This window comes from Malus sylvestris, chromosome 1 (genome assembly GCF_916048215.2).
Source record: "Malus sylvestris chromosome 1, drMalSylv7.2, whole genome shotgun sequence".
NCBI classification, from domain to species: Eukaryota; Viridiplantae; Streptophyta; class Magnoliopsida; order Rosales; family Rosaceae; genus Malus; species Malus sylvestris.
This window is the reverse complement of record NC_062260.1, coordinates 16,388,428-16,528,866: the sequence shown is the minus strand read 5'-3', so window position 1 is coordinate 16,528,866 and position 140,439 is coordinate 16,388,428. Positions and strand designations below refer to the sequence as shown.

Sequence of the window (140,439 nt, the reverse complement as noted above, 5' to 3'; positions counted from 1 at the left end):
CAATGCAGGAACTTCGTGACGGCAGATAGCAACTAGCGTACTAGCAACTATTAAAATGTTGGGAGCAGTCTAGGCTGGCATTCAATATTAGAATGTAACCCCACGCCTTTTCATACGACCCATCCACTGAGGCTGATACCAGATCAAACCCCAGTTTTCAATTTCAATTTCGAAGAGGTTGCGAAAGTCACAGTGCAAAATCTTTAGCAAGGACTTGGGGCCCTCTTCGGATTTTTTTTCGCAGCGTTTTCTGCCGTCACAAAATTCGTGCTCAAACCTTTTACTATTTCACCATCATATCCATCTCAATTTTGACAATTTTGCATCTTTTCCGTGATTTTCTCGGCATCCAAACAGAAAGTTAAGGGGGTAAACTGAATACCTGTGTAATGTCGAAGAGCTTGAGAGGGAAACTGAATTTTTGCTTCTGAGAATCGTAGAGAGCCAATGGAAACTGGTAGAAGCCTTCTGACAGAGAGATATATACAGATAGTGTGTTGTGGGTGGGAGAAAACTGCAGAGGGCGGCGGAGGAGCAGAGCAAAGGGCGAAGAAGAAGTACGGAGAAGACAGCGACGAATCGAGCGAAGGCGGACTGAAATCCGAAAACTGCGAGCGGCAAGCGGTTTCTGAACTCTAGTTGGAGGAATTCGCGAATAAGAAAGGGTTTAGGGCGAAGGCCGCGACGGCGAGTGGCACTGTGGCAGGCTGCAGCAGTGAAGGCTGAAGAGAGAGAGAGAGAGAGAGTGGTTTGCACTCTGGAGTTCTGGATGCGAAGGAGGCGAGTGGATTGGAGTTCTGAAGGAACTCACAAATTAGGGAGGGTTACATTAGGGTTACCATACGACGTCGTACTCGAACATGCTGTATATTGCACAACGGTTGTTTTCAATAATTCGGTTTGGGCTTTTTTTTTTTTTTTTTTTTTTTTTTTTTTTGTTTTGTTTTTTTGGAGCATTGATTCGGTTCGGTTCAACATTTTTCTTTTGTTTTTTTCAATTTGGTTTTTTTGGTTTCGCTTTTTCATTTGGTTTTCGAACGTGACGTGCCCCGAATGCTTGCCCCTCATTGATTGCCCTCACCTTAGAGGTGAGCAAAGTTCCTCTAAGCTAGTAGCCAGAGAGAGAGAGGCAAGGCTGGCCATGAGACTTTGGGGGCCCTAGGTGAGTTTTCGAAGTGGGGCCGTAGAGTTTTCTGACTCTTGACCCTTTGTACATTGACATGTGTAAAAAAATTCACTAAACACATGAAAAATCTATTCCTACATCAAATATCATTAATAATTAATATATATATATATAAAATAAAGATATACAAACATTACTCAAATACTACCCGTCTCGCGTATTTAGATGCAAATGTACTTATTAAGTTTACATAATCTAATTTTTCAACCAATTCAAACCGAAAGAAAAGTCTGTCACATCCCAGCCTAGGCCCCCACCACATTCCAGACTCGACTCCGCTGTAGCACGATATTGTCCACTTTGAGCCTCGACCACGCCCTCAAGGTTTTGTTTCTGGGAACTCACACGAGAACTTCCCAGTGAGTCACCCATCATGAGATTGCTCTCGGGCGAACTCGCTTAACTTCAGAGTTCCGATAGAACCCGAAGCCATTGAGCTCCCAAAAAGCCTCGTGCTAGGTAGGGGTGGGTTCGGTTCAAATCGGTTCGGTTTTTTGCCAAAACTGAAACCGAACCGAAATTTCAGTTCGATTCGGTTCGGTTCAATTTTTTTTCGGTTCGGTTTCGATTTTTTTTCAAAAAATGAAAATTTTTGAAATCTAAATTTTAACATATCCAACACAATCATAACATAAATATTCCGACTAGACTTAAAGATAATGAAAATAAACATTTAAAGTTCAACTAGAATTATAACATAAAGGTTTTTTTAAATATTTTGGGTTTAAAGTTTAACTGTAAATAGATTTCTTTTTAGACGATGATGATGGAGTACGACCTTATTCATTCCTCTCTCTCTCTCAATCTCTCTCTCTCTCTCTCTCTCTCTCTCTCTCTCTCTCTCTCTCTCTCTCTCTCTCTCTCTCTCTCTCTCTCTCTCTATACATGTATTCTTCACTAGCAATAAGATAAACATTCTATAATATACTATTTATTTTGGTTATTGTCTAGGTAACAATTTTTGATATTTTCTTTATCTTTATGGTTCGATTTTTTTTATCCATATATGTGGTTACATAATATAATTTCTACATTTTGTGTTCAACTTCTACCACCAGCAAATTTTGAAGAGGTGTTCATCAATATTTTTTAATATATTGATATACTTTTCAAAATTGTTAGGCCAAGGAAGCTACTATACTTGGCCATAGGTGATAAAGTTTGAATTTTGTTTTTGATCTTGTAGTGTTTAATAAACTCATGAGACTTTTATACACTGTTTTCCCTAATCAACTACAGTGCAGTTGAGATATGTGTTCTTATATATGTGTTGCACTTAATGATATAAACTAGAAATATTGCATGTAATGGTATAAGTTCTAATTTTTGTTGTAGATGGAGAAGATGAGAAGACAATTTGAATTGGAAAGCAAACAAGTCCTACCAAAGCAGCAGTCCGAAGTATCATATTCTAGTATAATAAAATCAAATAATTAAATAAATCAAATAATTAAATAAATAAAATTAAAAAAATATTAATTTAATTATTTCGGTTCGGTTCGGTTCCTAGACCACCAAAACCGAACCGAACCAAAAGAGTTCGGTTCGGTTCGGTTTTTTGGTTCGGTTCGGTTTTTTCGGTTTTGGTTCGGTTCGGTTTTCGGTTTTTTTCGGTTTTTAGTTTTTTGAACCCACCCCTAGTGCTATAGGTAGAGATGAGAATATATATATAAGGCTTACATAATCCACTCCCCTAGACGATGTGAGATGTTACAAGTCCATACCCAATACGCCAAATTCCAATCATTTTTCTATTGTTACAATGTTACTTATTACATTCAATAAATGAATGAATGGTTGGATTACAGAGACAACATCTTACAACTAGGGAAAATACTAGAGTGAAGATGATAGTAATTTCCGTATACGCGCCTAGGCGGACAAGGTAGATTTGAATAATTTATTATATATTATATAAACTAATTAATTTGAACATTAAATAATGTCATTTTTCAAAAATGTGAGAGTTTTAGCCTTTTAGGTACATAATAAAGATATATGTGGTGTGATCTTAAAATAGGGTAATAAAACCCCATAAAAATAAACATAAATGTGATATTTAAGAGAGAAGCAAAAAAAAAAAAAAAAAGATGGTGGAGACTATTTAAAAGGGAGAAGACGTGCAACTATAAAAAAAAGATGGTAGGACCATCTTAAGCAAAATTGTGCAATTAAAATGATGTTGGGAATAAAGTTGTCTTCTTCCATGCGCGAGGCCAACCCTGCAACAAAAGATTTTCAGATTCCGGCGTTTACATATAAGCCCGCATAGCGCTCGCCCATCCCCGTCCAGACCTGCCTAGCTCCGCCTAAAAGTTGGGGGCCTTTCCGAAGTGGGGCACCTAGGCGGGCGCCTACTCCGACTACCCTCAAGGTCGGCTTTAGAGAGAGACAGAGATTTTCTGAAAAGTTTTGGGAGGAATATATTGTTATAGGTATATAGGGTGGCAGCGTTTTTGAAACATGTCATTTGGTCTATTATTTTACATAGGTCTGACCTTGAAGCCCAACCTAATAATGTGAAGAATAAGCCCATCAAGTCTTGTGAACCTTGGTTTTCAAAGGCATGTTACCAAATCTACTATATTTTCAAGGTTCCTAGAGATAGAAGAGTAACGACTGTTTCTGAAATTTATATACAATGATATATACCAACACTAAGGAGGTTAAGATAAATTGGTTACGAAATTTGATCTCTTACTTACAAGTGAAGATAAATATCAGTTGGGCTATCCAGTGGGCTTTACACTCACAAATCGAGCACTCGAGCCATTCATGCCCGCCTTAGCACCTTGATGAATTTGACGTCAGGCTAACGTCAACCTCGTCAAATACTTTTTCGACACTGGATTTCTCCCCCTCGTCGACCTTCCTTCCAACTAAAGACGACCTAAGCTTTGGAAACTCAGATACGACGTCGGATTCCTCCCCTCCGATGACCCATCAGACAAGTCACCATTCTTTCCAACTGAAGATGACGAGCTGTTGCAAGATTCCTCTCGTTGAAGACGACGATCTTGACCAAACCCTTTATTCTCCTACGAGTAATAAATGAGGATGCAAGGCATCCCGTGTATAAACTAGGTGATTAAATGTTCTATGGGATGAGAAATAGAGGTGAGGGAGAAAATGATGGGAGGAGAAGATGAGGAGATATAAATGGAGAGAGAGTGGGACACATGAGTTTTCTAGAGAGATGATCACTTTTAAGAAAATAAGATAGTTATAATAATAAAAAAGTATTTTTTATTAATTTTTTGTTAAAACAATTTTCAATACTAATTGCCCTGATGATTTATTTTTAGGGTTAGAGATGTCCTCAGGCGATTACTGTTCACTAAGGCAATAATTGCAAATTGCCCAAAAGCCCATGCAATTATCGTCCAAAGGGGTGGAGTTGCTCTTAGTGTGGGCCTTAAAATAATTTCATATTTTAGGCACATTGGGCTTGAACCCATTAAGTTGTGACTTAAGTTGTATGACAACTTCAATCTAAAAAAGGCCTAGTAGGCCCACTAATACTAAATGATCATATATGGGAAGGATTTTGTGGAAATTTCACACATGTGACTATAAAAGCAACTTTATCTCTCTATCTCTCATTAGGGTTTCTAATGAGCGAACGAACAAAGAGATAGACAATTGAGGTTGGTCGGCTAAAGGAGATTTTGGTGGTACTAAATCCTCTGCTAAATCCTCTATTAGATTTTCTCATCTTCATTCCATTATAAACGAGGAGTTTGCAAGTGAAGGCCTTTTCATCAAAGGTAACACTCTGATTATTGAATGAAAAATAGTCATCGAGGGTAATCTCTATCTCAATTCCTCTTAATCTAAAGTTGATTTTTTTTATATATGCACATCAATTTTTTTTTTTTTTTACAAACGATAGCGTTAGTCGGTGAAATTTAAATGTTTTGGGTGGGGAAAGGAGGAGGGGGGATCAGTGAGGGCACGAAGTCATACTAAGGTACATAGGCATTATTGCTTTCCAATACTATGTTAAAGCGTCATAGCATGTTGTTGTCTAAAATAAATCAAGACAAGATTTTTATACTTAATTTCCTTCACTTTGTAAGTGTTGGTGTGTCTTTTTGTTCGCATTAATTTTGTGTATTGGGCTCGTAAATTTGCTTCCTTTTGACTTGATATTTTGGTATTTTAGTTGTTTGTTGAACTATTTTCTTATAAACATTGTCTTTTAAGTGAAAAAAAAATACCATTGTATATGTTATTTTGTTTGATTTTGAAACGCATCATATGTGTATTAATGTTTTTATGTGCATTGCTTTTATTTGGCCTAGATTCATTTTTCTTTAATCTTTTGTATACCATTTTATGGAAAGTTTTTCCCATTGGATTTTATTCATTCAATATAACTTAGCTTGGAGAATTTAATTGGTATCACAACTTATCACATTTGTGATTTTGTTGTACATTATAAAATTTTAAATGCCAACTAGTATTATGGTCTAGTGGTATTATCCTTTACTTCTACATCAGTGGTATCAGGTTCGACTCACATAAAGGGCGATAACATATTATATTTGTATTGAGTTTGATACCTAGTCAGTGGCTGGCCCCTTTGGAGCTAGCCTAATCTCCTCCTCGTAGGGTATAATACCATTTATCCCATTAAAGTAGAATATCGTTGAGTAAAAGAAAAATAATAATAAACTTGGTGGGAAATGAAAAACTATCAAGACGAAGCCATGATTTGAAATTCGTCTACGCTAAACATACCAAACTTATAGTAAAAAAAATATTTGAAATCCATTGCCTAGTCGCCAAAACACCTAAGGAGGTGAATATGTGTGATTATATCTAGAAGCCGAAAGATCTAGCAACAACTAAGTGCCTCAGCAGGACCGTTTCTGAAATTTCGGAGGTCCGGTGCGAAATTCATAAAAAAGCCCCTTCTTAAGATATTTTCAAAAATGTAGGACAATGTATTGATGTTAGAAAACAATCGCTTAAATCAAAACAAACTTTAACACTCACTGATTGCAAGTTTACAAATGTTAGTATTTATTAGTAAAAAGATTTACAAACATAACCTTCACTAAATAATAAAAAACAGTTCAATCTTAACAACCAAACGTGAAAAATAAACTTTAAGACTCTTACTTTAAAGTTTCACTTGAATATAACACATTATTATATAATAAAATCAAAAAAATATTGTTTTTTAGGGTGTTATTATTGACACTCAAAATATCTCATTGTACTCCAAATTTTTTTATTTAGAAATGAAAAAAGTACACTTATAAAGAGTGCACAATGAGAATTTAAAGTGCTAACAAAAACAATTTTTTTAAACATAGAACATTATTACATAATATTAGATAACAAAAATTTTGAAGGCCCCATAAAATTTAGGGCCATGCGCGACTGCTCATTTCGCTCCCCCTCCCCCCTCCCTCAACACCCCATCTGTACCTCAGCATCATATGAAACCATGTTTCATTGTGGCATTTCATCAAACAATTGGTACGCACACAAGTGTGGTGACAAAACATGAATAAATGATTAAGTTTGTCAACCAATACGGACTAACAAAAGATGACACATGTGTATCATATGTGAATATCACATACACAATGAACAACCTAGGAATCCAAACGGATGCGTCAATGTATGACTCGGTGGTTTTAGCAACAACTATGTGTCAAGCAATGCAACATGTCAACAAAGATTCATAATAGTTTTAAGAAGTAATTCACGTGTCAACAAGTGAGAAACAACAAACAAGCGCAATGTTTGTGCTGTAATCATCTTGAACAAAGACTGACTTGAGTATCAGAGTGTTTTCTTGTAGATACCGCCTCCTCCCTCATAAGTGACAAGAGGAGACAATGTTTGGCTTCTCGATACTATTACAAGATTTACTTGTTTGAGGATTGAAGGACTCAAAATTTTCCACTCCACTCTACTTTGGCTCCAACAAAACTGTAGATAAAGTTATCATATGAGTGAGCTAGAACTTAATGCTTACCATATAGATGAACACAACAAAATAGAGATAAAGCAATCTCTTGGTGGCTGTTCTAAAGCTCCAGATTTTTTCAATGGCTTCCAAGCCATCAACTCTAAAAAATATCTAAAATATGTGTTTGTCGGTGTAGAGATCTTAGGAGGAAAGAGAATTATGTTAAGGGAGAGTGGGAGGTGAAACAAGTGGTAAATGGAGATGTTTTGAAGACCCAAGTCGTGATTCCAAGTGATGGAACACAAAAGGAACCAAAAGTGGGTGAAAAGTAAGTGAGAGAAATGATCAAAACAAGTGGCATAACAGAGGCGATCAGTGACACGCCCCGATCCTGATATTCGAAGGACAACGGGATGGCCACATGCTGGCTGACACCCGAGAGTGACGTAAGTCATTTTATGAATGCATATGCCGAGAACATGTCAAACATGCATATAAATTTCGCGCATAACTACACAATGTAATATTCAAATACAACCTTAACAAAATAATATAATAAGTTTAACTGCCAACAAAATAATAGTGATAATGCATGACATGTTCAAAGCATACTACTAATTCAGAATACAAGCAGAAGGTGTAATAGAAAGTACCATTACAAGAATGTCCAAGCGGAGAGAATGACACAAAGTGACTGATATGGGAATGCCTCGTGACTCGGATCGTATGCCTCATTCCTAGGTCCTGAGGGGGCGTAAAACAAAACATGAGTAGACCAAGTTGATATATATAAGTAATACTAAAACAATTATTCATCAACGTACTAACCCTCAAAGTTTATGAAAACTCAATAGTATAATATGTAATAGGTTTTTCGAAAATCCTAGCATGCCATAAAACTTCATAAAACATATATGATATATAGTGTGCTTAATAGTGGTATCAAAATCGCCCGAATGTCCTACATCACCTAACCGAAGCCATATATAAATATCTTTCGGCTGAAGCCATCTACCAATGCCCGGCCGAAGCCATATATAAGTATCTTACGACTGAAACTATCTACAAACACCCAGCCGAAGCCATATCTAAGTATCTTCCGCTTATAGGCACATAGTATGAGTAACCACTGAATAAGCACATAAAAATTATTGAACATAATCTTTCCAAAATATATCTCATCAGAGCTCAGTAGCTCAAACATCATATCATATATATCTCAGTAAACATAAATCCAGTAAAGCATGATATTTCATAAAGCGTAATTCCAATTTACTCATAAACGTTTCATAAAACGTAGCCATTAAATCATGCTTTCATGTATGCATTTCTAATAGTAAAATCATGCATTTTAGAAGGGGTCCACTCACATATATTCCGTCGTCGAAGATCCGTGCGAAATAGGGAGTACGGAAATGCCATTAACAAACGCACTTAAGCACTTTAAGGGACCAATTAATAAAACTCTACTGAAACGGTTGAATTTCAAAAAACGAACGTCATAAACAAATTCAGGACGTTAAAAAACCTAACAGGGAACCTCGGGTACCCCCACGCGTCGCCACGGGAAGGCCACGCACCGAGTTGGGTCTCTAGAAAAGTCACCAGCACCTCCGTGGACAGTGGCGGAACACAGTACTTCTGGTGGAGGCACGTGTGCTCCACGCGCCGGCCAAAACAAGCACCCAAGCGCATTCACTTGCAGGCCCACGTGTGCACCCACGTGCTGACTAGGATCTAGGATCCGACTAGGTTGGGTTGAATTTGAGTCGGGTTAGATCCGAGTTGGATCTGGGTTATGGGTTGGGCTTGGTTCTATGTTTGGTTTAGTGGGCCGAAGGCTTGGGTTAGGTTTGTTTCTGAGCTGGGTTTAGTGGATCACAAATATGGGTTTGGGTTGGACAGTTAGGCTGGGTAGCAACTTGGGTTTGGATTTGGGTTTAAGGTTATCGGGTCGGGTCGACCCAGTTTTAGGTTGTTGATCAGCCAGTTTATGAGCAAAATTTCAAATGCTCATAACTTCCACAATACTCAACCAAACGGAGTGATTCAAAAATGAAAATCATAGCTCTCAACGAGATGACGAGAATGGTACCTTGCACGAAACTCATAGTTCTCACCGTGGTTTGACCGGAAAACACCTCGAAAGTGGTGGTGTTCGCCGAAAAACTCGGAAAACCTATCTCTGAGATATTTTTGTGTTTAACAAGTGTGTACAACTTAAGACAAGCTTCGGTCTAACCTTAAAGCACACCCCAACATGTTTCTAGAAACTTACCCACTTCGAAAAAGTCACAAAAGTCGTCGGAGCTGGTCGTCGGAAGTGTGCACTATGACTGTCACGGTTGAGATTGGGGTTCAAGATCTATACCTTCATATGATGACTTTTGGGGTTGTTATTGTTATGTAAGTGAAGCTCAGAGGGGAGAGAGATAGTTTGTAGATGATAGAGAGCTCGGGAGAGCTTTAAGAGAGAAAGAGAGAAAGTGAGGGGGAAAGAGAAAGATAAGGAAAATCTAAAAAGGGAAATAGAAAGTGAGGGGTTTCCTCCGCTGCTCGTGAGGGTCCACCTGCTGCAGAGAAGCTTGTGATTGACTTGACTTCTTCCAAGGGGAAAAAAAGATGAGGCTGCTAGATTTGAGCATGTGACGCCTTTTATGCCGAAGATAGCTAGTACAATTGTTGATAGGATTGCTCAGCGTAGAGGTTTCGTTGTGCCCCCAGTGCCGAAGTCTATACCGAGACATCCTTTTGGAGCTAAGTTCGATTCGCCTTTGAAGATGCTTGCTACTATAAAGAGCTATAAGGTGGACTCTGTTGCTAAAGTGACGCCAAGGCCTACTTCTCTTGCTACTAGGACTGATTTGCTTGCTGAGAAAGATGAGACTGCTCGCATGGGTAGTTATGAGAAATCCACTAAGCCTGTTTCTAGAGAGTCTGCTGAGATCTGTGCGATTTTAAAGCCCGATCTGCTTGAAAACATGGACGTGTGTGCCAAACTTGTTGATGGCGTCATATAGGTTGTTTGCCCAAGTTCATTTGCAAAAGAACTGTTCTGCTTACCATAATGCAGAAAATGGTGATTTTGGCAGCTGAGTCTATGCTCATTGACCAAAATGATACCAAAGCTACCAAGGAGATGACAATGACTATGGCAACTGAGGCTTACTCTTATGCTAAGAAGATTAAGAGGTTGGAGTATAAGCTCGACTGCTTCTATCCGTCCGTCGTGCTGCTTACTCCAATATGAGGTGAATGATGCTTTTTGCAAGCTTAGCTGTGAATGAACACTTCGTCTAGAAGGTTACTCATGTCGATTATTGGAGTGTGGCCCTAACCTTGAGTGTATGCTCATCTTGGGGCCTAACCGAGAGTGCACGCTTCTCCGCGTGCTAAGACGAAAATATATGTTATCTTGGGGGCCCAATCGGGAGTGTACACTGCTTAAACGCTTGGTTCGTGACTGGTCGATAGACTGTTTTTTGGAACGCTGCTGGAGAGGTTTATCATCTGCTCTTGTCCTACTTCGAGACACCTCGTCTGGGGCATGCTGCATCTCGGTATGTTGCAAAAGCTGATTCAACAAGGTCGTCTGCTGCGTGAGGGCGCTTGTTAACTCTATAACTTGTCAAGACAAATGTTGTTCACCATTTAGGTTGGAAAAGCTTGGACGGTATACGTCTCCTTAAGTAGTGGAAGTGTAATGAACTCTAAGCATGAGATTTGAGTTGGGATATGTCAAACCTGTGGAGAAATTGGGTGAAAATACCTCTGGTTCAATTGTTGGTCTAGAAATATGAAGTTGGGATGGTTGAACCGGTATTATACCAGTTTGGGTAGCTAGGTGGGCCATAGAAGTGGGCTGGAAGACGGGTTGGACCGCGAGAGTAGATCAGGTCGAGGGAGCGAGTTGGGCTACCGTTGTGGGCTGGGCTGCTGGAACATGCGTGCGTTGGGCTTGCTCTTTCTTTGTCTAGGCTTAGGTCGGCTATTGTGCGGCTCATGCCTTGGCTTGGCGCTGCAAAATGGCATAGGCCTAGGCTTGGTGCTGCTCTGTGGCGTGGGCCTGAGCGTGCCAGGCTGCTGCTATTGACGTGTGGGCTTGGGTTGTTACGGTGTTAGCAAGCTGGGCTACCTCTAGGGCTCGCGCTTCTTAGGCTATGGCCTGATGGTCCCGCTGCTATAGAGCTGACCCACTCCCTACTGCCACAGGGTGCTCCGTGGTGGCAAAGTTGCTCATCTTGCCATCGCATTGAGCTTCGTGGATCGTCATGGTGGGGCTTCGTCTCGTCCTCCATCATTCGATCAAGATCTTTGAATGTAGGAAGTTCCGTTCGTAGTGGTTTCTGAATTTCTTGCCATTGTATTTTTCTCTTACCTTTATTTAAAGAATTAAAAAAATTTCTAGGAATAAGATAGTATGAAAAATTTACGAACAAACGATAAATGAGAAACTTTGAATGCGAGAGTTTTCTTTGAGCGTGATAATCAAACTCTCAATGAAAGCACGAATTTGTGGATGCAAATTTCCGCATCTTCTCCTTTGACGAAAATGCACTTGCAAAATAATAACACCTAAGATTAAGACAAAAGTTTCACGCGCCCACAAGGAATGAGGGGCTTTGGCCGAAGAATCTCCGATGCTAAAGTTGGAATTCTGAAAAGAATGTGTTTAGGAGTTTGTGCGTAGCAAATATCTTAGCTTTTTAGTGGGATAATATGGTTATTTATAGGGGAGTGGCGGACCCTATTTGGAGAATAGTGGCCAGCCATATGTGGTGAAATTGTGTGAGTAATTACAAGATATTATGTGAAATAATATTTTTGGCTCCACAACCTTCTAATCCTAAGAATAATAAACAAACAACTTAGGAGCTGGGAGGACAAAAATGTCCTTCAAGTGTTATAGGGGTGGCCTTGATGGTTGCTCGGCAAATGAGGCACCTTTGTCGAGTTCGCGTGTTAGGACATGCATGATCCAACTAACGAGCCATTTATCTTATCAAAGTTACTGAGCCGATGTGGCTTAGCAAAGCCCAAACCCCTCCTTAAACCTAACAAGGCATGATGGAAAAATTAGATCAACATGACCGGATAAGGACTGATCTTGCAAAAGATCAACAAGGGGATAATAATCCCTACAATCGTGGTCCATTTGCTAACAACAAAATTCAATGTGGTTAAGAGATCTATTTAAATGAGATTCTTAATTCAGGCTGTTTGTCACATCTCTTAAAATCAAACAGCTAATGTCTTAATGGGCGAAATGGCGATCTTGAATAAGTCAATCATTGGACATTACACATGATGTCTAACTTAAGCATAAAGAGTCAATTGTTCATATACCAAGAAACCGAAGCTTTTGTATTCGTTCAATTCACTAAAGTTTAACATAAGTATCAAAGAGACATTTGCTCACACCAAACCTGTATAACGAGAACTAACTTGTCCACCCCTTTCTTGGTTGCAAGATACTTGTTCCCAACAATCAATGCTCCAAATTTGGAGACCTCAAGTTTGCGAGCAAGTTAAATAGCTTTGCTACTCCGAGCGATCACACTATCATTGCTTCTAATTTAAATGAAAATCTCAAAACATACACCATCACAACAACAATTTTAATATAATCTCAGTCCATATCTTAACCTATGCTCTTCAAATCTCAATCTCAGACAAAAAGAGTAAAGAAAAGTAGAAACTGCCTAATAAACAAGAAAATGATGGAGTTGAAGGATGGAGAAGTTGAAAACGTCAAATGAGGTTGAGAAAGTGCTTTTAAGAGAATGGCAGGTGACTATATAATTCTTCACACACATGCACACTAAATAGTTTGGTTTCATATTAACCAAATTGCTGAGTGTCCGCTTCCTTACACTTGAGTTCGAGTCTCGTTACTCATAAATTAAAGTATTTTAAAATATTGTATTGTAAACAGAAAAAAATATAGGCCAAGCTAAATGAAACAAATTAACTACTTTTGAGCTCGGAGCGGCCCAAGAAATTGATTCAGTGGAAAGCGAGAAAATATATGAAATTTCCAATCCGAGTTCATTCGATCGCCTTATCTGGTACTTAGGCTACATGAAGGGAAAAATTAGTCTGCCAGCCACCTCTTGCGAAATTCCATTGCTACTTCCCCTAGTACATTTGGGTTCGCGCTTTCACGCGTCAAAAGTTTCCAACATCTCCCTCCATTCCCAATTTTGGAGCCAAATGGCCAAAACGACACGTCGCCCCATATCTAAATACTAATTAGAATTTTAATTCTAATTATCCTCTAAATAATAATAAATTATATAAGCAATTCGTCGTTGTGTGCGAAACTGAAAATTGTGGTTTAAGGCAAACGGAACCTCTGTGTGTATGTGTGACGAACACAGCTCGAAGTTTTCTCTCTGCTAATTTTCCGGGGAAGTTTTTGCTTGATTTTCCTGAGAAAATTGTTCTGATTCTGTCATTACGACTGCAAGGTCAAAATTCCGAGCTCTGTTCTGCATATTACTATATTGTTGTCTGTGTTTGGGCGAAGAGAAAGTTTCAAAATCGTTTCAAATTTCTTCCGATTCTGCTGTTTTTGCTTGAATTAGGGTTTTCTCTTCCGAATTGAGGGGTTTTCATCGATTCCAGAAGGAGTAAAGTGTTTCCGAGAACGGTCGCGGATTTTAAAGCCTTTTACAATTCGACTCATTGAGGTTTTTTGTTGAAGGTTTAAGATTGGGGGTTCAATGTGAAATTAGGGTTTGGTTTATTGAAATCGAAGGCTGAGCTCGTCGAATTGGATGATTAGAATATGATAATCAAACGTCCGGAGAAATTGGAAATGCCGAATCTGAAACGCTGCACGCTCGAAGATCCCGAACCTCAAACCTTTGAGTTTTCCGATAATTCGAAGAAGCAGAAAACAACTCGGTGCGATGGAGCGGGCAATGGCGAGGCGGAGGATTTCAGCAGCCGTTCGGGTTCTTCGCACAACGACGAGCCGTTTTGGCCCGCGAGGGAGGGACCGTCGAATTTAGAGCGGTTGATTAATCAACGAGCAGTTATGGCGAAAGAGAAGATGAATCAACGAGAATCTTTGGCTAAAGAGAAAGCGGAGAAACCGGCATTGAACCGGAGCTTCGGGACGGTACGGAGGTCGAAGCGGGGGCGCATTCAAATGCCTCCTTCGAGGTTTGGTGATTCAGTTTTTGGTGTAAATAACAGTAGCAAAACTAATTTTGAAGAAAGGGCAACGACATTTGATGACGAAGGTTTTCATGAAGTTTTAGTAGAAGAAGAAGATACAGAGGGAATTGAGAAATTGGGTTTTGTGAAAAAGAGCAAGGAGGATATTAACCGGCAAAAGAATTCAAAAATTTCGAAGAAAAAGTCAAAGAAGTTTGAATATGTTGGGAAGGAAGAACCAGAAGAAAATGAAGTGGATTGTATAGGGTTTAAGGATTTTGGTTGTAGAGGTGATTTTAGTTCAGGGGGCATGGACAGACAGAAAAATGCCAATTGTGCAAAGAAGAAAGAAGTATATAAGCCGCAGGACTTTGCTTTGGGTGACGTTGTTTGGGCTAAGTCTGGGAAGAGCTACCCGGCGTGGCCGGCTGTGGTTATCGATCCCATTTTGCAGGCTCCCAAATCAGTTCTGAGCTGCTGCGTTCCGGGTGCTATATGCGTGATGTTCTATGGGTTCTCAATGACAACAAATGGATCACAGAGGGTAAATCTTTCCTTTCAAACTTTATGTTTTAGCAAATGTCGGTTGTACTAGTTCTCCAAGGCAGTTTGCCTCCCCCTGCACCCATTTTTGAATCCCCCTCTCTGTAGGTTGGGTAGTTTATAATATCGGTGAAAAATCTCCATGCTTTATTTTTTGTGTGGTTCGTGTACATTTGTTCAGTGTGTAATTTAAATGAACGTTAATGTGCAGGATTATGGGTGGGTGAAGCAGGGAATGATATTTCCCTTTACGCAGTTCTTGGACAGGTCTGTAGATAGTCTTTTGAAGTTTGCTTATTTGTTTAGGGAAAATCTTTGGGCATCTTTATAATTTTGGTTTGTTCAGATTTCAGGGTCAGACCCAGTTGTACAAGAGCAAGCCTAGTGATTTTCAGATGGCTATAGAGGAGGCGTTGTTAGCAGAAAATGGATTTCTGGACACAAGCTTAGGGAGTTATACAACTGATCCAGAGGCAAATCCTGCCCAATTTCGAGAGGCTAACAGTTTTTATGAAGATCAGGAATATTACACCCAGAATCAGGTACCTTTCTCATCTCTTTGACTTTCATTCATTTCTTTTTTCTGGGAATCCTTCTCACCATGATTTCTGTTTAGGGTACATGACTTGAATAACATAATTCGGACCTTTTATATTTTGTGAAGAATGCTATATGATGTTCCTGAAAGAAAATGGTTACGCATTTTTATAAGAACTGAAAAGGATTACCCTTTATAACTGAATTACACAGATGAATTTTATAGCAAGGATCCAGAAAACTCTCCTTGCTTTGTTTTCAGTTTTCATTTTGGTTGGGCTATTTGTCATGCAGAGATTTTGATTTTTAGCGTAGCTTTAGGTAATTTTATGTTTCCAGGTTATGACTTGTATATTTTGTTAGCTAGCAAGGTGCAATTGTCTCTGTAACAAAACTTCATCCATTGAATTTATTTTGCAGGAGGCATATCCTAAAGATGCAAAAGCTTGTGACTGTTGTGGTTTGGTTACTCCCTCTAAAGCTATGAGAAGAATGAAGGGCTCAAGTTTGTGCACACATTGTTTCAAGGTTCGAATTGCCTCATCTTGGAATTTTCTTTTTTCTTATTCACTTAATATAATTTACATATTTCTTGGTTCCTAATGGTGCTTACATTTATCTTATGTAGTTAAAAAAATCAAAGCAATATTGTGGCATATGCCTGAAGATATGGCACCACTCTGATGGTGGGAGTTGGGTGAGTTATCTGCAATATTTTTATCGTGATCACTATTCTCAGTATCATTTATTGCTTTACCGATGTGGTTGAGTGGTTTGAGAGATTGTTGGTATCTCTGTTTTAGGTATGCTGTGATGGTTGTGATGTATGGGTGCATGCCGAGTGTGACAAAATTTCCAGTAAAGTTTTAGAGGTGTAACTTTCATGCTTAATTTGAAATTTATTTTTTTCTCTCCTATGCTGTTTTTTCCCACTTTTGTTAACAAATGGAGGGTTACTAAATGGTTCAGGACCCAGAGCACACTGATTACTATTGCCCTGCTTGCAAAGCGAAGTCCAAGTGTTGTTCGTCAGGTTTGGTAAAACGTCAGCAAAAATCCGGGTATATTAGAAATGCATTTTTTGTATCTCCATTTCATTTGGAGGCAATTGAATTTCTGTGTTTATAGATTTTTTTTATTGTTCCCATTGAGTTAACTGAATGTATGAAAATTTTTGAAACAGTTATATGCCCAACTTTCAGAAATCTTCTAAGTCAAATGTCCATAAATCTTCTACACCAAATGTTCAGAAATCTTTTGCGCCAAACGTCCAGAAATCTTTGATTCCTGAGGAGGTAGCTGTGGTTTGTAATGGAATGGAAGGAATGTATAATCCAAAACTGCATATGTAAGCCCTTGTCTTTTGTAAAAGGAGAACTTGTATTGCAATGAAAGTACTTCATGAATTTTTGTGCTTTTTCATTCACCATATTGTTGTTGCTGGGAATCTGCCTGTTTTAGTTCACCAATTTAATGCTCTCAGTTTCAACTTTCAACTATATTATGAAGTAAATTTGTTTTTGGGAAGGATTTTTTGAGCTTCTTCTAATTATTTTATGTTGCAGCATTGTTTGTAAGTGTGGTTCATGTGGATCAAGGATGCAGACACCTAGTGAATGGGAAAAGCACACAGGCTGTAGAGCAAAAAAATGGAAGCATAGTGTGAAAGTGAAGGCCACAATGCAACCACTGGAAAAATGGGTTTGTGCAACATCTATCATCTTGAAAAATTGATTAGATTTTCCATGGCTGATCTTATTACATTTATTGGCATAGTTATGGTCAGTGTAATTCTGATGAGACATCAACAGTTTCATTTTCATTTTGACTGTAAAAGTTACACTTTTAACTCTTTTCTGTTTTGATCAAAATTAGGCATCATATTGAATCTATATACTAATGTTGGATGTGTTCCAGATTGAAGACTATAATAAACATGGCTGGAATCCTGTCAAGTTAGTTAAGCAGCAACTAATTGATTTATTGAAAGGTGAAATTTGTGCCACATGCTTCACATGTTGATGCTGATTTTCTGTATGTATGTTTGTGTCCGTGCGTGTTGGGAAGGAGATGGGGGTTTCTCTTGTGCTTATGTCACAATTGAGGCGTTTGTGTGATGAATTTGTATGGTTAGGATACTCATGTGCATCTTTGCTTCAACAGAAAAGTACGAGCCAGTTAATACAAAGTGGACAACGGAAAGATGTGCTGTTTGTAGATGGGTTGAAGATTGGGAGGATAATAAAATTATTATATGCAACAGGTGTCTGTCTCTATTTTTTGTGTTCCAAATTTTTGTATTTTAGATAAGTGACTTAGTCTTGTTTTTGGAACAAGTTGGGCCTTTTTTGTAGCTCTAAGTCTACAAGAAGTTTTAAAAATAATTTTTGTTGATGTCCAGGTGTCAAATAGCTGTGCACCAAGAATGCTATGGGGCAAATGATGTGCAGGATTTTACATCATGGGTTTGTAGAGCATGTGAAACGCCCGATGTCATTAGACAGTGTTGCCTTTGTCCTGTAAGAGGTATGTTACCTATATCTAGTCTCTCGAGTAGTTATTACTTATGGAGTTTCTAATGACACTGCTGTAAATTGATTTTTCATTGCTTATTTAATATTTGTCCATCACATTTATTATTTCCTACTTCAGATGTTTACTTTTGTTCTCATTTGACTATTATTTTTCATATGAATGATGACTCACTGTTGAATTAACAATGCTTAGTATCTATATTCTTTTCAACCGTATTTTGGAAGCTTGGGTGGATAGTCATGAATAGTCCTGCATATTTTTGAATAAGCTTAATGGTGTACACTAAGTTTTTGTTTTTAATTAATTAATCTTTTGATGCATGTTGAGTGAAATTTACAAGACTGCCTCTTTATATATGAAGTTGGCTGTATTCCCATGTTTATTTTCTGCTACTGACTTTAAAATTGTTTTTTCAGGAGGTGCTTTGAAGCCTAGTGATGTTGACACTTTGTGGGTTCATATCACTTGTGCTTGGTTTTGTCCTGGAGTTGGTTTCTTGGATCATGACAAAATGGAACCTGCAGTAGGAATCCTTAGAATCCTACCATCTACATTTTTGAAGGTAAGGTTATGTTCTGAGTGATATTGCAATTGGGTTATTTTTAAAATTTTTTTTTTACTGAAAAGCGGTAAATTTTCTTTAATTAGGGGGGTGGGGTGGGGGGTTTCTATCCTCCATGTTTACTCCTCAAGTTCTGAATAAACTTATAGCCTGTAATTTTTGTTGTGTGATAACATGATGATTCAAATTTACAATCTCTATATTTCAATTTACCTTATCTTCTGGAATGCAGCGCTGTACAATCTGTAAGCAGATTCACGGTTCCTGCACCAAGTGTCGCAGATGTGAAACTGGTTTTCATATAATGTGCGCATCAAGAGCAGGCTACAGCATGGAAGTAAGTTTAATTTCGTTGAATTACATTGTGTACACAGCCTCAGTCAGAATCTACAATTTATGTATAATTCATTTTGGCTAAAAAGGTCATCTCACTAGGGGTGATGATGATTGTCCATTGAATCATCCTAAATAGGTCATCTCAATTGACCTAAAAAAGAGATCATCTCAAATTTATGCAGACCTTCCCTTATCTTATCCTAATGTGGCAATAATTTTTCTTTAGTAGTTTGTATAAATTGCACCTATCTTTTATGGTTAGAATTAAGTGAAAAAGGTTGGTAGTTGTGATCAAATATTATCTTGAACTTTCAGGTGCACAGTCTAGAGAAGAATGGCATACCAATAACAAGAAAGTTGATATATTGCCCATTTCATAGGTTAGAAGTGTGCCATATTTTTCTTATGTTTAATGAAACTAGTTTTTTCTATTGCTCCACCAATGAGAGTGGTGGTTGGCTTTAATTGCAAGTCATTGTGCGCCAGATCTATTGATTTCTATCTTGTTTACTTTTGTCTTAATGCAGCCCCCCAAATCCAGATGCTGTTGTAGTTGTTCATACTAATTCAGGGGTTTTCGCTGCCAGAGGCTCGCTTCAAAATCAGAAGGGGTGCTTCAGAGTTGCAAGGGCAGTGCCATCAGAGAGCACTGAACTTCCAGAATCAGAACCTTCGACCTCAGAGACTAACGAGTTTGAACCGCTCTCTGCTGCAAGAGGCAGTGCTTTTAAAAGATCAAATTTTAAGGTAATTTTCTGCTATATGATTTTGCATCTCTTTGATCTCATCATTTTTCATAGAATTATTTATTGTTTCTGAGTTGAATTATGGATTATTATCTGTTTGTTATTCTTAACCAGGGAGGTGAACGGCTGCCAATATTCCACCGACCAATGGGGCCAACACATCATTCCTTGGGCACAATAAATAGCTTGAGTACATTTGAAGTAATATTCTTGTCCTTGTTGATTTAAACTTTTCTTTTATGGGGTATGATTTAAACTTTCCATTGATGTCTAAATGTTAAAGGTATTTTTTTTTGTATAGACAATATATATATATATTTCTTTCTTTAGTGGGTTGGTTGGACAGTAATTACATCTATTGCCTTTTATTAGGAAGCAGAAGATTCTAAAGTTTTTTCCTCCTTCAAGGATCGTCTTTTCTACTTACAGGTACGTCAACTCTCTCATATGTTGTAGTTGCTTTACTTTATTGAGATGGACATTCTCGTTAACATTTCTTCTGCAGAATTGATTTACTGTTGTTTTTGTTTCAGAAAACTGAGAATCATCGTGTTTGTTTTGGTAAATCTGGAATACATGGATGGGGCCTATTTGCTCGTAGGAATTTTGAAGAAGGAGAAATGGTATTTAATGCCGTAGTTCCCTTTGCACTTACGTATATGTATATGCATTTATTTATAGTAATATGGATGTGCATTGTGAGTTCATATAGATTATTTCTAATAGTATAGCCACATAAAGATTACATTACTGATAGAAGTTGATACACTTGAGTGAATTCTTTAATTCCTTTTTTTTTTTTTTTTTGAAAATTTAGTTTGATGAGTGACTTCTAGGAATTGTATTCGAGCATATTGTTTGTGTTTGATTTAGGCAACCAAATGTTTATTTCCAGGTTGTTGAGTATCGCGGAGAGAAGGTGAGGCCGAGCGTTGCAGATATGAGGGAAGCACGATACAGACGTGAAGGCAAAGATTGCTATGTGAGTCGATTTATTAAGATACTCCTTTGTTTCCATAAGGGTGTCTCATTGTCTTGGCAATAGAAAATGATCTTGTATGAGTTGTATCATCTGACAACCCTGACGGATACAAGAATGCTTAACAAGTCAATTTCATGGGGGAAAAAATGCTGGGAACTTGTAATTTCAAAAAGTGATTAGTTTATGTAGTGTTTCAAAAATTGCTTCTCCTCTTACAACGAGTAGGAATGGTATAAGCTAGACACAAATACGAAGATAGAAGAAAAGTTATGGTGATCGGGTTGAAGAGCATTGTACCACTAGAAGTTCATTCTCTCTCAAATTTAATTTGTTTGTGGGATCATCCCACTGGGATGTGATTCTGAAGTCTATGAACTATCTTTTGCAGCTCTTCAAGATCAGCGAGGAAGTAGTAATTGATGCTACAAGCAAGGGAAATATAGCACGCTTAATCAACCATTCGGTACGTTCCATTTTCTCTAATCTCTCTCCAGTTTTCTAAAGACGTAGCTAATCACGTGGGAGTTTTTCGGTTGGGGTAATAGAGATGGCATTTTGTAGCACTGCATACATGTACATCTTTGCATACCTTGAATGCTAAATTGAACCGCATTTGCTACAGTGCATGCCCAACTGCTATGCAAGGATTATGAGTGTAGGTGATGAAGACAGCCGGATTGTTCTCATTGCTAAGACCAGCGTGGCCACTGGTGAAGAACTAACGTAAAATCCTCCACTCTCTTATTGTGCTTTAAATTTCCGTTTCAATTAGTTTAGATCGACCTGTATTCCGTTCAGAAAAGTAACGTTTCCCTCTTACTCGTCATTCCTTAACAGGTACGATTACTTGTTTGATCCGGACGAACTTGATGAGCTGAAAGTTCCGTGCCTCTGTAAAGCACCAAACTGTCGAAAATTTATGAATTAAACAACAGTTCATACATTTCTTGCTCCCAATTCATGTCTGCAGAGCTCGAACCCGTCTCCTAACCATTTAGGATACCATTTTTTCTTTCACCTGAGCTTGTAATTTTCGGTTTCTTTACTGCGATTCGTGTTGTAACCAGAGAGTAACAGAATAAAACTGTAAATTCCCTTCTATGGCTCAGATTTTATTCGAGTAATTTGTTGAGCTTTTGGTCCTCCTTCACACCAAAAGAAAAGGAAAGAAAAAAAGAACTATGCAAATTAAAGAATCAATATTGAAAGTGTTTCTTGTTAATTGTCCTTATTCTAATTATTTTTATTAATCAAGTGTTGGGCATTTGAAATCAGGATTTCTTCCAACAAAGCGGAGATTAAATTCGGTTTTATGTATCCGATCTCGCCATTCGGGTTGTAAGGAAATTCTTAATGAAGCAAGATTCTACTCATTACCAATGCACAAGAAGATAAGCGAGATGCACGAATAGAATTAGTTCCAAATTTTCTATCAACAACATTGTGAGGATACTAAGCAGTCAATAAATTGCGTAATCTTCGTCTGAAAAAATTGTGTAATCTTTATTATTTGTTTAGTGTCCCTCAGAAAGTTTATAATCGGTTTAGTCTTGCATATTTTCCGTAAAATAAAACACCTAATTTTCTTTTAAAATCTAGTTAATCTAGAAATTTTAGGGATAGTTTTGATAACTATTGTGTTTTTAGTTTTTACATATTTGGAAATTGAAAACCAAAGTTAAGATTCGGGCCAAATTTTAAAAACTCAAGAACGTAATTTTCAATTTGTATTTTTTTTTTTTTTGAAACTGAAAATAGTTATCAGATAACATTGCAATTTTAATTTTTAAAAAGTGAGGAAAAACGAAAAAGAATGAAAACCAGCCAGCCTAGTCCACGTGGCAAGCCCAACTCAGCTGAAAGAGCATCGATATACGGCCCATTAAATTCAAATGTGTTCTGTTACCTTTTTGAATTAGAGGATTGGCGCGCTTATAAATAGCGAAGCCTTGAAGCTCAGCTCTGAAAGAGAGTCATCGGTTTACTTATTTGCTCAGAACAACCGAACACTCACGCACTCAGAGAAAATGCCTCCGAAGCGGAAGAGAACCACCGTCGCTCTGCCACGGCCTCCGCCGATGCAAAAGCGCATGCGAAGAGCCAAGACGATTTGCTCTTGCAGCTCCCCTCGCTTCACTCGCAGCTCCGCTCGCTCTGCCTTCTGCTGGTCCTCTCTCTCTCTCTCTCTCTCTCTCTCTCTCTCTCTATCTCTCTCTCGCCCTACATTTCATTTTTTCTTCGAAATTTCATCCGCGAGTGGATTTGATTGTGTTTGTTTTGTTTGAGCTCATGCATTGTGAATTCGAATGGAAGTGATGACTTGTGATTGAATTAGTTTCAATTCTAATTCATTTTTTCTTGTAATTGAGCTTGTATCTGTACGATTACATGCACGTAGTTGAGAATTCAGTAGCTCGGATTCAAATCGGAGCTGCGATTTTGAAATCGTTCTGTTTTGCTCTAAATTTGATTGCGTTGCATGTGACCTTACTTCTTCGAGCTCGATCTTGAATTCGATCGTCGTAATTTACATTATATTTTCAAAAATAAAAGTTTCCGAAACGATTGTAAACTTCCGCGATTTGAATTTTCGTAAGCAAGTATGCAGCCGTCTGTTTGGCTGCCGAGAAAACAGACGAAACGAGAAAACTACATTTTCTTCTCTTTCCTCTTCGTACATTACGTATTTTTCTGTCTTAAATCTCCAGAGTTTGTAAATATTTTAGATGATCAAATTTTCCAATTCGGATTTTCACTGCGAAATCTGAGAATATTTCTCTGTTTAATTTGGAAAGTATTTCACCAGTAACCAAACAGAGCGTAACTACTTTTCAAATCGATCCTAACTATTTTAATAATTTTAATTAATTAATTTTAGTAATATGATTATTTATGTGAGTTTATAATGCATCAAAAGCTACGAAGAGGACGTTTGGACAGAGATCGCCAATCATCTAGACGCCAAGTCACTGGTGATGCTCGCGACGACATGTCGTTGGTTCCGCGGTCTGATCATGGAAGAAGGGAGCATATGGAAGCACGTGTGCCTACGTGATCTTCAGGTCCCTGAGCCTCGTCACGTGGCACTCAATTGGAGGAAGCTCTACGTTTCAGCCTTTGGTAAGAATCTGAGAGCCAACAGAAGTCAATTAGCATAATAATATGGATTAGATTAGTTTTAAGACGTATTTATTATCGTAATTGTCTGATTAAGTGGGATTTGCGGTTTTGCAGATGGGAGTCACTCTTACATGTTTCGCCAGCAGGAGAAGCATATCGGTGAGTGTCCCATTTTGCCCCCGTTGGATTGCTTGTTGTGGTGAGAATTTTCAGGTGCTTTCATGTAATTATGCTCAAGAAATTTATATAGCTCTGTTTAAAATGTTTGTAAGATTTACAGGAAATTTGTATGAATCTTTTTATGTGTAAGAAAACTCATAAAGTCTCATTCTCTCGATCACTTGGTGAACTTTTTTTTATGTACACATTTCGTTATTTCTGACTATGGAAAAAGTCAGTGACTTGTGACATTTTTCCATCTTGTTAATTTTCAGCTGGTTTCCTTGCTCTCATTTGTCTGATTGAGAGTGCAGTGAAATATTTGGCTATCATGATGGGATTTTCACTGAATTTTGGATGAATCACAGACTGGATGCGCATCGGTGCATTCTCCGTTGAATCCTCAGAAGCATTCCTAACAGAAAAGCTGATCAAACCATCAAGGCTCCCAGAAGGAGATACCATACAGAAAATGTTGGAGTCCTGCGGCAGTTGTGTGTTGGATAAAGTTAGAACTGGGATATGGATTGCTGGTAATTACTTGAGCTTCAGTCATCCTGGCGCTTTATTTTTGGACTAATGAAGATGAAAAAGTGCTAATGTTCAATTTAGTTAACTTGTGTTTTCAACTGTAATGGTGTTCGACAGATCTCCAGCTTGTCCGATGCCCCGTCTGCGAGCTCAATACCTGTGATGGTAAGGCAAAACAAACCCATCACTGCTCAATATGTGTGTTTGCCAAAATGCTACACATTATCAAACTCTTCAAAACGACCTTGTTTTCGCGATCTGCTTATGTTTCTTTGTTATATTCGTTAACAGCAACTGAGAATGTTTGCATATATACACAGGAACGATGCAGACACTGGATGCAAGGCATATTGAGCTGTTCTTGAGCGAGGGGTACAAGAATGGAAGCTGGGAATACGAACTTATAGGTCGCCATGATGTCAACGAGCATGCCGATGGTGCTTGTGGGGCTATTTTCGATATGAAACACCTCAAGGAATCTTCAACATCTGGTAAACTTCAGATACTCTTTTCCCTAGTCATCTGTGATACTGGTATTTGCTGTTTCAGCAACCATAATTTTGACTCCTCGCGTTTGTTGAAAGTATAAAGTGATCTCATTTAATTTCGAATGGAACTGCAGCAGTGTTTAATCTCAAGTCATGGGTGGGCAAACCAACAGACTGGCAACCAAAGGCTATCATTACTCTACATGCAGTTGCAGTCAACACAAATCTGCAGAAGAACGAAGGTACTAAGTAGACGATTTGCCATAGACATAACCGAAACTCAGCTTAATTAAGAATCTGAGTGACAAAATCCGTTTCTAACTTCGATGTTTTCTTCGATTTTCTCAACGCCAGGACTTCAAGTGAAATACCATGCCATGAGAGATGGACCTCAAGGAGAAGTAGTATCCATCAGAATCTCACAGCAGCTCCTGTAAAGTCACAGGCCTCAAAACTTCCTTGCCAAGCTACACGAAACAGATTCCCGGAACTCCACAGATTATTGCTAGTTGCCAATCTCCGAAAGGCAACTCAATAAAACGCCTTTCGAATAATCAGATACATGAAAATATTTCCTGTTAGCTTAGAGAGATAGATTGGTCTTCCTTGTAGAAATGATAAACACATATGCTACTACAGATACATGATACATGCTCACACACATATTTGCGAATCAATGAACGGCTCAGATCAATTGTTCAAAACATCTTTGAAATTAAAATTTTATATAAGCGATATTCTATATTAAATTCATCAAAATTACGTCAAACTTGGATGCAGAAGGGGATTCGAAGCTGACTTTCGGGTTGTTAACAAAGCTATTATAACACTATTCCACCTTTGTCATTCTGGTTTTTGTCCTGAGATAACATGGACATCTTACTCCTCGTCTCTCTCCTCTTCCCTCTCTTCCCCCACGTCTCTGAACTCAATGATTGCCCGGCTTCCAACTGTGGTGACGCCAGCTTCCCAATCCGATTCCCATTCTAGTTGGTACCCAACCAACCTGAAAACTGCGGTTTCCCGGGCTTCAACGTGGACTGCAACAGCCACGGCCTAAAAACTCTAAAACTTCCAAAACCCAGAGACTTTTTCGTCAGAGGAATCAGCTATGTCACACAAGAAATCCAACTTTTCAAACCCGAAAACTGCCTCCCTCGAAAGCTCCTTACTCTCGATCTCTCAGGCTCTCCTTTTGTTGCTCCCATGCACCAAAACTACACCTTCCTCAGCAAGTCAAGGTTCACTCCCATTGACTGCCTCAGCAACTCCACCACCTTGGTTCTGGCCACCCCTTCCACCAGCCTGACGGATTCGATGTCCACCACTTGCTGGATTGTTGCCGCATTGGCGGTTCTGGTTTCCGGGCAGGTTCAGACGGGGATGGATTCTCAACCAACCTTGACTCGGATCTTTGTTAGACTTGGTATAAGCCTGCTTGCAGTACTTGAGATGTGGAAGGTGGCATTTGTGGATTTCTCAGCAACACCACCCAAGATGCCTAATTGCAGGTAAATCTCCTGATTCATATATTTGCCTAATTGCAATTTCCAATGGTGAGAGTTCGTTAAGCGTTTCACACTCCCGCTTTCTCCTTCTGCACCATTTCCCGCCCTCTTCCTGTCCCTTGATTCGTCTTTGATTTATTCAAATCCAATGCTAGGTACAGAGGAAGGAGTAAGAGACTTGAGGGGAATAGTAAAAGTTAAAACTTTTTAACACATTTTGTCCATCACGGTACCCAGCCATCACATGCGCAGTTGTGATTGCCTGTTCTGCTTGTATCGAGGACAGGGCTAATGCTGCACAGCGAAGGTCCACCGCTGTTGACCGCCACCACAAGCCCCACCGTTGTAAATTTGTTTGGGTCAGACAACCATTGAATCCTACCAGATGCAAGTTCTTGGGGAGAGAAGGTGCCCACCTGCGCTATATGCTTCTCGGAGTATCTCACCAAAGAGACGGTGAGATGCATACCAGAATGCAAAAACTGCTTCCATGCAGATTGTGTTGATGGGTGGCTGAAACTGAACAGTTCCTGCCCAGGTTGCCGGAACAACCCGTCCCCAAGTCAAGCCAACTCAACACCCCCAGCTCATGTAAAATGCCTACAATCGAACATGTAGTTTCGTGGACAAAAGAACACTAAATTATGGACGCGTACTACAATAGTGAACTTCACAAAACGAAAATTGCACAATATTATTGCATCAGTCAAAGCATCACGGTATACAAGTACAAAACTAGTCCGACAACCGGGGGGAGATTGAAATATACACACCGAACCCCGAGGGATTTTTCTCTACAAAGTATTGAGGTTAAATGAAGCACATAATGTTCTTATTTCTTTGCAAGGAGCTTCCTTGGAATCTTCTCGATTGGGGTAGTTTTTAGCATGAAAAGCCTCGCAGCTTGCTCCTGTAGAGTACCCCCACATTTTAACCCACGAGTTTGCAGTTCAGACTTTAACCTTTCCCGGCCAAGAACCTACAATAGAGGTGGAAAATTATGTTAATGATGCTTCCTAACGATTTATAGTCAGAGCCCTCCCTAACTAAAATGACCATGGTGGGAGAGATGATGGTTAAAGCTGTGATAACAAAAGCAATGAGACGGGGACGTAATAACATGAGCTTTAATTTTGCTTTCAAAGTGGACATGCCTAGTCATGTTCACAAGGCAGACTATATTATACATAATCAACAAACAAGGGAAAGCAAAAAATTCAGCTCCAAAAACTTAGTGTGAGGAAGGTGCCCCTAATAGATTTAATTACAGCGCCGTAAAACATTTAACTGGAAGAGCAATAGAAGCGCTAAAAGCCCTAAATCGCTTTAACAATAACATAAAATTTCAATAAAAAAGATTATAAATCTGATTAAAAACTCAGAAGCATACCTCCATTTCTGCTGCTGAATTGTAATCATCAAAATTCAGTGGCTTTTCCATCCCTGCAGTGTTTCCACTCGCAACTGTTTCCTCCCGAACTCCTGGATTGGACTCTGAAGAATCATTGGCTTCAGCAATAAGTGATGCACTTTCAATTTCTTGCCCACGCCCTGATCTAGAAACCGTCTCAGATTGACCAACTACTTTCTCCAGATTTCCCATCTCAGGTTCATTGCAACCTATCTTTCCATCTTGCTCTGCTTCAGCTCCCGAAACCACATCAGGATCTGAACAAGTAACACTTGCACTCCTAACTATCTTCTCTTCAGAAATCACTGGTCCAACCATCTCATTCTTCTCAATATCAAGAGATCCTTGACCAGGGCATCCACCAAAAGCTTGTGGTCCCTGCACAACCATCTCTTTCTCTTCCTCCGAACCACTCTCACTTGAGCCCCCACTTGAGATCTCACCATCTTGTTTCCTACCAGTCACAGAATCCAAACTTCTCTCAGTTTCTTTACTTGAATCTGAGTTATTCCCATTATTCAATACGACAGATTTCTCCATTGTATCTTCATTATCACTGTCATCATCCTCTGAATCACTTTCACCCATTTTCCTCTTGCCCATCCTGACAAAAACAACAAATCAGATATCAACACCAATGACAATCATATTATACAACAATATTAAAGAGAAATGGCAGGAAGATACAGTGTTTATCCAAAAAGTTTCTGAAATAAAGAAAATGTAGCATTTCCGAAACAAGGTTTCACCAGAGATCAAAATTATACAATAAAAGAGACATCTAAGTAACCTTCCGGCTTAACCAAGCCGAGTTTTCCTTTCCTAAATGAACTTGATGGGCTCCTTTCCTTCACTCTATAACATATAATCCCGATCATCCCCCATAAATCAAAAGCAAACTGTGAAAGCAAAGAACTTGGCTTTGTTAACCAAATTATTTATCATGTGAGTTTTCTACTTCAATTATCATATTAACCTCTATACCTATAACTAACACATGTCCAAATCCTAATATTCATTTCAACACATAAGAAAAATACCATTTTTCTCAAACCACCATATCAATTCCCCATTGCATTTCTTTATATATTCTTCTGAAAGGATTCCTTCAAATTCATAATTTCCAATTCCCTAGCACAAAATCAACACAGCAAACATTAAAACCCAACACAAATGCTTACCAAATTTTCAGCCTTTTTGAATCCTCCACGGCCTCCTTGGCTGGCCCCTTACGCTTCCCCTTCACCGCCTCCTTAACTGAATCCAAAACCTCCGAAATGCAGCGCTCCGACTGCTCCCTATACTTGGCCACATACTTCTCAGCCAAATCGTCCCCAGTTCCCTTTTTCCCCTTCTTCGCCACACCCTTTAAATAATCCTCTGCCATCTTCTCAAGCATCCTCTCTTCTTCCTCAGCCCTCCACTCCTCCAGCTTCTTCTCCGCATTAACATGTCGCAACCTCCGACCACTCATATCGCGACAAGCGTCGAAATTGCTCGTCTTCTTCTGCCCGGCCTTCGTCGCCGCCCCACGCAGCAGCGACCCGAACCCGCCCTTTCCTCCGGCGAGACGGAGCAGAAGATGCACGGTTGGGAAGTCCGGCGCGTGGGAGGACGAGCACGAGAGGACGGAATCATCCTCGAGCTGGCGAGTCCCGGTGACGAGGCGCTGGTGCTGGAGGGGTATTTTGGTGAATTTGTATAGGAGGTGCTTGAGGGAAGTGGCGGGGATCTCCGGGGTAGTGAATTTTAGGGTTAGGGTTTTGCCCTCCAAGAGAGTCACGAAGAGGTTGTATGTGTTGGATTTGGTGACGGTGGATTCCGCCATTGATGAAATTGAAGGGGATTATTAGGGTTTCGAAGGACGAAAGATTTGATGGCGTTCGAGTCCAAGGAGAGAGAAGGAAAAGGCGGTCTGATTTGGGAATTGGGTTTTTATACGGTTCGCGGGTTTCTGTGACAGCCAATCTGGGTCGGGTGTTTTTTTTTCTTTTTTTGTGGAAATTATTTTTCCTTTCCGAAACTAAATTATATAAATAAGATTTGATATTTGATATTTTTTATTTTTAAAAAAAAAGGCAAATGTGTTACAAATATGCACAAGTGAGAGAAATAACATTTGCTAGAGGTAAGTGTCACAGCCTGTCCCCAAACTTATTGTATTATATTCTCGATGATGTGAATTGATGGAATTATCCCTGAGGGAAGTCGTTGGAATTGGGCAAGATATTCGATTTATTTCTTTTATTGCCCTAGTTTATTTTGGTCAAGTTTAGACCTAGATATTTTATGGTGGGTGTTGTTTGATGATGTGTTAGTGTGAGGACCACACACACACACCCATAAGACCTCTCCCTCTCTCCCGTGATTTCTCTCTCTCTTCTTCCTCTCGGATTTTGCAGAAAACCCATACAAACGTACGGACGAACCTCAAACCAACCTTTTTTTGCACAAATCGAGCTCGTGATTAGTACCATCATTTTCTCCTCGCCATCACGAACTCAACCATACCATTTTTAGGCCGTGGAACCATTGGAAAACCCGAGAACTGTAACCCTCGATCGTGGTATTGTTCATGCACACGTAAATTATATTACATCCAGTCTTGTCGTATAGACCCCTTTTTAGTGGTTCCGATTTATGTGCAGTGTAGTGTCGTATAGGTCATTGTAGTGACTCCGGCTATATTGACTAATGAGATATGAATTCAGCCGTACATACTTCTACAGGGGTTCCGGCTAATACGTTATTTTCCATGAATTTATTCTCACCTGAATTACTTATTCTGTCATATCTTGGCATGGCATACTTACGATTATGAATATGTGAAGCATGATTTGAATTGAGATATTTACATATATATTTATGCATATGTTTATATTCTATTTCTGGGAAAATTATACATGTTTTACGGTGAGGGGTTAGAACTTTTGAGAAATGAAATGGTTTTGTAAAACATTTGTTTTTGCTCACTCATGTTTTCTGTTTTGCGCCCCTCCAGGTTTTAGGTAAGCTTGCTATTGGTGGCTTTGAGGATTTCGGCGGTTCTGACATAATAAAATATTTGTAGGACATCTTCTGGTACTGTATAATTAGTACTTGTCATACTGGACTGCACCTAGACTTTCTATACTCTGATTAGGAGCATTTACTTTTGTATCTCACTCCTAACGCTTCCTGTTTTTTAGTGCACCTTTGTAACTTTCGGTTTTTATTTATTCATCTAACTCTTATCTTTATTGCTTCCGCACTGTGCACATGACTACGTCACCCTCGGCGGCCATCATGCCTCGATCTCGGTCGGGGTGTGTCAGTAAAAGCAAAACGACTGTAATTATAACACAAAAATATTATAAGGAAAGAGAGAAAGGAAATGATATCGATATTATTACTTTCACTTTTGTGTGTGAGAAATTTTTTTTTTTATTTTTGAAATAGAAGGAGAGAGGAAGAGGGTGATAAAGAATGTAGAAGTGGGAAGTTTTTTATTTTTATTTTTATTTATTTTTTTATTTTTTTAATTAAAGATATGATTACATGTAGATGAGGTTTTGAAAAAAAACAACAAATTTTGGTTGTATGAAATTATATTTCTACCTCATATTTCTTATTCATGTTCTGTTTTAATTAGAGAATTAAAGTGATAATTTCATAAGATTTTGAATGACAATGAGTGTTTTATTAATTAGTAGGGATTTTCTTCCCAGGATTGTAATTCTTTATTTAAGAAAAACAAACAAACAAACCGGACGTCAGACTGCTGTGATCTCTCTTCTGCCAAGAAACAGAGAAAAAACCAAGTAAAAAACTGTCTCCTGTACGAATACAAGAGCCTTCCACTTTCACAAGGATTTAATGGGCGAAAGGGGTCGGAGGTTTCAGGTGGATCCGAACGTCCCAAGATATGCATGCCAGAACTGCCGTAACTATCTCTGCGTCGTCGGCGCCGATTCCTACGCCGAAAAATTCTTCCACGATTTCTCTCGCTCCGGTTCGTTTTCTCTAATCCCGCTATTAATTTAGCTTAATCCTTGCATATAATCGCCCAAATTTGTGTTCTGGGAATCGGATAAGGAGTCCCAATTAGTCTCGGGGGGGGGGGGGGTTCAATTGAAGTTTCAAACGGGTGAGATTGCAAAATGTTTATCGTTGAGGGGCAGATTTATAATTAAAATGGGCTGGGTTTTGATTTAGTTAAGCTAAAGTGTTGTTCCTTTGAACTTTTAAAGATTTTATCGTGGCTCGAAAAACTTAATTATGCTGTTATAGGCGTTAAATTTTGCCATGGAGTGTTAATTTGTTGAGTTAGAAATGGGACTTGTTGCTGGGTGCTCCTTGTTGTGAAGAGCTAAGTTTAATAAGCGTATGATTTGACTAGAATCGAATAGCGTGTACTAAATATACGATTTCTTGAGTTGACTGTTTTTTGTGGACGTTTGAGTTCGTGATTTTACGTGGGGTTAAGGGTTTGTTGATGGCCCGGTGCAGTGATGTGTGCGAGAAATGGTTTATTTGGTTTGTAATCATGAGTGGTTTGGTGATGAACACATGCAGGCATGCAGGGTTCTTCAATGCATGGGGCGAACAGTGTGTTATCATCCACACGGATGGACAATTCTTTTGTTGTGTTACCACAGCAAAGAGCCCAGGCACAAGGAGTCCCTCCGCGTCCCCGTGGTGGAGCAGTCAATACAGGCCAGTCTGAAAAGGCAATGGATGAGTCCTTTGTGGTTGTTTATAAATCTGAGTCCTCACCGGATGGTGGTGGGGCCCATTTGCCGTTACCTGATGCAGGACCCAATGGTCCTTTGCAGCCTAACAATTCTGGGTTTGACTCTACTATAACTCTCCTGAATCGTGCATTTGAAATTGCCACCACCCAAACACAGGTATGCATCAGAATGCAAAACAACTGGACATTTTATATATGTTGGTGCCGGTTATTGTTTTGAAAGTAGGTTATAATCTGTAGGTTTCTGCTAACATTTCCAGGTTGAGCAACCTTTATGCATTGAATGCATGAGGGTATTGTTTGATAAACTTGACAAGGAGGTTGAAGATGTGAATAGGGACATTAAAGCATACCAAGCCTGTCTTAAACGCTTGGAGGGTGGGACAAGGGAAGTGCTTAGTGAGACTGATTTTCTCAAGGAAAAACTGAAGGTGCTTAGTTCAAATATTGTCTAATGCAATAATCTCTGCGTGATCTGTCTATGGATAGTGAAAAAGGGCTGTTTTATTGCCATTATGCCTTCATTCCGAGGAATGACGCGAATGACAACTCCAAACATCACACTTCCATTTTAGAGATTGCATGACCAGTAGGATGCATTTGTCTGCATTAATATGAAATACATTTGAGCTCTGATCCTACATTCAAGTGTTATGTTCTTTTTCTTTGTTTTTTTGGTCATAACTGAACCTCTTAGCCTTATTTATTACCATTTTTTGTGGGAAGTATTCCATGACGTGCATAATAGTTTAAAAATTATTTAGTTTAATCACTCTGATTTCTTTGGTTTGGATGAGTGGTGAAAGGTGGTTATCTCTTGCTGATGGGATATTTACTTTGTTCTTTAGAGCATGCAGTTTGATCCAAAAATGGCACAAATATATGGGAATAATCTTAAGGTTGCAATGGTTTATATTCATTGGAACTTACATATTTGTGAAGGTATTTTCTTTTTTCTTTTTTTTTTTAAATTTAAGGCCAGGATATTAGCTTGCCTACAATCCTGCAGCAATTGATCGATACCAAAACTCTTTTGTAATGAACCTTCAAAAATATGTTTGTTTTCATATCAGCTTATTTTGTATCATAATTTTCCAAAGGGAAGTCTAAATGCTCACTGATCATCTTCTTTGGATGCTATTTAAGATTGAGGAAGAACAGAGAAAACTTGAAGCAGAAATTGAAGAGATGGAGAAACAGAATGCTGAAGTAAATAATGAACTCAAGGGACTTGAGTTAAAATCTAGCAGATTTAAGGAGTTGGAGGAGCAGTAAATTTCTTTTCCTCATGCTGTTTGTTGAATTTCCGAGCGCATGGCATTCTAGGATTCATATAGCCGACCCCACTTAGTGGGATAAGGCTTTGTTGTTGTTGTTGTTGTATGCTGTTTGTTGAATTTGTTGGTATACTTACTGATAAAATATCAAGTGAGCATCAGTACGTATCAGGTTTCATCGCTTATTGTTGGAGGACCTGGGAACTACTAATTGTTGATTTTGCTTAACGTGTTTCAGGTACTGGCACAAGTTCAATAATTTTCAGTTTCAATTAATTTCAAATCAGGTGTGCAACTTCTGCTCAGTTACTTCCTCTGCTTCTCTAGCTTTTGCATGACAAGCTGCTAGGAAGTACATTTTCCCTGTATGTGTGACTCTGTGTTGATATGTCTGGCTGTTGGTTGGTGTAGTTTATCATGGGTTCAAAAGTTTCTTTGACATTGAATTATTATATCAATGTTTGTCTTCGACTCTTCGTAATGTAGCTTATATTAATTCTATACAGGTTCGCCGCCATTAGTTTTTGTCTTCTTCATAAAAGAAAAGAGTCGCATACATAGTGCACGTATGTTCTACTTGATATCTAACTTGTGAATAGATATGTTCAGGAGTAAAACAATCATGCTCTGGAAGCATTTAAATTTACTGTGGTGCACCCCTAGTCGGATATATCCTTTATGAGTCATCTGTTTCCCCACTTTATATGGATTGATGATACCTCTTTTTATAAATTGCTGGAACAAAGTTTAAGCAAGTTTGAAGAAAACATTGTTCCTTTGGTGCCCCGTGGGTATTTTGTTGTTTGTGTCTAAGAAAAATATTTTTGGCTGACAGGAAGAAAGAGATGCAATTTTGGCCAAGATAGAAGTTTCACAAGCACACTTGGAGTTGTTGAAACGAACTAATGTGCTCAATGATGCCTTTCCCATCGGGCATGATGGAGAATTTGGTACCACTAACAATTTTCGACTAGGACGACTTCCTAAAATTCCGGTTAGAAAGCCAAACATGCATTTCCTTCTCCTTTGAGTTTGTCTTAGGACCAGTTAATTGAATTTTTTAATTTACCTTGAGACAGAAAATAGGCTCTGATATTGATGGTTACCGTGTGAAAACAATTAGGTTGAGTGGGATGAGATAAATGCTGCCTGGGGTCAAGCCTGCCTTCTTCTCCATACAATGTGTCAATATTTCCGGCCAAAGTTTGAGTATCGAATAAAAATACTTCCTATGGGCAGCTACCCTCGGATTTTGGACAACAATAACAATATTTATGAGCTGTAAGTATAGACTATGCCTATAACTTTAATCACCATTTAATTGTCTTTTTATTTTAAGGAACTGTTATTAGCACTACAAAAAGTCATCTTGCACTCCAAACTTTTAATGATTTAAGGGAGAAAAGTGCTTGGGAATTGCCGAATGACTTTTATGGAGAGCTACCATATTTTAATTTTATCTAATCTCACTATTGTTAAAAAAACAACTTTAGTAGATCCCCCGGTTTAGCAGCATATGGTGCATAGTGGTGATTTCGATTTACTATTTAATTGGTATCACCCAAATGCTGAGTGGCATGGTTAGATGATTAAAAATGTATAATCAATGTTTGTATCTGTTCTCTAGAATTACCTGTACGGAAATTTAAGACTGTCATGTTAGCTATTTTGTTGGATGTTTTAATTAACTTGAGTATTTAGGTTTGGTCCGGTGAACTTGTTCTGGAGCACTCGCTATGACAAAGCAATGACATTGTTCTTGACATGCCTCAAGGACTTTGCTGAATTTGCAAATTCCAAGGACCAAGAAAACAATATACCACTCGAAAAATGCTTTAAATTGCCCTACAAGTAAGTTATGCAATCTGAACCAATAGTATGTTATATCATGTTCAAGCATTTTCCATCTCTCCTCCATATTTTGTTTTTCATAAATGATACAATATTTGCATCTACGACCATAACTTTATCTTGTTTACCCTTTCAACCGTTTTAAAGCATATGAGGGATGTAATGTTGACATAAGTTTTGACAAGTTTTTCTTCTGCATTGTTATCTCATTTCTATTAGGAAAAAGGAGAGACTTCGGTCACGATACTCTCTCCCAACCGTTAACCGTGTTGGACTTTTTCATTTGCAGGATTGAGAATGACAAAGTGGAAACGTGTTCGATCACACAAAGCTTCAATAAGCAGGAGAATTGGACTAAAGCTCTCAAGTACACCCTCAACAATTTGAAATGGGCTCTGTATTGGTTTGTTGGGAATACAAACTTCCAGCCTCTTTCTCCAGCAGTGTCTTCTTCACATGCTGAAGTCTCAGGTACAGGCTCTTCGTACTCGAGACGCAGTACCAACTCCAAGTCTGAGTTCCAAAACTAATCAAATCCACGACATAGATACTGAATACATATTACACCGACATGTATATAGAAACACCGTGGTTTAGTCTTGTGCAGTTGAAAGCATGATTTGTAGTGTATTGTAAAACTGTACTGAAGTATTCATAATATTTAGAGCAAAGGATTGCTGTTTTTTTTCTGCAGTACTTGTTGAATTTCAGTGTCTTAAAAAAGTAAAAATTTTACGAAAAAAATTTAAATAAACGGGTACTCATAACCATAATCACCAAATTTATATGGGTGGATAATTTTGAGTTCTTGCCCATCCCTAAAATTAGGACAGGGACACTGGAGATGGGAGAAAGGTGTCATTTTGTCTCATCAAGCATATGGAATACATGGCATCAATTTGCTAACACGAAAATGGACATTTCCTCAATTTTTGCTGATTCCTTGCGTGGCTGTTTAACCTGATAAGTCCTTGCAGAACTAATTGTATCCAAGCTGGCTAGAGCAGCGCGCTCTTTCTTTTTGCATTGAAGTTTGAAATCTCCTCCTCGTAACTTAAATTATATTAGAATACCGCTCCAATGAAAACAAAAACATGAAAAGTTCCTATTTTTAGTTGTTACGGAAATAAAACCTTGGCTGGCATGAATCTTGCATGATCATAAAAACAGCTGAAGAACTTGAAGCTGCAAAAGCTTACACTCAAACATTCATGTATATATAGAATACCTTGGTGTGCTGCAAAGACACAGCTCTCAGCTACAATTAAAACTTGAGAACTAGCTAAGTGATCATCCTAAGAGTTGGGAGCAGCCATGTCTCGCCTAATCGGATTCTTCGCTGTTCTCCTACTCCTTTCGATAACTGCACACTCGGCGCCTTCATGCCCTACGGTGTCACTGGAGGTGGCTCCGTGCGTCCCTTTCGTGAAGGGTGGAGCCGACGCCAAACCATCGGAAGCGTGTTGCAAGGGTGTCAAGAACCTGAGTGTGCATGCCAATAACAAGGCAGACAAGGAAGCTGTTTGCCTGTGCCTCAAGCAAGCGTTGTCTACCATTGGAACCTATAATCCCTCTCAAGTCTCTGCTCTTCCCAAGAAATGTGGCATCTCCCTCGTCCTCCCTCCAATTGACAAAAATACAAATTGCTCAAAGTAATTGATATGCTCCAACCGCTTAAGGTATCGTATTTTATGATCACGTTACGTTGATATTTACTTGTTACGTCAGTAATATATATTAACACATTAACTATCACATCAACTAATGCAAACATTTGAGTTACTGAATTATCTCCATTCTTTTTTCATGCAGGGATTAATGTTTTACATGCAAAGTGGTCTTATGAAAAATAAATTGTACCATTGTCGAATAATAATACCACTTTTATGAGAAAAACCTATTAAATTATAAATTATCGAATCATATTCATTCTTGTTTTACATTTTTATCGTGCAAAGCGGCATAAATGAAAATTTTATTAATTTCAGTTGCTAAAAAGATCCAAATCAAATAACGACGACATATCGCTTAAATATTGACGACATTATCTCACAGATGTCGACACAATTTCCCAAAAAGTCATAATTTCAGTAATTAAGATTTTTATTTCATCATTTCAGCTATTTTCTTATCTTTATATTTCTTAACAAATAAAACTAAAATAATTGTCTACATACGAAATGACGTTTAAAATACGACATGGTGCGCATAGTACGACATGACGCTTACCAAGGCTTCAATTTTCACGACATGGCGTTTAACATGTTGTTTTTATCTCTCCTTTCAAACCCGCTTTGTTGGAAATTCATGAAAAAAATGAAGCATTTCTGCTGCTGATGGAGTTTCTGTCTCCTCCCATATAGAAGAGAGCTAAGAAGATTCAGAAAGGTAATTGATTTTCAATAGTTCTCTTTCTGTTTTCTTATTTTCTGTTTGGATTCTGAGAAAATATGGTACTGCAACGGAAAATCTAATACTTTGTTGATTGTAACAACTCTTCCTATGATAACAGTCACTGCTTTCATTCTTTTCAGCTTTCGTGTAAATACCATCGGGTTATTCGAATTCAAGCCCCAAGAAAATATGGGATGCTTTAATTCATAATTTGAGCAGTCTGTATCATATATACATATATATATATATATGTATGTATGTATGTATGTGTATATATATATATATGGAGCCTAAGACAATACTTGTTGAGTAGTAATTTAAATTGTTTGAGAAATAAAATGTGAGAAATGCGAAAAAAGTTGAATATCAGAGTCTGCCACGAACAAAACTATAAAATAGAATATTATTAAACAAGAATGTCAAAACGGTTACAAAACTTCAAGAGGCTACATTGTGAATGACTTGTTATTATATAAAGTTACAAAGTACTCTATATATATATATATGAAAAATTAGGTTCTCATCCTTATTTTTTCTACTCCATTGATTAAAACCTTATTCGTTTTTCAAATTTTGATCAAGGTCCTTCGATTTTAATAAATGCCAATTAATTATTCAAAAATAAACTCCAAGAGGCTATATTGTAAATGATTTGTTATTAATTATGGGTGCATTCTAGATTATAAAAAAAAAGGGATTTTATTTTTTTTATTTTTTTATAAAATGAGTACATTTATATAATAAAAGTTGTAATATTTTAATCGCACAAATTTATTGACTTTTGGCTAAATTACCTTTAATATTTTAATCCCACAAATTAAGGATTTTTATTTAAAATCTCATTAAATAAATAACTATAAATTTTTAATTTTTAATTTAAAAAATATAATAAGATACATAGAAATAAAGTATTACATTAATTTCAGGGAATTGGATTAAAAATTGAAAATTAACAAGGCTTCCGTCAATAATATTGATAACTAGGGACCGCATCCAAAATCTCCATATCACTTAGAGCATCTCCAAAGGAGATGTCAAATTTCGATCAGATTTTAAATCGTTCTCGTTGCGCCACGTGTCATTATCCGAAAAGATAATTATTGGTGATGAATTTCGATAAGATTTTTATCCAATGCTATCGTGTCACGTGTCGTTATCTTTTCAGAATCTTTTAGAATAGATTTCGATCATATTTTTAACAAATGACGGCATGCCACGTGGCTCTATCTACAACCTAATCATTTCAGAATCCTCCATATAATCCATCATCCATCCTTTGAAATCTCACACCAATTTTCTCAATATTTCTATCATTATTCATATTTTCTGCTTCATTCTTCACCAAATCAAAATCTGTATCATTATTCATAGTTTCTACTTACAATATCTTCTTCTTCAAGCATGATGTGGGAAATCGATCAAGAAGATGAAGAATTGTTTAACCAATTTGAAGGAATGTTGAATCTTTATATAGCCCAAAATGAGAAGGAAGAGTATGAGGAGCGGAGAAAGAGAGATGACGAAGCAAGAATGGCCAGAGACTCTCATTCCTGTCGAGTCATCCAAGCCGTGGATCAGATATGCAGGCCCACCCGTTCCGGAAACCTTGATAGAAACAGGCAACGACGAGGTGTAAAGCTGTTGGATGATTATTTTGTCCATAACAGTGCATTTCCTGATACGTACTTCAGACGTCGTTTTAGAATGGAACGACATTTGTTCAACAAAATCATGATTGCTGCTTGCAACCATGATTCTTACTTTGTGCAAAAGAATGATGTTTTTGGTGCTATGGGTCTCATTCCCGAGCAAAAATTACTGTTGCGTTGCGGATGCTTGCGTATGAAGTATCTGCAGACCAAGTGGATGAGATAGCGAGGATAGGGAAATCAACCATTCTTCAGTCCCTGATGAGGTTTTGCAAAGTAATCGAATCTATCTACACCGTAGAGTACCTCTAGCAACCTACTCACATGGACTTGGAAAGGCTTATGAAGAAGGCCGAGATGCGAGGTTTTTTCTGGGATGATTAAGAGCATTGATTGTATGCATTAGACGTGGAAAAACTGTCCAAGTGCATGGCAAGGCGCTTATGGAGACAGAAAAGAGCAAAAAGTATCATTTTAGAGGCGGTGGCATCTTTTGATACATGGATTTGACACGTCTTTTTTGGGGTTCTGGGAGCTCAAAATGACCTCAACATCCTTGCCCAATCCCCAGTGTTCAACGATGTCTTGCAAGGAAAGGCACAAAAAGTCACGTATTAGGTCAACGAACGTATGTATGACGGGCTATACTACCTAGCTGACGACATTTACCCAAGGTGGTCAACATTTGTCAAAACAGTGCCACGTCAGCGAAGTGCAAAGGAAAAACACTTTGCAAGCTATCAAGAGGGGTGCATGAAGGATGTGGAGCGTTGTTTCGGTATCCTCCAAGCTTGCTGGGCGATCGTCATGGGTGCAACCAGATTGTTTGATGTAGAGTCGCTTCGATCCTTCATGATGGCGTGCATCATTCTTCACAACATGATTGTGGAAGATGAGTACGATTATGAAGTTGTTGATGAATATGAGCCAGACACGATGAACAATTCAAGAACACATATATATTGTGCTCATGACGCCACCGATGAGCTCGTGCAACATGAGCCATTAGAAAGGGATGTATGTTACAATGAAAGTCTCATTCAATGATATATTGCATTTCAAAGGCCAGACATGCACAATGCTCGGCAAAATGACTTGATAGAGCACTAGTGGGTATTGAAACAAGTTGAAGATAATTAAGTTCATTTAGTGTGTTTTTTATTATTTGGTATGTTTATGTAATTTTATTCGGTGTGTTTTATTTTAGTTCATTTGGTGAGGTTTTTATTATTTGGTGTGTTTATGTAATTTTATTCGGTGTGTTTTATTTTAGTGAGGTTTTTATTATTTGGTGTGTTTTATTTTAGTGAGTTTTTTATTATTTGGTGTGTTTATGTAATTTTATTTGGTGCGTTTTAAATAACATAAAATACTAAATTCAATAAATTGGAAACAACATAAAATACTCTATTCAATAAATAATAAATTACAACCCAATGTGATTGGAAAACTATGAGCTCCGATTAAAACAAGTACTTTAATCATCATCACTTAACCAATTTGTGGTGCTAGGATGATCTTCTCTTGTCGTGCTAGGACCATCTCCTCTTGCTCTCGCTTCTCTTGCACGCCTCATACGTACCACATCCTCTTTCTCCGAATTCCAAAAATATTTAGAATTTGGAGACTTCCCTTCTAAAGGCGTGTTTATAATCTCACGATCTCGTTGAGCCATTCTTTCTTCTCTAACCAGTTCCATTTCTTGCCTAAGTAGCTCTCTTTCTCTCTCATTAGCTTGAAATTCTCTCTCAACAGCTACAGCTTTTGCCTTCTCTCTAGCCTTATCAGCCTCAAATTTTGCCATTTCCCGCGCCAAAGTCAATTCACTATGGCGAGTAAGTTCTTCCATGTACTTTGCATAATCATGCTTGGAAGCACTTCCTTTTCTCTTTGAAGCCTTCTTACCTTGAGGCCTAATTGGATAACGGGTCGAACTCGATGCTTGTTTAGGGATGGGCGTTTCGGGCACTTCTTCTCCATCATCTTCATGCGAGCCATTATCAGGTGTAGAGTGTAGATGGGTGCTATTCATAACAACTTCTGGACTGACAGGCACAACTCTGAATTTAGGACAATCTTTGACAATATTCCAACATTCCCACCGGTTGAATGATTTATTTTTGGATTTGGTTTTGGCACCATACCAAGCTTGTGCTTGAATTAGCTACACAATGGGGGAGAAGAAATAATTATAATCAAAGTAGGTAACAAATAAATAATACAAACAAATAATTATAATTAAAGTAGGTAACAAATAAATAATACAAACAAAAAATTATAATCAAAGTATGTAACAAATAAATAATACAAACAAAAAATTATAATCAAAGTATGTAACAAATAAATAATACAAACAAATAATTACAATGTAAATTTGACAAACAAATAAATAATATATTGTTACCTGATCCGTGTAATTTTCCCCACTTCGAAGATTACTACTAGCTTGTGCCAAGGTGTTTCTCCAAATACTAAACGATTGGCTAAGTAATTTCTAACGACTAGACATCGATTCTTTGGTTCTACTCCCACCCATTTTTTCAAGATAATTGGTATGAATAAGACTCCACATTTCTCGCAACTGCATCTCATTACCCGTACGCGAACTATGAGTAATTTCAACCCAGCTAGTACACAATGCAACATCTTCAAAAAGCGTCCAATTCGTACCTGCATTAGTAGTCATTTTGTTGAAAAAAATTGGATCAAAACTTTGAGAGAAAGATAGGAATGTGATTGAAAGTAGTTGAGAAAATATGAAATTGTGGTGTAAGGTAGATGATAATGAGAAGGTATTTATAGAAAAGTAGAAACATTTTTTTAAAAAAATTTCAGGTATTGTTTCGGATTTTTTACAATTTTTAAAATTTTTATTTAAATAATTAATCTCTGCCGTTGGATATAAAAAAATTAAATTCCAACACTCTAGATTATGCCACGTGTCACAACGGTAACATTTCTTAATTTTAAAACTATTATTTTATTTATTTATTTATTTATAAAGCATATTAATATCGATCATTGATCTCAGATCGAACGGTTAATATTAAAAAAGATTTTTTTTTTTTTTTTACCGTTGATATCGAACGGTCCAAGTTAAAGAGCCGTTGAGATCAAACGGACCTTGGGAAGCTTCCCAACGGTAACATTTTAGTCTGAAAAGTGGGCTGATTTTTCTGAAAATGTGTTAGGCGATGTGCCCCCACACGCGAGTGGGGTGCACACGCTTGACAGAAAAAAATAAAAAAAATGGCCTGAACCACCCTCACCACCACCATAGCCAATGCCACCCCTATAATTTGCAGCCCCGCCAGAATCATCCATCATCCATATGTCAAGGTAATCTTTGTAGGTGACCTCATGTGGTAACGATAAATTATAAAATACCTCACGACTCATGTCAAACGAAATGATTACTAACCTAATCTTTCCTTCATCATCATAACGAGTGTTATCGCAACATATGAACTCCTTTTGTTGCTCGCTTCCTAACCAAAGAAAGTGGTATCTGTTTCTAAAGAATAGTTCTTGATCTCTCTCCAACAATCTGTTTCCAAGGTGTACACTTGTACTCAGAGAGGATTAACAATCAGATGTTCTTTCTCGCCGTACAATTTGAACCAGAAAATGCAATGCTAACAACTTTGTAACATTTAGATAAGGGATCATAGCCAAATCCTCGAGGAATTATGAGTCGGCCTGCTCGAAGGTAGGGAGCTTCCACCGTGAGGGATCCAAATGGTGGGCTAGGCCAATTATTCTGAAGGTGTGGGGGAAGAAGCCTGAACTCATGAATTGCCGGACTCCACAAAAACACCATAGTAGAATTAGATAGGTCTAGACAAATGATCCCATTGACCTATAATACCAATTGATTTGTCCCCGACCTCTAGATTCATAGACAGAGGAACATGGATGTCCTCACCTTCAGAAATAAAGGTATAAGTCACCATAGTTGGTGTTGTCTGAGTCACCAACAACATCATTGTTGTTGTCAAAACTTAGCATTGAGAATATGGATTGAATTTCATTACCATTACCCTTGGCCTTGGGGTCCTCCGACTCCCTAGTAGGGACTAGCATTTGCTTCAAAAGGACACGAGTGAATTGATTGATGTGCAAGGAATAGGAATTAGAGAGGTGCTTGTCAACGAAGCTGGGGTCATTGATGAAAGCATACCACCATTTAGTGACACACTTGAATTATACACATACCTACACCCAACTTACAAACCATTTAACCACCTTATCCTTGTCTTAAAAAAAACACCTTCTTTTGAATCTCTATGATGACCAAGACAAACAAAATGCATTGCTTCTTTAAGGTTTTTTTGTTTAACAATATAGTTGTTCTTAATGAAGCAACAACTCCTCATGAATTTTTTCCGTACGTACAACAATCGTCGTTTGTATTCTGCAAATTCAAATTCAATCTTGTTGTGGAAACCAATTTGGGCGCTCAACTTTCACCACGCATGGTCTTTGGCCGATTAACGAACCCCTTTGCAACGCTATTGTGCGCTTGCGTAGCTTTCAACCCTTATGAGGTACATAATGTTAACAAAAAACGTAAAAGTTAAAATTAAAAATTAAGTTTTCTCTCTTCTTCCTTCACCCTTGCTCTTTTTAATTCCATATACAGTGAGTGCTTCTTTCATCTTCCATGATTCCATAACCATTCTATGTATTTGGGCCCCACTTTTCTTTCCCAATCACCAAATCCCTGTTTCTCTACAACACCAACGACAAACATGTGTAGGTATAGAGTTCGAATGAAATCTCTTGGGCGAGTCCTCCTTGGCATTTCTTTCTCCACATATATACATATATCTTTGTTTGTCTTTTCTTTTTGTTCTTTTATTGTACTTTTTTCTTTTTTCCTGCAGCTTTCTAATGTGATTTCTCGTTTTAGTTGACTCAAAATCATGTGATGTAAACAAACCTTGTTAATATCAATATATTGGTCAAACCCGAATGCGAGTAGCACGAATATGTTTTTCTGGCAAACAGAAAATAATAAGCCTGGATTATGCTCCAAGGACACATTTTCCCAAACACAGTACTTTGAACGTGCTCATAGCTTATGGTCTGGTTATAATGTAGATATATTGTTCTTTCGAGCTATGGTTCTACTAGGCTCCCGATATCAGTTTAGCCAATTTGAACAAGCCATTCGCAGATCAATAACTTGAAAGATACCAACTCTATATTGCCGAATGGACAACAACCATTTATTTCTACAGGAAGTTATTATTTGTTTTGACCACTATGCAACCGATTACTATCCATTTGGCAACGCAGAGTTGGTGTCTATCCATTTATTAATTTGCTAATGACTTGTTCAAGTTGGCTAAACTGATATTAGTAGCCTGACAGAATTATCTCTTGAAACAACCGTATATCTGCATTATAGTCAAACCATAAGCTATGTGCACGTTGAAAATAGTGTGTGAGAAAATATGTCATCGGAACATAATGCGTGCTTGTTATATTCTACTTGCTAGAAATACATATCCGTGCTCCTCACATTCAGGTTTGGCCAAAATATTGACAAATTTCTTTGCAGTTCATTATTTTGACTCATCTGAAACAATAAATCACATTAAAATGCTACAGAAAAAAAAAAACAATAAAAGGACAAAAGACAAACAAGACTAAAATCATATATATATGTATGTATATATCTGTGTGTGTGGAGAGAAATGCCAAGAAGGACTTGCCCCAAAGCGGTTTTATCTACCTACGACGAGTGATTAGAGAAAGAAAAGTGTAGCCCAAATACATGGGACAGAAACAAACACTCACTGTATACGAAACTAAAAAAAAAAAGCAAGGGGAGGGAAGAATAGATAAAATTTAATTTTTAATTTCAACTTTTGTTTTATGTTACCTATAAGGCTATAAGTGCTGAAAACTAGGCCAGTGCATATTAGCGGTGTGAAGGGGTTGGTTGTGTTACTTGGCCAAAGACCATGTGTGGTGAAAGTTGCGGGCTCAAATTGGTTTCCGCAAACCCCGGATTGAATGTGCAAAATACAAATGGTGATTGTTGTACGTATTGAAAGATTTCATACGGCATTGGAAAAGCGTGATGAAGCAAAACATTTTGTTCGTCCCAGGAAATTGGTTATCAGAGAGATTCAAAAAAAGTTGTTTTTGTTTTGATACAAGTAAGATGCTTAAATACTGAGCTTTTTAGGTTTGTTGGTTTGTAAGCCGGGTGTAGGTATGTGCATGCTATTTTCACTTTCTTTGTTTAATTTGGTTTGTTGATTTGTAACTTTGGGGTAGAGTACGTGCATGATCCTGTATTTTTGTTTGTTTAATTCTGTGTTTTTTTGGGGGCGCTGTTCCGTTATTGACCGAACTCCTAGCTTTTCTCCCTTGCGTATAAAAATATGGATCAGGTGAGTTCTTTCTGCAAATTGTCAACTCCAATTGTATGTAAATATTCCATCTTTGCCCTTCTTCGCCACATCTTTCAAATAATCCTCTGCCACATACTTCTCAATCATCGTCCCCGAATATGTCTGCCAGAAGTGTCGCAACTCTCTGGGGCTTTGAATTGAAGTTTCAAATGGGTGAGATTGCAAAACGTTTTTCCTTGAGGGGAAAATTTATAGTTAAAATGGGTTGGGTTTTGATTTAGTTAAGCCAAAGTGTTGTTCTCTTGAACTTTTAAAGTTTTGGTTGTGGCTCGAAAACCTTAATTATGCTGTTATAGGCTTTAAGTTTTGCCATGAAGTGCTAATTTGTTGAGCAAATAGTTTGAGTTAGAAATGGGACTTGTTCCTGTCAAGAGCTAAGTTGACTAATCGATCCAAATAAGCGTATCATTTGACTAGAATCACATTGCGTGTACTAAACATACGATTTCTTGAGTTGGCTATTGTTTGTGGACATTGTTACTTGTTAGCGTTTTTAGGATTGATTAACTGTAATTCTAGTTGGTTTCAGTTTCTAGAAATCACAGAGAATGTGATGAGCTCATTTCAGAGAGCAGAGATGAAGAAGGAAGAAGAAGCAAAGTGTGAAACTTCAAGGAGAAATCTACGCTGGATTCTCTTCGATTCGGTTATGCCAAAAATGCTGGAAGTGTGAGCAAAAATAGCCGTTGCTAGCTCACACCTCAACTAGTAGGTCATGTGAGTTGCATGCGAGCAACTTAAACGCTTACGTCAAATTGGACAGGTACAAAGCTTATACTTCAACAGACATTTGAGTTTATGATTTTATGCAGGGTTAATGGTTTCTTGATGGCCCGGTGCAGTAATGTGTGCGAGATATGGTTTATTCGGTTTGTAGTCATGTGTGGTTTGGTGATGAATACATGCAGTCATGCAGGGTTCTTCAATCCGCCCATTCTTTTTGTGTTGCGGCAGCAAAGAGGCCAAGCACAAGGAGTCCCTCCGCGTCCTACTGCTGAAGCAGTCAATCCAAGCCAGTCTGGAAAGGCAATGGATGAGTCCTTTGACAAGGAGGTTGAAGATGTGAATAGGGACACTAAAGCATACGAAGCCTGTCTCAAATGCTTGGAGGGTGAGAGAAGGGAAGTGCTTGGTGAGGCTGATTTTCTCAAAGAAAAACTAAAAGGGGCATCTTTCAAATACCGTCTAATGCAATAATCTATGTGTGATCTGTCCATGGATAGTGATAAAAGGGTTGTTTTATTGCCATTATGCCTTCATTCCGAGGAATGACGCGAATGACAACTCCAAACGTCACACCTCCGTTGCCTACCTACCATTTAGGTAGTACTTTTAGAGATTGTATGACCAGTAGGATGCATTTGTCTGCATTAATACAAAATACATTTGAGCTCTCATCCTACCGTGCCTCGGGTCGCCGTATTCGTGTATGTGTCTGCAACATAAATCCTACATTCAAGTGTTATGTTCGTTTTCTTTGTTTTCTTGCTCATAACTGAACCGCTTATCCTTATTGATTACCCCTTTTTGTGGGAAGTATTCCATGACATGCAGAAGAGTTTAAAACTTATTTAGTTTTAATCACTCCTATATCCTTGGTTTGGATGAGTGGGAAACCGGGAAGGGTGGTTATATCTTGTTGACGGGATATTTACTTTGGATGAGTAGTCCTGAAGTAAAAAATTTCTACTTGAGGGTATATTTGTTATTTTGGTTCTTATTTAACATATATTTTTCAAAGGATGCCCAAAATGATTGATAGTAGACAAACTCAGGAAGCACTTCTATTAATTTCAAATATCAGATAGCGAAGTGAGAAATTAAGCTAATCTTAGGGACTATTTTGGCTAAATCACCTAAATTTTGCACTCAACCAAAAACACCATTCATGAGGGTTTGAAGGGTTTTAGAAATCCAAACGATGATGTAACCATCATGAGGGTTTGCATATTTTTTTTTCCAATTTTCACACTTGTAAATTAATTATTATAAAAAAAATTTAATGTGCTTTAGTATTCTTAAATTACTTTGGTATTTTTAATGTGCTTTGGAATTTTTTGAAATGAAGGTTTAATTTATACATAGAAAACCATCCAGTGTGAATCTAACTTCACATATGAAGGTTGTAAATGGCTTGTAAACAAGTGGAACCCTCAAATGGGCAATGGTTATGGCGAGCGAGTAACTGCTGTTATTTATCTATAACCGTTTATTCTCATATCCGCATAACCGTTTACCCGTTGGGTAATTGTCTAAACGGTTATACCCATACCCATAACCGTTTATAAACGGTTAACCATACCCATAACCGTGTACCCATTTAACTGTAACCGTTTAGTACCTGTTTACCTATTTATCATTTTTAAACCCGTTTATCCTTTCTTTTTTGCCATTTACTCATTTTTCACCCATCTACGTGTTTTTTTAACAATTTGAAAATTAAAAAAGAAAAATTTGTCATAATTTTTTTTTCCAACAGTTAAACACCGTTATACATCATACAGTTCCGCATTTTAATTTTTTAAGTTCGTATACCATTCCAATAATTGAAATAATAGTTTATAGATGATATTTTTAACTGTTAGCAATGAAGGTAATATAAAATTTGCTAAGCATTATTGAGTTACAAAAATTGTTAAAAGACAGTATTCTTGGGTTATTTGACTCGGAATGTAAAATATTAACATAATATATATAATGGACCATGAAATTTAAAGTGGTTAAGGAAAACTATATTATATTAGCTATAGAAATCATGCACTATAGTCAATAGCATTGATCTAAGTTTTGTCTGATAGGAAACATGGTTTGTGTTAATTTTACATATATAAAATAAATGGGTAAATGGTTACCCGTTTATAACCGTGGTTAATACCTATAACCGTCCATTTAAATTTCACGGGTAAACGGTTATACCCATAACCGTTTATTTATCTAAATAATTACCCCATAACTATAACCGTGAAATTTAAATGGGCGGGTAACCGCAGTTTCCCATCCCTACCCTCAACGCATCAGAAAATCACTAAGAGCAATAAACTATACACAAAAATCTCTCTAAGAGTAAACTTGTATGTATCTAGTGACGTTCTGCAGTAAAATCGGGCTCAGCGGGCTTCTGAGGCAGCAGAGGCAGCAATGTTGGTGGCGGTCTAGTGTCGCGGTTACCCTTTTGTCGCAACCCTCGCAGCGCGTTGGCTGCAAACTTTGATGCATATACAGCGGCAAGGAGGCTAGGTGAGGTTCCTGCATCTCTTGTCAAAGCATCTTGCAATCTGTCCTCTTCTTCGCGTAACGACTTCTCGAGCTTTCTCTTCCAGTGCCGGCGCCATGCTGCTTGTATGAAACAGGCTGACCATGTTCTCCACTGCTGGGAGTAGAGCCTGAAAAAGTGAAATTGTAGTTTACAGCATAAGAAAACGACATCCGAAGACCAAAACTATCAACGAGAACACTAATCGCAATCCATATATCGGATTAATGCTGCTTTTTCATAACACAAGTTTCCTTCAAGTCATTAGAATCACTGTAATCTGAAGCTTGCCTGAAAGTGTGTTGGAGCTGCTTGCTGTGCATGCGCCGAAACTGGGAGGCGACAAACTTCAAATCATCAGCCATGAGCGCAAACGCTTCAACCTCGGTTTTAGCTTCCACTGTCCTAGTTGAGGTGGGGAGATTGGTGGAGGAGTTTGGATCCAAGGCCCATGTAAGAAGCTCTTCTCCACAGAAGTCACCAGCCTTAAGATCAGCAGTGTTAAAGAAGCCAGTTCTTCCACCATTTGTAGTCATGGTTGCTAAATTTCCGCGCATGATAAACAGCATCTCATCTACTGGATCACCTTCTCGGGTTATATAGCTCTTGTCCGTGTATAGTACTGGCTTGAGGCGATCGCACATGGCGTCCATCAGCTGTTCATCCATTTTTTCGAAAATTGGCACCTACGACAAATTGAGCTGATTAACAAAACTGCTAATATTTGGAGAAAACGAGGATGCAGAAGTTATTAGTGAAAACACTCACTCTCTGGAGAAGAGCCAAGCAAAGATGGCGCTTTATGTCCTTTCGTAGGTCCTTGGGAAGGTTACGAACTAGAGTATCTTCGTCAACACCTCTTGTTTCTTGCCATTTGTACTGATCATACCGTCTAATCCTTTCCCTCAAGTTCTCCGGGAGCATTCGGTGTGCCATCCACTGTTCTGCATCGCGCCTTTTCACTCTCATTTCTTCTACTCTCACAGTTGTGGACTGCAGATATTTCTACAACATCACAAGAAACAAGGTCAGCATCTTAGGCTTTTGCTCATTCAATCTAGGACAAAAGTTCAACTTTTACCTGCATATTGCCAATGAGCAACGAAAACAGAACTAATCCCAAAATCGATATGGTAACTGCAAAGACTATCTCCCAAACAAATGTACTTGTTTTGAGGTTTTGGCCAAGTGAACTGCAAAACTTCAGAGTTTTAGCTGCTACACTTCACAATGCTAAGTGATTAAGAAAGGAGAGTTAAAGGATCACGATTACGAACCTAAGGTTGCGCAGTCCCCACCAGAAGCAGAACGACAATTTCTTTGGAAAATCTCTTGTCTCCACCACACCAGACGCCAGAGCATCATAATATATCCCAAAGTTGAACACCGATGAATTTTTAATGTCGCCCGGGTCAATGAAAGGGCAAGAAGCGTTTTTATTTGCCACAAAGCTTGCATCAGTGTCATTCTTAGAATTACAGTACAGGAACTTCTTACAACGACGGTCTCCATTGCACTGATCGCGCCAGCACCTATACTCACGTTCCACGGAGAACAAGTACCAAAAGGCTCCAATTATCTGGTATAACGCATTTACCACCGGATCAGAAATGCCACATGATTTTCTCAGATATTTCTGAGGACGTGAAAACTATCAAAACATCAAATCAGACTTACATGACTGGCTAGCATGTAGAGCAGAAGATTGAAAGCAGCTCCGGCCCATGCTGTTTCGGTCAGGAAGCCAGAAGTTCTTGTTACTTCTTTGTAGAGTGGATAGATCCTCCAAAATCTCGGCACATATTGCGCAACGATTACAAACTTCATCATGTCCTTTGCGACCAGTGAAACCGGAAGTGATATTGTAGGAATTACAATAAAAACTACAGCCTGAACAGATGTAGCAGAACCAGGAAAAACGTCAGTATTTGAGTTGCGGACATAAGTTCCAACCAGAGATATGGTTAACAGAAACCAATCCGTTATAATAAAATCCAGTGCAAACACCTGACTATACCTGTGGCAATGGAAGAATGGCTAGAATGTCAATGATGAAGTATGAGGACAAGTATCTTTTCGCAATGGCCACGGGGTCATCAATTAGCTCACCCCTCCCAAATACGCGAGAAGATGGGGCAATAAACCCCGTGCGGAACTGAAAGATGATGTGAAGTACATGAAAGATGTCGGTAAATGATCGAAGAACACAAGCAATGATCTGCAATCTCCTGTCCAAATCAACGCATTTGTATTTGCCATCAACCACCGGGGTATAAAGAAACAGCGGGTCCAAGGACACAGCAATGACACAAGAGAGCACAAATATCTTATTCCAATTCTGAAGAAATGACCCCTGAGGGTCAAAAATTTTCCTCCTCGAGCCTGACTCATTTGCTAGCCGGTTGCCTACGGAAGTGGAACTTAATGGTTTTTTCGAGCTTATAAACCTGTCGGAACCTCTATCTAGTCCTCTCCGAATACTCCTCAAAACTGCATTCACAGATGGTATCGCTCTTCTTGGATTTCGTCCATCATCAGCAGAAGCGTCTCTTTCAGAACTTAGAGAACTCTCCGATTGCCAATCTTCAAACCTGGATGGAACAGCAAACATAGCAAGCAGCACCGGAGAAACTAGTTAGATAAGGCAGACAACTAAATCAAGGATCAACCGCATGAAAATGCTCCTAATTAAATTCAGTCTTCTCTCAAACGAGTCAGTTACTGCATTTAAATGATAATATTTCAGTAAATGTAACTGTATTGCTGCACTAGGGTTTCTACATATCTCAATCTGTCTCCTACTGCTTATGCCGATTGCTTTAGTCCCGTGAATTAGTAACATAACATAACGCAGGTGCACAAACAATTGCGTGAAAGTATATCAGATTCCGAAAGTAATAGCTGCAGCATTGAACAAACTAACCTTACAAATTTAAGCCCCTTGGAATTCATACTTGTGATATTCAGATTCCCGTTGTTCACCGATCTTCGGTATTGAAATTTACTTATCTAGAAACTCGAAGAGGCGCACGATATAGTAGACCTAACAAGAACAGCAATAGAGATAAATGTGATCAGCCTCTAAAGCAAGAGTGACGAACATGGTCATAAATTTATAACAAAAATTTTCCAATGGAATCGTCAGTCTGAAAAATCGATGTTTCCACACTCGAAAAAATCAACTATGCAGTGATCATTTTCTTCTAAGCTAATTAATCTAATCATTCCACATTCAAAGTAAAACATAGCATTGACTCAAAGTCGGAACAAAGACAGAATATTACCAAAAAAGGAGAAACAGGATGAAAACATGGCAATCGAGAATGATCCATAAATAAACACGGATTAGAAAAACCGTAACAAATTCAGAAAAATTAAACTATATAACACCCTTTGCCCCCTCACACAAGTTATAACTTTCTGTTTGGTTGCTAAGAAAAGAAAGTTTCAACACCGCTGTGCTTGTCTTGTTATACCTTATTTTCCCACATCATGGAAACCCATGTCAGAAAAAGCTAGACTGATGTATCCGACCAAAACCCAACAAGGATGACGCTTGTTATTGTTTCCTTCCTGATTTTCCCAAAGTTCTGAGTATTTTCTCTTCTTTTCCCACCTTTTTTTCTCGGACCCCAAACAGAAAACCAAAGGCCAGAAAACTTTAGGACGAAGAAATCAAGGAAAAAACAACTTGTAGGGAAATTTCGTTTCTGAATAATGCAAAACAAGTTTTGCAGAGAGAGTCTGCAAATGGCAGTTATATGTGTTCTTGTGTGAGTTTTAAGAGAGAGGGAGAGAGAGAGATAATAAAGAGGGAGGGGAAAAAACACAAGGCACGGATGGAGTCCACGCTTGAGAAGAGTCTAAGTCAAGCCCGACGAAACTCCAAAGAAATTGAGGATGGTCAGACTAACTCGAGTCATCAGTTTACCATGTATCACTCGTTTATTCGATTAATAATATAAACTTTCGAACACGTGGCATGTATTTATTGAACGTTAATAATATTGAAGCTAAATTTTAGTTGTGAAAAAATCTCTCATCTTTCATTACTTCGAGTGAATTGAAACTCAGTTGATTAAAAACATTTACTTTTGCACCTGAAATCCTATGTCCAAATCTCTCATCTTATGTCATTAGTTAAACATTTAACCTTGATATAATATTATTAATAGTAGCCCAAATGTGGCCAGGAAATTAAAGATTTGAATTAGTCTTTTGGTAATATGTGACAGTCTACCTTATTTGGTTGGTTGCACTTAATATTTATTACTTAACATTTTTGGATTGAACAAATATTAAAAAAAATCCATTTAAATAAGAGTGGTTAAAAGGCTTGGTCAAATCAAAGCTCCACAACATTTCAACCTTGTGTGCTTCTCCTCCTCCTTCCCCCGTTGATTAAAGAAATATATGTAGGGTGTTACTTCGACCAGTTTCTGAAATATCAAAATTATATGAGTAAATTTTGGAAGGTTCTATTTCATGCATTTTTGTTAATTTTTATTTTATTTTAATTTTATTCAATTTATTTGATCCAATGACAATAAATTGAGAAAAGTGTATGAGAAGTAAAAACGGATATGTGGATAGGTACTACCCTAAATTTTAGTGATCAGGGTTGAAAAATTACTAATTGTAAAAAAGACAATTTAGCGGTTCATTATTAATTACAAAAGATTTTGACGTAACTCAAAATGGGATCGCTTAATATAAGTCATATTTGATTTTGTAAATATTTTTACATGTGATTTTTTTATTTTTTTTTAACACTAATTTGATCAAATACGGAGCAAAATCGAATTAGGGATCCAACCCACGGGGATTTAGCTTGGAGCCACTCTAATGTGTTGAGTTTTTTTAAAGGGGACTTTAACGAAAATCTTCCAATATTATTTACTTTAACGAAAAGCTTCTGATATTGTTTATTTTAACGAAAAACAACATTTTTACACTAAAAAATCAATTTTGAAACTATTTATTTTACCCTTTATTTTGTCCTTATCATTAAAACTCAAAATTTTCAAGTCATTTTCATTAATTTTTCTTTATTTAAACCTAGTTGTTGCACTCGAGTTGGCCACCTAACTCGTCTAACTGGCCAATCTTGCACCTTCAGCAAATAGTAAACGTTAGGAATTGTTATTAGCCGTAAAAATAGTAACATTACACTAGAAATAAATGTTGAATAACTATGTAAGAGTGTTAGTAGCAGTTCTCAGAATGGGCGGATTTATTTGGGACCTGGGTGGTCTCAAAACTCTTTGAAGACCAAGGAAAAATGCATGTGAAGAAGGTCCATCGGGAACCGTCCGAATATCATACTAAACCTTTTTCTGCCCATAAGGTGTTTGATAAAATGTTTTCTAGGAATATCTCACTACCATACGACATGGAGTCTCGTCATCACTCGACAGATTACTTTGGCATTTAACGAGATGAACACAAATGACGATTGATCCACTAAGTGCTCGACAAATTTCCTCACTGGCTTTGATGTTTTACCCAAGACCCCCTAAAATTAAAATCTTGAATCGGCCACTGGTTCTCATAAATTGTCGAATTATGAATTACACTGTGTAGTACAGTTATAAAGGAAAATTAACGAAAAGTCCAAACAAAACTTTAGTCCTAATGAAAAATGACAAATGAAGGTATAGTGAATAGTACAAGGGAAAAGTAAAAATGTGATTTTTCATTAAAAATGAACAGTACCGAAAATGTTTCGTTAAAACTCATTGGTCATAATTCAACAACTCTTAAGTAACATAGACATGACCTAATTGTGCATACCATGTTTGGACATTGGCACTATCCCAAGCACGACAAAAACGACTCGTCTTTCACACAAAGGGAGGGACCCCAAAACAAAAGCCTCTTCAATCATTTCACATAGATTTTAAGTAACCTCATCCCCTCCCTTCAAGTCCCAATAAATCCACAACCCCATCAATGTCATAGCCCATAGTGCACCTCTTTTTCTTTAAGACTTGTTGCATTTATGAAGTTCTGTTTTTCCATCCATACTAATACTCTCGCGACGTATACTTTTTTTTTTTAATAGTACATCAATATTTTTACATTAGAATGAGTTTAGTTAAGCCACAAAATAGATAACATAATTTAGTATCAAATTCGTCATCCACAATATTCGAACCTAAAACCTCTCAATTTCAAGTAAAAAGAAATACTACCAGACCATAATACTAAGTGGCCTCACGACTTTAGAGCTAACTATCTCGACTAAGCTATCTTATCTGTTAGGGGAGCTTAATCGAGAAAGTATTGCACCACAAATCGTTTATATCTTCTTTACTGATTTCTTCGATTTGTCGAGAAATTTCGCTGAATGAGAATACAACGTTCGTGCTTAAATGGTATCTCTGATTGTCGAAAAAAATCAAGATTTTAGGATTGAGAGATCATTGATGACTTGAGAAAATTGAAGGATTAAGAAAAAATTAACGTTTTGATCCCACCAACCATTGTCTCAAAACAAAACCAAAAAACAGAAAAGGAGGGTACTTTTTTATTTGGGTAAATTACATAATAGAGATTACTATGTAATTTGTCCTTTTTATTTTTATTTTTTGGAAACTGAAAAGGAGGCTACTTAAGAAAAAGTACGTAGTGTGAATATAAAGACTTTGTTTATCATACGTGAATAGAAAATGGTTGTCCACATACGTAGAAAGGTCCATTACTTAACTAGTTGAAATTTGAATAGGTCTTCCTTGTGCACTGATTTAATTTTAATAGGAAAATCAATAAAAATTACTTGAAATTTTTTAGTTTTAACAATAATGACAAAATAAAAGATAAAGTGAATATTACAAAGATTGATTTTTTATTGTAAAAAAATGATTTTTCGTTAAAATAAACCGTACATTAAATTTTTCATTAAAGTTCCCTTGATTAATCCAAATACGGTCTTTTTAGAATTAATTAGTCAATTAGCAATTTAGAAGCACTTCTGCAAGTTGGTTAACAACAACGCTTTCAATTAGAGAATTTAAAGAAAAAGTACAACTATAATGCAAGGAAATTGAAAGAAGCGCGGAAAGGGTCAAACGCGGTTGCTGGCATCGAAGAGAGCCGTCATCGACGATAAAGCGGGAGTTCGGACTTGGCGAACGAGCTCTTGCCGCGGGAGAGGAAAGCAGGTCTGATCGCACCGTAGATCAAGTTGTAACCGAAGTAGGCCAAGAAAGGAGTGGAAGCTTCGCACCTCACCCCGAGGTGCATAACTTGCTTGTTAAAAGAGTGTTTGGATAGTTGTTCCCTAGTCCACGGAAGTGGGTGGAAAAAATAAGTCAGGATTAAGCTAGTCGAGTTCGGGGACCTCCATTTTAGCGAAAAATGTTATGAGTTCAAATAAAATCTCCCCAAGTTCGAAACATCCTTCCATAAGTTAGACTAGATTAGAATATTACTTGAACAAAAAGAATCTTGATATAGATCCTGTATCCGGAGAGTCCTGCACAAGGGCTCAACTGACCATGAGTTCGGCTTTGTTTTCCCATTAAATTGAAAACTGTAATGGTTACCAAACGGCCCAAAAGTATATTCGAAAAGACTGGTTCGACTTCATCAATTTGCGGATAATATAAATAGCTCAAATATGTGGCAATTTATTTGGCGCAATTAACATGACAAAGAAATGGAATTGTTCAACTTTCCATGGGATCCTATTAAGCTCCCATGACAGAAAAATAGCAAGATATGCAGAACCGGGGAAGAGGCAGATGATTACGACTAAAAATGGCGATGATCATGCCGGTTTATCCAAATTACAGTACTGAACGTTCTCGGATAATTAAGTTTTTCGAGTAAAAGAAAATTACAATGCTAGACTAGCTAGTGATGTAACAAGTTTCCTATCCGTCTGCTAATACAGATCAAACTAGCTAACCAGAAATATTCAGTTCTGTTAACGATAAAATCCTGAAATGCCTACTAAATTTATTGTCCTTCCCTAACAATTTAAAGTGAAAAAAGGGGACTTTCCTCACCTTTGTCTAGGGTTTCTCCTCATCTGACTGAGAGCATGGCGGTCCGGGTACAGAATCAACAAAGAACTCCTCCACTGATGCAAGGAAAAGCTAGTAAGTTATATTTGAACCCGCCTGACCAATATTATTTTGTAAAAACTACATATAAAATAAAACGGTAGAATAAGTGATGCAACTCCAATTACCTATATCCTCTTGCTCTGGAGAATCGAGTAAAATTTCAGAATCAGACGGCAGAAAGGGTGAACCGGGGTAGTTTCCTAAGGCTCCTAAATCTGCACAGAAAATCAAGGCAATGCAATTATGAAAACATGTGATACTATGCAAAAGCAGCTCTATTGCTCTGTTCATACTTGCATCTGACATGTTATATGTGCCTACTCATGTGATTCATTCAGAAGACAGTTGCTAACTTAAAAGCTAGTAGGAAAAGGAAATGCTCAAAAATTTGTTTCGATGATTTTAGAATGTAACATTCCCGCTATACTTTTGGAGGAAGGAATGAAAAGCTTGTACCAGATATTGGGACTTAGCACGCATGCGCAATATTTTGGAGATAACTCCAGTGTGTCTAGATGGAAATTGTAACTAACCATAGACACAACTTTACTTATGTATAGACAATCTAACAAAAATTCCTATTACAACGGAAATGCTCTATACTAGAAAAAGGTAGCTCAAATGCTTTATGGCCATAACAGTCGAAAAGAAGAATTAACACTTGATGACTGCTACAAGTGATTCAAATCAACTCAAAATTTAGACATATAATTGCTCGGAAATTGCTCAATACTATAAATTACCTCCCAAGTTTGATAAATCTGCTGTAAGATCTGATAAACTGAGATTCCACGGAATTGGAATTTGGTCCAGTGATCTGAGAGAATCCCGAGAATTTCCAGCTCCACAATCAGGTGCAAGTTGCAATCCAACAGAACTTGCCACGTCAGATGTAAATGGCGTATCAAGTGCTGTGTCTACTCCCATTCCAGATATTTCTGAGGCAGAGAACGGGAAGTGACCACTCGATGCAACTGATGTAGGACTTACAGGCATCTCCGACATGGATGACATGGCACTGTTTGGTGGAATGACAGGAACCACATCAGCACCACTGCAGTCCATCATAATACTTCAAAAAGAATAGGAAATAAAATAAATAAAAAAAAAACTGCCATTAGAAAACTTTTATCGACCGAAACAGGAAACAGTTGCAAAGACAAGGGAATGTCATCCAATACATTAGTTCCATAGGGAAAAGAAAATGTTCAAACCTATGTAATTCCTAATAGAATGGGAAATGGGGTACAGAAGAACAAAAGGGTCTCTAAGGTTTCAGTAACAAATTAATTGGTATGTTGCATCAAAAGAGAGAAGGAGGGAAAAGACAAATTCTCACTCATTCCCAGAATTCATCTGCATGGGATGAAAGTTGCTAGGTGCAGGTACCCCATTAACTACATGACAGTTGGATATTGCACATCCCATGGAATCAAGATGGGGTTGACCTGCTGCTGGCATCGGAGGTTGCTGAAGGACGGGGTATCCCATAGGTAAGTTGTTAACTGCACTGTGAACAAGTGGCAATGAATACTAACGAAAACTATCACATAAATATGTCAGACTACAGATTGCCACAAATTGACATGCATATAGAGATCCTTAGACACCTTAGAACTTACAGAAATAATAATTCTTTAATTATCACTATTGAGAATAACATTTGAACTCTTAAAGTCAAATGAGAGTTCATCCAAAGTTCTAAAGACGGAAGCATATCTCTGTTAGCATTGAGGAACCAAATTGTGATCCCTATGCATCCACCGAGAGAGATGAGGATAAAGTAGAGCTCATAGAATTAATTCATGCGTTTATACCATCATGTTACTGCAAGCTGAAAACTTACCAGGCATGGGATGGATCCCGTTTTGTATGGGGGCCAAAGGAACCTTCAGAGGCATGAGATTATACTTCGAGAGATGATAGTGATGTTCCAGCAAATGATTGAAAAGGAGGATTTGTTTTTTCAATTTTAGCCTTATGTAATAGGCCCTGAAAAAGTCGGCATTTTCTTCTTCCAACTTCTGCCATACTGTATCAACAAATAAAAAAAAAAAAAAAAAAAAAAGAGTAAGCATTTGCCATTTTCTTCCAACTCATGATCAAAATTATAAAGATAAACATGTAGCTTTTCGAGATTAGATGTTTTATTCATTAATCCCTCACTATACAAGAAGAGAAGAATTCAGGATCGTACTGTCAACAATAGCTATAGAAAACAACTACATCAGGATTCTCTTTTCAGAAATAATCGAATTTACAGTATAAATACTTAAGTAAATGTAATGGCAGTACTGACAATACAAATACTTCAACTTATAAGTAGGTTTCGAGTTGCCTACCCAAAGTTGTAAATCCAGGATCTATCCTTGCACGCGTCAAGAGGGTTTTAACTACCTCATCTCTATTCATATATAATTGTAAACACCGCTCTATAAGATTCTGGACCTAAAACATTTGTTGTGCACAATATACCATCACACAGATGAGAAACAGATTAATCAAGCTTTTTCACAAACTTTATTCAGAAAAGGAAACAAAGTAAGACATAAAGAACAGAATAGAAAATATAGAAAAGAAAAGAAAAGATTGCCGAAAAATGTCCTTACAAGTTCAATATCTTGGCGTGATACTTTCTTGTTATCATTGCCTGAATTAGATACTGAAGCTGAATCTGTTGCAGGAGGCTTATTACTTTGGTTTTTCACTTGGTCACCTTGTGAATCATGTAAAACTTGAGTTGATGATTGATTTTCTTGCGTGCTCTGTGAATCCGAAAATAGGACTTTCTCTTTAGTCAGAAGCTATATGTGCAAACAAGAAGATATGGCTCGCTAAAAATGTGAAGAATTATGAGTGGCACCTGTAAGTTCTTCATTTCATCTGAATGCAGGTGGACCACATGTCTTCAGTATGGCTCTGGTATCCCCCATGCAAAGCTCGTCTTTGCTGATATCATTACTTTGCAGTTTGCACTTATAAACAACACTAATAACTAAGGCCGTTTTCACCTAGAATGAAAGATGAATGACAAAAAAATAAACCTACCCAATTAAATACTAGACCAAATAAGTCGTGAACATTTCACGGTGAAAACACATAAACCCATTGCTAAAATAACACAGAAGCAAGATCTGGTTTATCAGTAAACAACACGTATTCTAAATTCTGAAGCATTTAGATCATAAGTTTCTACTGGAATTTAATGAACAAAGACGTATTTCTCATTTTAAAACACTAATGTACAATAATGAGCTCAAAGAAAAGCATTAACTATATAATTTAATAGTCAATATTTGTGCTTTATCTACCTTGGTCCAGAAAAATCGCCGGTAAGCTTTTAAATACACAACGAGCACATGTAACAAATCGGGTTTAGAGCAAGCATACACCTAAAACAATTGCCTCATTACCATAACAAATGACGATTACTACTCTATTCAACGACGCTAAAACATAAAAAAACAAATGGATGTATTTACAGTCCAAACAAGTTCCTTCCGAAATCTTTGGAGTTTTCACTTTTGATCAACAAAAGAGAATCTAAAGCTTGCTTGGAATTTTGTGTATTTGCCATACTCTTTGGAGTAGCAAAGAATTGCAGCTTTGTTACCACAAAATGCCTAATCTTGAATATTATGTAAGAACGTTAACACCCTAATAACTGACAAAATCTACAAAATTCACAAATTATTACAAATATGAAAATTAGGGTTCATCCTTCAACATCTCAGAAATAAAAAGATTTTCAAAACCAGTTAAGTTCAGTCAGATCTGAGTAAGTCCAAATATCTCAGCCAAGTCGCTACCTTTACACTACATACAAGTTTAACCATGAAAATAAACTAATTTAATCAAAGAATTCAACTTAATTAACCATTAAAAAAATTAAAGACAGAAAGACATAGTTCTAAAAGAATCAATAGAAAAAAGGAAAAAGAAGTGAAGATCTAGCAATAAAATAAAATATATTACCTTAAAATCCCAGGAACAAGAATCTCCAAGACAACAGAGCAGACACACTTTATTTCGACAAATTTGAGAAAACACAGTTCCAAAATCTCCCAGAAAACAGAAAGACACACGTTGTTTCGACGAATTAAGAAAACCCAGTTCCCCTTTTCAAGCTGAAGAGTCAACAAAAATCCAACTGAGACCCCTCTCTCTCTCCCTCTCTCTCTCTCTCTCTAAAAAAAGCTTCAGCATGTACAAAAAGAAACAGACTTGGCAGCTCAAATTATGGACTATGGCTTTTAATTAGCTGGTATTAGTTCAAGATTTACTTCCATTATATCTACATGGAAAAAAAAAACAGGAGGAAGGAGGAATTGGGAGTTGAAAGGTTGCTGCTAGATAGCTACGGCATCAATGGAAGGTGAAGCATGAGAGAGACAATTGTAAAGAAACAAAAATCACACCGGGTTTGAGATGATGTTTGGGTTTGGCTTTTATACACTTGACTTGAGTTGGGCCTTCTATTTTCAAACTTAATTTTCCCGGAAAATTCAATTATGTGAGAAAGTGAAATTCTCTTGAAAAATAAATTGTTTAAATGAATAAATAGAAATTATCAAGCTATTTATTGGCTCGTTTATAAATACTTTTAAAATGTCTAAAAACGTTTTGATGTAAATATTTCTGAAACCAATCTTTAGTAAAAACGTAAGTGAATTCAGGAAAAATATTGTGCTTCCTTCAGGAAAAACACTTATAAGAAGCACTTCAAATACTTTTGAAACCCACAAATATTTTTTTTCTTTCTAAATTATTTTTAAAACATTTTCAAATGAGTCATATCATCTTGTAATGTTTTTGATGATCGGCATCGTCCAACTTCTTGATCATCTTAAAGATCAATTATGCAGAAAATCAATTAAATAAGAAATTGTGCAACCATTAGATTAACGTTGTCAAAATTTCAATATTAATGTGAGAAAAATATTTTATCTATTTATTAAATAACCATTAGATTACTCAACAATTTCAAGTTTAGTTAATGTTTTTGCATATGTAATTTTTAAAAGGTTAATCATAAAATAAACTATTCGAATCATTACAAAATATATCAAGGATGAAGAATATCTGAAAATGTAAAACAAAAAGGTGCAAATAAGAAGACTGCTAGCATTTCTTTATTCTATTTAGGAGTTTAATGGCTTGGGCCATGGGCTCTTCAGAATTGTACGATTATTCTTACCACAATCTTATACCACCTTATGTGGTTGCTGAGTTGGACATAACACCTCACTTAATTACAGTATACTTGGATTTCCATATAAATTTTATTAATTTTAATTAGTTTTTGTTTGGAAACAAATATTAGATTGAATTAAAACACTTTAATTTTCATATTCTTGCATCCCTCATCCAATCGCCCTCAAATACGCTTTTCGCCATCCCAATCTCCTCCTCCCTCCTTAAAGTTCCTTTAATTGTCTTCTGCTTCTTCATCCTCCTCCTTTCCAGAAAAAAAATAGAAAGAACATAAAAAAAAGGCCAATTGCAAGAGGAAAAAAAAACGCATAATTAATTTCAATAATTGGCAAGCAACTGCAGCATAAATATGAGAATATTTCAAGAACAGTGAGCCCATAACCTTCAATTTGATAGAAAACTTGTTCCTTTTGACTCCATCAAATTTTTAAACATGCATATAAAGTCATTGTTCAGAAACGATTAGCTAACCCTTATTTTATGACAATAAAAAGGAAAACAAATACGATCAGTTAGAAACAAAATAAAATTTGACAAAAAAATGGAGATTGCAGAAGGTTGAAGAGGAAGGAGGAAGGAGATTGGGGTGAGAGGGAGAAAGGAGATGGAGTGGAAAACGAAGCGTCAGACCTAATCAATTCTAATTGGGGTGTTTTAATTATAATTTTTTAAAAATGAATGTGTTAATTATAGTAATAATAAAACTAAAACTAAAGATGTGGCATGTCCAAGTAAGCTGCCACATAAGGTGGTACATAAATTATGGTACAATAACATGGTAAGAATATCATTACTCTTTTGTATGATATTTTTTGGGAATTGTTATTTTTACTCCAAAAAATTTATTTTGACCTTCATACTTTTTATAATTAGAGAAAAAAAAAATACATTTGTAAGGAGTGTAGAATGAGATTCTTGAAATGCTAAAAACAATTCTTTTTATTTTTATTTTTAAATACAATGATATATGTATAATAAGAAGTAAGGATGATAAATTCCTACCGTAATAGCTATCTAAGATATTCAAACTGAATATCTCTCACTTGTAGGTGAAGATTATTTTCCTAAAAAAAATATATAATATCTCATTTACTTTGTTGTGTAAATACCAGGAGGATCCTCGCCATATCCTCTTTGTGAAGATCCTAGGAATCTTCCAATTACATCCATTCATCATACATCGTGCGGTTGGAGGATTCCTAGGATCCTCACAAAGAAGATCCGACGAAGATCCTCTCGTGTAAATAAAAATTAGTAAATAGAGCCACATAGATGATAATGGGGCAGTATTCACGGCTCACAAGGCCTTTGTGGTGCAGGCACTTGTCATGGTTCACCAGAGAGCAGCCTTTGTTTTCAGGAACCGGATCCTCCGGATCCAAAGGAACTAAGCCCACTCATCAAATGATCCGGGCCAGTGAAATTTGATTCAATGGCTACAAACAGAGGCTCTCTAAAAGTTAAAAAAAATTGTAGCCGTTGGATCAAATTTCAATGGTCTGGATCATTTGAACATTGAGATCAGTTCCTTTAGATCCGAAGGGGATCCGGTTCCTTGTTTTCCCAAATCTGTGCTAATAATATATTTTCTTCCTTTGAAATTTAAGTCAATTTTCTTTATCAATATATATTTTTTGGTTATTTTGTTTTTCATTTGATTTGTCACGTTTGCCATCTTTATGACAAATTTGCTCAGGACTCTTGTTTATGTTGGTCTATGTGGTAGTTGTATGGGTGTTTAAAATCATTTACATTTTGTTCGACATATCTCCAGATCAATAAATTGATCACTAAAAAAATGTACTCATCTGACACCTATTGTATATTCTCCCAATGATATTTGGTTGAAATTAAGTATAACATAACATAACTAAATTCAATGTGAGAGACCTACTTACTTTTCAATTCTTGTGTTAGTAAACAAATGACATGTGAGGAATGAAAATGTTGCATAACTTTGCATACACATTTATGGTAAGTAAACATATCACTGTGCAAGCAGACTCTTAGGGTTTTGGAGATGGTGCACTACTCTAAGTACATCTTAATTATTTACCATATTATGATTAATGAATAATCATACACATGTCATTTTTTAAATCGTTCATTATCTTAATCACCATTTAAAGATTGAGTCTACAAAAACCAACCAAATTATAAATTGTTTGGTCGCCTATTTGTATCACAAGCATCTTAATTGTTACTAACCATCAATCTATTTGTACATTATCAATTACTAACGAGTCTCATTTGATTGATTTTTTTGCATAAGTACATTTTAAATTGGAATTTAAGAGATGAACACTTCAGTTACAAAATGTGTAGAGTGAAGATTTGCTAATCACAACTAAGGTGAAGGAATTGCATTCTAGGGCACACCTTTATGAGTATCAAAGTACATCTAACAACCCATTGGTAGAAAATTTAGCAGCCCTCAATCGCCTTTCCAATGTTGCATCGTGATCACTTGATACAAGTCTTTTCAACCTTCACTGTTATGGATTGGAAAATGCGATCGACCAGATGTGATATTGCGTTTAGAGCAATAAGTTAGTGGCAGGATTTCTTGAAGGCTTCTCGAACCACCAACTTTAATTGCTTATATAATAGTAGCCATGGAGGTATCAGTTGATCGATCAAGTGGACCAAACCTCCTCCGGGAAAACTCAAAATAAATGTCGACGGGGCTTGAAGAGAGGTGGATAAAGTGGAAGGTGTTGGAGTTGTAGCTGCTAGAGTTCGAAGGTTCAAGCATGTCTTCTCGTCCGCTCATATTGAAGCATCGGCAGCTAGGGAAGGAATAGCTTTGGCGGTCGAAAGGGCTTTTCAAAATTTAACAATTGAAGGAGATTCACTCCCAATTGCAACAGCGCAACGGAGCGCACCAAAAACTTGTCTCCTATTGGACACGTTGTGGAGGACGCCAAAATCTATGTTGGTTGATATTACTGGAGCATTATTTATCCATGTGCGCCACCAAGCTAATGAGATAGCCGATCGTCTGGCTCGCCGCGCCTGTTCGGAGTCTGTTGACAGTCATGGGTCATTGACCTTCTTCTGGAAGAGTGCTCTAGCGATTAGCCTGTTGTGGTTTTTGTATGTCCTTGTTGTTTTCTTTGCAATCTTGTCCTTCTAATCAATGAAACAGCTATCGTTGCTCTAAAAAAAATTATTCTCTAATTTCCAATTTGCAGTTACATTTTTCTAATAACAGAAGTGCACACGTAACAATATGATGCAGACATGTGGCATGATATCATCACTGAAGTCACACACATGTTACGGGTCAGAATTTGTTTTCATATCATTTTTTATGATCCGGCCTCCCATTAAATAAGTTATTAGACTACCACACATGTAACATGTTATAAATTTCTTGAAAGTTACTACTTGTTAGATTTAAGAGTTTAGCCTGTCTAGGATAGTTGTGTGTGACACATAATTTTAGAACGAGGATTTGTAGACTTGAAACTCAAACTTGAATATCGAAGCAGAGACCAGAAACCCTTAGTTCTAAACCAAACAATAGAGAATTCATACTTGATTCAACTTTCAACCAAATAATAGATACTTGTTTTAAGGGCGGTGCTATATGCACTGTAACATCCCATATTGTCCAGGGGAGTAGATCATGTAAGCCTTATATGTATATTCTCATCTCTACCTAGCACGAGGCCTTTTGGTAGCTCACTGGCTTCGGGTTCCATCGGAACTCCGAAGTTAAGCGAGTTCGCACGAGAACAATCCCATGATGAGTGACCCACTGAGAAGTTCTCGTGTGAGTTCCCAAAAACAAAACCGTGAGGGAGTGGTCGGGGCCCAAAGCGGACAATATCGTGCTATGGCGGAGTTGAGCCTAGGATGTGGTGGTGGCTCGGGCTAGGATGTGACATGCACCAAATTGTATACTAAATGATTTGACACATTCTACAACATATCAATTTTTATTACAATCATTAATCAAATTACTTGAATTAAAGCACAAATTGGATTGGTGCCACATTATTTAGTGCACAAACTTAGTACGTAAGTTTGATGTACCTAGCATTATTCTTGTTTCTAGTCCACGGTTCATTGTTGTCGTTCTTCTAGTTCTATTCTCGTAATCAAATAACACATAGAAACTCATATACTCTTTCACGAGGGGTAAAAAAGAACTTCAATAAGCAAACACGATACAACGTTCTGCATGCACAAAAGGTGGCAATAGAATTGTATGGAAAAACTCCGAACAAGGAAAAAGAACTACACATGCTATACTATATAAGTACACCATATTGACAATCAAATAATTACACAATTCTTAGCTAATTAATGAACCATCAACCACGGAGAGGACCCGTATCCAACCATACACAGAGAAACCCGATCAAGCAAATCGACAGTAGACAGATTTAAGAGATATCACAAAACCAACAACTTAAAAGAAAATACACTCCAAAGAAAAGAACAAAAGTAGAAAGACATCGTGGGAGTGTGGCCATGAAGTGAACAAAAATTATGAGATTTGCGGTGTGGACTTATGCACGATCGATCTCCATAAGAAAAAAAAATGGCCATCTCAATAATTAAAGAAGGTATAAGAAAATGACAAGAGTGCTTGTAATAATGCATGCAAGAAAATCCAAGTTGTTTGTTGTTTATGGACTTATGAACTCATTTTTCTGAATACACATGCACTACACAGCATGGTGCATAATAATATCCAGTTTTAACATATTTTTAAAGAGAGAAATGCTAAGGAGAGTCTCTTAAAGTGAGATTCTTTATGGACTCTCCACCACCTTATGTTTTGGCACAATGTTTTATATTGTTGTCACGGACATTATGCCAAAAACATGAGTTCATGAAGAGTTTCACTTTTGAGAGAGTCTTCTTAACATTTCTCTTTTAAAGAAGCCCATTTGGTAGTAGACGCTTTTGCGAACTTAGGACATATGTATAATCACCCTTGTATTTCGTTTTATAATTTTTTTTTTAAAGAAACTATACCTAGAATAAGTTTTGATATGTATGGTTTATAAATTTGACGAGAATTTTCTTTGTAATTTCCTTTTTTTTTTTTTTTTTTTTTTTAAAGAAGGGGCCAATTATATCAGTGTGGTCCAACCATGGAAAAAAAATCTCATACCCCACCATGCTGATTTTCCATTGTACTACGTAAAAATGTTTCAAGATATTATTCTTCAAATGAGACGATCGACACAGGACCACCTTTGTAGTTTGTATACAATCATAATGAAGTAGATCATGGTTGAAGACGACTTTGCCAGTTTGGTCGTATGTAGATTTCTGGATCCCAACTCGAGAAAGGCTCCTCCAACACCTACTAATACTAATAAACATCAACGACAACAATTTATTTATGAAAAAGTAAAACTCATGAGTTACTGCAAAACCCCGTTGGCTTGCTTTTTCTCTCACAATTATAGTTAATTTTCTCGTTAAGTCTTCATTTACAACAACAACAACAAAGCCTTTTCCTATTAAGTGGGGTCGGCTATGTGAATCCTAGAACGCCATTGCGCTTAGTTTTGTGTCATGTCCTCCGTTAGATCCAAGTACTCTAAGTCTTTGCTTAGGGTCTCTTCCAAAGTTTTCCTAGGTCTTCCTCTACCCCTTCGGCCCTGAACCTTTGTCCTGTAGTCACATCTTCGAACTGGAGCGTCAGTAGGCCTTCTTTGTACATGTCCAACCCACTCATTCCTAATCTTATCCTTTCTCGTGAGCCCACACCTCCAACGAAGCATCCTCATCTTTGCTACACCCATTTTGTGTACGTGTTGATACTTCACCACCCAACATTATGTGTCATACAGCATCGCCGACCTTATTGTAGTCCTATAAAATTTTCCCTTGAGCTTCAGTGGCATACGACGGTCACACAACACGCCGGATGCACTCTTCCACTTCATCTATCTCGCTTGTATTCCATATATTATGTCTTTAATCGGCTTAGGCGAAGACCTTTAGATTCCAACACTTCTCTCCAAAGGTTAAGCTTCGCATTTACCTTTCCTGAGTTTCATCTATCAACCCTATATCGTCTGCGAAAAGCATACACCAAGGAATAACATCTTGAATATGTCGTGTTAACTCATCCATTACCAATGCAAAAAGGTAAGGACTTAAGGATTGTTGATGCACAAAATCAGTAAGGACTTTGGTACAACAGAAAGTATTAAGTTTGTGACATTCGCTAGATTGCTCCAGTCATTAGTGTGGATAAGTATGTAAAATGATAGAAACATGAGAGCAAACACAAGATGTACGTGGTTCACCCAGATTGGCTACGTCCATGGAGTAGAGGAGTTCTCATTAATTGTAGAGGGTTTACACAAGTACATAGGTTCAAGCTCTCCTTGAGTGGGTACAAGTGAATGATTTAGTACAAATGGCATTAGGAAATATTTTGGGAGAATGATCTCCTTTTATAGAAGAGAGTTTCTAGCCTTGTTCTGACATTGACATGTGTCGTGTTATGATTGGCTTCTGATGTTGACACGTGTCGCGCTATGATTGGCTTCTGATGTTGACATGTGTCGCTTTGTGATTGGCCTCCTGGTTGGAGGGAAACTCTTCTGGGTCATTGACAGTATAACGTTGACCGGTGCTTGGTAGTTTCAGGATTGGTCAAGTATGGTACAACAATGCTCCCCTAAGTTCCCGAGTGAAGGAAGCTCCTCAGTTGGGGACTTGCAAGATCCAAGCCGCTGAGTAATCACGAAACTTCTAAGTACCGAAGTGTGGTATCGTCTTCACTTGCCTTATCTGTCTTATAGGTAGATGTGGCATCTTCTCTGGAAGTACTCTTCCTCCGTCCAGGGGTGGTATCTTTAACTGGTGGAGATGCACAAGGTAATGTATCAATTTCACTTGAAGATTACTTGTAGTTTTAGGCTTGGTCAAGCGCGATACAAACCATATAGTAGGAGTCTCCCAAGTCGCCGAGCTAGGGGATTTGCTGAAAGAGGTGACAGACAAGGTAAGCAATCAGAGCTCCAAGCAATCAGTCCCAGATCAGAAGTTTGATTTCGAGTTCTGGCTGATTGTTCTCATTCTCCTTATCTTGCAAGCAGCATGAAGGATAAAGAAAAGAAAAGGAGAAGAGATGTTATAAGATGCTTTTGCTTTTGAAAAAGTAACTTTCCACATGCTTATTCTTGAACTGGGCTGGAAGGTTTTCTGGTTTCCTCCAGAGTATAAGGCCGACTGAAGAATTTGATGGTCAAAACAAGTCCATCAAATATAGAGTACGTTCGACCCTGCTGGTATGGGATACTTTTGCTGTTGACAAAGTAGTGGAAGTATCGGCACGTGTTCTGTTACACTTGTCTCCACATGCTTCCTTGTATCCTTTTCAGTTGCCCTATCTTTCCTCAGGCAGATGTGGTATCTTCTCTGGAAGCATAAGATGTTGAAGATGAGTACTCGAGAGCAATGCCAGGTAAGTAATCAGGTAAGGGGTTCCAGGCAGTTAGTTTCTGACTAGAAGCTTGATTCCAAGTGCTGATTGATTGCTCTCTTTCTTTTTGTCTTGCAGGTAAGAACAAGGCCAAATGAAAAGACAGGGAAAAAGCATGATATGAGATACTCTTGCTTTTAACCCTGATGATATGAGATATTCTTGCTCTGGTGTAGCTTATTTGCAGAGGTATTATCGGGGGAAAGAAAGATGAGTATTTCGAGAGGCTTCATTGGGAGTGCCCTCTCAGATATGAGGAAGGGTTGAGCATTTTTGCAGGTCTGCCTGTCCGTTGAGGATTGAGGTCGACATATATAGGAGTCTCCCTAACAACAAGTAGTAATGATATTCATTTACCCTTCTTGGTCATAGCACTGTAGTGGAAGCTGCCAGCTTCACGTGTTTTAACTTTATCAGAGCACTTTGAAAAAGTGGTCTGTGGTATCTGGAAAGCTGATGTTGCGTGTGAAAATTACAGACAGGCTTTATCCAAGGAAATCTGGCTTTCAAAGTTGAGAAAGTGATGCCTCTTCGGTTTTTGAACAAACGATCCTATCGGGGATCTGGCTCTCGAGATTCAGAGAACAGTGCCTCTTCCATTTTTGAGAAAGCAATCATGCTGGGAGTCTGGCTCTTGAAATTCGGAGAGCGGTGTCTCTTCGATTTTTGAGAAAGTAATCCTGTTGGGAGTCTGGCTCTCGAGATTCGGAGGGCAGTGCCTCTTTGATTTTGGAGCAAGCAATCTTGTTGGGAGTGTTTTCTCGAATGTGAGTAAAGGTTGGGCATTTTTGCTAGTCTACCTTGCCACGGAGCACAGATGTTGACACACAGGGACTTTCCAATTATCCAGCAGTGGTGCTGTTCCTTTACCCTTGTGGGTAATAATATGGTAGCTAGATCTTCAAAATTTATATGTCTAAACTTTGTTAGTGCTGTTTCTTTGCTATTCTTTTACCCTTCTTGGTCATAGCGATGTAGTGGGAGCTGCAAGCTTCACGTGTCTAAACTTTTTCAGAGATCTTTGGCAAAATTATATGTGGTACCCATGAGCTGATGTTACGTGTGGAAAGTGGATGATTGAACAGTAAAATTCACGTGCTTTCTAAGTGTGCATGTGACAAGTGCTAACAAGGCTGAGAGAGCATGTGCCTCTTCGATTTCTAAGATCGACCATTGTGGTCTCTAAGTAGCCCAGTTTTTTAGAAAGCAAGCGCCTCTTCGATTTTTGAGATTGGCCTTCGTGGTCTTTGAGCAGCCCAACTTTTGAGAAAGCAAACGCCTCTTCGATCTCTGAGATCGGCCCTCGTGGTCTCTGAGCAGCCCAGCTTTTGAGAAAGCAAACGCCTATTCAATTTCTGAGCAGGCGCCTCTTCGATTTCTGAAGCTTCGTCGAGTGTAGATTTTTATAGAGGCTGGCATTAAGTTCCAAAGCACACTTGAATCTCCACCAGTAGAAACTCCCTTGTTGCACTTCTAAGATCTTGATTTGTCCGACATCTTCTCTCTTCAACACCTTTGAAAATTTCTGGCCCTTCCGACCGTCGTTTTGACTTAAACCTTGGTGAAGAGACAGTCGCGCCTTCTCCAGACAATATATGGCGCCCATCCTTCTTATCCTCTACTGGTCCTCTTACCGTTGGGGATTCCGTGATGAAGAATGATATGACCGCTGCGGTGGTTGCCATGAACCTTCTCACTCTCAAAGATAACAGACTTCTTTCCAAATGGTCTGATGAGTTGGCTGTTAAGGATTATCTGGCTCTCAGTGTTCAATGTGCAGGTTCTGTGTCTAATATAGCCCAACGCCTATTTGCTCGAACCCGCCAAGTTGAATCATTGGCTGCTGAAGTGATGAGTCTCAAGCAGGAGATTAGAAGGCTCAAGCATGAGAATAAACAGTTGCACAGGCTCGCACATGACTATGCTACAAACATGAAGAAGAAGCTTGATCAAATGAAGGAATCTGATGGTCATATTTTACTTGATCATCAGAGGTTTGTGGGTTTGTTCCAAAGGCATTTATTGCCTTCGTCTTCTGGGGCTGTACCGCGTAATGAAGCTCCAAATGATCAGCCTCCAATGCCTCTTCCTTCTAGGGTTCTGTCCAGTACTGAGGCTCCGAGTGATCACTCTCCGGTGCCTTCTCTTTCTAGGGCTCTATCGACTACTGAGACTTCTCCTAAGCAACCTTTGTGAAGGCCCCCTCTTGTTTGTTTATTTTGACTCATGTATATGTACATATTTTTAACTTATCGGAGATATCAATAAATAAGCTTTACTTCATTTCAACGTATTATGTTAAATACACCAAAGCCTTCTTCATTAAGTTCTTTGAATTTTTCTTTTGTTGAAGCTTGTATGTTGAAACTTTGTGAGTAAAACATGTAGGTTGAGGTAATGTTCCCTTAATTTCTCGAGTGAGGAAAACTTCTCGGTTAGAGACTTGAAAAATCTAAGTCACTGAGTGGGGTCGGCTATATGAATCTTAGAACGCCATTGTGATCGGTCCTGTGTCGTGTCCTCCGTTAGATCCAAGTACTCTAAGTCTTTTCTTAGAGTCTCTTCCAAAGTTTTCCTAGGTCTTCCTCTACCCTTTCGGCCCTGAACCTCTATCCCGTAGTCGCATCTTCTAACCGGAACGTCAGTAGGCATTCTTTGCACATGTCTAAACCACTGTAACCAATTTTCTCTCAGTTTTCCTACAATTTTGGCTACTCCCACTTTACCTCGGATATCCTCATTCCTAATCTTATCCTTTCTCGTGTGCCCACACATCCAACGAAGCATCCTCATCTCCGCTACACCCATTTTGTGTACGTGTTGATGCTTCACCGCCCAACATTCTGTGCCATACAGCATCGACGGCCTAATTGCCGTCCTATAAAATCTTCCCTTGAGCTTCAGTGGCATACGACGGTCACACAACACGCCGGATGCACTCTTCCACTTCATCCATCCAGCTTGTATTATATGGTTGAGATATCCATCTAATTCTCCGTTCTTTTGCAAGATAGATCCTAGGTAGCGAAAGCAGTCGCTCTTTGGTATTTCCTGATCTCCGATCCTCACCCCTAACTTATTTTGGCCTCCATTTGCACTGAACTTACACTCCATATATTCTGTCTTTGATCGACTTAGGCGAAGACCTTTAGATTCTAACACTTCTCTCCAAAGGTTAAGCTTCTCATTTACCCCTTCCTGAGTTTCATCTATCAACACTATATCGTCTGCGAAAAGCATACACCAAGGAATATCATCTTAAATATGTCCTGTTAACTCATCCATTACCAACGCAAAAATGTAAGAACTTAAGGATGAGCCTTGATGTAATCCTACAGTTATGGGGAAGCTTTCGGTCTGTCCTTCATGAGTTCTTACGGCAGTCTTTGCTCCTTCATACATATCCTTTATAGCTTGGATATATGCTACTCGTACTCCCTTTTTCTCTAAAATCCTCCAAAGAATGTCTCTTGGGACCCTATCATACGCTTTGGTATTTGTCAATATAAATATAACTAGGTTTTATCATGTGAATTTATTTACCCTTACGGATCCTGACATAATAATTGATGCTAGGGTTAGCTCAAGCTCAGAGAACTTCGATCATTCAAGCTTAACCTTAACACCAAAAGGAGTGAAGAAAGATGAGGAATTTTGATTCACAAAATTACACTAGAAAGAGGAAAAATCATGAAGAGTTATTTTAAAGTAGTTGTTATTAGCATTCCAAAAAACTCATATTGCACTCCAAATTTTTTATATTTACAAAGAAAAATACACGTGTAAAATAAGTTTTTAGAGTTCCAAATAATATATATAGCATCCCTTTTTGATATGGATAAGTTATTTTTATGTATACCATCACATAGTATCACTATAATAACACCATCATATAGTGTTATTAATCCATACATATTATTAGACATGTTTTATTTGGAAGTGTTTTTAGAACATAGCAAAAACCGTTTTAAGGTAATCAAAAGCGTATCTAGCTAATAACTGTTGTTAAAAAGAGTTAAAGGTGCTTATATGTAAAAAAAGTACCGGAAAGAGCTTTATAGAAGAAACATCAAAATTTTGTATGTTCTTATTAATTAGATGCACATCGAAATATTTGATAAATTTTATAATATTTTCATAAATTTCAATGTGCATCTATTGATAAGAACGTTTACACGAAAAGTGCTTATACGAGCATAAATAAATGTTTTTTTTAATATTTTCAAACTAGCCCTTAAAAATACAAAACTCTAAACTATATAAACTCCTCGTTTACTCAAATATATCACACCACATGCACCCAAACTTATCAAAAAATGATATTCGAATTAGAGTGAACACAATTCAATAAGTCTTCTACAACTAAACACGTATACGTATGTGAGTTAAGAGCTAGGGTTGTCGACTTAGTCTCAAACTTTTAAATGAAAGCGTCCTAAGATACGTACGTAAGGCAGTTTGGTCTAAAACCATGTGAGTTTGAATGATGGTTATGGTGCCTGGAAATCAGCTTTCTCAGGTAAATTCTGATCTTTATTTTCGCTCAACTACTCATAAGCATACCGGGGCCATGCACCTCTCATCAACTTACAAATTGCCAACATTTCTATATGGCCGACCAACAAATATATGAACTCGATCCATTTAGCTACCAAATCTAAACCACATAAATCTAACAACAGCTCTAATTTGGTCAGGCAAGATAAAGTTTCGTTACCCAACTGTATGGCGCCTGATAAATTTCATCGGACGAAGTTCGTCGCATAAAGCTCGTTGCACAAAGTTTTGCCCGATGAAAAAAAGAAATTGTCGTGCAAATATTCCAATGAAACATTCGTCCAGTAAATGTGAGTTGACCAACTTTGCTCGACCAGCCTGACATGCCCGATCAAATAATTTTATAGGGCAAAATGGTATTTTATGATAAAATTTATATAGACCGATGAAATTTTCGTTGGCTAAGCTTTATAAAAAAAATTAAAATATAAAATACTTGTTCGACGACTTTTTTTGTCAGCCAAATTGTTTTAATTTTTTTAAGATAATATATCATGCAGTGTGTTGATGCACAAAACTGGAGGTCTTGGAACAACGTAAATTTGATCGTGAATCTGCAAGAAAGTAAATAACACAAGATGTATTGTGGTTCACCCTAATGTTTGGGCTATGTCCACACTAATATTGTATTTCTCTGTAAGAGCTTGATTATGAGGGTGAGAGCATGAGAGAGCTTAGAGCTTAGGGGATGTGAGGAGGCTTATCATGGCTTAGGAATTGGCCTCCCCCAGTTGTGAGGGTGAAAAGTCCCTTTTATAGAATAAGGGCTCCTCACTTATTACATATTTGCTCACTCCTTTATTACATAATAACATTTGAGTCCCCCAAGTATTTATATGAGATCTAAATACAGAGGCCCTAAGTATGGTACATACAGTAATCCCCCAAGTCTTCAGTCAAGAGAGTCTTTTGGCTGGAGACTTGAAATTCAATCCATGTGTGGGCCGAAGTAACTAGATGTTGTCTTGAACTGATGCTCGATATGAGGCGGTGCTCAACTAGAAGTAGCACATGTTGCGAGGCTACTCTGCTTGTGGCTTATGTTGCCTTGGTTCGTTCAGCTTATGGCGTTGAAGGTGAGGGAGTCCCTTTTATAGAATAAGGGCTCGCTCCTTAATACATAAATGATGGGTTAGAGTTGATGCTCGCGGCGAGGCGGTTGCTCAGCAGGCGGCGATGCTCTCTAATGATGGTGAGGGAGTCCCTTTTATAGAATAAGGGCTCGCTCCTCAATACATAAGTGATGAGTGCTCTCTAATGAAAGTGAGGGAGTCCCTTTTATAAAATAAGGGCTCGCTTCTCAATACATGAATAATGGGTTAAGTCCCCCAAGTATTTTTCATGAGGCCTAGTTGTGGAAGCCTAATATATGGTACATAGTGTAGTCCCCCAAGTCTGCAGTCAATAGAGTCTGTTGGCTGGAGACTTCAAATTTGATCCATGTATGGGCCGACGTGGCGGTTGTTCGGAGGCGGTATTGGTATACCTTGCACTGAAGCTTTGTAGGCGAAGCTTTGCAAGTAAAGCTTTGAAGTTGGAGTTTTTGTAAATGAAGCTTTTGAAGCTTTTGAAGCTGATTGACATGAGTGATGCTCATAAATGTTTATGTTGATTGACATGAGTGATGCTCATGGATGTTGACATGAGTGATGCTCATGGATGTTGACATGAGTGATGCTCATGAATGTTTATGTATGATTGACATGAGTGATGCTCATGAAATGTTTATGTATGATTGACATAAGTAATGCTCATGTATAATTTTGGAGTACTGGGTGTACTTTTGATCACCTGGTTGGTGATAATAGCGGCAGGCTGCCGAATAATTTTGGAGTACCGGGCGTACTTTTGATCACCTGGTTGGTGATAATAGCGATAGGCTGCCGAATAATTTTGAAGTATTGGGCGTACTTTGGATCACCTAGTTGGTGATAATAGCGACAAGCTGCCGAATAATTTTTGTAGCACTAGACGTACTTTTGATCACCTGGTTGGTGATAATAGAGGGCCTGGCTCTTTTAGGCATATGGGCCTTCGCCCTCCACATAACATTCTAGCCCATTTATTTTGGGCTTTGCCGTTTTTTTTATTTTTTATTACCCTCTGATAGGGTTATACAGATATCTCCGAAAGATATGAAAAATAAATTACACCATTCAAAAACAAGAAAAGTAAATCACATCATTCTGGTGGGGTGTTTATTCCTTGCTTTTGCAGTGTGGGTGTTTATTCCTTACTTTTGCTTTCTGCTTTGCAGGTTTTTTTCTGCTTTGTTTTCGCTTTTGTTTCCCACGGCGCCTTTCTCTTTTGCTTTTGCTTTTGTTTCTGCTTTCTGCTTGGATATGTCGCTTGATGACATGATTAAAGGCAATATCCTTTCTCTAAAGTGACAGCTGCTTGGACAGCCTTTTCGACACCACCCATTTGTTTTTCTTGATCTCTCTGCTCCTTTTCTGTTTTCCTTTAGAACTCTCGCGGGAGCAGCCTCAATTTGCTTGCCTGAAACTGTTCTACCATCTTCAGTTTCCTCTTAAGTAGATTTGTGAACCAACAGTTACAGTCCTACAAACGGTTGCATTGTCTTTGTTGGAAGTCCGCCCATAAAGAAACATAACGTAGAGACCACCTTGGAAGGCAAAAAAGCGATGACTAAAGTCGGGTTGGGTTCGCCTAACCAGATGGAGATCCAGTGAAGGCAGAGCTTATCTGAGTCCCAGAAGTAAAGCCGAGAGGTTTCGTCCCAGGCCAAAAGATTTTTGGGCGCTCAAGTCATGGACCGGACCGGCAGTGGAGGAGAAGAAGACTAGAGATCTCTGGAACCTGACGGCAGGACGAGCAGAACGAGTACGACCAGAGCCACTTGTCGATGCACATAACGTGGAAGCCGTGGCCACACTGCAGAAGCTCTTGGATCTCGTCCCCGGAGGTGAACTCGGTGAGGCAGATGGCGCACTCCGTGAACTTAGAAGTGCAGTCAATAAGTTAACATGCATAGTCTTGAACACTTTCACCGAGCTTGGCAACAGAAGCTCTGACGACGACGAGAACCCGAACCCCTGCATGATAGCGTCGCGGTCCGAGCGAGTCATGCCCAGGATCAACTGGATACTACCATGGTCCCCACCAGGTCCGGGTAAAGCTCGGCTAGCTTTAAACGTCATCATCCCGTCGTAACTAAACCCAACTATCATGCACTCATTCACGGTTGGAATTGAGGTACATGTGGATGGGCTTGGACGGGTTCTCGGATTCCAAGAAGAGAAGCTGCACGACGACGACGTGGAAGGTGTTGTCGTTGATGGGGCCATTGGTGCAGATGGTCTGCTCCTTGAGGAGGCAGAAAAAGATGTCCTACGTGTGTTCCCCTCGGGATGAGTGCTCAATGACCATCGGAATCAAGTTGTAGTTGCGCAGAGATGAGGCCCATGGCCTGCTGCTTGCTAGGGGCTTCACGTTAAGCCTTTCATCATGAGAGAAAACGAGGATAGGGTCTCGCAAGTGAGGGATAGGGTTTATGGGTTCTTGGGTTTTGCAGATTCACGGCGGATGTGAATAAATGAAAGAGAACTGACATAGTTTTTGTGTCGATTCCCACAGACGGCGCCAAATGTTGATGCACAAAACTGGATAGGTCTTGGAACAACGTAAATCCAACCGTGAATCTGCAATAAATGTAAATAACACAAGATGTATCGTGGTTCACCCCAAGGTTTGGGCTACGTCCACACTGATATTGTATTTCTCTGTAAGAGCTTGATTATGAGGGTGAGAGCATGAGAGAGCTTAGAGCTTAGGGGATGTGAGGAGGCTTCTCATGGCCTAGGAATTGGCCTCCCCCAGTTGTGAGGGTGATGAGTCCCTTTTATAAAATAAAGGATCCTCACTTATTATATATTTGCCCACTCCTTTATTACATAATTACATTTGAGTCCCCCGAGTATTTATATGAGATCTAAATACGGAGGCCCTAAGTATGGTACAAATATAGTGTAAATTAATTAATTAATTTTTCTTATATTAATCTCAAAAGATATTACAATATAAAAAAATTATTTAATTATTAAACTGAAATGTTCATACAATTATATTAAAATTGAAAAACAAATTTATTTGGTGGCTCATGTAATTGTCCAACTGCTTAATTCTGAAAAACTTTCATCTCTAGATTCTCTAGAAATTATAAGTTCTGAAAATAACAGCATATCCAATGCCACTCGTCCATCCTATGCTCAAATTCTTGGGGTGGATGGGTCAGAGCTTCATCATAAGCTTCAAAAGTTTTGTAATGCCTGCGCAGCACGTGCACCCACTCCCTGAATTGCCGAGTCCACAACTAGGTTATGTAGTCGAACATACCTGACTCTTCCAAGTCGATCTCGAAATGTTCTAGAAAAAAAAATGTTAGTTTAAAAATACACTAAATAAGTAAAATTATTAAAAATAATAAAACTGAAAAAAACACACTTAGTCATCATTGCTTCCTTCACCTCAAGTGATATATTTTTCCATTTAGAGGCGTTCATTGGGCACCTCATGCGAATGACGACTCCCATCTCGCAGTTCAACCGCATGTTGACTTTTGGTGTCCGCACACATATTTCAGGGGTTGTAAACTTGTAAACAAGTATAATCGGACGGGGAGTGATGACGACATCTATGGAAAAAAATTGTAAACAATTTCTAAAAATTTCAATATTTTGTAAAAGTTTTTAATATTTCCTACAAATTTATGATATATAAATTTTTTTATATTTCCTAAAAAGTTATAATATATATAAAAAAATTCTAATATTTCCTATAAACTTTATAATCTATCAAAAATTCGAATTTTTCCTAAAATTTTCTTAAATTTATAACAAATTTCTAATATGTTTAAAAAAATTAGAAATATTTCCTATTAAGACTCGGACTCAATTAGGAAGACTCAAACTAAAATAGGAATGTACAACTCATTGTGACATAAAATTCCGTTACAAAGCGGAATTTTTTTTTTCAAATAAATTAAAATATATACATACATGTACAATACGTAAATTATAAGCGAATTGATTAACTAGCTTGGGTATGGAAATAAGTTTAGACGCGTCTTCAATCCAAAAATAAAAGTAGATAAAAAAAAAACTTGTACACATCGTTGATGAACTGTTTTGGTGTGTTTTACCCAAATATTAGGGGTCCCAAGGTTGTTCAAACCCATCAAGAGATTATTGGAGGGCAGGATGAACCACTTCGATATTTCATCTTTCTTCACACTTTTGTGACTTTTGTCTATGTTCTTGGTAATTTTTTAAACCACTCAACGTTTTTTAAGCACAAGAAAAGGGAGCAAACCATAGTTGTTTTGAAACAAGCTGAGTTAATCGTTATGAGACACACGTTAATCAATAATTTTATAATTTCTTCTAATATTTCTCTATACTAATTGTCATTTTTAGTAGGGGAACGATTGTTCCCGCCACACATCTCCGCTCCTAATTATGTTTTGTCCCTAAGTATCGTTAGACTGAGAGCTAATTCGTATATGTCATTTTTTTGTGAGCAAATAGTTCAATTTTTAATTTATGACGGTAAGAAATGCTTTGTCTGAAAAATGGTAGCTGGCCCATGACCCAATTAAGCCCAAAAGAGAAAAAGATCATCGGATGCTCTGCTGTGAGTTCGTACACACTGCAAATCAGCTGAAACGGTGTCGTTGGCTTTGGAGCCTACACCCCATCCTCTCTGGGAACTATAAAAAACGAACGCTAACATTTCGTAAAACCCTAAACCCTAAATCCCCATTTCTGGGGACTCCTCACACCTCTCCACCACACAAACCTCCATGAAAACGACGTCTCTTTCGGCCACTTTCATGCCCGTCAGACTTTTACCCCAACTCCGACTCCTCAGCGCCTCTCTTCCGGCGGCCCATTTCCCGCCCATGAAATTCGCGCCCTCCATTTCCTCCTCTCGGGCTGTACCCATTTTGTCGCGGGTCTTCCCCGTAAGGCTCAGGTACCTAGGGTTTCGCCGTTCATTGCAGACTGAGCGGGCATTCTCCACTCGGGCGTTCCGGGGATCCAGGACAGGGTCCGGGTCCGAGGTGCCACGTGGATACGAGAGAAGGGCGGGTGGAGCTTCGAAGAGTCTGATTGAGGACGAGGCTGAGCTCGGTGACTGGGTCAGCGAGTTAAAGAGTGACTCGCGTGGCGAACCGGAGGGCCGTAGGGGGACGGTTAGAGAGAGGGCGACCGATGGGGAGTCTTATCCGATAAAGAGGAGCAGGAGAGATAGTGACTCTGGAGATTTTGGTGACTCGAGAAGGCGAGAGTTTCGGTCCCCCAATCAGTCCTCGTTTTCGAGAAATCCGGGGATGAGTAAGAGGTTCGATAATAATTCCGGGAGTGATAGGAAAGAGAGATCATTTCCACCCAGAAACAATCGTGGGAATCCGAATTCAAATCGCGATTTTGGAGATTCGAGTAGGCGAAGATTTCCGGCCCAAAATGATTCCTTTTCGAGAAATGCAGGGGCAAGCAAGCGGTTTGATAAGAAATTTCAGAGTGATGACGACCAGGAAGACAGATTTCACCGTAGAAACAATCGTGGGGATTCAAATTCATTTTCTAAAGGGAGTTTGAGTTCAAAGGTGAAAGCGGAATCTTTTACTAGGAATAGAGGTGGAAGAGATTCGGGTAAGGAATTGCGTGTAATGGATGATACTGAAGAGGAGGAGGTAAAACAGTTCGGTGTTATTGGGGATTTTCTTAGTGAGGAAGAGAGTGATACTGCTACTTCTGATGATGATGGTTTTGGAGTATTAAGAGAAAAAAATGCAGCTTCTTTGTTTCGTGGTTCGGAGGATGAAGTGAGCAAAAAGGTTCTGCCGAAAAGTTCAGCTGGAAGCTCCGACTCTTATTTGAGTGAATCACGGTATGTTTAACATCAACATTTTCATAATGGATTGTTGACAAGTTTCTTGTTTAACTTATTTTGAATGTTTGCAGGTTTGATCAATGTTCCGTCTCTCCGCTGTCCTTGAAAGGAATCAAGGATGCAGGATATGAAAAGATGACTGTAGTACAAGAAGCTACTCTTCCAGTAATACTGAAAGGTTTATTTCTTTACGAAATCATGCACTGACTTTAGGATAAGGGGTGCCATCTTGTTGTAAACAAGTCCTCATCACGAGGACACTGAAAGAAACAGAAACTTTGTTTAATCAGGAGTGCCATAATATAAATAAGATCAAGTAACTACTATGTCCTCTTAAGGATGTCTGTTTTTGTTTTTCCATCTAAAATTTGATCGATCTCCATGCGTGTCCATGAAATGGAAATGCTTATTCTACTTAGTTGTATTTTGTAGGCAAGGATGTCCTGGCCAAGGCTAGAACGGGCACTGGAAAAACTGTGGCGTTCTTGGTAAGATATTTCATTTGTTTCTCTGTGTGTAATGTTCTCGTATTAAAAAAAGATGCAACATTTATGATAAATTCCATGCTGCTTTTGGTTTATCTGAGGCATTCCATTGTATTCTCCATTTATGCAGTTACAGGAGATTTTTCATCTTACTTGACGTTGAGTTTCTTTGTTTCAGCTTCCATCAATTGAAGTTGTTGTAAATTCACCTCCTATCACCCATGATAATAAGCGACCCCCAATTTTTGTACTTGTTATATGCCCAACTCGGGAGTTGGCCAGTCAAGCTGCTACAGAAGCCAATAAGTTGTTGAAATATCATCCTTCTATTGGTGTCCAAGTTGTGATAGGTGGTACAAGACTTGCTCTAGAACAAAAACGCATCCAAGCCAACCCTTGCCAGGTAAGGTTTTCATCATTGCTGGAGAACTTTGTCATTTACTGCATCGTCCTGTTTCATTAACTTCACCAGCTAAATATAAACTGAGCTAATGATTTATTATGCATTGACATAGCACTAGAATTTCATAAGCTAGTCTAATGGGTAAACAGCTGAATCAAGCTAGTTGATAGGCTTTTATAAAGTTGACTTAAGGTTTAATGGGGAGCGAAGGTTCGCAAGTAGATCATTAGATTCCATCTACTTGATACTGGCTCTTACTTTGTGTATGCTTTAGTACTATGCCAACTACGGACAAAGATGAAAATGCCTATCAACATAATTTGAGACATGTTTAATGGGCACTGTTTATACGCGATGTAACACCCTAAAAACATCCAGATTCTTGTTGCTACACCTGGAAGGCTCAAAGATCACATTGAGAATACCGCAGGTTTTGCAACTAAGCTGATGGGTGTCAAAGTCCTTATACTTGATGAAGCTGATCATTTACTGGATATGGGATTCCGTAAAGATATCGAAAGGATTATATCAGCTGTTCCCAAACAACGGCAGACACTTTTGTTTTCCGCCACTGTTCCTGAAGAGGTTTCTTTCACTACTTATTTTTGTGGTAATGTGTATTTTTTTTTTTTTGGAAAATGTGAAAAAACACACATTTAAATACTGTACATGAACAGTGGTTTCTTCCTGATTGTAGGTCCGTCAAATCTGTCATATTGCTTTGAAAAGAGATCACGAATATATCAATACAGTTGAAGAAGGCAGTGAAGAGACACATGCACAGGTTGGTTCTTTTATGACGTGTGTGAAGACGTATTGATATGACATAATTTTGACAATTTGATGATTAATATCTATGTTTGTATTTTGTATGTATGATTTCAGGTTGCACAGACGCATTTGGTCGCTCCATTGGACAGCCAATTTTCCATAGTATATAGTCTTCTTAAAAATCATATTGCAGATGACGTTGACTATAAGGTAGGCATTGTATTACCCCAAAACCTTGGCTTGTTCAATTCATGCACCATGCTTTCAGGTGTTTCGTTAATATCTATTTAATACCATAGATATATTTCTTAGGAAGCATGATTTGTGTTGCCCACAATTATTGCGATTTTATATAACATATGTGAGCTGCATCACCTTTATTGCTATCTTATGTAGCATGTGATTCTTGTATTATGCACAGGTTCTTGTATTCTGCACTACCGCAATGGTCACACGACTGGTTGCAGACCTTCTTGGCAAGCTGAACTTGAATGTCAGAGAGATCCATTCTAGAAAGCCACAGAGTTATAGAACCAGGGTTTCTGATGAATTCCGGAAATCAAAGGGTCTTATCCTTGTGACTTCTGATGTATCTGCACGCGGGGTTGATTATCCAGATGTTTCCCTAGTCATACAGGTAATATGCAGGACTTAACTAGAAGTTCCTTTGCCATATATTCAGCATGCAATATTTAAATTGTGGCTTTCAGTTTCCCGAGTTCCATGGCTTTCAAAATCTTTTACCAAAGTTGCTTGACCTTGTTTAAGCATCATAAACAGCTTCAGTACATTCTTTTGCAACTTCAGCCGCTGTAGATTTGAACCTATAGTCCTCTTATTGTTGACACTCTCCCCTTTGTTGCAAACATAGGTGGGTGTGCCAGCCGATAGACAACAGTATATACATCGACTTGGAAGAACTGGTCGTAAAGGCAAAGTGGGGCAAGGAATATTGTTACTGGCTCCTTGGGAGGACTTCTTCTTGTCCAATATTAAGGATTTGCCAATAACCAAGGCTTCGGTACCTTCAGTCGATCCAGATACTATGAAGAAGGTGGGTTTCCTCTCCCTCTTTATCTCTGTCACTTGTTTCATCCCGGTTTTCCTTGAAGCATATAGTTTTTTTGTTGGGTAATCCCTTGAAGCATATAGTTTGATGTTTTAATATTGGAACTGTGTCTAACAGGTGGAACGAGCACTGTCCAAGGTGGAGATTAAGAACAAAGAAGCAGCATACCAAGCGTGGCTCGGGTATTACAATTCGAACAAGAAAGTGGGGCGCGATAAGCATAGGCTTGTCGAGCTTGCTAACGAATTTAGCGGAAGCATGGGGCTGGACAACCCTCCCGCCATTCCCAAGCTTGTTCTCGGCAAGATGGGGCTTAAGAATGTCCCTGGATTGCGTTCCAAGTAGCTCCGGCAGCAGCAGCTTAGATGAATTGATTGTTTCGATTACTAGTTAACATCGGAAAAAACTAACCTCAAATCGAAGAGATTTCGGATACTTTACGTGTTGATTTAATAGAAGTTATTCTGACACTGGCAACACTATTAAACACAAATTATTGTGGATGGGTTCAATATTCATGAAAAGTCGGTTTTGAAATGATCCATGTTACGAGAACCAAGACAACCTAATGAAAAAAGGGGTTAAGGGCCTAAACAAACCCTAATCCAAAGACATTTCATCTGTACACATTCCCTCATTGTAAACACAATTATATCGTCGATTTCACCTGTTTTATTTTTTCACCACCTTTCGGGTCTATAACTTGCAATGCTTCGACGTCTATAAGCATGGAGAAAATTTTCTAGGTTCTCGGAACACCAGCTGGTGTTGCCCGCCTAGGTGTTCCGAGAGCTGAACAAATTTCTCAAGCATGACATAAATCATCTACTTTGAACATATGTTGAGAAAGAAATGAATGTAAATGCACACCTACTGTACCTGAAAAATGAAAAGGATAAAAAGAACCGTCAGCGAAACCGAAAATGTTACAATTTCATCTATGGTGGTGTTATTGCTACACTGTAGAAAGTCTTAGAGAGTACATCAAAGAGAAATGGTACACGTATTCTTATCCAAAAACCCTAATACATTGTGTGCATGAGATTCCTGGTAGAACGGTTTCCTAACAGTAAAATCCTAAACTCTGAACCTAAACCCAAGTTTCTACTTCAGTAGAGTTACAACGTGCCTAACCCTAGAACGAACAATAAAGCCGCAGAGTCCCACCTCCTCACCATCACATCACCATCATTTTACCACCGATCTTGTTCTTGACGAAAATTGAGCGAGTAAATTACTATCTAGTGTACATAAGAACTCAAAGCAGGCATGATGTGATCAAGAAGATACCAAGAATCACGGAATGAAATAGTCTAATTCCTTCCCCTCTTAAGAATGGGGCAAGAGCAGGGAACCCTCGGTGCTGCGAGGGACTGTCATTGTAGTTTCTACCGTCATCATCCCCTCACTGTTCGGTTAATGCTAAAGGCAGAAACTCCTCACCTTTCATCTCATAATCCCCCCTGGGCCACTAATCTGGTAAAATGATCAAACTCCCCTGTTAAGATAATGGAAAGCATCGCAATACAATCCCAGTGAAGTGATAGGTCGAGAATAACAAAATGAAAAGGAAATCGCTCCGAATAAAATCTTCAGAATAGTTGGCCACGAGACACTGCCATGGTTAACCCTGAACGACCTCCTTCCCCAAACAGAAAAAGGGAGATACTTGAACCAACTATCTTTGGAGGTGGGGTGAAGAAGGCTGATCAGGTGAAGATCGTTGAGTAGAGCCACCATGAAACCTTTGTTCCTCAAATACCCCACTCATCCGGCTCCCTTCATTTAGCTGTGCTTCATTCAAACCTGAGAATCCCACCGGTCCAAGAGAACCAAACTCAAGTTGTTCTGCAGGTGGCCCGTAGCCAGCATTATGATCATAATGATATAGCATGACAACAGGTGGCATGGAAGGTCCATTCGAAGATACCCCACTGGGGTTCATGGTTGGTACCGGATACATGCCATATGCAACATTGGTCGAACCACTCTGTGTAGTGTTTGTGCGGATAGGACCATTTTGAGATTGATATGACTGGAATGAGTCCTGCCTATGTGAACTCCATGACCTTTCAGCTCGGCTCTCACTGGCTGCCAAACGGTTTACTCTGGAATTTGGCTTCTCAGCTTGACCGCGACTGTGGTTGCGCCCAGAAGCTCGTGACTTTGAATTGGCATTCCAGTTCCCTTCTCTGTCACCATGGTGGTCATTTCTATCATAATTGTAATTCCCCCTTCTCGTATTTGAAGGCCGGTCCCGTACAGAAACCTTCTAAAGTAATTAAAGGAGGTAAGAGAAATAATCCGACGGCAGGTTCTAAGTTATAATAAATCTAGGGAAAACAGATTCTATATCATGTTTAACCAAAGACTTAACTTTCTAGAAACCACATGGCCCAACAACCAAGATTGGGAGATGCAACATGCTTAACTAAAAAAAATCTAAAATAATCATTAACAAAGGAACGAGTTTATATTATCTTACGGGATTTGGCAGGTATGTCCCAGTCCCAGCACGATATCTTGGAATCTCCTCTGCATAGCGTTGGTAAACACCGGCAGGCCTGTTAGGAACAGACTGAAGAGGAGCAACAGGAACCATTCTAGGTCCATAACCCATAAGCTGAGTGAAGAGATTCATGTTGGCTGAAAGAGGTCTCCCAGGACCATCCCAAGGAAATCTTCCTTGTAAGTAACCAGGGGGCATCATAACTGGTGAAGGATAAACCACAGGTGAAGGGTGCCGAGAAGTTTGGCAAAACCGTCCGTATTGCAAATTCTGCCAATGGCTAGCGAAGTCGCTGTGAAGAATGTCAGACTTATGCTCTGATGGCTCAATAGGAGCAGTCCTTCCCATAGAGCTAGAAGTACTTAGCACCTCAGGCTGATCAGCTCCCTCAGATGAATCAAAATTTTGACCAGAATCACTATTATCTGGTCCCTCTTCTCTGCTAAATTGGCTTGTTGATACATCTGAAGTTCCCGTTTCTGACGAGAAATAATTAAAAGGAAGCATTGTAACAAATGGAACCGGAGGCCCCGTAGGATAAAATGTAAACATTCCAGAATCATTTGTAGCTTTCTGTCGTGAGCCAGGACCTAAGAGCAATGGAGCAAAAGGTACCATTGAATCTGATCCACTCGTCTGAGTTTGTTCAAAACCGGCCATTTGATGCCCTGGAAAATGGAAAGGCGCAACAGGTTGAGGTCCTGTGCTTCTTTCTACCATTTCGGCACCTAAAGCTGTAGGTGATGAATTCCAATCTCTGTTGTCATCATCTGCCTGGGTAGACGAATGTTCGGACACATTCTTACCTTTCCCATATGCAGCAGATGGCACTGCTGAAAGAGCACTTCGCCTACCACGTTTTTCCCTTGTTGACTTTGAGACCTTTGCTGATGATCCTTCCCAAGAACTCTCAGAGGAGGTTTTACTTCTCACTGAACTTGCATGCGTGGCAGATCTAGAACTCACACTTCGATCATCAAAGTAAACCTCATTACCTCTTTTATCTTGGTACTGAAAATTATTCACATGCTCTTCCCCTCTTGTTGACTCATGATTTTCTTTGGTAGACTTCAGTTGAGCTCGCACAGAATTTCCGGAGGAGCCTACGCGAGATGATGGATGAAAGTTATAACCAGCTGAGGTTGACTGTTGCTTATCAAATTCCTGAAGCATTTCATAACTTCCATTATCAAGATCAAACCCACCAGTAGATCCCCTCTCTTGCTGATGCCAGAAATCATGCTCCGTTTCACCTGAGTTCATTTCCACAGATCCAAAATTTTCATTACCAGGTTCCACTGAATCTTCAGGATTTGAGGTCAACCCCATGCCAGGGAAATAAGGGGCCAGTGACGGCGGAACAACACCTTGGGGAAATTGCATATTTGTGCCCCAAGGAGTCTCCATCAAGGGGAAATTTGTAGGAACCATTCCACCCATATTTCTCTGAGCATATCCCATAGAAGCAAGAATGGCAGGTGGGATCGGAAGCGGTAGGTGACCGGAAGCCAAATTGAGTGGAAGATGAACCTGCCCATTAAAACCATGAGCTGCAGAAGATGCCATCATGTTAACAAGATCTTGCTCCTCTTGGTGCATCCCTTGTGTCCCCAAAACAGAAGCATAATTGTCAGCAACGACACTCATGCCTGACTCATCAAGGTAGTTATTTGAATCAACGGCAGCATCAAGACTTTGGCGGGATGAGATGGATCTAGCAGATGAAGGATCATCAGTTGATCTATTTCTGTGGCTTGCCATACTATCAGAATCCAAGTTTTTCCTCCTGCTATTATCCAACCTTGCTGAAGTTTGACCTTTCCCACTCTCTGGGGCTTTGCCCCTACTTTGAGTGGAAACTTCACCATATGTATCAGTAAGCTCAGGACTAGAGCGTGTCCTTGCAAAAAGAAACCTCCCTTGTAAGTCATTCACCAAGTTATCAGGTTTAGCACTTCTCTGACCTTTATCAATGTGTGCACCCAGGTCGGAATTCGTTTCCTTTCTAATCATATCAGAGGATCTAGTGAGGTTTGTGTTCCCATGAATCCTTTGAGTTTGAGGATGAGTTACTGTAGATACACTACCGTTACCGGAGGTGCTTTCTAAACGATGACTAGCATGCTGGGAGGGAACATTAATGAAGCCATGCATTCTCTCACCTTGAGTATCCCGACCAGAAGAACTTTCCTTTTTTCGGTTGCTTGAAATATTCCTAAGATTCTCCGATCCATGTAATTGGTCTGGATTTAAAGGTCTCAAGCGCCTCAAATCATTTCGCGGTGCATCAGGTCGATGACCACTCCCATGTCTGTCCCAAGTGTTTAGAAAAAACTGATTTACTTCGGAAAATAGATCCTCTATGGCACAATCCAGCAATCTGGCCAGCCTTTTAGCCCCAAACGCAAATGCACTGCGTATCCTAAAGAAATTACCTGGAAATATACGTAGACATATATGATTCCAACAACCAACAATTTGAACGGATAGACAATCAAGCCACAAAGTTACACCTTACAAGCAGGAAAGACAAATGAAGTATATATGTATAGTTGTGTGCAACTGCAAACAGAAAAAACTATTCTTTCGGTCTCCCATGCAATAACCCTACTCTCTTAAATATAAGACATGTTTCTTCTATTTGAATGAGGCTATTTCCAAGTAAAAATTGCATATTGTTGCCTTCCGCATTATCATGCAAGTTCCACACAGCTGTTTTCAGCTATATGTTTTCTTTTTCTAAAGGTTGCACTGGAGTTGAATGATTTATACCTCCAAATCTTTTGCAAATGTAAATGGACCCTTATCATTTATCAGATATAAAAGAGGCATAAACACAAAACCGACAAGGCACATTGTACATTTTCAGTGACAAAAAGTGGAGCCTATTGGGAGGTTAGCAGCACATACAAAAAGCCAACAGAAAAATCATGGTTTCATCATCTTCTGTTCTACTTCCAGTAAAGAGGAATCTAAATCAGGTTCTTAATTATTTGAAGTCCAACGTTTTTCAATTTGTAATACACATAGTTATCTCCCAAATTGGAAACGCCTTGAAAATAAACTATTTGACACCCTTGTAATGAGCGTGACCAATAAGTAAACAATTTATTTCTCATACCACAGCCCAATAAGATGTTGGCTAATTACAAAATAATAACTTTAGAAACATAAGTAAATCCATTAGAAAGAGTTATCCAAGAACATATATTTTGGAACAACATACCTTTACTAACACTACGTCCCAGGTTGTTGTTGATTCGCAAAGGGTCAATAACGTTAAAATGTTTGGAAACAAAAGGTTGGCCCTGATTTTCTTGACCACCAGGGAAGACGGCATACACTGAGCTACAGGCATCAAGAAACAATTTGCTCAGCAGTAACTCTCCACCATCTTTTCGAGGAGGTTCCGCTGTAACATGAACAATCGCAAATTAACCCAGAAATGAAAAAAATGAGAAAATTGGGTTGAAGGTCAAAAGTTTACTACGAATTTTAAGCAAAAAATCAGTACCAGATACATCTGGAAGTGAACCAATGGGTACAGGACCCCATAGGCTAACACAAAAATTATCCCAGTCAAATTTACTGAAAAACTCCAGAAAACGATACAGGACCTGCATAAGCAAGGAAAACCATTCAGTGGATCCACAAAGAATAATGCCAACATAATAAACCAAGGTAACAAGATTACCTCAAGTGGTCCAGAAAAAGAGTTGTTGAAAACGTGAAATATGTACAAAACCAAAGTTTCCAATGCGTAAGTTGAGATAAGCCCATGATGAGCGCCCAGTATTCGGCTCTCATAATAACACCAGGCCTTTATCAGTATGATACTGCGCTTGAACAAATGATTCTGATTTATCAAATGATCAACCTGCAGAAGTAGACAATACAATTAGTCAAAGCATACTAATGCTATTGACTGAAAAGTATACACATGTTAACAAGGTTATCAAATGAACCATTTACCTCCTCAAGGAAACAAAGGGTGCACAAGCCCCCGAGCTGATTGAATGATATGTCTACAACAATGTTTTCCACAAGGCACTTGATTATCTTAACCTGTAGTACAAAAAGAATTAATAAGGTTAAATCTAGTATCAACAAAGCAAATACAAGATATAAAGGGAGTCAAACTTAATAACAATAAAGAACAAAAATTAACGAACATTGCCAAGATAGAAAAAAAGGTAAAAGTATTAGTGATGCTAGGAGGAACTTACTTCTGCCTGAATGTACTGAACCTCTTTCACGCGGAATTCAGCATTCTCATTCTTCTCCTCATTCTGAAGCATATCACGAACTTGATGGGCCCATGTGTCCTTCATATTTGGACTCTTACTGAAGGCTGTCAGGTCAATATCTCCATCAGGCAAATAAGTCTTGAGGGGTACAGACCCAAAAGTGAACACCTGCGCATATTTATAAACAAAAATAAATGCATCAACAGAAATACATATGCACCAGTAGAACAAGTTAACAAAAACTTTTCATAACATAACCATGACCATTGCCCCAATTTTGGCACAACAAAAGACATGCTGAAAAAAATCACTGGCATTATATATCATTTTCAAAGTCTCCAAGTTTACACGGTGGGAGGTTCTACACACCACTCTGATCATACATAATTCATCTACCTCTTTGTTCTCATAAGCTCAAGCTACAAACTTGTGCTTTCTCCCTTCTCCTTTTAGAACCTTAAACTTCCAAAAAATCCTCATCCCAAAGAATTTATTGGTCTTCGCACATTATGTCTTTCGAAACTCGAAATTATCTGAGATATACAATATACAAACAATACTAACTTAAAGTACTTAACTTACGCATACTCTTCAAACACAATATCATGACTGATTTCTACCCTATAGAACTAAATGAGAATAAAAAAGGTCGTACCCAGTGCACAAGGCTCCCGCTTTACGCAGGGTCTGGGAGAGGTGAATGTCGGCTAGCCTTACCCCCATTTATGGAGAGGCTGCTCCCAAGTCTCGAACCCGAGACCTACCGCTCATGGGCGAAGGCACTTGCCATCGCACCAAGTGCGACCTCTTGCCATAGAACTAAATGAGAATACTGCGGCAAAATTGTTACAGCACAAATTGAAACTAAAGTGTAGTTACAGTTTTTGAAACAAACAAATATTATGTATACACACAAGTCCCACCTGGCAGGGGAAGCACTTCATGATGAGCCGCTGCACATAATCGGCAACAGCATTTCGGCGCTCTTCGGATGGTGAATTGGGCTGAATGCAGGCAATAAGCTCTGCAGTTCTCTCCTCCGCCTTCAACCATCGCTCTGAGTCGAGCACTCGCATCACCGAGGCAGCTTCATTGGGCAATAGGCCATTCGGCAACAGCCCACTTGGTGGCTCTGCCCACCCCTCAAGTTCGCCCATGCAAGCCTAAGCTTTCCCTTCACTTCCACACCAAACAATAACTCTTCCCTATACCCAAAAATCCCAAAACCACCAGAATAAAAAAAAAAAAAAGAGCTAACTTCTTTCCCAATCCCAAAAATCAATGGCAACAACTAATTACAAAAGTACAAAAAAATGAAAATCTTTGCTCAAAGGTAAACCCTTTCTCCAAAAAATACAAAGGAATACAACCCAGATAGGAATTTTTCATGTGCTGCAGAAACACTAACCAATTTGGTATTCAGGGAAGGAAGATCATAAATTAGAACCCTACCCAGTATAAAAACAAAAACCAAAACATAAAATATCAAATCCCCAATCTGATGAACAGGGATGAAACCCTAGAAAAACTAGGGGAGAATTGGGGGATTGGGATGGGATTTTGGTAACCTAGAGGAACTGAGGAAACCAACTATTGGTAGTGTCGGCAAATCAGAAAATGGGGAAGAAGTAGAAGCTCGGCGAAGGAGGAGAAGAAAAAGAATACCCAGAAAAAATGTGGGTAGAAAGGTAGGGATTAGATTGAATAGGGCTTTCAGGCTTTGATGAAAATTAGGTCGTTTTAAATTTTTCTGTTTTCAAAGACGGAGAAATTTTGGATTGGAGGTTGAGGCGCATTTGTGAGGGGTTTTTCATATGAAAATTTATTGGAGAAGGAAGGGAGAGAGAAATTGAGGCGGAGAGAGACAGACTGAGGAGGAGAGAGAGGGCATAATCATAAATAAAAAAAGGTTTATATTATTAGTGAAATTAAAATAAAATAAAATAAAATATTATTTGATGGGTTCTATTCAATGATCTGGGATTAGTGTGCTTCAACCCAGATATGGTTTTAATTAGAGGAAAACTAATTAAAAAGATTTGAAAACTTTGAATTTTAGGGTAAAGTGAATAGTATCATGATTGATTTTTTTAATGTAAAAATATGATTTTTCGTTAAAATAAACAGTACCTGAAATTTTTCGTTAAAGTACCTTTTAATTGGACTATGGCTCCAAAGTGAGGGTGTTTTGCTATATACACCCTAAAAACTCATCACCACCAACCACATCTTCCATCTCAAAAAACTAATAACTTTCTAATACTACCCTTTTTCTAGTAAAGATAAAAAAAATAAAAAAAAATCCCGACTTTGCAGATACCAACCTACCTTCGTTTCAAATAAAGAGATAAAAAACAACTCAACATGCATATCAAATATGATTTAGTGTTTATTGCACATGAAGGCTAGCGTAGCCTCCATTTTTCCTTGGAGGTCGGTGATATATATCTTAACCAAACCCAGTCAGCCTCTGCAAAAAGATGGAAAGCTATACCGATGGCTTTACTAAATTACTAGAGGTGATGATTGACCTCCATAGACCATAAGTTTTAAATAAATTCTTGGATTACATAATATTTAATAAGGATGAAAGCTATACCGATTGCGTTACTGAATTAGTATTGGTTTGGTACTGAGGTACTTTTATAAAAAATTGGTATAAAAAAAAGTTGAACTAAAAAAAGTGTTTGATAAACACTTAAAAACAACTTATTTTCACAGTTTTTGATGGAAAAAAGCTGAAAACGTAAAGCAGCAAAAATGAACTTATTCTCACAGGACAACATAATCTTTTTTTTAAAGCATATCAATACCAAACCAGCCCTTACTCGAGGTGATCATTCCCCCCACAAGTTTTAAATAAATTATTGGAATTACATAATTAACTGGTAATCTGCACATAAAACCCTTCCTTTAATACAAACTAGCAACAGGCACACATGATATGCGTGTGCAATCAAATTTACTTTTGATTATTTCCTTTTTTTTATTGTTTCGGCATAATTGAAACATCCAAAAGTAGAGTATAGGATGTGGCAGTTGTGTATATGTTGCTCAATCTAACCATAAAAAACCAATGAAATTACAATTCTACATAACTTCCAAAATACAGATAAAAATACAATAGGCATAATACATAAACACTCCAAATTTGAAGAAATTAGAAGTTACTGAGTACACATGAGTTGGGCTACAACGCATTTTGAAATAATTTCCAATGATGATTTGACATGGAACTTTACTAATTTTAAAATTTTGGTACCATTTCCAACTTTCAAGCAATGGTTGAATTTTGAACATTACTAAAGATGAGAGCAAGGCCTGCAACAAATAGTGAAAAGAACATTAGAGTCAACAAATCAAAGCTAATGTGAATGCACAATCTCAAAATAGTCTCTTACTTCTTAAAAATATTAATAAAAGGAAAGGAATTTAATTGCATATAGAGAAGACAAAACATATATATAATGAATAACTGAGCTCTCCCATAATTACATAATAGTTTCTAGATTGCATTTTCAGCATATCGTAGACAACAGCCCCTATGCATTCAAAATTAAAGAAAAGAATTAGGGGCCTCAACTATTGTATCAAGCTTTAGAAATAGACCAAGTAGTTCTTTCATTCACAAATAGATTAAAGAGAACTAAATTTTGGACTCAAGTCTGAATGAAGAATAGCAATTTGTAATAATTGATTCATTTTGGCAAAAAAAGGAAGAAAATAATGTTAAAGGGAGAAGTAAGTAACCTTACGTTTTGTTAATCTTGTTGCATATGGCATGATGTTAGCACATCTTTATATACAACATTTGAGCACTAGAAACATTTGCAAAGATAACAATTGCTGTAAAAAGAAAATGCATAACTGAGTTACAATTTGCAACAATTGCACCTCAAATTCCAAATCTTCAGGGAATTGAATATGACTTACTTTTTAAATTGGTAGAACAAATTGGAAGGCATGACTGAACCTGCACAAAGCATTACCATATGAGCAGGACATCAGAACATATAAGAAAAAAAAAAACTAAAATTCAAAACTAAAATACCACATATGTATTGGGAAATTAAGTAAGACGGTCGTCAAACTATTTAGGGTAGAAACATCCAAAGGTAAGATGGTCTTTGTATTTATCTGAGATTTTGGTACCCCCAGTCCAAATTTTATCTGAGAACCAAATTTTATACTCAAGTCTAAATGAAAAATATCAATTTGTAATAATTGATTCATTTTGGCCAAAAAAAAAAAAGAAAGAAAATAATGTTAAAGGGATAAGTAAGTAAACCTGATGTTTTATTCATCTTGTTGCATATGACATGATGTTAGAACATCTTTATATACAACATTCCTTGTATAAACTCCATATTGTCCTGCAATGACACCATTTCTTATAAGAACTTGGTTGTATGTGTGGAAACTCCTATTAACAAAGCTACATAAAGTTGGTCATGGCTGAACACATGATTAGGGAGATAGACACCCACATATGGAATTGTATGGCTTTGAGATTTGTTTATGGTCAGCGCAAAGCTTAATCTTACAGGAAATTGTCGACGTATAAAAGAGAACGGAAGCTTTACATTTTCCGAAGGTTTCAAAGGAATGGGTGGCAGGAAAACTTATGTGTCCTTAAAATGCCCAGTTAATATATCAGCATCAATGCAATTTGGAAAGAATCACCGACATATCAACCTTGTTCCATTGCATAACCCAACTTTTGGATCAATATTTCTAAGGAGAATGATTAGTGCCCAACTTCAATGTCAACTTATGAGTAGGTAAGCCACCTGGAGTTATAAAATTCAAAAACTCTTATGGATATAAGTTTTGAGGGTCATCGTCAAGTCAGTAATAAATGTGTTGTTCCCCAGGAAATGAGTTTAACATCACTTCATTTAACTTGTCAACGTCCTCATTCCTTGGGGTGATGATAGCCATATCAACCATATAAGAAATGTTGAAAGCATTATCCTCTAATCTTGGAAATACAAAACCAATAAGCTCACCAATTGATTCATCGCCATGCCAAGGAATAACACATGAATCCGGGATTCTAATCATATCATCTTCTACAAATGACTCATTTCCATCACCAACACGAAGTAGGAATTCTGCAAAATCAGGGTCTTGTTGAGCTCTCATATTATGTTTCAACTGGATAACTTGAATCTTGTTCCATAATGAGGACTTTACAATGCATGCATCTATTGTTTGCACTTTGGTTCCACGAGGCACTACAGTAAGAACTTGATGAAAATCTCCTCCAAGAATCATCACTTTGCCATCAAATTGTGTTTCTATGCCCGTTATATCTCGTAAGGTTCTATCTAAAGCCTCAAATGTTTTCCTATGAGTCATAGTGGCTTCATCCCATATAAGAACAACTGCACGCCTTAGAAGTTCTGCCAAATCTGATTGCTTGCTTATAGAGTAAGTGTTGGTGGACAATAAGTCGATAAGAATCTTAAATCGTGAATATGTTGTTCTTCCTCCAGGTAAAATAGTAGTTGTAATACCAGATGTGGCTATTGCAATAACTATGAGGTCATCACTCCTTAGGGAAGCAAGAATTGCACGATAAAGGTAAGTCTATCCAGTACCGTCGGGACCATCTACAAAGAAAGCTGTTGATTGATTACATGTAACAGCTATCATGATTGTGTCGAATGCAATACGTTGATCATTGTTTAATGTCTGAACTGATTACAGGTCTTCTGGGGGAACATGAACTGCGAGCTCATCTTGTATATTTGTTAGAGTTGTTGAGCTAATTTGTGGAAGATCATAATCACAAATTCTTTTACCATATTGTTGTAACAATGCATTTAGATCTCGCAACAAAAGATTGATGATGTTAATGCACAAAATCAATGAGGATTTTGGTACAACAAAAATTGTTAAGTTTGTGACATTAATTAGATTGCTCCGGTCACTAGTGTGGATAAGTATGTAAATGGATAGAGATAGGGAAGCAAAAACAAGATGTACGTGGTTCACCCAGATTGGCTATGTTCACGAAGTAGAGGAGTTCTTATTAATTGTGAAGGGTTTAGACAAGTACATAGGTTCAAGCTCTCCTTTAATGAGTACTAGTGAATGATTTAGTACAAATGACATTAGGAAATATTGTGGGAGAATGATCTCTTTTTATATAAGAGTTTCTAGCTTTGTTCTGACATTGACACGTGTCATGTTATGATTGGCTTCTGATGTTGACATATGTCGCGCTGTGATTGGCTTCTGATGTCGACACGTGGCACATTGTGATTGGCCTCCTGGTTAGAGCTCTTCTGGGTCCTTGACGGTATAACGTTGATCGGTGCTCAGTAGTTTCGGGATTGGTCAAGTATGGTACAAACAGTGCTCCCCTAAGTTCCCGAGTGAAGGAAGCTTATCGGTTAGGGACTTGCAAGATCCAAGCCAATGAGTAATCACGAAACTTCTAAGTACCGAAGTGTGGTATCGTCTTCACTTGCCTTATCTATCTCATAGGTAGATGTGGCATCTTCTCTGAAAGTATTCTTCCTCTATCCATGGGTGGTATCTTTAACTGGTTGAGATGCACAAGGTACTGTATCAATTTCACTTGAAGCTTACTTGTAGTTTCAGGCTTGGTCAAGCGTGATACAAACTATGTAGTAAGAGTTCCCTAAGTCGCCGAGCTAAGAGATCTGCCGAAAAGGTGACAGACAAGGTAAGCAATCAGAGCTCCAAACAATCAGTCCCAGATTAGAAGTTTGATTTCGAGTTCTGGCTGATTGTTCTCATTCTCTCTATCTTGCAGGCAGCATGAAAGATAAAGAGAAGAACAAGGAGAAGAGATGATATGAGATACTTTTGCTTTTGAAGAAGTAATTTTCCACATGCTTATTCTTGAACTAGGCTGGAGGGTTTTCTAGTTTCCTCCAAAGTATAAGGCCGGCTCAAGAATTTGAGGGTCAAAACAAGTCCATCAAATCTAGAGTACGTTCGGTCTTGATGATATGGGATACCTTTGCTGTTGACAAAGTAGTTGATGTATTGGCACATGTTCTGTTACGCTTGTCTCTACATGCTTTTTTGTATCATTCTTATTTGCCCTATCTGTTCCTCAAGCAGATGTGGTATCTTCTCTGGAAGCATAAAATGTTGAAGATGAGTACTCGAGAGTAATGCCAGGTAAGTAATCAGGCAAGGGGTTCTAGGCGGTCAATTCTTGACTGGAAACTTGATTTCAAGTGCTGACTGATTGCTCTATTTCTTCTTGTCTTGCAGGTAAGAACAATGGCAAAGAAAAAGACAGGGAAAAAACATGATATGGGATACTCTTGCTTTTAACCCTGATGATATGAGATACTCTTGCTCTAGTGTGGCTGGTTTGCATAGGTATTATTAGGGGGGAAGCTGAGTATTTCGAGAGGCTTCCTCAGGAGTGCCCTCTCAGATATGAGGAAGGGTTGAGCATTTTTACAGGTCTACCTATCCGTGGAGGATGGAGGTCGACATATATAGGAGTCTTCCTAACAACAAGTAGTAATGTTATTCTTTTACCCTTCTTGGTCATAGCAATGTAGTGGGAGCTGCAAGCTTCACGTGTTTTAACTTTGTAAGAGTACTTTGAAAAAGTGGTCTGTGGTATCTGGAAAGCTGATGTTGCGTGTAAAGATTGCAGACAAGCTTTATCCAATGAAATCTGGCTCTCAAAGTTCAGAAAGCGGTGCCTCTTCGATTTTCGAACAAGCAATCTTGTCGGGGATCTAGCTTTCGAGATTCGGAGAACAGTGCCTCTTCGATTTTTGAGAAAGCAATCATGTTGGGAGTCTGACTCTTGAGATTCGGAGAGCGGTATCTCTTCGATTTTTAAGAAAGTAATCTTGTCGGGAGTCTGACTCTCGAGATTCGGAGGGCGGTGCCTCTTCAATTTTTGAGCAAGTAATCATGTTAGGAGTCTGGCTCTCGAGATTCGGAGAGTGGTGCATCTTCGATTTTTGAGCAAGCAATCTTGTTAGGAGTGTTTTCTCGAATGTGAGTAAAGGTTGGGCATTTTTGCCAGTCTGCCTTGCCACGGAGCACAGAGGTTGACACATATAGGGACTTTCCAGTTATCAAGCAATGGTGCTGTTCCTTTACCCTTGTGGGTAATAGTAGGGTAGCTAAACCTTCAAAATTTATATGTCTAAACTTTGTCAAAGATCTTTGGCAAAGTTATCTATGGTACCCGATAAGCTGATGTTGCGTGTGGAAAGTGGTGCCTCTTCGAAATCCAAATAGTGGTGTTTCTTCGATTTTTGAACCAACGGCCATGTTGCCCTTTCTTTTATAAGGGCACCAATTATGTGCAAGAAGTACATTCAGAGAGTTATTGCTTGTAGGATTTTCCCCTTATTTTTGTACTTTAGAGATTTATTGGACCTCAGTTCTCCTTCATCATTTTTGAAAATGTTTGGCCCATTTGACCGTCGTTTTGACTTGAACTTTGGTGAAGAGGTAGCTATGTCTCCTCAAGACAACATATGGCACCCATCTTTCTTATCCCTTACTGGTCTTCTTACCGTTGGAAACTATGTGATGAAGAATGATATGACCGCTGTGGTGGTGGCCATGAACCTTCTCACTGCCAAAGATAACAGACTGCTTTCTAAACGGTCTGATGAGTTGGCAGTTAAGGATTCCCTGGCTTTCAGTGTTCAGTGTGCAGGTTCCGTGTCTAATATGGCACAACGCATATTTGCTCGAACCCGCCAAGTTGAATCATTAGCGGCTGAAGTGATAAGTTTCAAACAGGAGATTAGAGGGCTCAAGCATGACTATGCTACAAACATGAAGATGAAGCTTGACCAACTGCAGGAATCTGATGGTCAGATTTTACTTGATCATCAGAGGTTTGTGGGTTTGTTCCAAAGTTATTTATTGCCTTCGTCTTCTGGGGCTATACCACATAATGAAGCTCCAAATGATCAACCTTCGGTGCCTCCTCATTCTGGGGTTCTGCCCAGTACTGAGGCTCCGAATGATCACCCTCCGGTGCCTACTCTTTATGAGGCTCTACCGACTGCTGAGACTTCTCCTGAGCAACCTTTGTGAAGGCGCCATCTTGTTTGTTTATTTTGATTCATGTATATGTACATATTTGTAACTTATCAGAGATATGAATAAATAAACTTTGCTTCATTTCAACGTATTGTGTTAAATACACCAAAGCCTTCTTCACTAAGTTCTTTGAATTTTTCTTTGGTCGAAGCTTGTATGTTGAAGCTTTGTGAGTGAAGCATCTATGTTGAGGTAGTGCTCCCTTAATTTCCCGAGTGAGGAAAACTTCTCGATTGGAGACTTGAAAAATCCAAGTCACTGAGTGGTCGTGAGACTTCCGAGTATCAAGGTGCAGTAGCATATGATAGGAGTCCCCTAAATCTCCGGTCGAGGGAGTTGACGAATGAGGCATTTCCTTTCTAAGTGGTAGCCCAAAACTCCTCCATAAATATTTGTTATGAAAGTTGTTAGGCCCAAAAAAAATAAGGCCTAGGCAATTTGTTTTTTGAATTTTCGAATTTTTGAATTTTCGAATATATATATGTTTTAAGCTTTGTAGGTGAAACTTTGGTGTTGAAGCTTTGTTGGGTACCATGAATTGATTTTGCTTTACACTATCTTGATCAAGAGTGTGTGAAGCTTTTGTGGTGGGTGAAGCTTTTGTGGGTGAAGCTTTTGTAGTGGGTGAAGCTTTTGTATGTGAAGCTTTTATGGGTGAAGTTTTTGTAGGTAAAGGTTTTGTGGCTGAAGCTTTTATAGTGGATGAAACTTTTTGTGTTGAAGCTTTGTGGGTGAAGTTTTTGAGTTGAAGCTTTGTAAGTGAAACTTTGGAGTTGAAGCTTTGAAGTTGAAGCTTTTGTAGGTGAAGCTTTGGAGTTGAAGCTTTGTAGGTGAAGCTTTGTAGGTGAAGCTTTGGTGTTGAAGCTATGTAGGTGAAGCTTAAAGTTGAAGCTTTTGTTGGGTACCATGAATTGATTTTGCTTCACACTATCTTGATCAAGATAGTGTGAAGCTTTTGAGAATTTGTAGTTGTCATCCATTGATGAAGCTTTTGTTGGTGAAGCTTTTGTTGGCAAAGCTTTTGTGGTGAACCTTTGTTGAATTTCCCCCTTTTTTTTTGGAAAATTAGAAATTTGAAAATATGGGAGAGACAACATATACAAATTTTGTTTCCACACTGTTGAGCAAGAGATTGTGATGCAAGCCACACCTTGTAGTAGTCGAAGGTTTGGATGAACCATATAAATTGAATTTGCTTCAAACAGTCTTGATCAAGAGTGTGTGAAGCTTTCTACGAGTTGTAGTTGCCCTTCATTGATGAAGTTTTTGTTGGCACCATAAATTGGTTTTGTTTCACACTGTCTTGATCAAGAGTGTGTGAAGCTTTTGAGAATTATGGTTAAACTCCTTTGATGAGGTTTTTGTTGGCACCATAAATTGGTTTTGCTTTGCACTGTCTTGATCAAGTGTGTGTGAAGCTTTTGAGAATTGTGGTTGCCCTCCATTGATGAAGCTCTTGTTGGCACCATAATTTGGTTTTGCTTCACACTGTCTTGATCAAGAGTGTGTGAAGCTTTTGAGAATTGTGGTTGCCCTCCGTTGATGAAGCTCTTGTTAGCACCATAAATTGGTTTTGCTTCACACTATCTTGATTAAGAGTGTGTGAAGCTTTTGAGAATTGTGGTTGAACTCCTTTGATGAAGCTCTTGTTGGCACTATAAATTGGTTTTGCTTTACACTGTCTTGATCAAGAGTGTGTAAAGCTTTTGAGAATTGTGGTTGCCCTCCATTGATGAAGCTCTTGTTGGCACCATAAATTGGTTTTGCTTCACATTATCTTGATTAAAAGTGTGTGAAGCTTTTGAGAATTGTGGTTGCCCTCCATTGATGAAGCTCTTGTTGGCACCATAAATTGGTTTTGCTTTACACTGTCTTGATCAAGAATGTGTGAAGCTTTTGAGAATTGTGGTTGCCCTTCATTGATGAAGCTCTTGTTGGCACCATAAATTGGTTTTGCTTCACATTATCTTGATTAAAAGTGTGTGAAGCTTTTAAGAATTGTGGTTGAACTCCTTTGATGAAGCTCTTGTTGGAACCATAAATTGGTTTTGCTTCACACTGTCTTGATCAAGAGTATGTGAAGCTTTCTACGAGTTGTAGTGTTTGCATTATTACAGAGGGGAAATGTCTGAAGCAGATGCAAGAGGGCTGAATAGTTTGATGTTCGTATGCCATGCACTGAAGTTGTTGTTGGCTTGCAATAAGACTTTGTTGGTGACTATAACTCTTGTTGGGCATAAGTGCTCACCTAGTTGAGTTGTCAAGCTTGAGGGTTTTTGATTATTTATGAATGGTAGGAGTTCACATGTACAAGTTGTATCACTCGTCTTCTGGTAGGTGGAACGAATGGTGAGTTACTTTCATCACTTGGTTAGTGGTACGAAGGTGAGTTCCTTCATCACCTTTCATCACATTTCATTACCTGGTTGGTGGCATGAATGGCAAGTTGCCAAATGATATTAGAGTACGGGTTGTACATTTCAACATCTGGTTGGTGGCATGAAAGAGAGTACGGGTTGTACATTTCATCACCTAGTTTGTGGCATAAGTGGCAAGTTGCCAAATGATATTAGTGTTGGAAATGTGCCCTAAAGCCAATCATGTGATGATACTTTACGGACATTTCACATGTTAAACTAATCTAGTTTAACATATAAAGGGCATAAATTATTGTTTGAGCCGTCTCATATAAATGTTATATGCTTAAACAATAAAGTCCAAGGAATTTGTGATTGGGAGAATGTAATCTAATGAAGTTAGATTCATGAGACCATTCTTTCGTAGACACATCCTAAACGTTCCTGATCATAGGATTGCCAATTGGGCGTTGACAGTCCGTTAAGATCAGTACGTACTATGTCTTCTCTCAGGGAGAGTGATTAGTCTCGAATCATTGGTGTGTGTGACATCAAGACAAGTACGGTAGGTGCTCAATAGAGAATGAGTTCACTGAACGCGATCAACGAAGAGTTCTCATATTCCATGTCACATGAGAACTCATGGTTGGGATAATGCAAAGTAGTCCTTTGACCTGAGGCATCATAGTTGTCTTGTGGTTAAGACCTTGATCTTTGATTATGTCAAAGTCATCCCACCAGGAGGGTGTCCACGGCATCGTTGGGGTCAAGCCGCTTAGCTATGGAGACAAGTGAATGCGCAACAAGGGATCTCTAACCTTCAAACCGTTTGAAGGAGAATACTCTCTGATATGATTTGAATCTCTGGCCAGAGTATGAATGAGATTAGGGAATGCGTTCCGAATCACATTCAAGGTAATCATATAAGCACAAGACACACATTGGATAGTAGACATGAGAAAATAAACTATCAAACCAAACAATGTGGTCAAGAGTATTAGATTAGAGAAGGACCGTATTGCATTTGTAATCTCGAACTGAATAGGTTCTCTAACCTCTTCTGATTAGCTTGGGTAACCATGATATGCTGCTAGGTGTCACTCATGGTTTGTGGAAGCCCTAAACGTGTATAATCACTAAAGGGAGAATTGAAAATAGTTTCAATTTACAATCGATGTAAAATGGTTTTAATCGCCCACTACCTCGCTAAAAGGAACCTAATGGATCGCACACCGTGAAAGGTGGAGATTGAAGATTAAACGGAAATGAGTAAGAATGATTAAATGGTTTAATCATTTATTTATGGCAAGGATTAATTAATATGTTAATTAATCAAACGAATAAGTTCGTTAAAGACTTCGGGATAGTTTTGGACCTTAAGGCCCAATGGGCTTCGAACGTCAAGCCCATTAACTTAAGTTGTATGACAATTTAATGAATAAAGATTCATTAAAGCCCAAAAGCCCAAAATCCCCTAAATGGATGGCCATGATGAAATGAATTAGGGTTTTGGTTGTTTAGGTCACTTAAAGAAGTGACTATATAAATGACTTTATAACTAAATATTCATTAAGTGAAAAATGGGTTTATTTTTGGGGAAAATAGGTGAGAATTGTCTCTCCATTTTCTCTCTAAAGAGGCCAACACCTTGGAGGGTACATCTAGCAATCCTACTACTCCAAGGTCACTCATTTCTTCTACAATCGAACCTTGGTGTCGAGAATTAGAGGTTCTCAATTTTGGGAACTTGGAGAACCTATTCTTCCATCCAAATCCATGGATCTAAGAAGCAAGGAATGAAGGCCCTTATCTCTTTGGGTGATTAGCCTTTGCTTATGCAAAGAGGAATCTACAAAGGTATTAATTTCAACTCACTTATGTTTTGAGTTGATTATTGGTTCACCAATCTACTAGGCTTTGAATTTCATGTGGTAAATGTTTTGTTTTTGAGTGCATGTAAGCATGATTCCGCCTTTAATTGTTAATTGCATGCTATATGATGTTGCTCAAATGAACATGTTTCACAAAATAATTCCTTCAAGTGGTATCAGAGCCTAGGTCTAGTAGTTGGTGAATCCTTTTGTGTTTTGTAGTTCATAAGTTTGTGATCTAAAAGTTGTAATTGTTACAAGCTTTATTCTTGCTTCTTTGAAAGTAAATTTTGTTGGAAAATTTGTTATCTCAAATGTTGTAGATGTTGTTCATATGAGCATGAATATTGGAGCTAAAATTTGGTGCCATGCTTTTGGGAAAATTCGGCCAAATCCAAAGGGTGGTTTTTTGGGTTCTTGTTTGACTTGTTAAAAGTGTTTTAATGTGTTCTTTGGAACCCCTAAGTACCCTAGTTTGGTTAGATGTTATTTCCCTTAAGTAAGAATGGTTTTGGAATGTTTTTGGGTGAAAAAGGTTCATGGAAAAATTTGGGTTTTTCATGGATGTTCTTCATTGTTCTTGTTGTTCTTGCCAAGAACAAAAAGGTTTGGTGTTTTGATTCAAAGTTTTGAATTATTTCATAAAGTTTATGTGATATGTTTTTAAATGATTTATTATGTATTTAAAGTGTTAAATATTTGTATAAATGATGATTGAAATAATTGTGTTTGAATTATTTCAAAAACATATCTTATCTTACATACACTTGCATGTTTTTGACAAAACTCACAAATCAACACACACACCAACCTTATCCCTCCCTAAAACCAGCCACTCCCTCAAAGGGAGTACTTTTGGGGCTTTTATGCAATTACATAAAGTTTTGATACTTTTGTGTATTTGCACTTTGGCCCAAAAGTTTACGTTTTGACGTTTAGGTCCAAAAACGCTAAAGGGCAAATTGTTTTGTTCCTTTAATGATGTTTTTGCATTATTAAAAGTTTGGGTTCTAGTTGTATTTACATGAAGTTGTGACTTTTGTGTATTATACAAAGTGACCCCAAAAGTTTTTGTTATTGCAATATGGCCCAAAAGTTGAGGTTAATTGCATGATGGCCCAAATAGGATGAGAACAAAATTGTTTTGTCTCTTTAAATGAGAATTGGATTTTCATTTTGTTTAGCTCCATTTAAATCAATTTTATGGATACAAAAACCAAATGAAAATGTTGCATTCAATTAATTAGTTAAAGTGTTAATTAATTAAAGGGTGATTATGAACCTAAGCCTAATATAATTGAGCTATGTGAAAGGCCGTTTCAAATTTGTTTGAACCATGGGAATGTGTAGATTAGATTTTGGTTGTAATTTGATTTGATCAAATGTTGTAAAAGGGCTTAAGCTCTTCTTTACTTTAAAGTAATTTGTTATATGCAAATGTTGTAATGAGCATAAGCTCACATTTACTTTGAAGTACTTCTTTCTTGCTTTATATGATATGCATGAAAATGAAGTAGTTGGGTCCAACGCCCATAAGACAACACGCCTTAATGTGATTAAACGCGTAACTAAAATCAATCTTCATTCCTAGACCGAGGTTCAACACAAGGCTCGTGTTGAATCTAAACAAAGGTTCATAATCATCCTTAGGCCCTAAGACAACTATGTAGTCCATCAAATGAATGCAAAGTTTATGTTAGTAGTATCATATACTCTTGCTTTAAAATCGTTTTAAAAGCATAGTGGGAGTATTATGTACAACTAAAACAAAGAGATGGACCAATAGTTGTAAGAGGACCAAAATTGTTTTAATAGAGATTAAAATATATGTTTATATGTGATGAGACCTAAAACCCTCAACCAAACCAATATTAAGTTGATAAGCGAGAGATGTTTAGAATATCTCTTCGTGGCCTTCCACCGTGGTGGGATCCAATCGTTTATGACTTGTACACCGGCTTCACCCTATCATGGGGGAGTACACAGTGCATGCTTATACTCAGGAGGAATCCATATACATATGATGAGGTGAGTGTAGGCAACGAGGATAGCTATATATCGTATCATCGTGAGGCTATTCTTGAACCCCTTCACACACTAAGCATGGTGGGAAGAACTTAACTAAGTGCAATGGAACCAATATCATATCATTGTGAGGTTACATTCTCTAGAGGCCAAATAAGATGGGTACTTGCATGAGTTGCAAATGAGTAAGCGTACTCTCTCATTATTATTGTTGCTAGCCATATATCGTATCATCGTGAGGTGGGCTTGGTAATAGTGAGCCTCCCATAACCTACTAGGAGTTTCATCCAAAACTCTCGAATTCCTATGAGGGATATGGAATTTGCCAAAAATAGTGGGTGGTGCTATTTGATTTAAAGACCCAAATCAAATGGCTTAAAATCAATCAATTTATATTCGTTATGTATTTGATTACCAATATATTTGCAAACGTTATCCAACACTTGACAAAACCGAACGTTTAGTTTACGGACTTAGGTACCACAATCCCAAAGAATGTCTTAAAAGGATTGCATATGTATCTAAGTAGTCTCATCCTCACAATCTTACTATTGATAATGTATCATTAGAAGAATATGTTAGAAAAGGTCTATCATAAAGAGGACAACACTTTTAATGTCATAATTCTTCAATTACAATTTGTTGTATGAAGAAATAGGAGTTGCTTTGAACAACTCTTAGTCAATGCAAACACTTAGTGCTTGTTTCTTTGATTAAATGAACAAAGAACTTGAGAAGAAAGCACAAAGGCATGGACACTTTATGTGCCATGATTCTTCACTTACAATTTGTTGTATGAAGAAATAAGAGTTGCCTTGTACAACTCTTTAAAGTTTGTAATTATGTTTAGAACATAATGGTTGGTTGACAAAAGTAGTCCATTAACATGGACTTATGATGATTTTGAATCATTGAATGTTGAAGTGATAAACCACTTAATGAGACGGAAACTAGGCAAGGACTTCACCTTTGTGTCCCTATCCTAATGGTTCACTAAGTTTATTGTAAACTATGTAGTGAACAATAAACCACATGCTCTCCAAAATTGTTTGATGTGTATAACACAATTGAAAAAGGTTTCAAGAGAGATAGTGGGAGTTTAGGGACCATGACTAATGTAGTCAAAGGTGAAAGTCAAATAAAGAAGATAAATAACTCTAAGGGAACAAACTTTCTTTATGAAAGGATGGACATTGGAAGGGGTATTTGCAAGAAATGTCTTGCAAGTGTCAAGGACACACCTTTCGAAGGTGTTGTAAATTGTTCTTGAATAGTTCAAAACAGTTGGTTCTTCTACTTGAATGCATGATTCCGTATTAGTGACTATGTTTTACAATCGTTGTAAAAGTGTGGCTAATAAGAAGTAGAAGATTAATGAGAGAAGAGAAAGTACTTCACATTCGAAGCGTGAATCAAATGTAGATCTCTGCGAAAGCAGATGGTACTTACTTCCTCATATGAACTACCAAAGAAATTGGAAAAACATAGATTGTCTTTATATTCCAATTTTAAGGAACTAAATTCCGTCACTATGTGAAATGGATAAATGTTTTGTTTGACAAAACAATGTTCTTTATTAATCAATGATTGGATTATGGTAATCTAATTAATTATCTCTATAGTAGAGATAATATGGTAGTGTTAACTGTTTAGAAAATAATGATGCTTAAAACCCAAAAGGTTGCAAGGTAGTGACTAATCCCAACTAAAGTTGTGATACCTCTAAAACATAAATTACGAGTTGGTGAAAGATGGATGCTTTGGATCGTTAGATCCGGATCCAATACCTTCTTGTTAAAATTGTATGGAGGCGAAATGTTCGAATCTTTATTCTTTTGGAAAGAAGAAAGAATCACAAAGTTGTTGAGGTTAATTCACTTAAATGTTAGTGGCACTTGTCCACAAACATAATATTACTCATGTTGAATAACATTCACCGAAGATCACTCTCGGTTGGACTATAGTTTATTTTGAATAAACACAAGTCCGAATACTTTGCAAAATGTTTCAAAGAAATTCAAGTAATGTAAGTTGATGAGTTAGACATCTAAAGTATTTACCTCCTTAGGTTTGATCCAAGGAAAGGTAACACTTTAGATAAGTTTCCTTGAAAGATATCAAGGAAATAAGCATCATATGATAATGTATTTCTCCATTAGGAGAAGAACGAACTCGAATAAGATTTAGTTCGTTAGATGTTATCTATTACCCATATATAGGATATATACTTCTAAAAACAATATGATTGTCAATGAGAAGATCTTCCAATATTTTCATGACTCCATAAGATGTAGTTGGAAAGAAAGACAAATCTTAAGCATGTTAAAGATTTGGGGTTGTGTGCTAACAAGCAATATTTGTTTGATAACAATCTTGTAGGATATCCTTAAAATAACTTTTGGATATCGCTTCTATAAACCAACTAACAAATGTTGTTTTGTTGGGTAGTTCATTGTAATAATACAATGTGATTTGCCTAAAAGCAAATGAACGAGAGATAGAACTCGAAGAATGGGTTCTTTGAGAGACAAGGAAGTAATCAACAAATATAACAACCTAGTTCCTATACCACAAGCTCCAAGGTAGTCGATAAGGATTTATAAACCGTCTCAGTTGAATGGTTTTGAACTTTATGACTACATTGAGTGCATATACGATATATACTCAAGAAAATGGTAAAGTACCATTTGACTCGAAATAATGAAACCTTCAAAGCTAATTGGTAGCTTAAGGTGACTACAATCAAATAGAATGGTTGACTCTAAAGGAACCATTTTTGACGTAGTCTTAGTTTCAATAAATTCGAAGATTGCTAGCTACAACTAAATGGTGATTCAATGTTTGGACATAATATGGGTTTCCGAAACCATTATTAAGATAGTCTTGATAATATATGTCTAAAACTATAAATCACAAGACATGTAAGTTGTAGAGATCCATCCATCATGGATCTTAGCAAGTTAGTGGGAGCTATTTGCATTTTATGAGGAAAAAGGATCAAATCGTTTGATTTCTCATAAAGATGTAAATGAATCTTTTGTTTACTAGGTTTACAAAAGATTAGTGGGAGTTAATCATGTTCCTAAAATTTAATATATATGATATATTAATTTTGGAAATGAAAAGAATACTTCTTCGTTAAAGTTATGACTTTAATACATTATATGAAGATAGAATGTATATGGGAGATATAGTCTATATACATGGGATGGAAATCTATAATGATATATTTCATGATATAATTGGATTATATCAATCCCTAATAATAGACAATGGATGCTAGGAAGTTTCTCATATGATGATAAACTTCAATAAGAAGGACGATTCTAGTGAGACTAGCAAGTTGCCCTTCTCAAAGGGAATGTACCCTTTGACTCCCAAAGAAATAATGCGTAAATATAATCCTTTATGCATACGCAGAAAGGTGATTTATGTATTTCATATTGTATGAAAAACATTGATATGAGTTGTACCTAGAACGGTACAAGACGATATCAGTGCAAGCCCAGGATCAGAACCATGGCAACTGTCAAGTGAGTCCTTAAGTATTTAAGAAATACTAAAGGATAAATTCCTCAAAGATCGAGGAAGAATCAAAGTGACGTAATGGAAGCGTAAATGTATTAGATTATGAATCTAATCCATCATTGGATGTTTCTTCATTATGAATGAAGAGATAAACGGATATCTCTTTATTATGACTAAAGAGATATTTGGATGGAAACATTAAAGTAATGACTTTAGTGTGTTCCATTATGAATGCAAAATATATTGCCATATAGAAGTTTACAACAATGTTGTTTGGATGGGAAAGTTCATTTATGAACTCTCTATTCGGTTCCAACCAGAAAGTGTATGACACTAATGGGGCGATAGCTCAAGCCTGGGAATCAAGGTCTCATCAAGATCCGAACACAAATGAGAGACTGAACCACATGATTGAGAATCATGTATAATGGTGACGTCATTATTCTCAAGGTTGCTTCTGTGGATAACACATATAGATATCCACTGCCTAGGCCTACTATTCAGCCATTTATGAAATGACTACAGAAGAGATATCATCATTGATGATCAAGCTGATTGGCTCTAGTGCAAGTGGGAGATTGTTGGAAATGTGCCCTAAAGCCAATCATGTGATGATACTTTACGGACATTTCACATGTTAAACTAATCTAGTTTAACATATAAAGGGCATAAATTATTGTTTGAGCCGTCTCATATAAATGTTATATGCTTAAACAATAAAGTCCAAGGAATTTGTGATTGGGAGAATGTAATCTAATGAAGTTAGATTCATGAGACCATTCTTTCGTAGACACATCCTAAACGTTCCTGATCATAGGATTGCCAATTGGGCGTTGACAGTCCGTTAAGATCAGTACGTACTATGTCTTCTCTCAGGGAGAGTGATTAGTCTCGAATCATTGGTGTGTGTGACATCAAGACAAGTACGGTAGGTGCTCAATAGAGAATGAGTTCACTGAACGCGATCAACGAAGAGTTCTCATATTCCATGTCACATGAGAACTCATGGTTGGGATAATGCAAAGTAGTCCTTTGACCTGAGGCATCATAGTTGTCTTGTGGTTAAGACCTTGATCTTTGATTATGTCAAAGTCATCCCACCAGGAGGGTGTCCACGGCATCGTTGGGGTCAAGCCGCTTAGCTATGGAGACAAGTGAATGCGCAACAAGGGATCTCTAACCTTCAAACCGTTTGAAGGAGAATACTCTCTGATATGATTTGAATCTCTGGCCAGAGTATGAATGAGATTAGGGAATGCGTTCCGAATCACATTCAAGGTAATCATATAAGCACAAGACACACATTGGATAGTAGACATGAGAAAATAAACTATCAAACCAAACAATGTGGTCAAGAGTATTAGATTAGAGAAGGACCGTATTGCATTTGTAATCTCGAACTGAATAGGTTCTCTAACCTCTTCTGATTAGCTTGGGTAACCATGATATGCTGCTAGGTGTCACTCATGGTTTGTGGAAGCCCTAAACGTGTATAATCACTAAAGGGAGAATTGAAAATAGTTTCAATTTACAATCGATGTAAAATGGTTTTAATCGCCCACTACCTCGCTAAAAGGAACCTAATGGATCGCACACCGTGAAAGGTGGAGATTGAAGATTAAACGGAAATGAGTAAGAATGATTAAATGGTTTAATCATTTATTTATGGCAAGGATTAATTAATATGTTAATTAATCAAACGAATAAGTTCGTTAAAGACTTCGGGATAGTTTTGGACCTTAAGGCCCAATGGGCTTCGAACGTCAAGCCCATTAACTTAAGTTGTATGACAATTTAATGAATAAAGATTCATTAAAGCCCAAAAGCCCAAAATCCCCTAAATGGATGGCCATGATGAAATGAATTAGGGTTTTGGTTGTTTAGGTCACTTAAAGAAGTGACTATATAAATGACTTTATAACTAAATATTCATTAAGTGAAAAATGGGTTTATTTTTGGGGAAAATAGGTGAGAATTGTCTCTCCATTTTCTCTCTAAAGAGGCCAACACCTTGGAGGGTACATCTAGCAATCCTACTACTCCAAGGTCACTCATTTCTTCTACAATCGAACCTTGGTGTCGAGAATTAGAGGTTCTCAATTTTGGGAACTTGGAGAACCTATTCTTCCATCCAAATCCATGGATCTAAGAAGCAAGGAATGAAGGCCCTTATCTCTTTGGGTGATTAGCCTTTGCTTATGCAAAGAGGAATCTACAAAGGTATTAATTTCAACTCACTTATGTTTTGAGTTGATTATTGGTTCACCAATCTACTAGGCTTTGAATTTCATGTGGTAAATGTTTTGTTTTTGAGTGCATGTAAGCATGATTCCGCCTTTAATTGTTAATTGCATGCTATATGATGTTGCTCAAATGAACATGTTTCACAAAATAATTCCTTCAATTAGAGTACAGGTTGTACATTTCATCACCTGGTTGGTGGCATGAATGAGACTACAAGTTGTACATTTCATCACCTGGTTAGTGGCATGAAGGAGAATACGGGTTGTACATTTCATCACCTGATTGGTGGCATGAAGATGAGTTCCTTCTTCACATTTCATCACCTGGTTGGTGAGAATAAGGGCAAGGTGTCGAGGCACATTGTAGCAAGTGGCAAATGACACAAAGTATGTTGAACCCTTTTGAAGCACAGTTGGCTTATATATGAATGTGTTGGAATGTATGATTAAACGAATACACTGTGAAACTATTCATTTATTTGTATAGTCTTGTTGACATATACTTAGACTTTGTTTCATGTTGGAAGGGTGCCATGAGCAAGGAATCTATAAATCGGGGTAATCCAACTATCCCCCTATTGTAAGTTGTACACTTCCGCAGCCATTATAATGCTATATCCATGAAAGTGATTGAAAAATAAGTTATTAAAATTGAAAATACAGTAAACAAAAATGAGAAAATACAACTAAGATTGACAAACATAGTAACAAAAATAACCATGTCCCTTTTTTTTCCAATGAGTTTGTCACTTGCCCTGTCTTTAGTTACAAAGAAAACCCCAATTGGTTTCTGTATTCAATGTGAAACAACACATCACAAAACCAGGAATGAAGAAACATAGTACGTGCATGATGACCTACCTTCTTTAAAGCTAATTGAATGACTACAAAATTTATTTCTTTGTAATTCTCTTAGTACTCCGTCGGTGAACTTCCTCCTACACTCCTTTGCAATTGTTGCAAATATGTAATTGGTAAGTTAAACAATTGAAAGGATGCTTTCTCTCAATGAAACTAATAAAACTGAAGATCCAATTCCAAAAGCTATTAAGAGAATTAAAATTAAACCTGGGCTCAGCAATTTGGAAGGAGGCCATTGAGATTGAGTGATGATGATGATTACTCTGAACAACCTTGGTGCTACCATAGGAAGGAGAGGCCCCCATAACCAACGGAAGCGGCTGACTTATGGCGATCAACAACAGCAGAAGCAGGGGTGGGAACAGTAATGAATTCTTTTAAATCAAAACGAATTGGGCATCTAAAATGGTAAAAGTATGAACAAAATTTTGAAGTTTCTTCAACACGTGGGAGTTTGAGGTAAGTGAAATCATGATGCTTGCGGTTGAGGAGAACGTGGGAGGGAAGAGGTGGGCAGTTGAAGAGGGTTTTGGCGAGAGAGCTGCAAAGAGAAGTCCATGAGAGTTGATGAGAGAGAATCAGGAACAAAGGGAGCTTGAGGAGTGTGGGAGGGTGGTTTTTGGATGTTTTGGCGAGAGTGCTGCAGAGAAGTCAGTAGTGGTGAGGAGAGAGAGAAACAGGAACGAAGAGAAATTTTAAATAAAATATGTTAGCATTACATGGCTGTGATGCTCAACTAAAAAACAGTAAAATTTGCAATCATGTAATTACTAAATTGCCTATATTTTTAATTTCTGCTCAATATTAATGTGGAGGTTAAAGTGGTAATTTCATTTACTTTTGGTTGACAAAGATGGAATAGGCAGAGTGTACAATCAGGAAGTTGGGAAAAGTTTTCAGGGTTTTGGGTGTAAATACCAATTTCTAAGCCCTATCCAAAAATACGAGAAAAAAAACTTAGGAGTCCAGTAAGCCCATGGTAACCAAAATAGTCCATTCTTGTCCTCCTCCTCTTCTTCTTCTTCAAACCCCTTCTTGTCTGTGGGGGGATCCAAAAGCAAATTCTGGGTGCTTCAGGCAGAGACTGCAGCATCACGCCCAAAAGGTTTGAACTTTGTTATGCGATTCAGAAGCAAATTCTTAGTGTTTAATCAAGTTTCAAATTTTGATTAGGGACTGTGTTTATAAAGCGCATGAACCGGTTATATGAACTCCTTTCGGTTTTGGCAGGAAAGAAAAGGATCAATTAGTTAAAAGAGAAGCCAAGCTTGATGTGTATTCAACAATTAGCTTTAGTATCCTATGTTCAACAGGTCTGTATTGGGAAATGCCAAAAACGAAATCGGCACATATTTGCCACTCAATACACAGATCTTCCATATACATATATATTTTTGGTTTGGAATGGGCTCAAGGATTCATGCGTCTTCCCTTCTTTTTCATATGTTTCCCAGGAAAGAAACAGTAATTTTGCAGGACTTTTTCACCAAAATGGTTAGGGTTTACTGATTTAGTATTGAGAAACCACGTGATGCAATGAATTGTGAAACCTTCAAATTTCTTTCTTGTTTTCTTCGATAAAGTTTAAATTTTCGCTTTGTATTGGTTGATCCACTTTCTTTTGAGTTGAACTTTGTTTTCCATTTTTTATTAGTGTTGGTTGATTTCCATGTATGAACTTATGATTTTTTCTCTATTTTCTGGAGGTTTTTTGGTTAATTTATAAAGTGAACTTTGTTTTCCAGCAGCAGCCATAAAACGAGGAATTCAGAGCTACCTCTCAAATCCTTAGTTCGGCCATTCGGCTCCAATAAGCTCAAGTAGCGGCAATTGACCTAGGCCTTGGAACTGTACTTTGTTCTACTTGCTTTGGTTGCCTGCATTTCTTTTCTTGTGTCTACATGGCGGATTCGGGTGAAAATAAAGAGCCTGGAGAAGGTATTTTTTGTTCTTGATGAGTTTTGTTTATATGCTTACGTTGCATATGCTATGTACACTATTCATAGTTTTTTTGCATTTACAGTTTGCAACTTCTTCCGGAAGCCATCAAGGAGGCAGAACATTAGAAAGCGAAGGACTGATGAAGATGAGGAGGAGGACGATTCAAAGTCTGGGACATCCTTATCAAACCAAAGAAAGGCCCAAAAGTCTGATGGAAAGCTGTTTTTTTCTACCGGACCCTCCAAGAGCTCTGTATCTGATGACAGAGCAGTCTTTGAGTTTGAGTCTTCAAAAGAAATCCAAGTTGAAAATGATAGCAGAGCAACAGCGACTATGGAGACTGAGACTGAGTTCTCCAGAGATGCACGAGCAGTTCGCGAGAGAGTTCTCAAGCAGGCAGAGGAGGCTTTGAAGGGAAAGGGCAAAACTACTGGCAATGAAAAGTTGTATAAAGGGATCCATGGATATACTGATTACAAGGCTGGGTTCCGAAGAGAGCTAACAGTGGCCAGTGAGAAAGCAGGAGGTGCACATGGGCCTCTCAGGGCTTCTGCTCACATCAGGACATCCACGAGATTTGATTATCAGCCAGACATCTGTAAGGATTACAAAGAGACTGGTTACTGTGGGTATGGAGATTCCTGCAAGTTTATGCACGATCGTGGGGACTACAAGTCAGGCTGGCAGATGGAAAAAGAGTGGGATGAAGCAGAGAAAGCAAGGAAGAGAAAACTAGCTATGGGTGAGGATGATGTCGACGAGACTGAGGAAGATGACGACGACGAAGATGATGCTGGGTTGCCCTTTGCATGTTTCATCTGCAGGCAGCCTTTTGTTGATCCTGTAGTAACTAAGTGCAATCATTACTTCTGTGAGCATTGTGCACTAAAGGTGACCTCTCTTTCTTAACGTGTCCATCTGCATTCTCATTGTTGCGGTAACTTTACGACATTCAGTTATGGTTTTTGATTTATGAATCAAGTGTATCAAGTATAACAGGCTCTTTCTGTTTCCATGTGTTTCTTTCAAGTATTTTCTAACCATATGCTTTTCATTCACAGCATCATTCGAAGAACAAGAAATGCTTTGTCTGCGACAAGCCTACACTTGGCATATTCAACACAGCTCATGAGATACGGAAAAGAATGGCTGCAGAGGGTAAATAGCTGCTACTACTTATTGCTTTCTTTGCTTTGAAGTCATGTGGCAGCATTAGTTCTTCGCCTCTACCTCCTTTGGTTAAGTGTTGAAGTGAGAGTTCACTTTTCATTGTATGATAAAATTTAGAAATGCATAACAATTGTGGCAAAGCTAGTGGAAAACTTTATTACTCGCCTTTGCTTATCGGAATTAATAGTCAGCTTTATTTGATTTGGTGGTCGTGTCGGAATTCATGCTTGTGCTTATTTACTCCTCCTTGTTTAGTATTAAAGAAAATTACAATTATGTACTCCCAGTTGTAGTACCCTTTTAAATGACTCTTCACAGGGACTGGAAAATTTACATTTTATTCAGGGCGAGTCAAGGATGAGTTCATAGATACAGAGACGGTTAGGATGTAAGAGATGTACACGAAACAGAGAGAACGAACTAAGTCCTCTACTTATTTTCTTATGAACATCCTCTATATGCATGTCGAAACCCCCACACACAAAACAATGATTTTAAACTCCTGTGAGTATCTCCTTAGTTACCAACCCGCTGCTCTCCAGATTACTTTCATGGTTCCAGGAGTGTGGAGATGGTGAAGTAAGTAGCGGCCACAATAGATTCCTTTCTTTTCTCACTTTCCGAACAGCTGTCCTTGTGTATTTCCTTAGGACTTGATTCACAGCCTTTAGATAGTTGCTTGAGTCATGGTCTCGTAGAATTGTACCGTCTGAACCATAAGCTGTAGGATCACTTAGGGTTTCTAGTGGATGGGGAGAGTTCAAGAAAGTCGTAAGGACACTTGAAGAGAATCCACGTTGGGTCTTGTCCAAAGCATAGAGGGCACTCCCCGGAGGAAGTAGAGGGTGTGGAGGAGATTCATTCTCATCAGGTTGGAGAATGATTAGTTTGCCCATCGGAGAATATAATATTTTCTGCATAGAAGAAACACACACAATAAGAAATGAATTAGAAACTTGCCCTAAGTAAAAGTTCAGTAGATAAGTTATCGATATCAAGTTCTAGGTTTTCGTATAACATTTTACTGCATAGCTAAAGCCTTCTGAGCACGAATAATATTCTCTGAGGTTAAAGTGGTAAGTTGCAGATGAGTTTAAAGCCGTAACCCATAATTTGTGACGGTATATGATTTAATGATGGTGATACTTACATTTTTTATTAGACAAGGGTGTGACCGAAATGAATTTAAACGCTTGAGAAGTGTGGCCACATAGTTAGGGTAGTTGCAGGAGAAGGCTCTAGGGACGATATCTCTATGCATCATCACGGAATGGATTTGACCCTCGTCCACTCCCAGTCTGTCGAGTACTTTCTGGCCTCCACAGAACACAAATGGCGAGCCAAATGTGACAACTGGCCGAAGAGTAGAGGGTTTTACACACTTCCTACTCAGCAGCATCAAGTGGACCAAGAGAGAAAGGCTTCCTCCAAGAGAGTGGCCTGTAAACTGAAGCTTCGCTCGCTCACCGTGTCTATTCAAGTGTTCAGTTATTTCTGGAATAAATCGCTCGTACATTCCCTTCGCTGCTTCGTAGATTCCTCTGTGAACAAGCACAGCTGTCCCCTGTACAAGAATATGAAGATGTTATGACTAATCATTTTCCTTCCTTCTGAGACAGTAGTAAGGGTGTTATCTGTATCTATGCTTACCTCGAATTTGGTAGGTTCGAAGAACAGGTTTGCCTGCCAGGATGCAAGGGAGTCGGAACCCTGCAGGTAAGAACAATTCGCATGTCAAAGCATTTACAAATATGTTCTTCGGTATCTCTTTCTTTCAGAATTCAGAATGATTTTGCCACATGAAATCTGTCTATTTAATCCCACATTTGGATTTGAAAGACTGTTGGAGAGCTATTATCAAACACAGATCCAGAGGGATGAAGGGGTAAAAGTTTACCTGAATCACGAAACATCGAGTATACGTACTGGCATCATCACAGACAAACCATTCACAAGGTGAGGACTGGAGTGACCGAAGGTCCTTTGCTGTTTCTTGTTTCTCCTTTTCCCCTGCTGCAACCACTGCTGTCATTGTTGACGCTGCCATGGAAACTGCCACCTCTGGCTTATAGCTTCGAGGTGAGTACCCTCCTTCCTCTCGTGAATTTTCGCCATCACCCTCCTGCTGCGATTTGGGCCCAAGTGATAGGCTGTCCTGATTGCGTGACCGCACATAAGATGCAGCTGAGGCAGCAATATTATAAGCAACAGCAGGACGGCATGGACGCTTCTGCCCAGCTTCTACAGCTTTCTCCGAACTGGATTCACTAGCTACTTCGGCAGCTACAGGTACACAATTAGAGTCGTCATCTAGTTTTGCTTTGATTTCATCTTCGGCCTTCTTCTCTAGTGAAGTTGTTACTAATCGTAGGCCATAATATCTCTTTATATAATTTTCCTGCAAATGAATTAGAAGTATGAATTTATTTATCGTGCTTGAAATATCGAAACTCGGTTCGTGCGTTATGCTGAACAAACACATACCTTGATTTGTGGCATCGCATAGGCCAAGTTGCACAAGAAGGATAGCTTGGAAAGCAGCTTGGTATCAGACCATGGAACTCGAACCAAAAACCTCCGGAAAATTTCAGGACTGGTTTCTCCCCCATCGTCTTCTGCAGTATAATCCACCGCACAACCACCCTCATCTCTGCCACATTCACAATCACCATTTTCACCCGCTTCACAGACGCTGTCTTCATCCGCATCGTCCTTTTTCTGCCTATCCCTCCATTTACTTCTGATTTCCACTAGTCTCTCCACCCAATTGGCTCTTTTGCTCTCCTCCTCACTGGCGCTCTCCCCAGACGTCTCCTTACTCGTGTCCTTCGCCTTTATGCTCCTATGATTACTCGTTTCCGGATCAAACGAGAATGATCTCACCGAGTTTGGGAGAATGGAACTCGAAAACTGAAACGAGAAAATCCCCGAACGGCTGTTCTTTAGTTTTGGTTCTGTTGCTGCTGCGTGGATACGACTGCTGCGGTAACAAAGATGGTTGTCCGAATAAGACCTCCGCATAGTAGCACGACGGTAAAGGTCTTGGTTGGAGTTTGACCGGCGGAGACCGTTGTGCTCTTTGAAAACGTCTACCGTCGTGGCGGAAGCCGGAGAGGTAGGAATAACTAGTGAACTGCATCTGCATGGCATGATTGCACCAAAAACGCAAGTAATGAAGATTTTTCCTGGAAAATTCAAACTTCGTGTTAGCCAACAATGTGCAACTCTATCGCATAAGAAGCTTTGAGGGTTCAGAACTCATAATTTTTTTTATTTTTTGGCCGAGTTCTTGAAAGCAAATCTGCTTATGGTAATGGACTTTTATAATCACACTAATCAGCTCAAACTCCTCGTTTACAACGGATACACTGCGGAATTACGTTTTTGTGCACAAGGCTAATTACCAGTCTTCGAATAATGCATTTTATGGTAAGGGTTTTGAAGTCATTTGACTTTCTAATTAGACAAAATGTAGCTTTAATCCTGACAAAAAAGACAGTGAAATTCAAGGAACATAATAAATCCATAAATTGTATACGTTTAGCATCTTAACTATGATGTTATTGTAAACATCGAACGCAGCATATGTATTATAAGTTGGACCAGATAAGCATATAATTAAGGTACAAACCACATGCCTAGGGACAATAATATCGGGGAAAAACCATGCAACTTTTTGTGCCTAAAATGAGATTGCATTGGAGCAAATAACGCCCGGTAACGTCTTGTAAAACAATTTTTGAAGAAGTGTTTTATAAAAACGAAAACGACAATTTTTTCTTTCTTTCTATGATTTGAGAATACAATAGTTTAATTTGAGAATGATTGTTGAAAAAAAAAAAAACATAGAAAACTCGTATGGCACTATAATAACTAAAATGTCAAAATAAATATAAATTCGTGTATGGTAGCAATGGTGCGGTGGTGGTAACAATGATGGTTGGAGTGGTGGTAGTAGTGAGGGTAATAGGGTGGAGATGGCAGAGGTGGTGGTGGCCATGGTGAGGGTAATGAGGTGAAGATGTGGTGATGGTGGTGGAGGGTCGTGCTGGTGGTCGCAACGATAAGATGATGGAGGTGGTGACGGCCATGGTGGCGGGAATGATGGTGGTGGATCATCTAGTGGTGGTGGTGGTGGCAGCATAGGTGCATGTGGTGGTGGCCATGGTGAGACAGCGACGACAGTGTTGGTTGTGGAAATTGTGAGACAGTGAAGGTGGTGGTAGCCATGGTGGCAAGGGTGATGGCGGTGTAGGATATGGTGGTGGGAGGTGGTAGTGCCAAAGATGGTGGTGGTGGTGGTGGTGGTGGTGATGGTGAGACGGTGTACAATGTTGTGGTCGTGTGGCTACAGTGATGGTGACATACATGATTTTATCTTTTATGAAATAATTTTTTTAAATGTGTGTGTGTGTGTGTGTATTCTTTTCTATTATTTTGAAAATTGTTCTTGAAAAATAGAGAAACATCAATTTGATTGTGTGTGTGTGTGTATTCTTTTCTCTTATTTTGAAAATTGTTCTTGAAAAATAGAGAAACATCAATTTGATGGTCTACAAAATTTAAGCTAAATATTATTTTCTGCATTTTTCGTTTTCTGAATTTATTTTTGGAAAACAATTTGTCAAACACATTTTTCACTTGTTTTTGTATCTACAAAACGAAAAATTATTTCAGAAAATGTTAACGAACGAGCATCTTGACGATCATAAATTCGAAGTTCCGTGAATATGTTACAAAGCATCTTGAGGATCAACTCCTCCTCATCCATTGAGGAGCCAATTCCTTTTAAAATTCAGTCTTTAACATGCCCAAAAATTTAGATTCTGATTAAAATTCCCTATAAAACACTAATTTCGAGATTACTATTATTTTCAAATTTTCCTATAAAACGCTAACTTCAAGATTCAAAATAGTCAAATAGGTTTTATTACTATTATTTTTATAGTTCTTGCCACGACATAAACAGTTTGTTTTGTTCAAATCCAAAAAATTTAAAGTTTGTTTGGCAACCATTGCGTTTTTTATTTTTATTTTTTTTATGTTTGAAATACGATGGAATATATGAGACAAAAAAAAAGATGAAGAGACGAGAGAGAGAGAGGAATAAAAGTAACGAAGAAAAAAAAAACAAAATATCAAAAGTAAAAAAAAAAAAAAACCACTTTTTGCGTTTTCATTGTCTTTTATTGTACATGCTTTCTTCTATAACTCTCTTACCATTCTTCATCTGCTCTTCTTCATTCTTAATTTATCCTAATTCCTCGTTTATCCTATATATATATATTTTTTTTAGCTGACTCTCGCTAGCAAAAAAATATAACAAAAAAAATGAAATGATTATCAAACAAACTTTTACTTTCTCATTTCTTAAGCCCCTCAAAACCAACAAAACCATTGTACATCTAGCAAGTTCTGCAAATCTCACGTGTCCTCACTTTATCGAGATGAAACCAAAGCATAACAACCATGACAACCATGATGTCTGTCTTTGTAGTTTGTACTTGGAACCAAAAACGGTTTTTGGTACTTTTGATTTCAATGGTTTTACCTTGGCTTACCCGATTGACAAGATTATCACCAAACCCTAGCTTTAAACCATCCGTCATGCTCTGATCCGTTTAGGAATCGCACCTAAATTATTTTTCTAATCACTTTTCCCCTTTAACATCTTCAGCCAAAACAAACTTGTAAATCTTTGTTTTGCGTTTGGAATTCTAGGACATATCTTCTAACTACTTTTCTTCTCTAGATATTATCGTAATTAATTAGTTAATTAACAGAAGCTTAGAGCAGACAGTGTTATTAAAAACAAGCTCAAAGACTCAAAACTCTAATTAGTTAATAAATCACAAAATACTAGAACTATAGCTAAAGTCATCATAATCTTTCTCAGATTAATCAACGATCGATGTGAGACAAATGACTTGACACTAACTAAAATGATGTCTTCACAAAACAACAGTTTTTGGCTTTAACAAACATCTGATCATCTCAAATATAACGATTTTTCAAAGATATGTTTCTGGTTTAAACAAAAACGAACAGAAGTAGCCAATTTAACAAGAAGTCAAGAAAAATGAAAAACGTCACTCTTCGAAAAGACATTACAGAATCGAAGATAAAGTGGCCCCGTTAAAACCTTGCCGGAAAAAATCCTACCCGAGGAAAATCCAAACAAAGAAAACGAAGGTCTCGAACACTCTTTATGTAATAAAAAGAAAAGGGTTCCCAAAAGTCTTTATGTACTAAAAGAAAAGGCGTTATTTCCCTTTTTTTTTTTGTTCTTCTCCTTGAAAAATGTGGGGAGGAATGAAGCCAATGCACTTATAATTAACAAAATGTAGAAGAACCCAGAAAAGATTAGAGATTATTTACCTCAAACAATTAACCCTAGCCTTCAAATGTCCTCCATAGCATCCACATTGTGAGGAAGATAGAGGACTGAAAGAAGCTCTAACAATGGAAGAGGATCGCCATATGTTTTCAGCCAGCCAACTGGAAATACCTGAAATTTTTCTGCAGTGAAGAAATGCAGTAGTGTATATCAGAACGGAATCTGGACTGGGACAATATTATAAATAATCGGGTATTTGGGACTAAATTTGTTTATGTTGCCTTTGAATTTGAATGTGGACTCGTTCTTCCTTGTGGGTTCTTAATGTTTCTGCAGAGAGAGAGGGAGTAAGATCTGGCTTTTACTATAATTGGAGGTTCTGGTTTTAATGTGTTTAGGGGGTTACAGAAACAGCCATGAAGAATCTGTTCACGTGGAATTGTGGAATTCAGGAGCTGACACCTTCGAACCAACTTTTTTATGGTCCAAAATACCCTTGTTTCTTTTTGTTTTTTCATGTTCGTTCATGCTCCCTCTAAGAGTTGGGGTTTCTTCTAGAACTTTTTTCTCAATAAGTTTTACTTCTAAACACAGTAGCGAAGCTATGGTTTTTTTTTTTTTTGGTCAAACGATAAATTTGTTAAATTAAATTTTAGATTAGTTAACAGACGGAGTTCAAACCATCGTCATGGTACAAAAATAATACTTATTTCTACCACTGTGATAAATGACCATTTGAAAAAAAAAACTGGTCGGTTCGGATCACCTCAATGGCTCGGCTTTCACTAATCTTGTTGAACGTTCAGTTTTGACCACAGTATTTAATATCTTAAAATATTTGATAGAATGCATTTAAGAAATATCCGAGTTAAAGGAAAAGATTAAGGAACCGCTTGATAATCATTTCATCTTTTGTTTTTAATTTTTGGTTTTTATCTTTTTGAAATCTAAAAATTGAAATCTTATTTGGTACCTACTTTTAATTTTCAATTCTTTTGTTTTTTGAAAGTTAAAAATTAAAAATAATTACCAAACAAGATTTCACATTTTTTTTTAAAGTGAAAATAAAAAACGAAATAGCCCCAAAGAAATTAGGCATGTTAATTGAAGGTCGTGAGGTTTGAAGCTTATCGTACTTCCATTGTGACAAAGTTATGGCTCCGTCCTATCTAAACAAATGCATTTTTGAATCTACACTAATGCAAAGCCCCTACAAAATGCACATAAGTTATAATCAATTTCTTGTCTCTTTTATACGAAAAGTCTAAAATGTGATCAGAAAATATGAAACAAACTATGACATTGTCTACCATATTTTTCTGTTTTTTTAAAAAAAACAAAAATTGTGAAAGCCAAGAAAACAAGAACAATGTGTTTAGTAATTAGGGGTATTTTTGTCAATTTAGACCCATAGATTCCTTTTTCACCTGGGAGTTGGGAGAAGTGAATCCGGATCCTCTTTGTGAAGATCCCGGGTATCAGTAAATTGTATTCATTTATCGTACATCATGCGGTCAGTTTTCGTTAGGTATTGTTTGTGTTCAATTTTAAATAAAATTTAAAATGATTTTTGACCGCATGATGTACGATGAACAGACACGATTCATAGATCCCTGGAATCCTCACAAAGAGGATCCGGATTCGGGAGAAGCATTGTGAGTATAAGAAGATGGTAAGTTACTCATTTTCATAAAAAAAGAAATGTTAAGCAGACTTTGAGATTTTTTACGAACTCTGTCACCTTAGACCATCTTCAAAGAAGATGTCAAATTGTTAAATTTAAAACATCAAATTTAAATTTGATGGCTGACTTGACAATTTAACATATTGTTAATATTTTCCTTCCACTCGGTATGTCAAAATTTATTGTTGCATTTATGTTTTTTGTGAACAAAAATAATAAAAGTTGGGTTGTTATTGGTTTAAAAAAATTAAAAAAAATACTTAAATATGCTAACATTTAAGACAGGGCAAGTGTAATGCCCTTAGAAATAGCAAAAATCAAATTTGAAGGTAGCTTCAAATCTGACATGTCTTTGTCCATGTCAGCTTAGTCTTATTTTCCATGTCATATTTGACATCTCGGTTGGAGTAAATAGTACGTCATTTGTTACCGTCATACGTCTATGTGGCATTTTTGACATCTCCTTTGGAGATGGTCTTATGTGACATATTAATTTTTTTGTTTAAATTTTATTCTCCACCCAATATGTTAAATTAAATTATTATTTATTAAATTATTTACTTTTAATAATTGTAACTAGCATATGGGCACATACAAAATATAAGATGGTAGAAAATACATAGGTTTCACTTTTAAAAGAACCTCTTGATAGGTTTTGTCCCAGCTCCCACGTACAAACAAACCGTTGAGGAACAATGTATGTCGCAGGGACAACTGTGCGGCTGCATGCAGCACCCTGTCCCGGTAGCTTACACATTTCGTCCACCCGTTGGTATACTCTGCTTCACCCTGTTTCCCCTCCAAATTCCAGTGGCGCGTCGTGTGGACACTCCGTATATTTTTCCATCCTTGTAAAGCCCACCGAGGTTTAACAGAAGCCCATTTCACCACCAAAACAAAGTCGGTTTTACCTGTTTTGGGCCTCAATATTTGGACTTGAGCCCATTTTGTTGGGTTCTACTTGGGCTCTAACTTCTTGCCAGACACAAGATTGTGTTGGATAGGGATCCATTCGGGAAGCCATTCTTTGATCAAGAAATTTGTGGACTATATTTGGGTATCGTGGGAAATTCACTCAACCTACTCTCTAGTCCTTTTTGTCGTTCAAGCGTTGTTAAACTATAGAAATGAAAATTCGAACTTGGATTCAGAAGAAAAATTACGTTATTTTAAGTCAACTTGATCCTGTCCAATTTTTAAACTACGAGTGTTGGATAATTGCTCAGGTGGTGTACTGTGTTGTGGTTGGTAGTTGACTCACGGGCACAGATGTCGATGCCACTTATTGTGCAAGTTATGAATTCAAGGTAGAGAGGTTGCTTGATTCACGGTTCACCGATTTTCCTCTAGACTACCGTTGAGTATAAAGTTTTAACTTCGCACATACAGATAAATTGAGGTGTTTTCATATAAGTTATAAGTATCTTGATATACTTAAAAAGTTTGTTTACGTACCATACATGCAATAAAGTTGGATCAAGGTACTTGTAATCCAACAATTTGCTTTGGGATAATATATATATTAGAGAGCGTTATTCTTGCTCATCGATCAGTTCACTATCTGACTAGAGTGTTCCAAAGTATTAAGAACTATAAGAGTAACGCTAACTTACTAGAATTGGATAAATGAATATGCATGTTTCCACTAGGAAAGTAGGGTGAATTTATGAGTTGAGTTGAGGGACCATAATTATATAAATGGTTATTCCAACATAACTTATTTTGACAAAATTTTGACGAAATTGATGAAAATGACTATAGCTACACATTTTGATAAGTTGAGGGACCAATGATAATGGATTTTTAGTTGAGGGACCATTGCTCCAATTTGATTAAAATTAAGGGACCATTGCTACAATTTACTCTTATGAGTTAGGCAACTATGTGTCCTTCCTCGCTGGTGATGGTCCTCTCTCTTGATAGAATACCTTATCCTTTAGTTTTTTAATTTTTGAAGGGGGTGTTTCCTCTTCTCCCCTCATTTTTTTTGGTATGCTTTTGGTGATGTTTGCCTCTTCTTTCTGGGTTCTTTGATGCTTTTTGTGTGATTAGGTAACACTTTTCTCCCCGTTGTGGGACTGGGAGTCGTAGTGTGACCTCTACTTGTATTTCTCTTTGCTTCACTATATTAATATCTTTCATACAAATTTTTTTTTTTTTCGTCACTTAATACTATGGTTTAGTGGTATTCCTCTTTATTTAGGTTCGATTCTCGCCAAAGACGAGTTTGAACCATATTATTGGCTAAACTCACCTCACCTCCTCTCCTCTAGTGTAGTTAATAAGCATGCCAATTCAACGCACATATAATATCCCAAGTTAGCTTGAATATCTCCTCGAATTGTATTTAATATTTCCTTCTTCTTTTTATATACGAAGGAGGGTCAAAGAAACAAGGTGGGATGTGGAAACGTCGATACAAACAAGATGAAGAGATTGCGAGATGCTTTTGGTTTGATCTTCAGATTCTAATGCATATTCTTCTACTTTTGGTGGTGTTTTAATTTACGTAATTCAAAACCACACCCCCCGCCCCCACCCCCACAAAACCTTATCCACTACTAGCATGCATGCAGTGACTAGCCAACAAATTAACAACAGCCAAAAGTAGCAAGAAAGAACCAACTCTCTCAAAAATATCCGATGTCCTTTGAAAGCAAGGCTATTAATATGTACCTGAAACTGTGAAAACTACTCTTTGAAGAGAAAAACGGAAAGTTTTACCAAAAAAAAAAAAGAGAAAAACGGAAAGGAAAAAAAGGAAGAAGAAAAGCTTTCTCTTCCAGAAATTAGGGTTTGGTATTTTGTGGTAGTGTGACTATGTGCGTATATAATAATTGACAGCAACTTTGCATGCGACCCAACCCTAACACGACACATCGGTCCTTACATGCACGCCTTGACGTTACGTTCACCTTTGGACATATTTATTAATTTAGTTATATATTCCTTTGGGACATGGATCCTCTCCGGATCCAATTGTCCTAATCCTAAGGATCCATCAATTCGGACCATTGAAATTTGATCTAACGGCTATAAATAAGGTTTTACTTTAAAAGTTATAATAATTTTAACCGTTAAATCAAATTTCAACAGCCCGAATTGATGGATCCCTAGGATTAGGACAATTGGATCCAGAGAGGATCCATGTCCATTCCTTTGAAGTTAGGTTAGGTTAAATGGAGTGGTGGTGGTCCAAATACTGTAGGATTATTTGTTGTATTTATTTCAGATTAACTTCATGAAACTTATCATTACTTTCCATTTTCTACAACTTTCTTTGTGTCCCTTCATGAAACTTATCATTATTTAGTTCAGTTCTCTGCTATTGTCTCCTTCGCTTTTTGTTCATTAACCAATACCCTAAAGCGACGCTGAATATCTGATATTATCAAGAGGTTTATCCAAAACGTAGACTGTATATATATCTGCTAACAAGTCTCTATTCTCTATACAAGTCAAAGAACGAACAAAAACCATAGGATTTTTCAAGATTAATGACCAAGCTATTAATTAAAGTTCCAATTCAAACTTTCAAAGAAGTTCCGTTGCCGTCTCAATTAATGTCAAGGAAATGAAGTACCAGAAAATACCATTTGTATGACGAAGTTTTGCCCAACAAACGACAGGTCGTTGGGCAAATAATCTTTACACAATAACGTTTTGGTTTCTTCAAAAGCTTTTGCCCGACGAAAGTTACTCGACAGTACTTTTGTTAGGCAAAGCTTCAGTCGTCCGGTAAAGTTTCCACGCCAAGGAAAAACCTTAGTGCGTATAGTGGCAACCTTTACATAATGAACCATCTAGGTTTTGTCATGTAAAGGTACAATTTAGGGTTTAAAATTTTTATTTCCTCGGGCAAAGAATATTATTTTGTCGCACAAAGGTACAATTTAGGGTTTAGGGGTTTATAGTTTTTATTTCGTCAGGCAAAAGTGAGACATGGTTGGCATATTTAATTTGTTTGATGATTTTCGCAGTTCGCATAATTAATTTCAATAATCCAACCATTAAACTTGTTTGTACATACTTCAAGATCGCATATGCCAAAAAACACCAAAAGCAAACTTTTGAAATTAGGTAATGGGATGAAATCTTTCAATGGTTAGAAACGAAAAATCACGATTTAACAGTCATTTTAGTTTTGATTTTGATGATTTTTTATAACTACACTACTCGACCCTAGAAAAATACAATGTCCAAACATGATCACCAATTTGAATATTTACCCTAATACATACCACAAAATCTTAATTTCTACTTAATAAAAGTATAGAATAAACTCTAAGTGTTTGTTAAGTCTATTGTTTTGATGGGATACACACTCTACGAAACTATTTTCAATGATTAAACCGTCAAACTTGGTTGTATATACTCTGAGATTGCATAAGCAAAAAATCGTCAAAAATCACCAAAAACAAACATTCGAGGATTAGATAACGGGAAGAAATCATTCGACACATAGAAATGAAAAATCACGATTTAAAGGTCATTTTAGCTCAAATTTTGAATTTTTTTTCATAGCTACACTCATCGACCCTTGAAGAACACAATGAACGAACCCGATCATCAATTTAGAATATTTACACTACTGGATACTGCAAAATTTTACATTCTACTTAATAGAAGTATATAATAAATTTTAAGTGTTTGCTGAATTTATTTTTTTGATGGGATATGCATTCTATGAAACTATTTTCAACTATATAATTGTCAAACTTGTTTGTATATACTCCAAGATCGCATATGATAAAAATCACCAATGAAAACGTTAGGAGATTTGGTAACAGGACGGTTACAAACGTGTCATCACGATTTAACGGCTATATGACCTTTAATTTTGATGATTGTTGGAACCAAATTCACGCACTGCTGCAACAAGTGGAGATGCAGAATAGAGTAACCTATAAAAAAACAAACAACCGTAAGCAACCAAAGACTGGATTATGCCGGTCAAAGGCTCTTTAACGGTCAAGTCAGTAAGCAATATTATGAGACTCAAGCAAATTGGCAAGTGTGCTATAATTACGTTACCAGATATGAATCCTAGAATGGTGTATGTATATCAGTTGAGATAGAGACCTTTTAGGATATGGAATTCGTGTTAAATTGGAAGAATCTCGTAGGATATCTATGAGTAGATGTTGCATCCTCTTACCAGTATGATTACTTGCGTCCCATGCCAATTCTTAGATTGTAAGGATTCCAAGAATATAGGAAACCTGGTTGATTCCTTATTGGATCATGTTTCCTTATCTTATGAAACAAACATGGTCAATCTCGGCGAAGTCATCGGACTTCACCTACTGCTCCGAAATAGAATGATGGTGACATCACTGCTTCGTTTGTGTAGTCCTGCTAAGGAAGTTGTGGAGTCCATAACCGAACTTATGAAGTACTTGTATTCGGTGCCGCCTTACTCCAACCCTGGAATATGTGTCTAAAAGAGCTTGTTGCCCTTGATGATAGATAGTTATCCAAAGACCATGCCTTTCGGAGTAGGGTTGCAAATTTGGCTAAATTCCTATACAGTACGTCTTATGATGGCAAGACCTTCTTCGAGCTTCATCGTTGCAGGTTAAATTTTGAAACTTTCAATCTTCCCTACATTGTGTTAAGATTTTTGTTTGTTTTATGTAATTTGATTCGTGTGTATCTATGATTTTGAAATTGGCTAAATTTGATTTCTTGATTCAAAGAATGAAACCTAACCTATAATAATGTCATTAGTTACTTCCACGTCAAAATAATAATTACAATTTAGTGCTTGGATTTTGGCCGTACTGAAAAACACATGATAATCCTACTCAAGATACCAACTTCCATCCATTCAATTCAATGTGAATTATTTGTATTTTGGATTTTTGGGTTGTAAGAGGGGATGAGATAAAGAATGGAATAAAGTGAAGAAAGAAAGGTACAAACGTTATCTTCTAACTAGCTTAAACCCATGTGGCATGCTTTACTGACTTATCCATAATTTTTATAAATATTTCATTGATTATGTCCTTAAAAAATAGTTATTGATATATGCTAATTAGTAAAGATTTGATTGACCTTTGACTAAAGATTCTAATATTATATTGGTTGACATCACTTTTAAAAAGTAAAAAATTGAAGGGGTAAAAAAAGTAGGGAGTTTTAATGAAACACTCTATGTACTGTTCAGTTTTAACGAAAAATCATATTTTTACCTTTTCATAGTACTATTCACAACACCTTTATTTTTCATTTTTCATTAAAACTAAAGTTTTTTTTTTTGAATTTTTTGTTAGTTTTCTGAAAAAAGTATGGCTCAAGAAGAAATAGGCTTTTACAACAATTGATCCTTGTGCTTTTAATTAGACATAATTTGTTTCCTAAATTTCAAATTGATGAATGTCATTCATATTTTGTTGACCACATCAATGAGTTCTTTTGTAACAATCCGTCCCGAAATTTACGAACTGTAAGGGCAATTTTGTAATTTCACTATGGTTGGGGTTAGATATTTTGAAATCTTTGCTTTTTGGGTCTTAATTAGTGTGCCTTGTGGGGCCCACTCCTTTTGATTTTGTCCCCCTAGCCCAACCATTATTCTTTTATTTCTCCTTTCTTCCTCCCGTGTATAACTCTCGGACCTTTCTCTCATCTCTCCCTCTGTTGAATCTTTCTCTCATTCACTTTCCTTCCCTCCCCGAGAACCACCACCACTACTCGCCATTCTGGCGAGCACCGTCACAAACCACCACCACCTTAAAATCTTCCCAGTCACGATCTCGAACCAGGCTATGACTGTTGCACTCCAATAGTGACCGAGGCACCGTTCATCGTCTCCCTCGACGTGTCACGACAGAAGGTAAGGTTCTAAACCCTTTGCATCGTCTTTCCCTCATCTTATGTTGAAGGTTAACCCATTTGTACGTATTTTGGGCGTTGAAACTACGAAGAAACTACTCGGAGACATTTTCCCATTTTTTCGGCGAGAACCCGAAGCTTGCAGGTCGTTTTTAGGCCACCACACAACTTTAAATTGGTACGAATCTCTTCCTCTCTCTCTAAGCTTCATTTCCATAACTTGTACGTCGAAAATGGTGTAGAAATGAGCTCGAACGGAGCTCGGGAAACCTTGCCCAGATTCCGACCAAACCCACGGTCTGAAACCGGGTTAAGCCGACCTGAAACCAACATCAGATCTGAAACCAGCCCAAAACTTTCAGGCCCAAACCTAGAAACTGGGCCCAACTCCTTAACATGGGCCTAACCCATTACTCAGGCCCAACCTTGCAACCCAAAACCCATAACTGAACTAGATCCAACCCGACCCAACCGGATCCCAGTTTCTAGCCAGCGCGTGGCCATCTATCTTGGCCGGCGCGTGGAGCACAAGCGCATCCGCATGAGGTAATGTGACAGCGGCGCCGACGACTCTTCTGGCTAACTTTTTGGCAACTCAACTCGGCGCATGGCGGCCCATGGGGGCACCCGAGGTCCCCTCTTAGGTTTTTTCAACGTCTTGAATCCGTTTATGACGTTCGTTTTCCCAAATTCAATCGTTATAGTATAGTTTTGTTAATTGGTCCCTTTATGTGCTTAGGTGCGTTTGTTAGTGGTGTTTTTGTCTTCTTTTGTTTGCACGGCTCTTCGACAATGGAGTAAAGTGAGTGGACCCCTTCCAAAATGCTTATTTTTATTGCTACAAATGCATACATGAAAAACATGATTTTATGACTACGTTTTATGAATCGTTTATGAGTAAATTGGATTTACACTTTATGAAATATCATGCTTTACTAGACTTATATTTACTGAGATATTTATGAATATGATTTAACATATGATGTTTGAGCTATTAAGCTCCGTTGAGGTATATACATATATTTTGGAAATATTATGTTTATGATTTTCTATGCTTATATATATGCCTACGGGCGAATGATATTTTGATATGGCTTCAGTTGGGTGATGTAGGGGCCTACGGGCAAATGATATATATACATGGCTTCGGTCAAGTGATGTAGGGGCCTACAGGCGAATGATATCTATATATGGCTTCGGTCGGATGATGTAGGGGCCTACGGGCGAATGAAGATTTATACATGCCTACGGGTGCGTGGTGATGCTTATGGCCACGTGATGAAGGGCCTTCGGGCGAATGCAGAATTATATATACATATATGCCTTTGGGCAAATGAAGATTTATATATACATATGCCTTTATGATGCTACTATGCACACTATATATGATATATGTTTTACGAAAGTTTTATGGCATGCTAGGGTTTTTAGAAAACCTACTACATATTATGCTATTGAGTTTTCATAAACTTTGGAGGTTAGTACGTTGATGAATAACTGTTTTAGTATTACTATATATATAAACTTGGTCCACTCATGTTTTGTTTTGCGCCCCCTCAAGACTTAGAATCGAGGTGTACAATCCCGGCGTCAAGGCACTCCCACATCCACATCTTCGAGTCCTCTCGGTGTAGGACCCACTCCCTTGTCCGTACATCTTTATATCATTCCTTTTACAATGTTCTGGATTAGTTGTATGTTCTAAACACGTTCCCCAATTGCATATTCATTATAGTTAAATTTACGAGTTTTATTTATGTTTGTTCTTTCTTCATAGTTCTCATGCATGTTAGTATAGCTTTGCCACATTCAAGTGTCGGCCAACACGTGCCTACCCTGATATTTGGAGGATATCAGAGTCGGACGTGTCACTTTCATAGTTCGATTCCATCAAAATTATTTTTAAAAACTCGTGCATGCCTATATTCAATTCTCTTCCCTCAAGATAGTTTGTCATTAATTCTCCATCTCTTAAGATAAATGTACCGTTGTATCAAAATAAATTATTTATTAAGAACAAGTAATTGGTTAAATACATTTGAAAAAGAAAAGAGATTTAAAAAATGATGGCCAAAAGCAGTGTACCTCCCCATCTTTTGGTTGGGTCTGGAGTCACTTTACCTACTCTGAGAAAAAATGAAGAAGAAATAAAAATACATGTTGGGGACATTTACCAAGACTTTCACAGTGACCATCCTAGTCTATGAATAAATTTTGTTAGGAAGTACGAAGTATCTTTATGGCTTTTTAATATAAATTTTGTGAAATTGCTTTCTTGAAGAGAAACAAAGATTGGGTCGAATCTGAGTGACCGAGTCCACTAGTTGTGACAAAAGACCTCAAAAGAAAGAAAGGAAAAAACATTATTATTAACACCTCATTATTATAGGATACGTATTCAGAGGTGCGCTGTATTCAGACCAATCTACTATGCGATCATATTCACACGTACGTGAGACTTTTCTAATTCAATCCTATCTATTAAAACTAGCACAATTTAATTGTCTTTAGTGTCGTATGCAAACGGTCATATATAAGTAAGATAATCTCCCAAAAATAGACCCGCCTTAAGACTTTTGTGTTTAAGAAATTGGACTATCATTTTTTTTAAGAAAATTAATGAAAAAGACTTGAAAATTTTGAGTTTTAACGATAAAGACAAAATAAAGGGTAAAGTAAATAGTACTATGATTGACTTTTTAGTATAAAAATATAATTTTTTGTTAAAATGAACAGTACCCAAAACTTTTCATTAAAGTTCTCTATTTTTTTCTTTAGTTTGCAGTATCATTGAGATTCACTGTATATGCTCAAGCAGCGCAACTGTTCTAGTTCTAAATATATATATATATATATATATGTATGCACACAACACGTGAAGACTTACCAAACCTTCTCTTTTTCTTGCATGTAACGTAAAGTGCACTGTGCAAGTTGGCGGGTTGATAAGTCCCTCAAACCCTATCCACGATACATTCAATTTGGATTCCTACCGTTCGAGAAATTGAAACTTCAATTCTCCTCTTAGAGAAAAATATGTATTTAACTTTGAAAGAGTTTTCAAGTTTTAGTTCCTAAATGTAGAAAGAAAAACGTCACTAAACAAAATCTAGCTTGTGAGTCCTCTTACAAGCTTATACCTTTGGATTTATACATTGAGCACACAAAGTGACAAAACAAAACTGTCCAGGAATACAAATGAGTATTGTTTTATATGAAGTTATAATTAAAGGGTTAGAATAAGGGGACACAGTTTTTTGACACACATTTTGTAGCGCCCACTTCGTAATGTATTATAACGATCTGAAATGTCTATATTTCAGTACACAACACTTTGTAGCACCCACTTCATAAGGGGTGTCAAAAAATGTTGTGGATGCAAATTTCTTCCTCCTTGATCTTGGACAATTTTGCACCTACAAAACAATTAACACTTTAGGTTAAGGCCAAGAGCCTCACGCGCCCACGATGAATGGGGGGGGCTTTGGCCGAAGAACCTCCGATGCCAAAGTTAGAATTTAGAGAGAAGGAGTGTTTAGAGAATTTTAGGATTTTTGCCAAAGTGTTGGAATTGATTTTTTGGTGAGAATAGGTGCCTATTTATAGAGTTAGGAGGTGGCTAGGGTTTTTAGGTTTAATTTAGGTTTAATTAGCCAATTTATTATGATTAATTGGCTAATTTAAACATAAAGGAATGTTTTGATGGTTATGGGTTTAATTGGCTAGCTAATTAGTGTAATTAAAAAGGGAAAATGGTAGAAAAGGTAGAGAATATGATAGGCTCTTTTTGGATGGGAATGGCCGGCCCTTGGTGTGATTTTGGGGTGATTTGGTGATGTAATTAGCCTTTAATATATTGATTATATTAATTGGTTGAGGATGTTATGGAATGTTTGAAATAAATGGCTAATTGAATAAGGAAAAAATGAGGTAAAAACATATATGAAATAGGTTTTGAATTGTTACCCATTTTGGGTACTTCTGACTTGGTTGATGGATGATTCTCCACTGCTCGCGTGTAGGAGACCCGGTATGCCTCGAGGGTATTTTTGTCCTTTTTGTCCAAAAAACCCACGTGTCGCCTTGTGAATATTTTTGGCTCCATAAATGCCCCCACACCTGTTGGGCTGCTCGCAGAAAAGGGCGGCAGGTGTAGAGATTTTCTTGCTTTAGGAAACTTAGGACTGCTTCCTATTTTGATGTAGATTCTCTCTTTAATAGGAAATTAGATCCTTCTAGGAAAGGGAAATAAATTTCTCTCAAAGCCTATTTAAGTCCACCTTAAGTGGGTTATTAAATCAACTTTGGAGAGCGATTTATTCTACCCTACAAGAGAGAGATAGCTTAGAGGATATTTGTTTCCCCTCCTCTAGCAATCTTCTACATCTTGCCCGTGCAAAGGACCGTCTTTCGTTGCTTTCTTCGTCTTCTTCGTGCCGCACCAATGTAAGAAAAATTTAATTTTTCTTGCCTTATTCTTGGATAGTGCTATTGCGGGGTAGCCGTTGGGGTGGTGCGGCACGTCGGCTGGCAGGGGCCAGGAGCTGGCTCGGCATGAGCTGAGGAGATGTCGTGGCAGGGACCACTGCTTGGGCAGCTTGGCTTGGCCTGAGCAAAGGGCAGCTTGTGCAGCTGGGGTCGAGGATTGTGGCGCTAGGGCACAGTGTTAGGCGAGCCGCATAGCTCATGTCCTTTGGGCTCTTGGACCTGACTCGGGCCAGGCTGGCGATTGAGAGAAATAAGGAGATTGCGGGTCTCATGGGCTGCTGGAATGTTGGGCATGCATGCCTTCTGCCTGCTGGAATGCTGGGTTGAGCTCCCCTGCTGAGTACCATGAATGTCGTTGGCTACTTAGTCTTCTTTGCTGAAAGAAAGGTGGGCTGCTCCAGAAAGATGAGGTAAAGAGGATCAAGGCGGATGCATTGGCTCGTCTGATCGCTGTCGTGGAGCTTACTATGAATGAAGATGGAAAGAAGAGATCTTCCCCGCCTGCTCATGAGATGCCTAGTTAAGAAAAAACTGAAGACTTCTTCTGCTACTCATGAGGGTCCGCTTGCTACCGAGAGGTATGTGATTGACATGACTTCTTCTAATGGGAAGAAAAATAAGGCTGCTAGATCTTAGCATGTGGCGTCTTCCATGTTGAGAATGGCTAGTACAATTGTGGATAAGATTGCTCAGCGTAAAGGTTTTATCATGCCCCCAGTGCCGAAGTCTGTACCAGGACGTTCTTTGGGAGCCAAGTCCGGTTCACCTTTGTAGAGACTTGCTATTATGAAGAGTGGTAAGGTGGACTCTGCTACTAAAGTGGCACCAAAGCCTGCTCCCTTTGCTGCTGAGATTGATTCGCCTCAGATTCAAGATCTTAAGCTTGCAATTTCTGAGCTTCGTTTCACTGCTTATGCTAAGAAGGGAGTGGATGAGCTGCAGCGCGTCTGTGTTAGTCTGCTTAAGAAGAATGAGCAGCTGAAGGGTGAGAATGATGGGCTTGAGGTTTTAAGACCTTTCTCTATTTCTCCGAAAGACTTGCTTGCTTTTACTTTTAAGGCTTCCATTGGTGAAGTAGTTGGAGAAGTTAGTGCCCAGACTGGGGCAGCCGAGGGTGAAGCGCCGGATGATGCCGTTGCTAAGAGTATTACGGCTGTTGAAGGTGTGGCGACCGAGTAGTCGTGGGATGTCCAAACTGCTGTAGTATAGTATTTTAGGTAGCCTTTAGGATTTTCTTTGTTTTTCCTTGTAGCTTTTGTTTTGCTTGAACTCCTTCGGCCTTTGCTAGTTGTTTATAAACATGTTTTCCTTCGTTTTTCTTTATCTTCACTTCTTTTGTTCATGCCCTAACCTTTAGACTTGATAGACCAGTGGCAGGCATGCTACTTTTTTATAAGCAGACAAACTCGCGTAGCCTATGCAGCCGTAGGTGTTGGTGTAGAACTTTGCAAATTTGTTAGCCATAGGGTTGGCAGCCGGATGCCTTACTTACAGAAGCAGACAAGTCCGCGTAACCACTAGGCTGTTAACCTTGACTTTCTTCAATTCCGTAGGTTGCGTAGCAAGTATCACAACACTTTAGGACTTGGTGTAGGTTGTTCCGCACTTGGCAGAGGTGAAGCTTATCGACTACGTAGCATGTCGGCAGTGGATAAAACTTCGTATATGCGCGCTAGCTTGTTTAACCTTTCACAAGAATGTGCGGTTGTATAAGTCTAGTGCAGCTTCACTGCTCGAAGGGCAAGCCGTAGGCAGTCTTCCGGAATCCGTAGGCTACCTTAGTGCACTCGGTAGCAGCTTTAGGATTCCAGGGCAGCCATCCATCGGATGTACTGCGTAATGTGCCCTCTCCGTCTCTAGGGCCCGGTTCCCTACGGATTAGGCCAAGAGACCCAAAATCCTTCAGTTAGCTAAGCCTTGAAAAAGACCATTGCGGCTACTTCTAGGAATCCCGGCGCAAGCCATCGTGCATCTAGTTATACTAGGGCAGCCAGGCTCATCCACGTCTGGATATTCGGAGTGTAAAGTTTATCCTCCCGTCTTGGAGAGCTGACCCATATGGGTGTCGGAGAATTGGTTTACCCTCTCGCACTGGAGAGCATGGTTGGTCCCTCGGGGGGCGCAATTCCTGCGATGAGTCCCTAAGAAGGGCGCAGTCTTCTTTTGAAGTGCAGGAATGATTAGTTGTTGTAAGCATGCAGCCAAGCCAAGTTGTGATTACTTCTAAATTCCTCATTGAAAAACGAGTGAAACGAACAAGAACTTTAGCTGTAAGGTAGGAACTGCATAACAACTGGATAGTCCTCAGCTTGTGAGGTGGTGCCCGTCGAGCTTATTGAGTCTTCGGGTTTTGATGTAGCGGGAGGTCACACATGGTACTTCTTCAGATTGTAGGCCATCCATTTCTTTTCAATCTTTTTACCGCTTCATGGTGGTGAGGGTGTAATTACTCTTGCCCCCTACTCTGCTGATCTTGTACGGACCTTCCCAGATGGGATCCATCTTTTTGGAGCCTTCTCTGCCGGCAGTGATGAAGGCTTTTCTGCGTCGTCGACATGCAAATGCCAGAAGTCTCCATCGGGTGAAGTAGGCGCAGCTAGAGTGTGCTCGGCTACTTCTGAGGCATCATTGGGCCGCTCTGTTGCGTCACCTAGGCTCGGCGTGAAGACGCAGTAGGGAGCTGTGGAGATGGGGCCATGTCATACGCAACAGGAGATGCTCAACTGCCGGTATTGGGCCACTCTAGAGTTGAATCATTGAGCAAGGGTCGGCTAGGGCCGTGTGATGCGCAGCAAGAAATGGTACTCAACTGCCGGTACATGTTGCTCCTATGTAGAATCTTTTAGGGTGATGAGGATAAAACTTGCTTTCGAGTGTGTCCTTCCAGTGTTGCGTTCGTCAGAAAACTTTACATCCGCCAGGGTCTACGCCTTTATCGTCGCGCGTCTGGATTGGGTAGAATAGTACGTCATTAGGATAATTGCATGCGTTTGAAAGTAAAACTTGTGCTTCTGGGTTGCAACAACTATCGCCAAAGTTAGCTTTTGAATTTTTAATAACATCGAGGAGAGCTTTTGAACTGTAGAATACAGGTAACTGTGGAATACAGGTAGTCGGGCCCCCATCTCTTCTCGCATGATGGTAGAGCTTATTGCTACTTTAGATACTGTCAAACATGTGAATAAGTCCTCCGCTGCTTCTAGGGAGGTGATGTCGGGTACTTCTTCAAGTCCTTGAATGTGCATTGGCGAGCCTCATCCCAAAGTGCATACTTCTCTGCCAAAGCAAAATAGTCTGCCAGAGTTAGATCTTCTTTCATGATCAATTTTTCGAATAGCGGGTGGTCTGCTGGAAGTCCTTTTTGGAAGGCTGCTCTAGCTATCGAGTCGTTGCATCCGACTATTTTTGCCTTCTCTACTTTGAACCTCCTCACATAGTCGTGAAGTGACTCCTTTGGGTTCTTCTTGACGTTGAACAAATGATCAGATTTCTTTTTGATCGAGCGATAGGATGAATATTCTTTGGTAAAAACCAAAGAAAGTTCGTAGAAATTCCGGATGGATTGTGGCGGCAGGGTGTAGAACCAATCTTGCGCCTCGCCTTGTAGAGTGGTGGCGAATATCTTGCACATAAGCTCATCGTTGTTTCGATAAAGGATCATTGCGCTTCGGTAGCGCTTTAAGTGTCTCTCCGGGTCTTTATCCCCTTTGAAAGATGTGAAATGTGGCATGCTGAACTCTCGTGGAGGCTCTGCCTGCTCGATCTCGTCCGTGAAGGGTGACCTGCTTATGTTGGTCATGTTCCATCGTAGTGCCTCGTCGGTGACCTCGTTGCGTTGGAAATCATGCAATCGCTTGGTCAAGAGTCTCTCTACTTCTTCCTGAATTTGCCTTTGTTGGGGTAGCGGAGCTCTCGGTTGCCCCCAGCCATGACTTGGTGGTCTAGACTGCTCTTCCATGTGTTTGGCTCGTCTACGCCGCAGATGCAATGCATGTGGTGCGTTCCTAGCAGGCGAGCGAGTTCTTCGCAGGCTGCTGGTTGAACTTGAGCTGGATTGAGTGACTGCCTCTTTCCGTCCGTCGTGCTGCCTACTCTGATGTGAGGTGGATGATGCTCCTTGTGGGCTTAGCCGCGAATGAACACTTTGTCCGGAAGGTTGCTCATGTTGACTATCGGAGTGTGACCCCAACCGTGAATGTATGCTTATCCGTGGGCCTAGTCGAGAGTACACGCTCCTCCGCGCGCTAAGACGGGAGTATACGCTATCTCGGGGGCCCAATCGGGAATATACACTGCCTGAACGTTCGGCTCGTGGCTGGTCGAATGGCTGCTTGCCGGGACGCTGCTGGAAAGGTTCGTCTGCCCTTGTCCTACTTCGGGATACCTCGTCCGGGGCACGTTGGATCCCGATGCGTTGCAAAAGTTGATTCACCAAAGTTGTCTGTTGTGCAAGGGCGCTCGTCAACTCTATGACTTGTCGAGACAAGTGTTGTTCGCCATTTGGATTGGAAGAGCTTGGAAGGAATGCGCCTCCTTGGGCAGTGGAAATGTGGTAGACTCCGGGTGCGAGATTTGAATTGGGAAATGTCAAATCCGCGAAAAAATATGGTGAGAATGCCCCCGGCTCGATGGTAGGTCCGGATGGTTGAGATAGTCTTGGGTCGACTTGGGCTGCTTGGAAAGCCACTAGAGCATGATGGGCCGTGAGAGTGGGCTGCTCGTCGGGAGCAGGCTGGGTCACGAGAGCAGGCTGCTTGGCAGGAGCAGGTTGGGCCGTGAGAGTGGGCTGCTCGACGGAAGCAGGTTGAACCACGAAAGTGAGCTGCTCGTCGGGAGCAGGCTGGGTCACGAGAGCAAGCTGCTTGGCAGGAGCAGGCTGGGCCACATGAGTGGGCTGTTCGACGGAAGCAGGCTGGACCACGGGAGTGGGTTGCTCGTCGGGAACAGGCTGGGTCACGAGAGCAGGCTGCTTGGCAGGAGCAGGTTGGGCCACGGGA

At 38.3% G+C, this 140,439-nt stretch overlaps 13 protein-coding genes, 2 long non-coding RNA genes and 1 pseudogene across 24 annotated transcripts in view; 8 read left to right on the top strand and 8 right to left on the bottom strand.

Annotated features, from left to right (window-relative positions):
- Positions 1-1,713, bottom strand: part of LOC126632721 (uncharacterized) — a 2,952-nt gene extending 1,239 nt beyond the window's left edge. For both annotated transcript variants that reach the window (XR_007626798.1, XR_007626801.1), the window contains exon 1: positions 383-1,713. This is a non-coding gene — a long non-coding RNA (uncharacterized LOC126632721). The remainder of the gene's footprint in view (positions 1-382) is intronic.
- Positions 1,714-13,432: 11,719 nt separating this feature from the next.
- On the top strand, positions 13,433-21,742 carry LOC126620191 (histone-lysine N-methyltransferase ATX3-like). Its single transcript, XM_050288694.1, has 23 exons — positions 13,433-14,823; positions 15,034-15,089; positions 15,169-15,364; positions 15,780-15,887; positions 15,988-16,056; positions 16,163-16,231; positions 16,329-16,420; positions 16,543-16,707; positions 16,925-17,060; positions 17,277-17,349; positions 17,523-17,622; positions 17,761-17,885; positions 18,311-18,456; positions 18,689-18,793; positions 19,108-19,172; positions 19,320-19,539; positions 19,653-19,739; positions 19,911-19,967; positions 20,072-20,161; positions 20,434-20,520; positions 20,909-20,983; positions 21,143-21,243; positions 21,358-21,742. The coding sequence occupies exons 1-23, from the start codon at positions 13,906-13,908 to the stop codon at positions 21,446-21,448; spliced, it is 3,231 nt and encodes a 1,076-aa protein (XP_050144651.1). The 5' UTR covers positions 13,433-13,905; the 3' UTR covers positions 21,449-21,742.
- A 773-nt stretch (positions 21,743-22,515) lies between these two features.
- LOC126620204 (probable F-box protein At3g61730) lies at positions 22,516-25,522 on the top strand. The gene is made up of 8 exons (XM_050288721.1): positions 22,516-22,687; positions 23,438-23,640; positions 23,755-23,799; positions 24,168-24,332; positions 24,448-24,495; positions 24,651-24,821; positions 24,953-25,060; positions 25,173-25,522. Exons 1-8 carry the CDS (start codon positions 22,548-22,550, stop codon positions 25,253-25,255), a joined length of 963 nt encoding a protein of 320 aa, XP_050144678.1. The 5' UTR covers positions 22,516-22,547; the 3' UTR covers positions 25,256-25,522.
- A 166-nt stretch (positions 25,523-25,688) lies between these two features.
- Positions 25,689-26,944, top strand: LOC126613967 (putative RING-H2 finger protein ATL21A; annotated as a pseudogene).
- A 51-nt stretch (positions 26,945-26,995) lies between these two features.
- Positions 26,996-29,659, bottom strand: LOC126620197 (uncharacterized). Its single transcript, XM_050288708.1, has 3 exons — positions 28,919-29,659; positions 27,717-28,341; positions 26,996-27,305 (listed from the first exon to the last, which is right to left on the bottom strand). The coding sequence occupies exons 1-3, from the start codon at positions 29,563-29,565 to the stop codon at positions 27,159-27,161; spliced, it is 1,419 nt and encodes a 472-aa protein (XP_050144665.1). The 5' UTR covers positions 29,566-29,659; the 3' UTR covers positions 26,996-27,158.
- Positions 29,660-31,478: 1,819 nt separating this feature from the next.
- LOC126629808 (beclin-1-like protein) lies at positions 31,479-36,290 on the top strand. The gene is made up of 9 exons (XM_050299952.1): positions 31,479-31,728; positions 32,292-32,626; positions 32,730-32,900; positions 33,616-33,740; positions 33,985-34,033; positions 34,582-34,740; positions 34,870-35,027; positions 35,448-35,597; positions 35,887-36,290. Exons 1-9 carry the CDS (start codon positions 31,593-31,595, stop codon positions 36,125-36,127), a joined length of 1,524 nt encoding a protein of 507 aa, XP_050155909.1. The 5' UTR covers positions 31,479-31,592; the 3' UTR covers positions 36,128-36,290.
- A 621-nt stretch (positions 36,291-36,911) lies between these two features.
- Positions 36,912-37,416, top strand: LOC126613957 (non-specific lipid-transfer protein A-like). Its single transcript, XM_050281592.1, has 2 exons — positions 36,912-37,249; positions 37,410-37,416. The coding sequence occupies exons 1-2, from the start codon at positions 36,912-36,914 to the stop codon at positions 37,414-37,416; spliced, it is 345 nt and encodes a 114-aa protein (XP_050137549.1).
- A 3,701-nt stretch (positions 37,417-41,117) lies between these two features.
- On the bottom strand, positions 41,118-42,128 carry LOC126613947 (uncharacterized). Its single transcript, XM_050281585.1, has 2 exons — positions 42,045-42,128; positions 41,118-41,804 (listed from the first exon to the last, which is right to left on the bottom strand). Exon 2 carries the CDS (start codon positions 41,670-41,672, stop codon positions 41,118-41,120), a length of 555 nt encoding a protein of 184 aa, XP_050137542.1. The 5' UTR covers positions 41,673-41,804; positions 42,045-42,128.
- Positions 42,129-48,778: 6,650 nt separating this feature from the next.
- On the bottom strand, positions 48,779-53,128 carry LOC126628619 (cyclic nucleotide-gated ion channel 1-like). The gene is made up of 9 exons (XM_050298387.1): positions 52,798-53,128; positions 52,245-52,364; positions 51,339-51,912; positions 50,999-51,211; positions 50,599-50,900; positions 50,403-50,514; positions 50,090-50,326; positions 49,613-50,007; positions 48,779-49,451 (listed from the first exon to the last, which is right to left on the bottom strand). The coding sequence occupies exons 2-9, from the start codon at positions 52,271-52,273 to the stop codon at positions 49,148-49,150; spliced, it is 2,166 nt and encodes a 721-aa protein (XP_050154344.1). The 5' UTR covers positions 52,274-52,364; positions 52,798-53,128; the 3' UTR covers positions 48,779-49,147.
- A 3,925-nt stretch (positions 53,129-57,053) lies between these two features.
- LOC126625418 (uncharacterized) lies at positions 57,054-61,821 on the bottom strand. Of its 5 annotated transcripts, none has more exons than XM_050294518.1 (9): positions 61,369-61,821; positions 60,257-60,404; positions 60,003-60,158; positions 59,736-59,841; positions 59,240-59,425; positions 58,733-58,898; positions 58,137-58,465; positions 57,519-57,608; positions 57,054-57,407 (listed from the first exon to the last, which is right to left on the bottom strand). In XM_050294518.1, the coding sequence occupies exons 2-9, from the start codon at positions 60,269-60,271 to the stop codon at positions 57,340-57,342; spliced, it is 1,116 nt and encodes a 371-aa protein (XP_050150475.1). In that variant the 5' UTR covers positions 60,272-60,404; positions 61,369-61,821; the 3' UTR covers positions 57,054-57,339. The 5 variants fall into 5 exon arrangements, with proteins under 5 accessions (XP_050150475.1, XP_050150485.1, XP_050150479.1 ...); XM_050294528.1 differs by having other exon boundaries at positions 58,137-58,447; XM_050294522.1 differs by having other exon boundaries at positions 60,257-60,368.
- Positions 61,822-80,377: 18,556 nt separating this feature from the next.
- LOC126615620 (DEAD-box ATP-dependent RNA helicase 31-like) lies at positions 80,378-84,809 on the top strand. Its single transcript, XM_050283476.1, has 10 exons — positions 80,378-81,541; positions 81,616-81,722; positions 81,977-82,032; positions 82,208-82,432; positions 82,811-83,017; positions 83,130-83,216; positions 83,318-83,413; positions 83,625-83,840; positions 84,075-84,257; positions 84,390-84,809. Exons 1-10 carry the CDS (start codon positions 80,451-80,453, stop codon positions 84,615-84,617), a joined length of 2,496 nt encoding a protein of 831 aa, XP_050139433.1. The 5' UTR covers positions 80,378-80,450; the 3' UTR covers positions 84,618-84,809.
- Positions 84,810-85,180: 371 nt separating this feature from the next.
- LOC126615607 (uncharacterized) lies at positions 85,181-92,912 on the bottom strand. Of its 2 annotated transcripts, none has more exons than XM_050283456.1 (8): positions 91,952-92,912; positions 91,008-91,196; positions 90,754-90,846; positions 90,476-90,658; positions 90,296-90,398; positions 90,008-90,193; positions 86,758-89,216; positions 85,181-86,544 (listed from the first exon to the last, which is right to left on the bottom strand). In XM_050283456.1, the coding sequence occupies exons 1-8, from the start codon at positions 92,183-92,185 to the stop codon at positions 85,951-85,953; spliced, it is 4,041 nt and encodes a 1,346-aa protein (XP_050139413.1). In that variant the 5' UTR covers positions 92,186-92,912; the 3' UTR covers positions 85,181-85,950. The 2 variants fall into 2 exon arrangements, with proteins under 2 accessions (XP_050139413.1, XP_050139422.1); XM_050283465.1 differs by having other exon boundaries at positions 85,181-86,541.
- A 2,964-nt stretch (positions 92,913-95,876) lies between these two features.
- Positions 95,877-96,389, bottom strand: LOC126613945 (uncharacterized). The gene has a single exon (XM_050281571.1). It carries the CDS (start codon positions 96,387-96,389, stop codon positions 95,877-95,879), a length of 513 nt encoding a protein of 170 aa, XP_050137528.1.
- Positions 96,390-113,926: 17,537 nt separating this feature from the next.
- On the top strand, positions 113,927-116,297 carry LOC126627928 (zinc finger CCCH domain-containing protein 1-like). 4 transcript variants are annotated; one of them, XM_050297497.1, is made up of 5 exons: positions 113,927-114,090; positions 114,216-114,298; positions 114,734-114,923; positions 115,009-115,817; positions 115,988-116,297. In XM_050297497.1, exons 3-5 carry the CDS (start codon positions 114,887-114,889, stop codon positions 116,090-116,092), a joined length of 951 nt encoding a protein of 316 aa, XP_050153454.1. In that variant the 5' UTR covers positions 113,927-114,090; positions 114,216-114,298; positions 114,734-114,886; the 3' UTR covers positions 116,093-116,297. The 4 variants fall into 4 exon arrangements, with proteins under 4 accessions (XP_050153454.1, XP_050153473.1, XP_050153460.1 ...); XM_050297516.1 differs by having other exon boundaries at positions 114,731-114,923; XM_050297503.1 differs by lacking the exon at positions 114,216-114,298 and having other exon boundaries at positions 113,932-114,090.
- A 123-nt stretch (positions 116,298-116,420) lies between these two features.
- LOC126627917 (phospholipase A1 PLIP1, chloroplastic-like) lies at positions 116,421-119,274 on the bottom strand. Its single transcript, XM_050297486.1, has 5 exons — positions 118,581-119,274; positions 117,994-118,494; positions 117,747-117,806; positions 117,247-117,660; positions 116,421-117,010 (listed from the first exon to the last, which is right to left on the bottom strand). The coding sequence occupies exons 1-5, from the start codon at positions 119,244-119,246 to the stop codon at positions 116,591-116,593; spliced, it is 2,061 nt and encodes a 686-aa protein (XP_050153443.1). The 5' UTR covers positions 119,247-119,274; the 3' UTR covers positions 116,421-116,590.
- Positions 119,275-130,687: 11,413 nt separating this feature from the next.
- Positions 130,688-132,669, top strand: LOC126631327 (uncharacterized). The gene is made up of 3 exons (XR_007626364.1): positions 130,688-130,955; positions 131,047-131,132; positions 132,068-132,669. It is a non-coding gene; the product is annotated as an uncharacterized LOC126631327 (long non-coding RNA).
- Positions 132,670-140,439: the final 7,770 nt, after the last annotated feature.

Excerpts from the sequence above, each read along its gene's own strand:
- LOC126629808 (XM_050299952.1), top strand. The coding sequence starts at position 31,593 with ATGGGCGAAAGGGGTCGGAGGTTTCAGGTGGATCCGAACGTCCCAAGA. Across the intron at positions 34,741-34,869 it reads GACGACTTCCTAAAATTCCG|GTTGAGTGGGATGAGATAAA; the intron begins GTTAGAAAGCCA and ends GAAAACAATTAG. Across the intron at positions 35,028-35,447 it reads AATAACAATATTTATGAGCT|GTTTGGTCCGGTGAACTTGT; the intron begins GTAAGTATAGAC and ends TTGAGTATTTAG.
- LOC126628619 (XM_050298387.1), bottom strand. The coding sequence starts at position 52,273 with ATGAATTCCAAGGGGCTTAAATTTGTAAG. Across the intron at positions 51,913-52,244 it reads AAGGGGCTTAAATTTGTAAG|GTTTGAAGATTGGCAATCGG; the intron begins GTTAGTTTGTTC and ends TGTTCCATCCAG. Across the intron at positions 50,327-50,402 it reads TGCTCATTGGCAATATGCAG|AAATATCTGCAGTCCACAAC; the intron begins GTAAAAGTTGAA and ends GTGATGTTGTAG.
- LOC126620191 (XM_050288694.1), top strand. The coding sequence starts at position 13,906 with ATGATAATCAAACGTCCGGAGAAATTGGAAATGCCGAATCTGAAACGC. Across the intron at positions 18,457-18,688 it reads TACCATCTACATTTTTGAAG|CGCTGTACAATCTGTAAGCA; the intron begins GTAAGGTTATGT and ends TCTGGAATGCAG. Across the intron at positions 19,968-20,071 it reads ATCGTCTTTTCTACTTACAG|AAAACTGAGAATCATCGTGT; the intron begins GTACGTCAACTC and ends TTTTTGTTTCAG.
- LOC126613945 (XM_050281571.1), bottom strand. The coding sequence starts at position 96,389 with ATGACTCATAGGAAAACATTTGAGGCTTTAGATAGAACCTTACGAGAT.
- LOC126620197 (XM_050288708.1), bottom strand. The coding sequence starts at position 29,565 with ATGGCGGAATCCACCGTCACCAAATCCAACACATACAACCTCTTCGTG. Across the intron at positions 28,342-28,918 it reads TCAAAAAGGCTGAAAATTTG|GATGGGCAAGAGGAAAATGG; the intron begins GTAAGCATTTGT and ends TGTTTTTGTCAG. Across the intron at positions 27,306-27,716 it reads ATTCAGCAGCAGAAATGGAG|GTTCTTGGCCGGGAAAGGTT; the intron begins GTATGCTTCTGA and ends CCTCTATTGTAG.
- LOC126625418 (XM_050294518.1), bottom strand. Across the intron at positions 59,842-60,002 it reads CACGCCAAGATATTGAACTT|GTCCAGAATCTTATAGAGCG; the intron begins GTAAGGACATTT and ends CAAATGTTTTAG. Across the intron at positions 59,426-59,735 it reads TCCTGGATTTACAACTTTGG|TATGGCAGAAGTTGGAAGAA; the intron begins GTAGGCAACTCG and ends TTGTTGATACAG.
- LOC126627917 (XM_050297486.1), bottom strand. The coding sequence starts at position 119,246 with ATGCCATGCAGATGCAGTTCACTAGTTATTCCTACCTCTCCGGCTTCC. Across the intron at positions 117,661-117,746 it reads TCGAACCTACCAAATTCGAG|GGGACAGCTGTGCTTGTTCA; the intron begins GTAAGCATAGAT and ends ATTCTTGTACAG. Across the intron at positions 117,011-117,246 it reads ACCCTTGTCTAATAAAAAAT|AAAATATTATATTCTCCGAT; the intron begins GTAAGTATCACC and ends TCTTCTATGCAG.
- LOC126615620 (XM_050283476.1), top strand. The coding sequence starts at position 80,451 with ATGAAAACGACGTCTCTTTCGGCCACTTTCATGCCCGTCAGACTTTTA. Across the intron at positions 82,033-82,207 it reads GAAAAACTGTGGCGTTCTTG|CTTCCATCAATTGAAGTTGT; the intron begins GTAAGATATTTC and ends TCTTTGTTTCAG. Across the intron at positions 82,433-82,810 it reads TCCAAGCCAACCCTTGCCAG|ATTCTTGTTGCTACACCTGG; the intron begins GTAAGGTTTTCA and ends AAAAACATCCAG.
- LOC126613947 (XM_050281585.1), bottom strand. The coding sequence starts at position 41,672 with ATGAATAGCACCCATCTACACTCTACACCTGATAATGGCTCGCATGAA.
- LOC126615607 (XM_050283456.1), bottom strand. The coding sequence starts at position 92,185 with ATGGGCGAACTTGAGGGGTGGGCAGAGCCACCAAGTGGGCTGTTGCCG. Across the intron at positions 90,399-90,475 it reads CTTTTTCTGGACCACTTGAG|GTCCTGTATCGTTTTCTGGA; the intron begins GTAATCTTGTTA and ends TTGCTTATGCAG. Across the intron at positions 86,545-86,757 it reads GGACATACCTGCCAAATCCC|AAGGTTTCTGTACGGGACCG; the intron begins GTAAGATAATAT and ends TAATTACTTTAG.
- LOC126627928 (XM_050297497.1), top strand. The coding sequence starts at position 114,887 with ATGGCGGATTCGGGTGAAAATAAAGAGCCTGGAGAAG. Across the intron at positions 114,924-115,008 it reads AAATAAAGAGCCTGGAGAAG|TTTGCAACTTCTTCCGGAAG; the intron begins GTATTTTTTGTT and ends TTGCATTTACAG. Across the intron at positions 115,818-115,987 it reads GTGAGCATTGTGCACTAAAG|CATCATTCGAAGAACAAGAA; the intron begins GTGACCTCTCTT and ends TTTCATTCACAG.
- LOC126613957 (XM_050281592.1), top strand. The coding sequence starts at position 36,912 with ATGTCTCGCCTAATCGGATTCTTCGCTGTTCTCCTACTCCTTTCGATA.
- LOC126620204 (XM_050288721.1), top strand. The coding sequence starts at position 22,548 with ATGCCTCCGAAGCGGAAGAGAACCACCGTCGCTCTGCCACGGCCTCCG. Across the intron at positions 23,800-24,167 it reads CCAGCAGGAGAAGCATATCG|ACTGGATGCGCATCGGTGCA; the intron begins GTGAGTGTCCCA and ends GATGAATCACAG. Across the intron at positions 24,822-24,952 it reads CAAGGAATCTTCAACATCTG|CAGTGTTTAATCTCAAGTCA; the intron begins GTAAACTTCAGA and ends ATGGAACTGCAG.